We start from the raw sequence: 144,179 nt of genomic DNA on the forward strand, positions 1-144,179 counted from the left end.
ATGTGAAATATACTTTGCTACTAATAAGGTTTACACTGCATGCTTCTATATCAGGCATTATGTGATGGCTGTTATGGAACTAGAATGACTTGCTTATGTGTATGGCTTTTAGCTGTGTTGTAGAAATGGTACCCAAAGAAGTCTCACTTAATATTCTGAGGTAGATTTGTTGTGATTCTTTTATATCCTGCTTTCCTTTCCTCATGGAACTCAAGCAGGATCCCATTCATCCATTGAGAATTCACAAGCAATTTTTCCATCTGGACACTGATTGGACCCAGATCTCCTCAGGATTAGCAGGATGGCTGAATCCTATGCATGTGTTCAAGGGAACTTAAGTTACTTGTGAGTAGGAACGTTTAGGATTGCAGTCCGAATTATGTGTCTTCAGATCATGACCAGCAACCTCCTAAATTTTATTTCGCATCCACCCTACCTAATTAAGACATTAATTCTGGCAGTTTTATACTATCAATGGTAGTTCGATGCCTAGCCAGCACTGTAAGGCAATGGAAACAGAAAAAAGGAGACGATAGCCCACACTAATTAAGAAAATTGCTTTAATTTACAGATCAGAGAATGTGGGGTGTGCAGCTAGATCCTAAGCATTTTTACTCAGAAATATGACTTTTGGGTTCCAGTTTGACTTATTCCTTAACAAACAGGTTTATGATTTGAGCCCTGTATCTTATTGCTTTCCATGAAATATTGACATATCTTCCTTACGCCAGGTTGTGCCCTACGTTTCTTGTCTGACCTATTTTAAAGTCTCATATGTGGGTAAGTAACAGCATTGCTCGTAACATTTAGCATTCTAATAGTGTGAAAATGATCCTTTTCTTGTCTATTTTACAGTTGGGAGGCAGAGAGAGAGAGAGAGAGAGAGAGAGAGAGAGAGAGAGAGAGATTAAAACTTCCTCTAAACCACTCAGTAGGTCAATATCTAAGGTGTAATTCAAGGCCATTCTTCCTAGATACAAGTCTAACAATTTGCACTTTGCATTGGATTGTTATTATTATTGAAAAGGCCGAAGCCCTATAAATAAGCAGATTAAATAAATACATCTATTCAGTCTCTTATGTGGCTTCTTACAAGTAAAGCAAGACATTTGTTTATTGATTCACATTATCTCGTAATATTATGCAATCCTATACAGGAGTTCTCTGCGTTTGAGGTGGAAAACTATAAATCTCCTCCAATTTAATTCATTTGGAATTTGTTTCCTTTCTGCCCATGGAATTCTTGCCTTGTGACTACATGTCCCCATAGTTTACTCACCCTTTAAAAAATAATTTTAAAAACATTTACCGCAGATCTATAAACCAGTAACCTCTGCATAAGGTGCACATATTTCAAGGCATGCTAGGAAGCTGATGATGCCTTCTCCATCTTCTGACTATGAAGTGTTGCTTGGCTCACCACATTTTCTTCTGAAATGTGTGGGGAGTTACCATGACCATACCATCTATCTCTCTCTGCAAGGCTGTTAATGGCTAGGACAATCTCCACACAAGACAGAATAGTCATATCATTTCACTGGAGAAGTAAAGAAAAGACCAGACTTTGCATAGGCAATAAAACTAAGAAAATCAAAGCACACTTCTGCATCTGTTTAGTCCGCAGCTACCTGTAAACAGCCAAGATGGGGAACCTGTAGCCTTCCAATTGTTGCTGGACTCCTGGCTCCCATCAACCCCAGTTAGTATGGCTAGTAATTGGGGTATTGGGAGACATAGTCTAGAAACATGTGGATGGACACAGGTTCCCCATCCCTGGTGTACAGAATCAACAGCATAAGTCCAATTTTAGCTACTTGACTGTGCTTGCTGGTAAGTTCATCTCTCCTATCATTTTTGGTGGCAGAAGCTATTGTCTTCAGTAGTTTGCAACATATAGTTTGAAGAAGCAATAGTGTGCAATGAAAATTCAGAATGAAGCTTTTTAGGTTTTGCAACACAAACAAGCATCTATATACTCACAGTAAAATGAAATCCTTTACCATACTCATATTAAGAGTCAGATTAAAAAAAGAGAGAGGTTTGCATAAAAATAGAAGTTTTGCCACTGCAAAACTCTTTAAACCATGGCGTTAGCTGTAAGGCTTCTGGTTTCATGTCACTTTCCCCTAGCTACGAGCTGAACGTTTCTGGTATCATGGAACTTGGCTCATACAACTTCTCTAAGGAATTAAAACACCAAAACAGAAAGGCTTAGGAAGAGGAAGGGTAGCAGAGAAGAAGACGCCTTGGTCAAGCAGTGGTGAACTGTTAGTCTGGAGGTGTGCATATTTGTGAATGGTGTTATATGAGTGGTATAGGGAAATGAGAGGGATTTCTGAATAAACAAGATTTTGATATGTGAACAGGTTGCATGTATTAGTGGGGAGCAGAATATGCGTACATGAGTGTTTTTGTGTGAGTGAATGGGGTGTGAAAGTTAGGTGTGCAATCCAAGAATACATATAGAGAAAGCTTTTAAATAAAACACACAACCTGTGACCTTTTTTTTGTGTGGTTCTTCGCATGCTGATCTTCGTTTCCCTAGCGCTGCCCTAGCCCATCTTGATTGCCGGGCTACTGTAGGCACAGATATAGCAAGTGGCAGTGGACCAAAATTTAGCTCGTCTTGCTCAGTCCAATAAATCCCGCCTGGCTCTCTGATTCCGTAAAACACTTAAGCAGCTGCAGAATCCTGTCGTTTGCAATGGGTCTTAATCATGCGCTTAGAGGTAAGCACTACAGGGGTGTTCTAATGAATCAGAGCCTGAAGCCTCATATTCCCTAGTCAGCACAGACCAGCTTCTGAAATAGATCTCTGGAGAGGTGTACTGATGCCGGCGGATTTCCTCTGCGATAAGGCTTCTGAGCAGCTGACTACATTGCCTTACCTATTTATTTTTTCCCCCTCCCAGGGAAGTATCATGCCTGTTCTAGATTAATTTGGATACCAATAGATGGTTTATAGGAAGGGGGGGAATAAATATTTCTCTGGAGATGTGCCTAATTTGTGGCCTTTCTCAGGTAAAATAGGATGGCTGCTATTTATAGGCTGCCTGGTTATATCTCCAATACCTTTGCGCTGCCTTTGCCATGCTAACTAAGTGGGTCACCTCTTTGTTTTTCGAATGAGGACTGAGCTTCACTGCCTCTTTGGCATACCAATAAACCCAGCAACAATAAAAAGAAACAATGTTCATTATGCTGCTGCATGGGGACTTTCTTGAAGAGTTTGGGCAGTAAATGGTTTTTAATCCCAGGATGCACTGATTGTGATAATGTAAGCCAAGCAAACTGAGCGTCAGTAATAAAATCATTGCAAATATGAACAGAATAAAAAAATTGGTCAAAAAGGATCTTGTTACGACGTGTGTTTATTCCACCAGGGTTTAAGGAAAGTAAAATAGGTAGTGATTTTGTTTGGGACTTGCTTATGAAAGATTTCTTTTTGTGTAGGCAAGTGTAGAGGTTAAAGGAAAGAAATGGAATTTAAATGTGGTGGGTTTTCAAGATTTCTGTCATCGTTTGACTTAACAACAACTTAACTTAAAAGAAAAAAGAAAAAGCTTCCAGCTTCTAGTTCTTTCCTTTCCTTTTTCCTTTTCTTCTTTTCAAAAAGCCATTTCATAAAAGCTGTAAAATATAATATGACACAACTATAAAATATAATTTTGTTTTTTAGCCTGCAAAACTGCTGTAGAACTGAAATTACAATAAATCTTCTAATGTCCAGCATTGATTGCTTCAAGCCTGTGGCTTTAATGGACAACAGTGCAGTGTATTACGACGCCATGATTAAGGAATTGTGGAAAGGAGGGAGAGTGATTCTGGACTTAAGTTTGGCACTTTGCGCAGCTCGACGTTGCCACAATTATTGGTTTTCTGAAATATGTTCCTATGCATTATTCTGATCAGATTACTTGCATTGCACAACCCTCTGGTGAATAAGGGGACAATAGCCTGAAATAAATCTCGCTCTAAAATTTAATCTCCACAACTGTAGACCGACATGAAGAACATCCAGATTCCTCTGATAAGAAGTTGTATATTTTCCACAGCGGTGGTATATTTTTCTTTTTATAATTGTCTTTAATGTAAATCCACAAAACAAAAAAAGCAAATGGTGCCAGAACTCGTAGTGAAGGTCCAGCGGGGTGGGGCTTGAAAGGTAGCCCAAACATTCTCCCAAACCCTCATTTCCTCAGGGAAGTCCAGAAACTGGTCTGAACTGGTTGGTTAAAGAAATCATTAACCTTTCATTGCTTGCTACTTCTTAAAGCAATTTGTTCGATAATCATCTCTCTCATTGATTAGCTTAAATCTTTGATAGCTTTTAAATGGGGCTAGACAAATTTAAACACACACATTTGTGCAAGGTAGCTCTGTCAACAGCTACTTTAGCTATGCCAGCTAAATGGAACCTCCATGTGCAAAGGCAAACTACCTCTGGAATACAAGATGCTAAAAAATGATCACAGGAAATGACTGTTGCCTTCATGCAGTGCTAGTAGACTCCCCAGAAACATGATGCCCAACTGCTGGAAACAGTGCTGAATGAGGCAGAACTTTGCTGTGATGCATCCAGATCTTTATTATGTTCTTCATAGCATAATCTTATTCAAATCTACCCAGAGGTACATTCTCTTGAGTTATAGGGGTATAGGATTACAGTCTAAAATTTTCCACCATTAGGTTATCCCTCACAATTTTGTAGTATTTGGCACACAGAGGTCCCATTCCAGAGAAAGTGACTTGTACTTAAATCCCACTGAAATCAACAGAACAGTTTACTCATGACTTCAAATTACCTTATGACCTATTAATTTTAATAGGATGAATGCATGTATAACTTTCTTTGGGTTTGGGCCCACAATGATTCTGAAATGATTTCTGAAGCAATTGAATCATTATGAAGCAACAGAGTGCTTGCCGCATTAAACATAAAACTCTGAGCTAAAGCATGTTAGGAAATAAAACCATCCTGTGCACATGGAAATGATTTGGAGAACCTCAGATACACCAGGACAAATCCACTGAACAGCATGGCTGCACAGTCCCCATTCATTTGAATGAAGAACATCATTCCAGCCCCACTGAAATGACCCAAGATTGTGCAGCAGCCAATGTTCAATGCCTTGTGCATGTGACCAGCACCTTCGCTTCAGTAACGGTGAGCAAGACACAGAGTGATAAAGACATATTATTAGTTGTGCTTAGTTACATGTGCAGCTAATTATTAGTTGCCGGTGAAAATGTCAGCATGCATTTCTGAACAACCTAATTTAGATTAGTATTCGTATTTCCACACAGGGATTACACACATGACAATATTTCAAGCTCCAAATGTTGCCCATCCGAAATGTCTGGCACAGGCCAAATTGATGCCCGTATTTTGTCCACCAAAAGTTATGGGAGGAAACTCACAAGGGCCTCTCTGCCTACATTAATATGCTGGAAGCGGTAGCAGGTGAAATAAATTCAGGGAAGGTTGTGAACATTTCACCAGTGGTAGTTGTGCTTGCTTGAACATAAAGCAGCAATTCCAGTCAAATTGGCTTCCAGTACTGTCTTGGCTGTGACTCTCTCCCTTCACTTTGAGCGCCAACGGCTTATGTGACATGCACAACATCATTATCAAAAGATGGCAGCGTAGAGGTGAACACACTGTGTTAATGCAGTGCGGTCTGTCACCTCCGGAGACCAAGGTTCAAGTGATGGTTGAGTTTGCATGCGAAAATTGATTAGGTAATCCCATGCAAGCCACCATGTGTTTGTATCCTGGGTGCCACTGCATTCCTTGGCATGGACATCGGTTTCTAATCAAACATGGGCCAGGACTGGAGTAACAGGAGCAGTGCCAGTTGGAACAGATATGCTGGAAGGAAGATAAGCAGCACCTGCCTGCACTGTGCTGGATCAGGATCCTCCATTATCCTTGCAATTTCACTGCCATTCAGTTCAACTAGATAGGAAGAAGTGGTACTTCTTACACAGATAATAAACGACTATTCCATGCACATAACAAGTGCAGTATGGGGCATTTCTTGTGATGGAATACAGATAGCCACTAGATGCAGGACTGGATATCCTTATCGTAAAAGGTAAAAAAAATGGTAAAGGACCTCTGGGTAGTTAAGTCCAGTTAAAGGTGGCTATGGGGTTGCAGCGCTCATCTTCCTTGAGGCTGAGGGAGCTGGCGCTTGTCCACAGACAGCTTTCTGGGTCACGTGGCCAGCATGACTAAACCGCTTCTGGCACAACAGGACACTGTGATGGAAGCCAGAGTGCACAGAAACACTGTTTACCTTCCCGCTACAGTGGCAGCTATTTATCTACTTGCACTGGAGTGCTTTCGAACTGCTAGGTTGGCAGGAGCTGGGACAGAGCAACGGGAGCTCACCCTGTTGTGCGGATTTGAACCACTGACCTTCCAATCAGCAAGCCCAAGAGGTTCAGTGGTTTAGACCACAGCGCCACCCTCTCCTTATTATAGAAGGATGTTTGCAAAAGTAACAACAACTTTTCAAACAGTTTGGAATCACTGCCACAATAAATGCAGTAGGGTTCCAGGGAGATTGGGGGATCCACAAAGCTGAAATAAGATTTCTCTTGTCCGCTATTATAGATTTTGTTCCCTTCGTCACGTGATGTAGGAGATTTCTTTTCTTTTCCTTTCCTTTCCAGTGTTTAAAATGTTAGGAGCCTAACCAATAGCAAGTGGCCAGTCCTAACACAAGATGAGAGTGTCTTTGCTCTGTGGTTGCTAATATGATATTTGGTACAGAATGGAATAGTATCCCATAGGTAAGTATGAGGTCCTCAAGTCCTCAAGTCCAGTACAGTGGTACCTCAGGTCACATACGCTTCAGGTTACATACGCTTCAGGTTACAGACTCTGCTAACCCAGAAATAGTACCTCGGATTAAGAACTTTGCTTCAGGATGAGAACAGAAATCGTACTCCAGTGGCGTGGCAGCAGCAGGAGGCCCCATTAGCTAAAGTGGTGCTTCAGGTTAGGAACAGTTTCAGGTTAAGAATGGACCTCCGGAACGAACTAAGTACTTAACCCAAGGTACCACTGTACCGAGTAGGCCTAGAGACGACACCATCATGAGAGTGCCTTAACTGTATGGTGTGGATGTGACCAGATAATGTACTACATGATTTAGAACTGCCATCCATGCAGGATCGGCTTGACCATTAGGCAAGGTATTGCCATCACCTCAGATGGTAGATGTTGGATGTCAGAGCTGGGTGTACTACATGGGCTATCATGCACTCCCTAACATAGTCTGCCACCCTCAGGCAGGGATGCTATCACACTGCCCATGTTGAACTGCCAGTCTAGTCAGTTTCAGTTCATGAAATGAGGGGGTCTTTGGCCTCAGGCAGCAAAACTTATTGAGCAAGGCTGTATGTATACACATTCATACATTTTGCTCACCATTTAATTTTATAGGGCAGAGTGATTTTCAGTGAAGAAATGGGAAAAGGGATTTATGGGATGTATTAATACACAATACTAGGTTTGGCATAGGGTATCTTCATTATGTTAATGACAAGGTCAAAATCTGGACACGTGACGTTTATTATGCATTTCCTTACCATCTTCTCCAGCCTTCAGGAATGCAAGATGTGAGGTAATTCTAAGCTTTAGGATGAACAACAAGGCTGCAGCATTAATACTCATAAGCAGTGGTTTATAAACTACACTCCAAGGAACATTGGGGTTCCTCTGAAACTCACTGGGGTTCCTTGACAAGGACAGTAATGGAAGACAAACTGGCTAAAAGACAACTAACTTGCCATGACCGATTTCCTCCACAAAATGCGGAGAACCAAAGAAGTATTGGGCTCAGAATAAGCTGTAATCTTTGAATCATATGAGGAGAAAAGTCTGAAAGGTCTGCTTGGTGCTCTGCAAAAATCCACTTTGTCTTAGAATAGTGGCTCCCAATTAGCTAAGTACCGTGGTCCCCTTGCTTTTCAAAAGCCAAGCCATGGACCCCTTACTTTTGAAAATTTTCTATGGTAGTTTTTGTTCTGTGAATGGTGCCATGGACCCCCTGGAGTCCACAGACCACCAGTTGGGAGCCACTGCCTTAGAACATAGCCCAGAATCCTCTGCAAAGGGCAGTGAGTCCTTAGCAAGTGAACATGGAAAGGGTTCCTTGATGGTAGGAAATTTGGGGGCGGGGCAAATGTACCAGAAACACTAATACCAGGCACACAGTAGGAGCAAGATGAAAATACTCATATATTGCAAAGTATATTCTTACTGCATGACCACAGGCAGATATGCAGGCACCAAGGGCTGGTCTGGGGGTTCATGGCTAAAACATTAGTAAATGTGCTATATAGTTTTTAATAGCCGTATCTATCATCTGAGAAACCAAGAAAGGTACCTGCTCTGAGTCATCCCAAATACCATTTCCAAACCATTCACAGTACTTGTGCTTTCTTCTGACAAAAACACACTTCACTGCCAAATCTCAATATTTGTTGCTCAGCTTAGCAAGGCTCAGCTACATTTTCTTTTTTAGCATTGCATTCTTTTCTGTAAATACGTTGAGAAGTGGGAGGGGGGGGAGAGAAAAGAACAATACATAATAGATCCGAGTTATAAGTCCACTCAGACAGTTTAACCCTTAGGTCATTGTGTTTGTATTTCACTTATTGGATTGTTAATAGATTTTCTTCATTTGTGTGAGACATTGTGAATGATGTGCTGAGGCCTTTCTGTTACTGCAGCACTCGCGCCCATGGTCCACCTGTAAGAAGATAGTGTTAAAAGCTGCTGGAGTTTCTACCTCTTGACAACATCCCAGCTGTAGACTAGCAATAGCAATCCTCCCGTGGCAGTTTTAATTATCGGCACTGGCGATACCATCAGTAAGTGTGTAATTACGTGTCAGTTTCCTGGCTGTTGGGTATGAAAAGTGGAACCAGTGAGATGATGATTGTTGAAGCTGTAGACTCATATTTAAACAATTCAAAATGTGTAACTGGCAGTGTCATTAAACAGAGAGAGTTTGACCCCAGCTGTCAGTTACTTTTCCTTATGCAGATTTTTTTTCATGCTGTCTGTCAAAAGCGCTCCATGGGCTGAAATGGGACAGAAGAGGAAGCTTAATATCCTGAGTGCAGAAGTGCTGCTATCCTTCACTCCCGCTGAGGTGTTCTTTTACCTTAAGTAAATAAGACGACGGTCCCAGTTGTAAATAAACCGTGGGCATTACAGGAAATTATATAGGCAGTTCTGATGAAGTAGCAAAGGTAGAATATCAAACAGACATTCTAGCCTTAAAATAATAGGATACACACACCACACACACACACACACACACACACACACACTTATTACTGTCTGCCTAAAGAACAAAGTTTATGGTAATTTGGTATGTTCATTATTTAAGGGTGGGATCATTTTTTTGTTTCTCAAAGTTTGAAAAAAAATATTTTAGTACAGCACAGAAGAACTATGAACCTGCAAACATATATCTGTGTTCCATATGCTTGTGTGTTTACGTGTGTGTGTATCATAACACACACACACACACGCACACACACACGGCATTAACAATTAATGTGTGTTACTGTTTAAAATTGTTGTGCACTTTTATCCACGCTTCAAAGTTAGCTTATATGAAAAAATTAGAATCTGACCTAGCTCAATATATGCTAAGTAAATTGAAAATATAAATATACATGAACGTAGAATATATTTTTCTTCCTGAGGAGGAATAGCAAAAAGATGCCCCCACATCAAGGTGCATAGTACACAAAGCTAGCTGAGGTATTTTCAGTGCAGTTCTATAGACATCTTTACTAAAGTAAGACCCACTGAGTTCAATGAATATCGGGGACAAACTAGATGTTATTTGAATTGCACAACAAACAGCTACTTCTGTTTGTTTGTTTATTGGTTTTGTGTTATTAAAGGTGCCCCCCCTTTCCTATGGCCAATAGGACTGAAGCAAGGTGGGACAGGTCTACCCATTCCCCACAAGCTGTAAGACTGATGAAAAATGGGAGCCAATGAGTGCTTTCTCTCAAAAATTTGCTGCCTTTTCTTGGTATGCAAAACCAGCAACCTGAGGTCGCTTCTCCACTCTACCTAATGGTACTGCTGATCCTAAACAAAGAAGTGATGCAATCGGCTGTGAATTTGGAAGCCTGGTAAAAGGAGTTGATGACAAATCGGGTTCTCCTCCCAGAGAGCATGTGTTGTGGTGAGGTCACCACAACTGACTCTCCGTGGCTGGGGTGGGTAAGTTTGGATTGCCACAGTTACCCAATTGGTCCCTCGGAAGCATGGGACCTTTTCCCTGGCCAATGGGGTTGCAGAAATTGCTTCCAAGGGATAGATATACCGTATACCACTGCATGATGCTTCTGTTTCACTTCGTCCACCGGATCACCCGCCCACCCTCTCTATATTTAGGGTCTGTGTTGACCTTGCTATACCATCGTGGGTTGTCTGCTTTGGGGGCAGGGGCCCGGTAGGAATTTTTCCCACTTGTCTGATTGGCTGGTGCCTTTTGGGTTTTGCCTACTGTGTAGCAAATCGTCACAACTTTGTAAAGATTGTGGTTAGGCATTGGTTAATGTGTGTGGAGGGGACGAGGCGTGGCTGTGACAGGTCCCTCCAATGTTTGCTGCTTAGGTATTCCGTTAAAGGAATCCAGGAGTTCGCCATGCATTTGTCCGACCCCTGAAAGGGGGATAGGGCTGCGCAAGAACCCCTCGGAGCATTCTGGGTGTGATCTTAGGGATCTGCACCCATCCCAAATCGATCTCCCGGGGTGCTTACCTTGACTTCTGTCCTGGATAATAGGGTACAGGTTCAGATAGTCTGAACCAATGCCTAAGCAAACCAATCACAGCCTGTAATTAATAAAGTTGTGGCCAAAATTATGCCAAACCTCAAACTAAAATTTGAGTCATGTGTGAATTCATTTCTAGGCAGTTTTGGTGATCTTAACATGCAACTGTTCTTTCCCTTTACAAGTGATCAGTGCAGTCTAAGCTGCCCATCAGGAGGGATTTTTACAAGAAGCAGATCAGTGAGAATCTCTGGACTTGTGTCATTGTGTACAGACAGTAACAGTGCTCTACTTTATTATTATTTTGTTTCAAAACAGAGAATCAGAGGGCAACATATACGGTAGAACAGGCTATATTAATTGCGGCAGTACTTTCCTACTTGAAAGTAATAAATAGGCACATATTAAATCCTCTAAGGATTAATTTGTATTTTATCAGCTGTGAAAAGGGCAATTTTTTACATATCCAGACTTAAGAGCTTTATTAGATCTTCATTGGAAAAGAAATTCTGCATACGTTTTGTGTTAGGGCTTTTTTAAGTTTTATATTATATATATATAAATTTCCTTTTAAATGCTTAGGCAATGCAACTGGGAGTTGCAAAGCTTAAAAATATACATCCAAAAACCAACATTGCCACTTCGCGTCTCATGTACAGTGGTATGGACAGCTAAAACAGTGATAAAAAAATCAGTATATCACTCTTTTTTTTTTTTGAAGGGGGGATTTGAAATGTAAGCGCTTAAGGTTATTCAGTTTCCGTGCATACATATTAATGACACTGTAGTTATTTTACAGTTATAGGTTTCCAGCTACTTTCTGCAACAATAAGAGTTGTAGCGTCACCCTCCTTTACAAAAGAAGCACTGCTTGAGTTAGGAGAAGTCAGTTTTTGCATGCCAAATATACATTTTTCTTTGTCTTTCAGAGGATAGTCTGTGTGGGTGAGTATTTTCAAGTTATGTTTCTGTCCTACTTCCATGTTAGCTGCAGGCTATCTGCATCGCTGACAAGAGGTAGTCCCTGGGGAAGGGCCCACTTTTCTTCATTTAGTCAGGTAGCTTTGTATGGAGAAGATGCTACAAAATTAGCCCTTTCTTTTAGGAATTTGCAGTGACTTTGATACAGCAAAGCAACACATATTCATGGGCAATTTTTCTTTCTTTGGAAGAACAGCTTTTTAAATTTGATGTTTGAAAACTGGCAAGTTAAGTTTTAAGCCCAATCTGATAAATATCTGTTTTGGGCTTTGCAGCAGTTGCCTAATCAGAAAGCATGCAACTCCTTTCAGGAATTTGGGCCGGGTTATCCAGACTAATTTCCACAAAAGCAAAATGTGGACTTCTACCTGCCTGCTTCTCTATTAAATCTAGGAGCATCCACATGGCAACCTCCCCTTTACTGTGTTCTTGAGGACCTTTCCATCCTTTAAATGTGGGCTTTTCACATCCTGTCTATTTTGGACTTTCCAAGGACTGCAAAACCCTGCATTTAAAGGAGGAGATATATAAGACAGTTGGACTAACTCCCATAATCCCTGATCACTGGTCCAGCTAGCTAGAGATGATGGGAGTCGCAGTACCTGGAGGCCCACGTATGACAAGCACTGCTTTAAGACAACACTGGAATGTGGATACTTCTGCGTTTATTGGTGAGACTTGCAGATGCAAATCCACATTTTGCTCATTTTGGACAAGCCTTTGGAACCATTATCATTCATTAGTTCCTGTTCCTGTCTGTCAGATGGAAAGTGTTCAAATACCCTTCCCCAGTCGCAACCCCAGTTACAAAAAATAAAATTCTGAAACCTTTTCTAATCGCCTGTTAACTTCTGGAAAAAGAGGATTCCTTTAAAATAAAATATGCTTATTTGTAAATTTTACAGTTGCTTCATGTTTTCCGGGAGGCTTTCACAGAATAAATATGTGTGTGTGTGTGTGTTTGTGTGTGTGTGTGTGTGAGAGAGAGAGAGAGAGAGAGAGAGAGAGAGAGAGAAAATACATGTTTGTACAGAAATGCACACATGGGGCATTGTGGGGAATCTCCAGATCCCCCGTGTCAGGTTTTCTGCTGAACGAATAAATGCAATACTGACAATTCTACCCACAGCCCTGAATGCCCTAAAAGTAATCCTTACTTTAGCCACTGCAGTTCTCGACAAGCTTATATAATTTGTAATAAAGCATCTGACTCTCCTAAATTCTTTCTTCCTTTTTGTTGCTGTGATTTATCTTGTATTGACCTTCTGGCTACACAATGATAAAAAATAAGGGTGTTTTCTTTCTTCTGTGTAGGAAATGTGATTCATTCATAGTCTTTAATAGGCCTTCAGGCCACCAGATATCTATACAATGTTTGGCAGCTCTAAGAGGAAACTACAACTAAACAAATACAGATAGATAGACTGGAAAGTCTTATAAATCAGTTGAAGATATTCTACCACTACTTTATATAAGACATTAGTTGGGCTAGATTTGAAATATCTTGTGCAGTTCTGGTCACTATTTTATCAGAAGGACGTTGCTGAAATTGAAAAGGTACAGCGGAGGGCAACCAGAATGATTCAGAATTTAGGGAATAAGAACGATGAAGATAGATTAGCTGAGTTTGGCCTATATGGATGAAAGGTGTGGCCCTAATGTGCCTCTCTGAGTGCTTCTATTAAGGAGCAAGCCTCATGAAAGTCAGTAACTCAACAGACCTGATTTCTTATAGGTGTAATAACTATATGAACTGAAAAGAAATTAGTTGACATTATTAGCACTCTCTGCTCTGGAGTGGGGAAAAATATATATCAGAAAATCATATCACCCACATTATCTGAAACTGTGCTTATTCTTTGTACAACCTCTTGTGAACAAATAACAAAAGTGTGTCTGGCTACCCTAACAGGAGGATATAACTTCACCAATAATGATTAAAAATAAAGTGTTCATCATGAGGAATGGTTTAATCCTAAAGCACAACTTCCTGAACTGTTTTGAGCAAAATCTTGTATAAAATTATGTGAAGCATCCATAAGATATTTAAAGACCAAATGATGTTTAGATGACACTATCTACTGTTATCATCTTGCAAATATGGCTGGCAATTGCACCCCCAAAGAAAACTGAAGCTCTGCAGTATACTTTATACACTAGGGCATGAAATTAGTCTTCTTTGAAATAAGCATTCGATTCAGTCTTTTAGCTTCCAAATTTTGTTGTTTGTTTTCTACACTGTCATTTCCCAAACACTTATGTTCAGAGATCGGTTTTTATTTCAAATTTGAGTGCAAAATGGAAAATATTGGTTGCAATCATAACAAAAACGCAGCGTTTAACATGCATTCTGCTCACACTTTGTCCTTGTGGAGTACAGTTATTTGTCTCTGTCCTCTAAGGAAGAACATGGTATGATGAGCAAAATCTGGTGTAATAAAGAAGGATGATGTACAAACCCCACAGAAAGAATACCTCTTTATTCCCTAAATGAAATGTATTTGGATGCGTTAAATATCTTATTTTATACACTTCAAGTAAACCATTACAGGAAAAGGGAGACACATGCTTTTGTGTCCACCAAACCGCAAATAGTACAAATACAGTAAAACCTTCTCATATGAATTATTGATAAAGGATTAAAACTGTTAAAAGCATTTTTTTTTCTTTTGCAGGCACCAAGGGCATTTTGTCTAATAGTCTTCCCCATGTGATAAATATGGGGCATCCCTTGGATAAAAATTTCAGAATGAAGTAACTAAATAAAAACAACAACAACAACAAATAAGTGCCAGTATCTCTTTGGTATGAAGAGAAACCAGAAGAAGCCACCTATCAAAATATCAACTGGAAACAGTTATTTTATATCTGATTTACGTTAAAGCAACCACCACAACCAAATATTTCCTCAGCATTCTGTGAAATCCTTTCAAGGGGAACCTGTTTGTGAAAAATGAAGGACAGAGAAATCTTTTCCATTCAAATGGATAGGCAGTCACAGTGGATATTCGGTCAGAGAGGCTGTCTCTTGATAGTGAGCAGAATGAGCAGCAGGATGGCAACAGGAGAGAGCAAGAAAAATGTTTCGAATGTAGCATAGGAAACAGAGTAAGCTGTCTTATTGTTAACAAGACCATGGGTCCATCTAGCTCACTGTGGTCCAAATGACCAGTTGTGACTCTCCATCATTTCATACAGGAATATTTCCCTAGCTTGAGACATCAAGATTTGAACCTGGAACCTGCAAAACACTGAGCTATGGCCTTTCCCCCTTTGGAAGGGGGAAAGCATGCCTTGAAATGACAACTTTTTTCTCTACAGTAAGTTATATTCAAGTATTCAGTGTACATATAAAGTAGAGCTAAGAAGCAGCTTCATGATACTGCCCATCTTTAGAAAGGAACTACTTTAGCAATTAAGTGTTTTCTTTTCCTCATACTAATGATTTATGGGGAACCTTGGGCCTCGGAGGTAAATGTTCCCCTCGGTTATCTCTATATGGCCCATGAAGCTGTCCTCACATTTCCAGGCCATGTCCCTCATTGGACCTGGTATACACCATCCTTGAGTCTTTTTATCTGGCTAGAATGGCTCCTTGAATGGTGATATGCTTTATTCCTTGCTTGGATGGAGACGTGTGGTGTGTGTCAGTGCAGAAACCGCTGACTTGGTGTGGCTAGAATGTAGAATTTATAGTACAAAGGTAAGAGTGACATCTGCCGCTCTGCTGACTTTTGCCTCTAAAACTGCCCGCTAAGGCATGAAGACCTTGGAAGGTTGCTCATGAAGGAATATGGCCCTCGAGTTGAGAAAGGTCCCGCACATCTGATTTATACTGAAGGAAAGTTAGTTCCAGTCTTGTAAATTATCTAAACTGTCATCTTTGAGACAACCAGGACCAGCTAGTCCACAAGGTAGACAACGGAATGCAAGGGGCGCCATCCCAGGTGCCTTGCCACTCCCCTGCCGCTGCAGAAGTGAAGAAAAGCAGCTGTGGCTTCTGGTAAGATCTCGTGAGAGGCCTGTGAAATCTCATGAGATCTTGCGACATCATGCCAGAAGCTGCCACTTCTCTGGCACTCTGGCCCTGCCATCTGCCACTGGAGCAGAAGAGGCTGTGGCTTCCATGTTCTAGCATGATCTCTTTGGAAGCCACGACTGCAGCCACATCTCACTTCTCTGGCAGTACTGTGGGTGTCCCTCCACCACTAGAGAAGTGAGGAGAAGTGGCTGCAGTGGACTTTGAGTTCCAATGACCTCTCACAAGATGTTTTCAGAAATCTATCTATCTATCTATCTATCTATCTATCATCTATCTATCTATCTATCTATCATCTATCTATCTATCTATCTATCTATCTATCTATCTATCTATCTATCCATCCATCTAATCTATCATCTTCTATCATCCATCTATCTATCATCTACCTCATGTTATATTGAAAAAGGGACAAATCATACAGGATTGATCTGACATTATTTCCCCAGAAAAACACTCATCGTTATTACTGTAGCCTGATCAGCTATATGCTAACACTATCCCCACTTTCCTGCAGACATTCATACTTAAGACGATGCTTTAATTACCATTCTGTAAGTGAGCAGATAAAACAACAACCTATTTTTTTATTTGTAATTTTGAAGAAGTCCATGCCAGATTTTGAAAGTTGTGTTCTTGCCCAGGCAGTTTTATGTGTGTTTAGTTTAGTAAGTCTCACTACATTCAGTGGGTCTTACTCCCAGGGAAGTGTGACAGAATTGCACCCTTAATGTTCGTATTGCTGCAACTTCATAGTTTATGTGTGGTTCAGGGGAGGAGGCTTATCAAAATGGAAATCTGGGATTATAGACTGTAGATTTTTCTGAAAACACTGTTTGATGTACGTATTCAACATTTCACCAATAGCTGTATGGAGAGCAGTCAATATCAGTGGATGCACAGAAAACACACACACATACACACAGACGTTGTGGCTTCTAGACCTCAAAAATACCACACATCCTTTTAAAGGGCGTTAGGAATGTTTAGAAATTAGTTACTTATCTCTGAAGGAGGGAAGGATGATTACTAGAATTAATAAATTTCTATCCATCATGTCAAATTACCATTGTTATTACTAAAAGACTGTAATAGGAGCTCTGAGTTCTTGCTGCAGGGTAATTTGGTTTTGTGCATGCGTTAGCATAATATTCCATAGCAGAGCAGTACAACTACTAATCAGAAGGCTGTGGACCTTCGGATGAAGAGTTAATTCTAATCCACATAATCATTAGAATGTTCAGTGTTGGTTTCCCCCCTGGGAAATGAACGAAAACACAGATAATTGTTTAGGTGTTAAGTTGGGTGAGCGCAAAGAATTAAACTCAGTTACCCTTCACCAATTTATTTCACCAGGAACCTCACATCAATTTTCTACGGGTGTAAATGCAACTTCCTTATCAGCTGGTAGAGCTGAGTTCTCATACTCATTTGCTCCTTCCAGAAGCTACTTCTTTCCCTGTCATCCACGACAGCAATGGGCCAAAGGTGGATATGTAACTGGAGCCATGTTTTCCTGACCATTCCATTAATATTTTAGATTTTTAATGGCTGCTGCACTACAGCAATACAAACAAAAGGCGTGTTGGTTGCAGTTATTGAGAAACTACAGCATGCATAGGCAAGCTTGGCTCGCCAGATATTTTGGGACTACAATTCCCATCATCCCTGACCACTGGTCCTGTTAGCTAGGGATCATGGGAGTTGTAGTCCCAAAACATCTGGAGGGTCGAGTTTTCCTGTGCCTGAACTACAGAATAAGAGAGCTGGTCATGATCTTTAAGTGCCTTGCCATGAGCAAGGAGGCAGTATTGCAATTTGTAATAGGATACAGGCCAGCAGCCCAAGAGCCAGCCAGTGGCCCGGATACATGAAACCAGACTAGGAATATGTTGGGTAGGAATTTGGAATGACACTTTTCATCACAGAACCAATGTTCTTGGCCTATATAGATTTTTAAAGTGACCAAGCTGGGACCTGCAATTACTCACAAGGACTGAAAGGGAGAAGCCGATGGAGGAAAGGCACTTCCATTGTCCAATGTGTGGGGTGATTGGGCAGGGATGGCATAAACAGATGGTTGACATAGTGCTGGTTTGCTGAGGGATCCATAGAGATACCCCAAGCAGAACATGTGGAAGAGAGGACAAGCATTCCAGGGCTGGCAGCAGGAGTCACAGATCATTCGCATGAGGTTGGGCATGCAGTGGGTGGGTACTTATTCCACGCTGAGACACTAATGGAGACGGAAGAATTTCTATCAGAACAGAAAAGTAATGTGAGTCATCTGAACATGTGAAATGCATTACTTCCAATTATTTTGAGTGTCAGATATGGACCAGGCGGACCCCAGTTCAAATGCTTGCTCAGCTATGAATACAACAAAGTGCCTTTGGGCCATAGCTGTCAAGCGTCCCTTATTTGGTGGGACAGTCCCTTATCCCAGCGCCATGTCCCACTGCTGTCCCTTATTGATGATGTCCCTTCAATAAGCTACTGAAGGTAATGGGGCCCTTTCTATGTCCAGCTGTCCTTTGTCAATAACAAATTGTTGCTGTTTTTTGTGTTGAATATGTGCTATATGGTAATATATGGACCTAATAGGTATCTAAAGCTATTTGGACGCAACAAAATATGTATTTTATCAAAGTAATTGTTGATCCCTTATTTTGGCTGCTGATCCCTTATTTTCGAGGCTGCTGGTCCCTTATTTTCAAATCTGTAAGTTGACAGCTATGCTTTGGGCAACTGTCTCTCAGCCCAGCCTACTTCCCAGGGTTATTGCAATTAAAGTGGGGTGGTGGGGTGGTGGCATGTGCATTGCTCTGAGATAACTAAAGGAAGAATGTGATACAAGTGGATAGGATAATGTATGTGAGCCTGATTACTGATCATCAGAATCTTATTTGGGACTTTCAAACGATGAAACCCTCTTCTAAACCCTCCAATGGTGTGCCCTTGATGTTGGTCTGCATTGGAATGAATCAAACCTGAGTAGCACACAGCAACTCAGTTTCAAACACGCTTGCACACTTAATACTCTTGTAAAATTGATTATATTCTTTGCAATTTTCAGGCAATTAGATTGCTCTCTGTGTTAACGTGCTTTTATTTACTAAGTGCTTGGCCTGATGAAACAATGATCATTTGCATGTTAAACATTTTTTATTTTAGGCTTTGAAAAATTGCTGTGTGAGAACTAGTGGGTGTTCTCAGAGGTGCGTGATGCAAGCAATAATCTCTCATTTCATAAATCATCTTTCCTGGGATTCTCAGAATGTACAGTCATTCCTTGTAGTGGCATCCTATTCTACTGAACTCATCCCGCCCCTCACAAGGTAGCCATTTGTATTTACATAAAACAATTAACATCCTTTCAAAATAGATCTAAATTAAAATAAAGAGTGGTGAGGTAATTATTTAAATAGTACGTGAAAATATTTATTGAGGACATAAAAAGAATAAAACCAAGCATTTTGTGGCATGGCCTTTCATCTGTTTTTTACCATTTTAACAAATTGTTTTCAGGGATAAAATGACTGAGTTAACATCTTTTTGTCCTCCCCCCCCCCACCTCCAAACTATCAACTAGACAAATAGCTTCGTCTTGATAGTTCCATTTCTTGGTTAACTATCAAATATCAGGATTTTAAATGTTTTTGTAAACATTATATATTTTAATACTTGAGAAAATGTATCTCATAAATAAGCTTTATTATGTGTCAAAAAGGATGAAAATATAACTTTACATTTCTGTTTTAAAGTAATTTTAGTGCCTATTAGCTATAAAGTAACAGTTATATATAATTTAGAGTGTGTAGTCACTCGAAACAACTTGACATTTTCACACAAACACGGAACCTTAATAATAGCCTTGGGATTACACTGGATGTATACACCACTACAAGATATTAAAATAACTTATGGTGCACTGTAATTCTTGTTTTGTATTTGTCCAAGTAGTTTTGAAGCATGCTATAAAGCAGAAAAATAAAAACCTAAGCTCCAAAGTCAGCTAAGCTGTATTCTTAAAGTTACAGCAGTCTTTCCATATTAAGTATGATTAAACCAGTTGACATTTGCAATTGTCATCATCTTCTTCTTCTCTTTTCTTATTAATAGGCTGTGATTAAAATGTAAATTCAGGGCATGCTGCAGTTTGAAAGCCACTGTAATTGTTTAAAATAAAGAAGTCGATTGCATTTAGTCTGGGATTACATTAAATCATTAAAAAATAGTCCTTTACTTGTTGCTCTTAAAGCATACGTGAAATAAGTTAAGTAAAATACTCTGCTCTTATGTCTGATGGTTTCTGCCCTGCTGTCTTGAATTTATATTTGCATGGAAACATCAACCAAAGCAAAGCTTATTATCCTGCGTCCAATAGGAAAATGACAACTGCTCTCAAGATAATCAGGCAGAGTATTTTACACTTGAAATGAAATAAATAATAAAAAAGAGATTTCTTTTGTAGTGAAAAGGCTCTTTATATCCTCCATCCTCTCTGGCAATTAAAACAATTCTCCAAGATTTGACGTGTTCTTTTAATTTTAATTGAAGTGGCATGTGGGTAGGGATTAGGTGAGAGCACAGATGTGCATAAAAATTAATATGAACTTGGAGAAATATCCTTTTCTCCATAAAAGGATTGACCAAATGTTCACAGATGGAATTTGAGTAGACCCTTATTGAACAAGCTAGCAGGGCCCACTTGGGTCATTGCTGTTGAGGTTGGAACAGGCAAATCTCTCTCTCTCTCTCTCTCTCTCTCTCTCTCTCTCTCTCTCTCTCTCTCTGCCTTGCTCCCTCCTCCCTGTTTTTGGTAACCATTATACTCCTTCTTGATTCATTTATTAAAACACCTGGCACCAGTGGTGTAGCGTGGGTTGTCAGCACCCGGGGCAAGGCAAGTAATTTGCGCCCCCTAACCCATGGATTTTAGTAGGGGTAGAGAGCTGCGAGTGTGAGCGCGCCCCCCCCAGATGTTGCGCCCAGCCCCCCCTGCACCCCCCACGCTACGCCACTGCCTGGCACTATTCTGAATATACTGTTTGAATAAGGTAGCACCTTTTGTTGTTGTTAGCATTGCTCAGTTGGCCCACTGTTATTTTTTATTTTAGAAACTGAAATTAATTATGCATTTCAGCCATAGCTGAGGGCACTTACGTAGGTGGGCAACTATATCATGAATTTCTTTTGGCCTGGACAAATGTTTACTTTCAAAGGACTTGTTGAAGTCCAACAGGCCAGAAAGAAAGAAAGAAAGAAAGAAAGAAAGAAAGAAAGAAAGAAAGAAAGAAAGCTGATGAGACATAGGGTACCACTTCAAAGAATGCTACTGGGGTTTGTTTTACCTTTTTTTTTTTTAGTTGAAGAGAGAATCCTCAACTTCAGTACTGAGAAATTTGGGGAAAGCAGGGAGATGAACAACAACCAAACCATTAGCAAGTGAAGCCATCTTATTCACCAAATAGCTTTCTTCAAACCAGGGTTTTAAATAATAACCGAAAGCATGTCAGAACAGGAGTGTTTGCAAGACCGATGTTTACCTTGGAGCTATGGGCATCTGGTGGTCCATATTATCTGGTGGTGGGAGCAAGCAGCCATTTAAATTTCACACCATGCAATAGAGCAGAGGTGGTCATTTGTGGCCTCCATATGATGTTAGAATACAACTCCCATCTTCCCTGGCCATTGACCATGCTGGCTGGGCTTAATGGAAGTTGTAGTCCAAAAACACCTGGAGAGAACCATATTGGTTACTCCTGCCCTTGAATTATGATACATTGTGGGGAATTATTTTTTATGCCCATCACTTCTGGGTGGAGTCCACAGTCAGGTACCCAACAACTTGGGAAGAGGTCCATCAGAGAACGCTTGCTGAGGACCTCTTAAAGCTGGAGCCAGCCCTGGGTGTTTGTTATAGTAATGCAGACCTGCACAAATTGTAACTGATAAAGCCTAAGGCCTAGGCCTCAAGGCAATAAGATTCCTTCCAGAGAATCTTATCAGATGGCCATAACTGCACTGAGAAACATTCAGGCAAAGAGGTCAGGGAGTATCCCTTAAAGTTGCAAATGTAGCCTGAGGCGTTTTCTCCCCTTTCTTCTCCCACTGCAGTTCAGGCTACATTTGATTATTTCTCAGAAGCAGTCCTGTATCTGTTGTTATTATCAAAACATACGAAGCAATAAAAATAGTGGGGGTTCTGCGAGCACAAGTGACACCAAGAACCTCTCCATTATCCTTGGCTTGACTGGAATTGGCATAGGAGGGACAGAGGGAAAGGTGTGTGCCAAAGACTAATTGTGGTGGCTCCTATGGTCAACCTAGTCAGGGCTGAGGAGCAAGAAAGAACAGAAGAGCACAACATATCTGTCCATTGTGAAGAAGGCCTGCCTCACATTGAAGATGGTGCCGTGGCAACTTAGGAACCTGTAGCTAGGCTGGAGTTGTGTCTCATAAGCTCATCAAAAAGAAAGGCCCACTTGGGTGCCTTAGTGAGGAAAAACAGGCTATAAATTTAAATAATAAAATGGATAATAACACCAGGGGGGTGATATGCTGAGATCAGGCAGGCAATCTCTTCTATGCCCTCAGAAAATGCACTTTAAATATCTTATCCACAAGATATCCTGAAGTAGGTTTTTTGTGTGTGTGAACCTCTCCCCACTTCCCTGCCTCTAAAATGGCACTGCTGCTTTGCTGGGCATTTTTAAGCATGTGGAAATTTAGAAACATCTTGCTATTGGCATGTGTTTAGGTATGTAGCTGGTGCATCAGCTGATGGGAAAATGTGTGGAAGGACCAACGAAGATGTAAAGGCAAACATTTGTTTTACATATGCGGCTTAGTTGAATCTACATAGCTCAGCCAGTGATAAAGCATTACAATATTGATCCTATACATAAGCACGAGGAATAGAAAATTAAACTGCCTCGTGGCAGCCAAAGTATGATAAGGAAACTCATATCTTTACAGATAGGGTATTGTAGCTTCTAACAGTAGCAGGTAGATAAAGAAGAAGAGCATGGAAGTAGGAACCATTCCCAGAGGGACTCCAGATGACATTGTAACAGATGACTCCAGATGACAATGTAAGAGGAGGAATGGAAAGAAATTATATTAACAAACTGTTGTCAATGGTTATAATAAGATCTGAACTGTTGAATAACCGAACCTGAAAGACCATCGTATTTTTCAAGATGATTTAGAAGGATCTTGCGATTGAGTGTGTCAAAAGCTGCAATTATGTCAAGAAGCATTACAAAGGATGGATTCCTAACATCAGATACAATAAGTGTGTTATTACAAATCCTGATGAGCGCAGTTTCAAAAACTGCTGTGAAAACGTTTGGAATAAATTATATCCCTAGGAAGTAATTCTCAACATTCTTCCTGTTTGCTGCCATAGCTGGTGATTATAGATTCAAATCTGCTTACATCTTGCTCAAATATCTGGGGGACTAGATCTGGAGTTTTAAAGAATATACTCAATAGGAAACTCAGTAAAGCTATTACACTGGATATACTATGACATTTTCAGTAAATGATATCACTAAAGGAAAGGGCCCGGTGATAGAAAAAAAGAAGAAAGATTTTGGAAAGAAAAAACCCACAACCCTGCTTTTTCTGCTATAACATTAGCCAATTGCATATCATAAGGTGAATCTTCGTTAGACATAATTAAAACTAGTTGCCTTTACTCATGGTTTGCAAAACTGAGACAGGGCTGGATATCTCTGGGACTCATCATAGCATTTTAACAGCACAATCCTATGCTTGTTTACTTGGACATAAATTCCCACTGAACTCAGTGAAGCTTATTCCCAAGTAAGTGTGTTTAGGACTGTATCATTACCACAGAATCCTCTGCTCACATGATGCTCAGACTGCATTTGTGCCACTAGTACACCAGTGGAACGACCACCATATGCACACTCAGCCCAAGATGGGGAAATGCCACTAGGGAACAAAAACATATCTAATACACCAAAAACAGCATAAAAATGACCAAGGCTGCATATGCATCACACATTCAAGCACACTGCTTTCCCCAAAGAATCCCAGAATTTGTAGCCTACCCCTTGCAGAGCTACAATTTCCAGCTTGGTTAACAACAGTTCCCAGGATTCTCTGAGGGAAGTGATGTTCTTTAAATGCACGGTTTATAGACAGCCTTCTACACCCACAATGCTCCTAGAAACACTGTGTCAAACTTCACATGCCGCACAGGCATGGAGGGAGGCAACCCATGCAGGCTGAGCTGGTGGACATTTATGTGAATGTCCCCCCCCCCCATCTACAACATGCAAGGGCCAGTGTGTCTGGTTGTTAACCGGAAGGCTGGTGGTTCAAGCCCACCCAGAGATGGGTGTGGGCAGGGTTCCTGCATTGCAGGGGGTTGGACCGGATGACCTATGGGGTCCCTTCCAGCTCTGCAATTCTATAATTCTATGAAATACAGAGAACTAAGCAGCAGGCACATCCAAGGAAGCAGCATAGTTCCTCTGAAGCAATGGCAAACGCATCGACGGGGTTGTTAATTCAGATCTATAATAGACAAAATATTTTACTTCTCTCCCACTGGAATGAAGGCATATGACCAGACAGCAGCAACAAGCAAGTGAGCCATGTAACGCAGTCTGCATAACAGGCACAAACATGCTCAGGGGGTTTCTGGTTCACACAGGTCATTTCCTTTCCACTTTGCAGTGGCCATTGTTTATGGGGATGGACAGCATTGCTGTGCAGCTTGGACAGGACTGCATTCTGTTTATGAGCGTTCTTTTGGGGACCACTTGCCAGAGGCAAAAGTGGGTGGAGCAATGAATATAAATTTTACGTAGCTTCTTCAGACATTCACACTTCCCCCCTTTAGCCTGCATCTAGAGAAGCAGGAAGCGTTATCAGAGTTCATGCATGGACACATTTCAGCCAGACAAAGCCACATGAGGAGGGTGTGATTGGGGGTGCGACTTGGCATGGTCCTGAAGGCCAGATAGAGAGGGGTACATTTGGAAACAGGGCACAAGTTCCCCAACCCTTCTTGTGGAAACTTGGGATGGAGGAGGAATCAGATCAAAGCAGATTTACACATCAAGCTTCTCTTGGCTCCCTGATTGGCTTGCCTGAGGACGGTGTCTTCTTTCGTTCCCAAGATGACCTGATGTGGACCAAAACAGGGAAGGCTATCATCTGAAAATAAGAAATATAGTGTTCTGATTCATGGATCAGTAATATTCCTATCTGTATGCAGGACCCAGGCAGAATTGGATAAAGTTCTAGAACTAAGCATCATATTCTGCAAGCTTCCTCCGTATCTTCAGGCTTCACCACCTGCTTTGCAAGCATGACAAAGAGCAGCCTTTTCTTGCCAATGCTGGTTTGTACTTAGTAGCTCGCTGCAATGGTAGCTGCAGAGCAGCGGTGCGCACTTGCCCCTTTTGATCATTCACTTACACTTAAGCGACCCCAGAGATCTTCATTGGAGTCACTACCACTTATATTCACAATGTCTGCTGGCCTGTCTGCTGAGGTGGTCACCTCTCGCAGCCTTTGTGCAGCGCTGGGTTTTCAATGAGCCCTAACAAGTACATGAGGATGCACAGCATGTGCATTCTGCCACTTACCTGGTCGGGAGGCAAAAAAGTGAAACAGTTAAATAAAGGTGGATTTATTTCCACATGAAGCCTCCTCTCGGGACTGCAGGAGAGCCGCAGCCAACTCGCTCATGCGCAGCCAAGCAAGAGGGACACAGGACTGGGTCAGTGGGGATACAGCAGAGGCTTCAGCTCACAGCCAGCTCACTCCCAGCCCCCTTTACAAACAGACCAGAAAATGGGCCTGGCTAAACATCTCTGAAGCAACTTACAACTGATAGCACTGAACGGGAACATTTGAAAATAGAACTCTCCCTCCCTTGTCCATTGTTAAATTGATTTATTTGAGATGAAATCTTGCAATAGCAAATGAGAAATTCAGCCAATGTTTACGGCAATTTGAGGACAGTGAAATGAAAGCCACTCAAAGGCTATCATGGCATTGCCTGTATGTATAGTGAGGTCTTGCATCACACTCTTCTGCATGTTCTGTTGAGTTCAGTAAAACTGCACCTCTTTTTAGAACTGTACCCAGAGCATCACATGGCACTAGGCTGAATAAGAGGATGGATATGTTTTCAAGAGGGTTCTGAACAGCAAAGCAATACCATGAGGGTCTAATACCGATCCAGTCGTTTGACATTCCAGTTCACGTAACAGTTGTGGGGTTTTTGTATCACAGGCATCTGTGTCTGAGATATACCGTTGTCTAGTTTGGCGACTTAGGCCCAAGCAGATGTGGAAGCATTGTAGGATTTCAGAACATGCATGTCATGTACAAATCTAAGCATGGTCTCCAAGCCACTGAGGTTAGGTACTATGACCTCCCTGTGGTTTGATATAAACCAGACGAAGGCGAAAAACTGGTGATAAATATCCAAAATAATTCATTGAATACAATACCTGGCAAACTGCACCTCTGATATCTTCATATTTGAATGGTTATGTCACCCCGTTCAAAATTAGGACTGGAAATCCCACTGTATAAATGGAATGGAATTCCATCACACAGGGCTGTTGGCAATGACTTTGCTGCATACATAGTCTGCAACCCCTTTGTGTCCCTGAAAATCAGCTTCAGAGAAGTGCCGGTAATTCATAGTAGCTTATAGAGAGAAGCAGGAGACTGGGGGTACCAGTGGCACCTGCTCTCTGTCTATACAATGAGAAGGGCCTTCCAAGGAAGGCTAGATGTCTTGTCCTTCAGGCTCCTTCTTTGTTTTCAGCATTCCCAGTTGAATTTTGTTGTTGACTCACATGACTGCAAATTAACCACAGCTAATGAGAAACAAGCAGACTTTGGGTGCACGTAACGTTAGCGCAAGACGTTCTAGAGTTGATCTCATCTCAAGAGGGATGAACGAGGGGTAACACACCAAACTTAACTGCCACCAAGTAATCATAGCAGCAGTTTCATGAGGGCTTACACATCTTTCACAAGCACAAGACATTCATTGGATCTGGCTGTTGCACTGCACTAAGAATGGGTCTCCTGAGTGCAGAATGGCAGTTGCGAAAGTGGGTTACTACACCTGGATTTTGCCCTTTGCTTACAGTATGCTAACACACAATGGTAATTATGTTAAAATTATAATGCAGGCTGTCTTTTCTAACATATCATTTTTGGACATCAGGAATCTACCCCGGAACAGCAAACTTTATAAATTCAGATTATAGAAAAGGATATTAATTTATAGAACCCACTCTTCCCCCCAACTCATGTATGCCTCACACATCTCCAACTAACCTTTGCCCTCAATTAACCCAAATGCCCTTCTTTTGCCCTGAGTATTGAATAATACCTGGAGGCCAGAAATACAGAGACACCTAGCAGATCCTGTTTCTCTAAAACCGGTGTGTTCCCAGCCCTTTATCTGTTGTTCTGCTTGGGTTTTAAATTCATTTTCTTCATTATATTTTGCTCTGGTATAGATCTTGCATTTTTTTTAAAAAACACACACACAACGAGCTTCAGTCTCATTTGTTTAATCTGGCATATTCTTAATTATACGAGCTATAAATTTTATTGTATTGTGAAGCCTTGAAATACACGGGATAAAAGGTACAATACAAGTGTAGGTGTGATTGATTGATGGGGCTTTCTCATTCTCAGGAGTGATAGTAACAAGCATGAGGGAGGATATAGTATGTCTGTGCTGAAACCCCAGATGATCAAGCACTCAGAAATTATGTCACTCATCATTCAAAGCTATTCCTTCCCAATCATGGCTTCATTTTCTTGTGTTTTTCCCCCTCCCACATTTCACTAAGATCAGTGTTGTATCTCTCTAATACAACCTACAGCCTTTGTACAGAAGAATGTTCCAAGGAGGCATGTGGTTTTAATCCTATATTCACTTACATGTTCTTTGGGGATTTTTAAGTGCAGTATTTTTAATTTTTATTTTATTTTTAAGGAAAACTGTGAAAGTTAGGGGGGGTTGGGGGGGAGTTCCTTACCTCAAAGACAAAAATAGCCCTTCAATATCAAACCAAAAGTCCATCTAGACATGCATCCTCTTTCCAATGGTTGTTTGCCAGATGCTTCCAAAAAGTATACAACCATGATGCCAAATCGCTTCCTTTTCTTACAATCATAATTTAGCCTCTCACAATTCTTCCTAGACTATAATCCCCATCAGCCCCAGCCAACATGGCCAGTGATCGGGCATGAAGGAAATTGTAGTTCAGAACATCTAGAGAGCACCAGGTTGTGGAAGCTTGTTCTTGTGGCATGTATAAGGCAAGCAGTAATTAAAAGCCACAAGAATTTACTTACACCTTACAAAAGTCCTTGTCAGCTTAAACTTGTCACTGAAAAGCCAGCCCAAACAAGTAGATCTCACTATGCTTCCAAATGAAAATGACCATGGCAAGTCTAGAGGGCGAGGGAATTCTATAATGGGGATAAAATATCATGAAGTATGTCTTTCTAGACACCAATGCAGTAGAACATGTCAATTCATTAACTACATGTGGAACATAAGAGATTGCAATGGGACACTGAGGGAAGAGACTCTGCAAAGTATTTTGGGTCTCTCCATTTTAGGACTTCATAAGTCACGGCGTTGCCGGAGAAGTGTGGGCCTTTCTTTGCTAACTCGATTACTAGAAATGATCTAGAATAGCAGGAGGAAGTTCATCTCATTTAACACAATAAAAAACAAATACGCAGCCCCCAGGAGCAGTCAGTGAAACTTAGACCCACATCAGACATTACTTCAGCAACAATGTTCCAGGAAGCCAAACCACACGGGACTCCGCACAGCTTGCACAAAATGGCCCCTACTTGGCTTGGTACGATTCTATCAAGCCACCGTGTGCCAAGAGTGGAGACCAAGCACGCCCTTGAGCAAATAGCTCCATCTGTCTCTGTGCTACAGGGAAAGTAACACACCCCAAGGCCACTAGCCAATATGAATTGAAAGAAAGATCCCCTCCCTAAATAAATATTATTACGCAGATTTTTTTAAATAAATAAATAAATCTCTAACTGGATCCACGGTTTGAAATGTCTGGCTTGCTGGTTTAGAGGTATGATTCTCATTTAGGACATGAGGTTCAAATCATGAACAAGCCTTGCATGGGAAGGGGTATGCTGGCTGTTCCTTTATAATTTGGGGGAGGGACAGTGCTAGAACAGATTCAATACCTGCCATTTCCAGCTTTAATAGTGATGAGAATGATCCTCTACATTAAAATTCGGAGAGCCACTGCCTCAATGACCTTAATGGACTGCCTATACTGACCTAAATGGACAATTAGGAAGACATGGTATAAGGAAGACGTCTGTGTTCAGTAAGGAACCTCACAGTTTGAGACTTGAACCTAAGCTAACTAGTACTGTGTGGATGGACACCCTAAAACCCTCTCTGGTGATATATGCAACTTAAGCTTCTGTGGCTTGCAGGAAGTATAATGCAAGGCCTGGTACAAGTGTGAGGATTTGACCTTGTCTGGGCAACAGACCAGTTCCTCTTCTGCAGCTGGAATCTCAACCTCACTCCCAGCCGCCGGCTATAGGCACCCTGGCATAGAGAATACCCACTCAAAGTCCAGCCTTGACACAACCCAAGCTGTGCTATGAGAAATAGGTCTTCACCTTTCCTTTAGTAATCATTTTAAGAATAACTGCATGTTTGCATGTGTTATTTTCCCCAGACATGGAACACGACTCCCTTCTTCTGCCATTTATCATCTTGAGTGCTATGTGCTTTATTTGCTGTTAAATGTGCTGAATGCTCTTAGCACCTTTTAAACATGGAGGAGTCAAAATAAGGACGTCATACTTCTAGGAACTGCGGTGTACATTGCCGGATCAAACATCTGACTTAGAAGAAATAAGAAACTGTATAGTTCCACAGACACAGCATTTCTATGGACAATAACATTACAGAGCATACTTTTCAATAGCTTCGTAATATTCTACACTAGTCAAAAGATTTAGCCTGATGATTCAAATATATTTGAAAAGTGTAAGGAAATGAAATTCTGTTGCAAAGGTGAATCATAGAGAAGCTGTTTTGTGGTTTGCCCCATCACTTTTGTCCTGATAACTTATGACTGTTAGGACCCATTTGACTGCTCCAGAAGGTTCATTCATAGACCAGTTTTAATTTTGTATTTACTTGCATAATCTTGAAAACAGACTAGAATAACTCACTGGAAAATCAGAATGCAAAAAAATCAGCCAGTAAACTAGTGTACAGTGAGATGAAAACCAGCATTTCATTACTTATTTAGTTATTCATTTATTTAAATATCTTTAACCAGAAAAATTCATTAAGATGCAATATCTCATGTTCAATGATGGCCTAGGGACGGGAGATGGATTAAAAAATGTAAATACTATTGGGTCTAATATGCGTACCATTAACACAAATATTAAATTAATATAAAACTTTCTGATAGAACAAACTTGGCTTTAACTCTTTAAATATATGGTTAAAATAGCTAACATGGGAATGGGTGGGAGACTCTTAGAGCTGATAGATGCAGTAAACAAGTATGTCTCAAAAGAGACTAAATGTCAGCAAAATAATTGCCTAACAGTACTTTATATCAATTAATTCATTTGTGTTTAATTAAAAGGAATCATAACAATTGGCTGCTTTATAAAAGCCCCTTAGCTCTGTAGTCGTCCCCCCCACCTCCTATTTATTTTGTTTTCTTTTTCATTTTTAGAGTTTATCTTGTGCTGGCAATTGTTAGCCATTCTTGAATAATTCAACTAACCTCTGATTTCTAAAGTTAAAAAAACCCCACCCTTTATGACTAATCTCTATAATGCAGAGGTAATATGAAGCAGAAAATGGCTACACTTAGGTTGAAGACAAATGCAATATTTTATTTGTAGTAGAGATAGTTTTGAACAAACAGCTACAGTAGTGTTTTCAGGGTCAGGATGCGAGGGTTCAAAACATTTCAAGCACATTAAAAAGTTATGTCTGTCTTCTTTCATACAAATATATCTGAACACCCAAACACACACATTTCTACACACACACACATGCACGCACACACACACACACACACACACACACAGACACACACGATAAGCTTTTTTAGTATTCATGTTCTGCCCAATAACAAAAGTCTTGTGTGATTTACAAGTTTTTATTACTAAAGACAATGGTTTCTATATAATCTGTTTCTCATGACCCAAGCTTACTATTTTATTTACTTGGGCTTCCTTCTGTTGTATTTTTTGAATATACGCAGACACCTGTTTGATCAGATTGACAATCTATCAGTTGCCCCCACATTAGCATCTGCTAGATATTATTGGATTCCAACAATATCTTTCTGATTTTTCAGTTTAAGTTTATTTGGTCTGCATACAAAAGGAAGATGGGAGTTGTAGTCTAACACCACCTGGAGAGGCCTAGATTGGGGAAGATGATCTAGTCTAGCATTCTGCTTCCAAAAGTTGTGTGTCAGATGCCTCAGGAAAGCTCACAAGTAGGGCATGAAGCAAATAATTTCTCCCTGAAAGTTGTCTCCAGCATCTAGTACTAGTGGCCTGATTCATATGCCACAATAAGTCAGAGTATAGCATACCATAACTATGCAAATGTCCTGGTTCTTATTTGAATTTCCAAGAGTGCTATTTCAAACATGTCTATTCAGAAGTAAGGTTGGGTGAGAAGCTTGATTCAGTTCATATTTAAAGGTGAATGTATCAAATTTGCACTTTCTGAAACAACATGCCCACTGAAACACAGCTACCCTTCAAAATTCACACTTAACCGAATTTTGCAATGCAGTTCTCCATCCACGTAATGTGTACAAAAATGCATATATGATGATAAAGTGTGCCTATAAATGCCTATATTAGTAAATATTTCACACAGAAATGCAGTACTCCATGCTATGGCGAGTTCCAGATTGAATTACTGCAATGTTCTTTAGACAGAGATGCCCTTGAAGATGACTCAAGAACTTAAATTGGTTCAAAATAACCTCCATTTTGAAAGTTTCCAGTTTGTTTCAGGTTAGTAGTAACAACAACAACAACAACAACAACAACAACAACAACAACAACTTGCTTCTCAGAAATGTGTATACTGTGCATATAAATGTATGAGAAATTCACACAAAAATGGTGATGAATTCACAAGCTGATATAAAAATGTGGAGAACTGAAGACTGGAAAAATGAGAACCGGAGAGAAACAAAGCTGACATATTTGCCCATGCCTCCTCACAAGTAAGAGACATTGAGTAAAATGGCTCTTACTCCCTATTAAGTGGCTGTATAAAGTCTATGATCACTGGTCCATTTGGAGGATAGCCTAAATCAGGGGTTTTCAACCTGGTCCCCACCACCCACTAGTAGGCGTTTCCGGATTCTAGGTGGGCAGTAGGGGGTTCTACAGCACAAGCTGAATCCTCCATCCATCGAGCACTGGTGGGCAGTAAGGAAATTTTACCATTGAGAAAGATAGATAGATAGATAGATAGATAGATAGATTCTTTATTGTCATTACACTAGTGCAACATTGCACAAGTGCAACGAAATTGGATGCCATCCCTTAAAAACAACAAAAGCAAAACAACAACAACAACCAAACAAACCACCTTCCAACCACACCCACACCCACCCCCAAAAACTCCCAGGTCTCACTATCGAGTTACAGCATTCAAAAAGGCCACGGCTCTTGGATAGAAACTGTTTTTCAGTCTATTTGTCCTTGACTTGATGTTTCTATACCTCCTGCCAGAAGGCAGTAGTGCAAACAGACTGTATCCCGGGTGAGATGGATCCTGCAGGATGTTGTTTGCTTTCCTAAGGCAACGGGAACCGTACAGTTCTTCCAAAGGTGGGAGAGGGTGACCAATAATCCTTTGGGCTGTGGTTATGACCTTCTGGAGCACCTTCCTCTCCCTAGCTGTACAACTGGAGAACCAAGCACAAATACAGTATGTAAGTATGCTCTCTATGGAGCCTCGGTAGAAGGACACCAGCAGTCTCTCACTCAGATTGTTCTTTTTTAAAAGTCTGAGGAAATAAATTCTCTGCTGGGCCTTCTTCACCAGAGCAGTGGTATTTGCGCTCCAAGTCATGCCCTGATCCATAGTCACTCCCAAAAACCTGAATTCCGCCACCCTCTCCACCCGTTCCCCGTTGATATACAAGGACTGAATGTCCGCCTTTTTCCCCCTGTAATCCACCACCAATTCCTTGGTCTTAGCCGTATTAAGAGCCAGATTGTTCTCTCCACACCAAACACAGAGCCGCTCCACCTCGTCCCGATAGGCGGACTCATCCCCTCCTGAAATGAGCCCCACCACCGTAGTATCATCAGCAAACTTGATGATTTTGTTGCTGGAGTAGATGGCTGTACAGTCATACGTATAGAGAGCATAGAGCAGGGGACTCAACACGCAACCCTGTGGTGAGCCGGTGTTAAGGCTAAGGGCTGTGGACACATGTGACCCTACTCTAACCCTCTGAGAACGTTCTGACAAAAAATCCAAAACCCAGAGACAGGTGGAGTTGGGGAGTCCAATCGTCTCTAGCTTGGACACCAGTCTATGGTGCATTAGTAGGCGGTAGGTATAAAAAGGTTGACTACCCCGGTCTAAATTGACTGGCAGTGTCTCTCCAGGATTTCAGACAGGGTTCTCTGCCAGCCCTACCTGGATATACTGAGGTCAGATTGAAGTAAGGACCTTGAGGAGGCAAAGCATATGCTCTACCATTGAGCTATGGCCCTTCTCCAAAGAGTTATCTACTCTTTGTTAAGACTACCTTGTAAAGGTGCCTAATAATCCATGATTATTCTTATACATTTATCTGACGGAATCTATGAGACTGCTGAGGCTGCTAAATTGGATTGACCCCATATGTGCAACTAGCAACTGCAGCAGGACAATCTAGGATTGGGTCACAGGCTCCATCTCCAATGAAGTGCTTGTAGCCGTATGTCAAAGGAGGTGCTATGGAGCAGCGCAATGTATGTTCCCTATTCCCCAGACAAATTATACATATGTATGTGTGGGTGTGGGTGACTGAATGAGTGAATGCATTAATTCACAGCAGGAGTGAATAAATATACTATGCGAACAAACACACAGTTTAAAACCAACAGTACTGTACCAAACAAAACGAGAGGTAGGAACAACCCCCTCCCTGAAAAAAACAACTCTGTTTTGCACAGTCCACATACATATAACATTAAAATTTAAAAGAGTTTCACAGACTCCACCACGATTAATGCTTGTCATCAGTGCAACTTAGCTTGACAATACAATGATCAGCACATAGGCAAAATGAAACTTGATGCAGCTATATATGGAGGTTGTGTTGGGTCATTCCTGTTTTCTATTCCTTTCTGGATTTATTTTGTACGGAGCTTTGCAGTTCATTCCTTTATGCTGTTAGCCAGAATATTTCCATAAAGATGTTTCAGAGCAGATCACTCAGTATTAAGTGTACTCCCCCCCCCCCATTTACATTTTGATAGTTGAACATTTTTGTAAACATTGGTATTCTGGTTAACTATTGCACCTTCATCATAGCAAGGCACAAGACGTCTACTAGAAGTAGGCTGCTCCCCCCCCCACTTCCTTACCTCCCCTCCCCTTTGTCTTCAGCACATTTGGCTCTGTCACACTAGTTTACATGAAATGCTATTTCCTGAGCACTGACCTTTTCGACACTTATGTAGACTCAGCATCTTAATTGCTGTTGGTGTGAATCATCTAAAGCTGGTGCATAATTTTTCCAGACATTTATAGGAAATCTACTCTAGACATTTGCTCTGAGTAACAAAAATACAGAAATCTATAAATCCCATAAAATTTACCGCTTCTTCATTTTAGACATAGTTACATTTTTAACAACACTTTTTTAAAAAAAAAAAAAAGGTTTGTGTGTGTGTGTGTGGCGCTTTCAGGTTGATGGTGATTCTAATGAAAAATGGTCATGAGGAAACAATACCATGCCAGAGACTTTTAGAATAACACTTTTAGAAACTCCACACTTCTGCTGCTAGTCTGGCTTGCCAAGTGTTACCGTTGAAGAATCTCTCTGTATGGGACAAATTCGACCCCAAAATTATATTTCCTGCCCACAGCCTATTGCATGTAGGGTCCTCATCTTAAATGCTGTTAGTGTGACTCATCCAATGCCGTTTCATAATCTTTGCAATATATTTATAGCAGATGATTGCTCTACAGTGTTCTAAATTTCCTGCTTATGATGCAATGGCAAAAGTCATTAAACATTAGCAGTAATAGTATTTTCACTGTAATAAAGTGTTAATTACTTCCACATGTTAATAGAGTTGGGGGAGGGGAGGGGGGAGAGATTTTTTTTTGCTATTGTTACAGTGCCTAAAATAATTTCCATGTGATAATTTTCCAGGATATCAAAAACTGAATAATTATGCACTAATTAAGAAAGTAGAGCCTGCTCTGGAGTTAAGACTGCATTAATTTTAATGTTTTTACAGTCCTTTAATTGGGGAAAGGGCTGTAAATTGAGAGCTGACGCACTCTCCTACCATAAGCAGGCCTGCCTTTGCAATCTGCCTCCTATATACCGCAACCCAAGGTCAACACAAGTTTGCAAAATCCCTCTGCTCTTCATACGAAATGTATTGGTGGTGAAGCGTGCATCTATCACTCTGACAAGCATTTAACTCTCCAAGAGCACATGCTCTCACTTCTTAAATTATTAATTGCATTAAATACATTTTCATATCGCAGACTGTTTGCTACAAACTGTTCCCTGGTAGGGAGATGTGGTCCCCCCACAGTATGATATGGCTCGCCTTCTGTTCTTTCAGAGCCAAACTGCCAGGTACAGGGAGCTCGTGCTTCAAGGGCTTGCAGATGAAATGAGCCACAGAGCTGGAACAAATCACCAGAAGTCACCTTAAAAAGTATACAGGGGAAAGATTGGCCACACATTTTCCACCGTGGGCTCTTTTTTGCTTTTTGTCTGTGAAGCTCTTTTGTGTGTGTATGTGTGCACGCACACACACATACACACACACTCACACCCACCCACCCACCCACCCACACACTCACACAATGAGCAACTGTCGGTCTGGTGGCTGTTGACTTAGCCATTGTGCTCAGCTCCCCAGGATAACACTGTATTTCAAGCAGAAATATCATCCCTATTCAACCGGATTAGAATCAGTGGCCTGTTCCATTTGGAACTGTGTTGCAAGGAAATGGGAAGACCTGGCAAATGGTTTATATAATGTCTCCCTTGCTCAATCCTGCATTTGAAAATACTGTATGACATATCATGCTTTCCTTGTATTCACTGGCGTTATGGCCAGTGTTGGAAATGGACACATAGACACACATGCTTTGGGTGACTGCGTTAAAAACTTAACTCCATGTCATTATTTATTTGATTTCTTGCTTTCTACAAGGTTCTACCTGGAGCATCCTTCAAAAGTTAACATGATATTAAAACAAATTAAAGCGAGAAAATTAAAACAGAAATCAGCAGAATTAAAACAAACACCAAGGTGGCTTCTTAGGAAATGAGGAAATGCGCCACACACAAAAGAGACACAAATTTGCATAAAATCTTCATAGAAAGGGCAGGATCCACCTAGTGAGTCGCATCAGTGGATGTTCTCTGCAATTACTTCTGCTTGCACAGTGGGATGTCCCCCTTCTCGTCCCCCGTGTGTCCCCGTGTCCCCTGAAGTTGTGGGGGGGGCTTCCTTTTATACAGGTTGTTTTGGAACCCAAATCACAGCTTGAAATGAAGGGAGCACAGAGTGACTCAGAAGCAGGTCAGATTATTATTATTTTTAAAAAAACACGCACAGATATAGATGCAAGGCAAATCTTGTTGTCTGCGCATACAGCTCTGCACACGTCCTACTTTAGAAAAAATGGTGTGCATGCCATTAAAGGAAATCCAAACTAACGAAAGCAATTTCTATTACGTTGTTGTTATATTTCATATTAATATTTTAGCCAGAAAAATATAGCCCCATCTTTGCAACTCCTGCTCTGTTTGGATATTATGGGATTTGGCCATGAAGCAACCCAGCTCCTATTGCTTTTACTTTTCTATTATCAGTATCTGTTTACAACTTTCCACTCCTACCAGAGCTTGCTTTAATATCCCATTGGTGGCTTGGGCAGACTCTAGTTCCGAATAACTAAGCCTTTTTAAAATCCCCTTGAAATTTCAGTTTTCATGCATCACTGGATACCTGTATTATAATGGCATTACTGTAGTTCAGATTAACTTGCTGAATCAAGTCACAGATCCACTCGTAAGTATCTTTATAGTGTAGGTCACCAACAGTCTCTTCAATAACTTCTCCACAAGAAAGACAGATATTATACCATGCATTTAAAAATGTTTCAGCAAATTATAAGCTTCAAGGCTGGTTATAAGCTGAATCTGTATGCACTAATGCACTGTGGCATTCTGCATGCATAAGAAATGTGAAGTTCAGTGGTACAAATATGGGAAACAACTTCCAAATTGTACTTCCATGCACTAAAATAAAATAAAATAATTCCTTCTTTTTCTATCAATTTTTGTGGTGTGCAACGTTACTTCAAAAGAACAAACAATAAACAACACCTTGCTTTTGCTGAAATTTTCAGGTGTTTTTAGACAATCAGCTTTCACGCCTCCTCCCCAATGAACAGCTTGAGCCTTTGTCCTCTTTCAGAAACCCCATAAATATCCTGTTATAGTAGGGAAATGTGGAGGATTACAGGATGGCAGAAAATAGGTCAGTGCTCAGGGGAACATTGTGGGACCCTTGAAACCTCGGAGCTGCACCAAGACTGGATTTGCTCGACCCTTGGTATATTGTCACAGCACCACTGCTATTGGCTCTGTATAGGGCTACTGCTGATAACCATTTCCCCTGCTCTGTGATGTCACTGTTGCCACCAAGCCACCCCCAACAGGACCTGCTCAACTTCATAGGAAGCACACTAGCACCCCTAGGTAAAGCCCCGGAGCGGCCTGACTGGTGGTGGTGACTGCTAATTTAAAAGGGGATTAGAAAAACAAATCATCGGCAATAAGGCTATTAATGACTACTAGTCATGATAGCCCTATGCCAGGCATAGGCAAACTTGGCCCTCCAGATGTTTTGGGGCTACACTTCCCATCATCCCTGACCATTGGTCCTGTTAGCTAGGGATCATGGGAGACATCTGGAGGGCCGAGTTTGCCTATGCCTGCCCTACGCAATTTCCAAATCAGAGGCAGCATGCCTCTGGACACCACTTACTGTGGAACAGCAATGTAAGAGGTCTGTTGTCCTGATGGCCTGTTTGTGGATGTCTCGGGGCACTGTGGAAACAGAATGCTGGGCTTTCCTTTCGGGTTCCCCTTTTGTTCTTATGCTTACTTCCTTCATCCATGAATGAGACGCTGAATTATTTTATTACTGCTCACATTTTAAAAATGGAAATGTATTATGTCTTTCTTTCTCATCGAAGCTACTAGCAAATCAAGCCTTGAACCCAGGCCAGTACTCTGTACTTCAGTGCTGTGTCCCAGGATGAGTGGGGAACTTTTCTTCTGTCTCTCCTCGTGAGGTTACTTCCAGAGACCAGATGCCAGGGGTATGGGCAGCCAGGGACAAAAGGCTTGGGGCAGTAGATGTGACTTTTATTTTTAAAGGCTACATTCCAGCCATGGAAGAGTCAGAGGTTTACACACACACACACACACACACACACACACACACACACCCTCAACCATACATCCAGGTAAGCAAGAGGCACATTCCAACCAAGGAAAAACAGTCAATAAGGGTACAAACTCAGGCGGGTGAGAGGGGTATGGCCTTGAGAGAGGGGGTGTGGCCTGCAGAGCATCGGAAATGTTGCCTAGAAAGGTCTAGCTGGCCACTTTCACCTCCCAAGCCAGAGGCTCCTCACGCCTGCTGTAGCTAACAAACCACAGAGCAGCTAATGGATGCCAGCAGAATGAAATATATTTGTCCTGCTTTTAAAGAGGAAAAAGAAAAGAAGATGTTTCATCTATGCAACAATCAGTGTGCCTGCTGTTAAAGAGGAGGAAAAAGAGACAATCTAAAGTTAACAAAGACAAATTGCATATAGGCTAGCATAGAAATTTGTCCAGCCTTTTCTTTTCCTTCCCGTGCTCCAGTTTCTCTATTGGCATTGCATTAATTAGAAATTTAGGTAAATGACATAAGTGCCCTAATTTTTTATTTCTGCCAGGAGAACAATTAGGCCATTAGAAGTAACAAATGGTCTGCACGCATGTTGCCTGTTGAAAATTTCAAGCTGCATTATTTCTACAAGAAAAAACAAAACAAATAATAGTTGTTTTGGCCAATTTCTACCATAAGTGATGTCAGCTTTAGCAGATGCAGCATACCGCTGGCTTCTTTTTTTCTGTTGTCATGCCTCATTAAAGTATGCTGACTCTTGTGGATTCACATTTCCTTTAGGTAAATAGTTATTTACATGAACTGCGACATTTTTCTTTGGTGACAATTTCTAATTGTTCAGGCAACCAAGGGTGATGTATTAACCACTCCGAATAAAGCCTCACCTGCAAAACAAATTACTTTAAATTAACTATCCTTTTCACAAGGAAGGCAAAATTTCAAAATGGACAAATTAGGCCTTTCTTAACCACATATGGTAAGTGTTTTAAGCATTTCCCCACTGGTCCTTACTCCAGAGAACAGCTCCTCATGATGGAGTGGAAGACTTTCTGCTCATTTGGGGGTCTTTTCAATGCCAGCATTTGCCAGCATTGTACTGAGAGAGGCTAAATCTCCGACTAGGCACTGAGCTCATTATTCAGTAGCTCCAGACTCTCCACCTTTCATTTAACTCCTTCACGGCAATCAATCCCAAATGAAAAGCTATAGGGAAATATGAACCTTGTCGCTCCCTGGGTTAGTAGAACCCTCTTTTCTACCTAGAGAAGGTGCTGCTAAAACTGTTCCAGTGTGGTACTTCTGAAAACCTCTTCATGAATTAAATAAAATATATGAGATGAGAGGTGCATTGTGAGCAAGAGCACTAGCTCCAGCTGCTCAGGCACTTGTTTCTGTCAGCTTTTAACTCACTGAATGTAAGAGTCTGAATCGGGGGGAGAGATGCATCCATGGGATGCTAAAATAAAAGGGGAGCCTCCATGGGGCACAAATGACTTACATCAGACATTTGCTTACTATGTGTCACCCACCCACCATATTTTAAAAGTACTCTTATACCACTTTATAATAATCCTGGGAACTGTAGTTCATTAAGGGTGCTGGGAACTGCAGCTCTGTGAGGGGTCTCTTAACAACTCTCAGCAACCTGAACAAACTACAGTCATACCTTGGTTTTTTAACATATTAGTTCTTGAACGTTTTGGCTTCTGAACGCCACAAACCCAGAAGCGACTGTTCTGGTTTGCAAACTACTTTTGGAAGCCAAATGTCTGATGAGGCTTCCGTGGCTTCCAGTTGGCTGCAGGACCTTCCTGCAGCCAATCAGAAGCCGCGCTTTGGTTTCTGAACGTTTTGGAAGTCGAATGGACTTCAGTGTCAATGTGACCTAAATGTTGCTTGTCCTTTTGTTCCCATGTGTTCACATTTCCTTTTTTAATAATGGCTAAAGAGAACTAAAGGTATGGCTGTGTCAGACATAGTTAAAATGTGATGGTATATGTGTTTGTTTGTTTTTTGGAAAGGTCCCCAGCTCAGTAGTAAAACTCCTATTTGAATGCAGAGGGTCCCAGTTTCAATCTTCAGATAGAGCGAGGCAAGAGCCCTGCTATTGACAGTGAATCCTATGTTCTTGTGGAGCTCCCATCTGTTGTAGCTAGCAACTGAAGCTCCGTACATGCAGCGCAAGAGACTGTGACAACTATTCTCATTAAATTGTGAACATTGGGGAGCAACCGTTTGCTGATGTTATTGAAGATAGAGAATCCTAAACTAGGCTGAAGTCTCATAATTCTACCGTAATGGCTGGAAGATGAGATTTAATGCTGATTAATGGAAATCTATACAAATTGAGGAAATCCTATTATGCAATATTGGATATTGGGACAACAGTTTCTGTTCAAGATAGTGACGCAGAGACGCAGTGTATGCTGCCTTCACTGTCAGCCAAATGAGGTACAACCACCCCAAGCCTTGCAATATGCTAGGGATTACTAGGAACAAGACAGGAAGCACAAACAAGCACACATCAACAGCAATCCATCTATATATCTCTCCCTTTTATCTTTTGTGCATAAAGTTGCAGAGGGGAGCGTAGCATGTGTTTTCTATCTCATTTTTTTCAATTTTTCTATTCATTTATTCCATTTTTATGACTTTCCAATGCCTTTTTTGGTCAACTGTAGCATTCTTTTACCCGCACACTTAATGCCGATATGTTAGTACGTTGGAACAAATTAGACGATGTCGTATAATTGGAATATTCCTTTGGAATGACTTGTGCTTCAACAGACTCAGACATGGTGCAGCTATTCTAAAAGCATCAAATTAGATTAGACTTTCCCCCCTCTGTTTGTAAGAGAACAATTTAATTAGCACTTCTTTGGTGCTAATATTTACAGTACAAGACTAATGCAAATAGGGTGATCAGTAAAATGGGTGTAGCTTTTAACACATGCTCTTACTTTATGTTTAATTACGTTGATTAGTTTAAAACCCCCAGTTTGGCATCACCTTGCCTGCCTTAATGTGTTGTGCTTGAAGCCATGTGGAGAACTGACCTCAATATAATAGTGGCAAATCTCATTTGGTTACCTTTAGCTAATTAAAATATACACAGTACCATTGTGCCATTATTCATATTCTCTGTTTTCGCTCCCCACCCCCACATTGTGCTGTAAACCAAACTTTATTGTAAGGGTGATGCCTGTCATTGCCTGGTGGGTCTCCTGCAATTCCTGTAATTAGGAGAGGTGTTTATTTCATTGCTCAGTTATAATAATGACTGCTCTGATAATCAGTGTAAAATATTGTGACTGTTTAAGTCCTTATTTGGTGCTAACTTTATTATGCCACCACCATAATATGTATATGGAAGGGGCGGGAGAGAGGAGGGAAAAAACAAAACAAAACTATGGCACATTCTCATTTACACAAATCGCCTGAGGCTGTCAAATATGTGGATAATCAGAACATGGGATAAATGAGTGCATTGTTTACATAGACTTACACTGCCACTAGACTACAGGGTGGAGAAGACACAAAGTGAATTTGGATAATTGAAATTCATATAATGGCAGTTCTACTCTAGTGTTTCCCAAGCCCCGGATACCTGAAGCACACTTCGCCACCCCCCAGCTGAAATTAGAGATATTTTGCATTTTTACACCCCCTCCCAAACAAATTGATTCAGCATTGATGAACTACATTGTTGACCCCTTTGTTAGAACTAAGGCATGCGGTCCATAATAAGTTTGAGAAGGCTTGCCTTGTGAGCCATATTTACTATGATGCAGTGGACTGGGGAGGAAGAGCTGTTGAGGGTAATTCTCTGCATTTGGCGATGCAAAACCAAATGTACCATTGATGTAATAGCTAGCCTGAGCTAATCAGGAAGTTTGGTAGGGAAAGGAGTAGGGCATCTTCAAAGAACTGAACAAGGTAAAATAATCACACACTCCCAATGTTATGGATAGGAGTAATGGATCAGGCAATAGGAAGTTGGATTGGTAGGGGCAGGGGTACTCAGAAAGCCAAGTCCATTGAGACAACTAAACTGTTGGGGGAAAGACCAGGGTTTCTGTTGCCAAATTCACAGGATGTTTGCTGGAGATGTGGAGAGTCTATGAAGGAAACTTACTATGTGTTATGGTACTGCAGCATTGTAAAGGAAGGGATAACCATATTAAACATGGGAATGGGTGGCCACTTTCATATATGGGAACTCTGCTGTGGCAGCTGCTCTTGAATACTGCCAACCCATTTCTACTATTTCCCCATGTTTGTCTCTTTTGCAAACTCACAGTTTCTCCTGACCAGCTTCCTGCCCCTGTTTTTCTCTACTTTCAGTGAGCCTTGGTTCCAGGATGATGACAGTCTCAGCCTGTTGCTGCTCACCCAACTGCTTCACAACTAGGCTCAGGCCATCAAAGGAATGTTTTATGTGTGGCCTGCCTTGTTTCCTTCTTCCTAGCATCAGACCCACGAGCTGCTTCCTCCACTCAGTTGCTCGTAAGCAGGGGAACCATACGTCTTAGGGGCTATGCCTGGAAGAAGATGAGCTCTTCTATATGCTCCTGACTCCTGTAAAGGCCTGTATCAGGCAGCTGCCTAGGGCTGAAATACTCCTCTGTTGACACTTGCCCTGTTGCAAGTGACAGCAAAGAACACCCCCTCTCCATCTTCTCTGTGGCAGCCTTTTAAATATTTGAAGATTGTTATCAAGTACTCCCTTAATCTTCTTTTCTCTAGGCTAAACAGCCTCATGACTGTAATCTTTTTGGTATAACATCCTTTTTCTAAGCCCTTTATCATGTTTGCCCTTCTCTGACTCCTCTCCAATTTATCTACATGTTGAAGTATGATGATCACGAGACCTGGTGTTCTTCTGGCGGCAGCCTGACCAGCTCGGAGCACAGATGTGCTGCGATTTCCCACATCTTGGAGAGGGATGGTGCTCTGAATGCAATACATCTAGCCATACTGAAGCTGTCACTTATGCTTGTCCTTAGATTGTTATCCTCTATAGGTTGCCATCCCTGGATTCTTCTGGATATTTCTAAAGAGTAACCACCGACTGGTCTTAGTTTTACTTACAGGTCAGAATTGCAACAGAAACGTAACATTCACACTTTAATAACAATAACAATAACAATAACAATAACAATAACAATACATTTTATTTATACCCCACGACCAGGCTCAGGGCGGCTAACACCAGATATAAAACAAGTAATTGAAATAAAATTTTCAGCATTTTCAGATATACTTCTATGCCTGCCAGGAAGCTATTTTGTAGGTGGAATTCAAGTGCACACTGCCAAATTCCAGTTGTGCAATTAAAGTGGATTTGGCCTTTTTTCCCTAACAATCATACTTTCAGGAAGGGGGGGCGGATGGTAGTATTTTGACAGATAGGAAAGTGATAGGGAAACGATTGGTGCAACTTTGTATAAACTTCATGCAAACGAATCAGAATGAATGTTCATATAATGTACCCACAGACTTTGTGGAAACAAATCAAGATCAACGTTCATGGTGAGTTCTGGCACCTCTTTATCTAGAAAAACAGCACTGGTTGACCCACACCCTGATCTTCCACCATGTATATCACCCTTCTGATCATCCTCTGACCACAAACTGGGCCCCAGCTGCAGCTCATCTCTGAGTTGGGGCAAGTCCTGGCAATCTTGCTTCATTACAAAGTCATCAGACTTTGATACTGGTGCCATCTTTCTAAAAGAGCTTTAGAGTTGTTGGGGATACGTCTGCAGACATGGCTGGAATATTATATTGTGGAACCCAACATTGATAGCATTGCTTTATGGACTGGATTTGTCCCACAGACTGCTAGCTAGTCTTCTCTACATTATTAGCTAGTATTATTAGTATTATAAATTACCTTTCTGTGGTTGTGCACAATGTGATGCACAATAACATAGAACAGGTGGATCATGTCAGTGCATGAAGAAATTGACAATTTGTTCTATTAGCCATCATAAAGAATAATTAAAATCAATGGAGGCATTGCCATTGACCTCTATGTGTGGCTTGCAGCACCCATCATTGCAGAGAGACACAGAAATGTGTCATGGACTCTGTTAATGAAATCTAGAAGCGGGAAAAGGTTGTGGCAAATGGAAGGGGGTGCGGGCAAATTATGACCACCTCCACCTCCAATTCACAGTTCCTGTCTGACACCACTGCCAGGTTCTCTAAATTGCATTCCAGGGATCCATGGGATGGCACAGTCTTTAGACCTATGACTCTATGTAGAGAGTCAACAGATGCTAGTTCCTTTTTATGTGGGCATCTGTCCACTAAGAGCTGGAACAAGACCAGCAACTCATTTAATACAAGGTTCCAAACAGCTACTAGTTATCGTAATGAACAACTTTTGGGCACTACCAATTTGGGCGCTGTTCCAAGGCATGACCTTAAGGTGAGAGGCGCTACACTGCATTATCACTCGCCCTGCCATCCCCTATGTTATATAATTAAAGCTCTGTTGAGGTTTTATTTTTATGGAAATTCAAGTACTTAGTATAGCTGTAAGAGATCTATAGAGGACTCACTCTTAAAAACAAATTTACTTTATGTGCTTCTAATTCCTTTTAAAGAAATAAACTGGTCAAAAGTAATCATTTTTACTCTTTATTATTTGGGGGAATCAAAAACCTAATCTTTAACCAGGCAGTGGATTCCTTTAAAAATAATGATGATAATAACAGATTATTATTATTATTTGCGTTACAGCTAGTGTACAGTGGCTTTATCTCCTCTTTGTACTTGCAATAACATATTATTTGACCATGAATCACTCTAATGGATTGAAACATAAGCATGTGAATTGAAAAATAGATACATTAGTCAAATCAATAAATAAATATGAAAATATATTTCCACTATGAAAAACCATCTTGGCTACTGTGTCCTCCAACTTGGACAGAGAAAGCTGAAATATATAGCTGTAAAATATGGCTTGCCATGTCAACTAGCCACTGCCTGCAGCCTAAAAGGAATTTTGAGCACCGGGTAAGTAGTATTTCATCAACAAAATCATAAAATAAAGACATTAAAATGAAGGAATGATTGAGTGCTGCAGGACGTTTGTAAAATCACCCTTCAGTCTGGGGCTAGAGTAGTTTAGTATTAGGGATTGCATACTTTTCATATAAATTTGCTTACAAATAGCATGCCTTAACAAGCAATATTGCCAGACTGCCCCGGTTGCAAATATTTTTTCCACTGTTGTTGCTACACAAACTCTACTTGTGTATTCTATGACATTACTAGAGCAGGTATAAATAATACATCTTCAATATTGAACAAGAATGCAATATACACCTCAGTGTATACCTATTAAATGTTACTTGTTAAGGAGTCCAGGTGGGTTTTTCTTTAACCATTTAGGAGCCCTTTCCATATAATTGACATGAATATGTCTTCTGGACACATGCAAGCCAATATTTCTATCTTTTACACTGGCACAAATCTGGATTTTTAAAACTTCTGCTCTCAGTCATGCTTTGTGAGACCTAGAGTAACTGCTCTCAAGGTTCAGTCCATTGCCCAGATACTTGGGAGCGAGGCCCATGAGGAGTAAATTGGCATACTCCTGAGTAAATTGGAATAGGATTGGCTGTGAGCCTGTAATGTAAATGAGTATAACCAGTGGCACAGATACTTTTCTTTGTATTTTAAAAGCCTTATATAGAATAGAGATCAATAATCTCTGTTACTGACGCACAACTCAGACATAAGGGTTGCAACTTGCATGTGTTTAATCGTGTATTTAAGATAATGACAAAAGTAGATAGCGTACAAAAATTATTTGCATATTATTCTACCTTGACCTATTATGCAAGCATTAATTTGTCGATTTGCATATGACAAGGATGTTTGATAGTATTTTACTGTGAGTCACATCAAATGCTGGTATAAAATAATATCAATCAATGTAGGGTATGTTTTATGTGTTTTCTGGCTACATCATTGCTTTTCAAATGATATTCTGCTTTACATTTTGCATAGGAACTAGACTTTGTACGTAGCCCTCTCCAGTACCCCTGTTGAAGTGACTTTCATGTGAATTTGAATGATGAGCCTCCTTGAAAATCCCAGCTAGCTGAAAAGGATTGACACTTCAGAGTCACAAAGCTATCCCAAATGCAGACCCAACAACTTTTCTTTTTGACCTGTCATCAACAAATACAAAATATTCACACACAACCCCCCCCCATCAAGTAGGAGTCATGATGGGAATAGAATACTGTGAGCACGGGGGATCTCCAAACAGTAGTAACACTATGGCATTTACCACAGCTTAACATTTTATAATTCAGTGGTATCTTGGTTCTCAAACTTAATCCATTCCAGGAGTGCGTTCCAAAACCAAAGCGTTCCAAAACTAAGTCAAGCTTTCCCATGGAAAGCAATGCAAAACGGATTAATCCATTCCAGACTTTTAAAAACAACCCCTAAAGGCTAAAACAGCAATTGAACATGTATTTTACTATCTAATGAGACCATGGATCCATAAAATGAAAGCAATAAATGATGTACTGCAGTCACACAGTCAATCAATCAGTCGCTGTACTGGGTTCCACACAGTCACACAAAAAAGCAAAAACACAAAATAAATAGCAAAAACAGACAGACCTCAGTGTAGCACTCAAAACGGAAGTGTAGCACTCAAATTGGAAGCGTGGCACTCAAATTGGAAGCGTGGCACTCAAGCCAGAAACGTAACACTCAAAACGGAGCATGTTCGGCTTCTGAAAATAGTTCGCAAACCGGAACACTTGCAGGTTTGCAGTGTTTGGGTTCCAAGTTGTTTGAGTGCCAAGGCGTTTGAGAACCAAGGTACCACTGTATGAAAAACAATTGTTATGGATCCCTCCCCCTTCACTGTATGGGTGGAATTACTGAGTCAGTCCTTTCCTCCAATGAGAGGGGTTTCTTCTGCTAAAAGGCGTATAGCTCCAATGGAAGAAAGGACCCAGCTTATTTATTAATTTTCAAAGCATCTAATGTTTTCTAGTAAGTTTTACTACACATTATGGATATGGAGGTACCAATTCAACATAGGTCTGTTACAGTGGTACCTCGGGTTACATACGCTTCAGGTTACATACGCTTCAGGTTACATACGCTTCAGGTTACAGACTCCGCTAACCCAGGAATAGTACCTCGGGTTAAGAACTTTGCTTCAGGATGAGAACAGAAATTGTGCTCCAGTGGCGCGGCAGCAGCAGGAGGCTCCATTAGCTAAAGTGGTGCTTCAGGTCAAGAACAGTTTCAGGTTAAGTACGGACCTCTGGAACGAATTAAGTACTTAACCCGAGGTACCACTGTATTTTGGGTGCTCTTCCACCCACACGTCAACCCACCAAAACCTGAAATGCCAGCTGTTCCCCAAGCCCCACCAAACATTTTTGGTGCTTGCTCAACTGCACGGACGACAGAAATCTCTTCATCACAGAGGCTGAATACAGCTTTCAACTGAGACAAGTGCACCTGTTAGGCTGCATAACAACAATCAAAATTTCAAAGCGATGCACATATTTATCACTCTGCTTACAGTATCCAAACAACGTGGAAGCGGGGCTGTTTTCTAGTTCTCATCGTGATATACACGCTCCTCTATAAATGTAAGAGCCAGGGAATTATTCCTGTTGTTAAAATGTGTAGGTAAATGTGATTAGATCAGGCTTCTTTAGCACATTAAATTGTTTATGTTACCGATGTCAGGGTCATCCTTTCCCCGAAACCTTGAGGTAATTTATTATACAACGCGCCTTGGCGTTTACTGAAAAAGGAAGCCAGCGGCTCTAGCTGGGTTGCTTGTGTCTGGTTCCTCATTCTCTGAGTGTGAAAACTTTATTGCTCATTATCTACTGGGCTGTGATGAAGTGACAGATGATTTATTGGGAGCCAAAACCTGTGTTTCAATGGTGAACATTTTTATCCTTTTGTGTTGCAGCCTGCCCAATCCCTTGTAACTGCTGAGGCAACAAATGAAGGGAACTGAGTGCTGGAGGGCTCCAGGACTATCACTCATAAATGTCCACATTTCAGATCTTGCTCCATCCCTGTTTGATTCAATTCCCTTTTGTTGCTTAAAAATTCAATTTGTTTAATTGAGCTGTTGGGCAGTAAAATCTGAATTCTATGCATTTTAACCATTCATATTAAATTTCTCTCTGCATAGTACTTGTTATTAATAGGCTTTAAGAGAGGTCACTTTAATTTAAATGTAGCGACCTTACAAGCTTATAAAATGATCTATATGCTTCCCTCCTCAAACTGAAATTAAATTGAATAAATGGAAGATAATGTTACAATAGATATTTCTTATCAAGGTTTTGAGATGTTTTTAGAATGTGGGATTCTGTTATAACACAGATGTGAAGTCAGTCTACGTACTTCATCCTTTGGCTCAATCGTTAAAAAAATGACTTTTGGATGGTAGCCTACAAAGATGCCATGCTACTTTAATAAACTTGCAGTTTCTTTTTGGCATTTAATTGCATATCTAGTGCTGCGACTTGTTTAGTACTAGGTATGTAACAAAATGTGTATGATGGCATTTTTTTTGTTTATTTTAATAGGGGTTATGTGTTATTGACATTTAAATAGCAGAACATCTTTTCCTTCAGGATTAATAAATACCATGCAAACCAGCACAAGACTTTAAGGTTTACTAAACTTTAATCTGTAAAATTTAATAGCAATATCCACATCATTATGTGTGTATAGAATCCTGGCTGGCTTTGCAAACACTTTTAAGCCATGAATTATGTTACAAGAATGGGTTTGCTGTGTATCATTATGTCCAGGTAAATGCCAGGATGATGACATAATTGGTAGTTGGGAGTAAAATACAACCCCAGTAAAATGTTACTAAGGTAAATGTAGCCGGATTGTAATTCATTATACATAAACACGACGACTTGCGTTATTTATCATTTTATGAAATGTAGAACAAACTGAGCTCTCAGAGCTTCCTTCGCTACTTTATTCCAAATGGTAACAATGCATTAGTCACAAGGTATTCTCATTTATTCTTTCTTTCTTTCAAGATTTACCAGTTCTTTACTGTACTACTTTTGGAAATAATTTCAGAACTCCATACTAGTCTGAGCTAAGATGCCTGAAATACAAAGACCTAAAAAAAAAGGAAAAAAAGAAAAGAAAAAGAAAACTAGCCTCATTAAGAATGATATCCTGCCACTTTCAGACACTGACAAATTTATGACTTTGGATTAAAGGTCATATGGGCATTTCAGCCATTAAAGCAGTTCCATTTCATAATACCTGCAACCTTAAGGAAATACTTTTTTTTTTTTTGCACATAGATGCCTGTTATGTTAGTTTCTGCTAAAGACATACAGTAATAGTTTGGAAGCAACAAAAGCCTATTTTGTACCTGTTCAGCTTGCAAGTGCGCTCGCCTCAGGCTACTGTTTAACTTTTAACCCTCTTGTTCACATAGCGTACATGCATAAAAACTACAATGTACCTCATAATGATGCAAGGCTTGCAGCCTTTCGTTCAGACTGTTTGTCACAGGATGAGCTGGTCCCCGTTTTTTTTAAAATTAGCTTAGGAAACGAGGAAAACACAAAAGGCATTTCCCTATGAAATAAATGTATTGGGCTGCTTAATGACAGCTGGTACATTTCTTCTACATTAACAGGGCATTTAGCTTTGAGAAATAAGTCACTTCAAAATTATGTTGAGGGAGGAATGTTTTTCCCAATCCTTTTGGCGGGAGGAGGGGGGGGTACTGCCTTATTTAATTTTTTTCTCTCAGGCTTTTATTATATGTGCCAACCACTTTCTTGTCAGACTTAGAATGAACTACAGTATAACTAGGATATATTCCCCCCACCCCACCCCACCAAGAGTCTTGGGCAACACAGCTTATGATGAATTATTTGTATGGTCACAAGAAAATTCCCCTCTCCTGCACTTAAACCCAGCAACATTACTCCCCAATTGTGGTAGAAGAAACAGCTGATGTGACAGCTGTACAGCACATGGAAATCCATTGGTACATTGGTTAATCAGCAGTTTTTATTGGTCCTAGAGAATACATAGAAGAGCTGTCCTGAATTAGAAATGGGCTTATGTTCTCACTTAATAGGACATATCCTTTAGCTCTAGATGAGGAATTCCTACTGTTTAATGATGAAAAAGTCTCTTTCCTCCCCTGCCCACCCTCAAAGGATTATGGAGGGAAAAGTCAACATATGGACGTTTCAGCCTTGAGGCCTGGTACAGTTGGTAGGAGGGAAAGACACATTTCTAACCTTATCCCCTTCATATCATTCTACGTAAAATGAAGTAGTTAGTTCAGTTCTCTTTATCCTTGCTGTGGTTTTGATTCTTACACAGTTTCACTCTGGATACGTGGTTCCATTTCCAAATACCCGGTAGTTATACATCTGAACGGTGCCTGTAATCCTGGTTGGATGGTGGAAAACTGGAATAAGGAGAAATGACTTTGGTGTTACCTCACCTCTGCTCTCCAAGACACTGTTCTGCTAGCAGTAGGAAGCACACTAGATTCCTCATGTGGATCCTGCAGTTGTTGCTGGTAGTTATTTGCACAAAGGAGGAATGTGCACACGTACATGCGTACTGTGGGAGCCTGATATGCTGAGCAAGCACACAGGATTCCTCATATAAAATAAGGAAAGTCAAGGAAAGTTAAATATGTCCCAGCCCTCCCCCCCCAATGCACACATACACAGGAACCCAACAGCTGGTGTCACATCCACAGCACACATTTAAAGCATTTTAATACCATTTTAGCAGCCATGACTTTCTCCCAAAGGATCTAGTTAAGGAGGCAGAGAGCCATTAGGAAATCCTTCCCAGCACCCTTAACAAACTACAGTTCCCAGGGTCTGTTGGCATGACTGTTAAAGTGGACTAATAGTGTTTTCATTGTATAGTGTGGATGTGAAATTCTAGAGAACCCTTGGTGGATTATTGCTTGGTGGATTATATAATCCTATGATTATATATTTCTATGATTATATAAGAGCTGTTTGACAGTGGAATTTGCTGCCAAGGAGTGTGGTGGAGTCTCCTTCTTTGGAGGTCTTTAAGCAGAGGCTAGACAACCATATGTCAGGAGTGCTCTGATGGTGTTTCCTGCTTGGCAGGGGGTTGGACTCGATGGCCCTTGTGGTCTCTTCCAACTCAATGATTCTATGATTCTATGATTATTGTGTAGAGACATCTTTGCCGGCAAGAAAAAGGACTAAGTGGGAGTCTGTTTAGCGAGTCGTTGCTGTTGTGGCCGAATTGCCACAGGGGCCTTTCCGACTTTGTAGTTCTTTCTTCCTTGGAAGCAAGAAAAGCCTCTTTCTACCACGGAAGCTTGTTGAGCTGCCTGAGTTGGGGCAGAGGAATCTGACCCAGCTCCAACAGTTTGCAGGGCTTCTGTGCATTTCCAACAGCTGCTGCACTTCCTCCTCTTCCTTGCAAGTGAAGATCGACAGTGAGAAGCCAGCAGGTAGTGCTCTTATGTTACCTGGATTTTTCTTCTGTTTTTCTTCCTCCTCTAGAAGAAGACTGAGCTCACAGTTACAAGGGGAGAGGTTGAAGAGGAGAGGTTTTGGCGTGCAGTGGGTGGATCTCATCTGGAGGCCAGCACTTGCCCACTCTTCTCTGAAGCGCTCACAAATCTTCATATTTTGTATTAAAGGGTCTTCGGGGGTGGGGTGAGGTCTCCACTTTACTATGCAAGAATTTCAACCAGAAAAAGAATGTCTCTGCCATTTTGGATGTGCTTTTCTTGTTTACATTATTTCAAATACATAAGATCTGTGCATTAAAAACAGCTTGAGAGTTCAGAGGACTGTTTTCTGTTTCTTCTGGCCCTCCTGTGAAGTTTCTTTTAAACTTCACAGCCCTTACCCGTTCTGCAGGGGACCAAATATTACGACATGCCTCACACATGCATTTTATGGTAATTTTGACTTATGAATGCTTAACATTTCAAAGTTATAATATTTTAAAAGCAATTTCCCCCATCTACCCATGCAGAATCCTTAAAATGTGCCACATTTTCTTATGTATGTGGAAACATTTCTGTGGAGAGGCATCAGATCCTAATTCAGCTATAACAAAATATATTTCAGTATCTTTTCTCTCTCTAAATATTTTATCATGCGGTTTACAACACAGATATCAACGTAAAATAAAAACCACATGCACAAAAAAATCAAATCAGAGATGTTTTCCTAATTGCCTGCATAAACTTGGTGGCATAGAAAAATTTTCAGCAGACATTTAAACATTAAAACAGAAGGAGGCAACTGAATCTTTATTGGCAGAGCATTCCACAATACTGGGCCAATGAAACTAAAGGCTTGGTTTCTCCTTGTTGTCAGAGAAGCCTCACCAACTTGGGGGAAAACCAGTGACACTTCTGTGGATGATCTCAGTGACTAAGCTGGGATAAAAGGGTTCAGGAAGTCCGTACGGTAATTGTTGACCAAAATTATTGAAAAATTTGCAAATTATTACAAGGATCTTGAATCTGGCTTGGCAGCAGATGGGCAGACAGAGCAGATGTTTTAACGATGGTGCCACCTGCTGGTGGCTATGTGTCCCCATCAGCAGTCTGCCACATTCTGCATCCGTTGAGTTTTCAGACCAGGCCCAAGGCCATCCCCATGTAGAGCACATAGCAGTAGTCCAGCTTCAAGGTTACCAACAACAGTTAACAATAACAATGGTCAGGCTATGCCTGCCCAGGAACAGCTGTAGCTGGCACATCAGTTCAAGGTGCTTGCCACACACTTGGACCTCTAGTGACAAAGACATGCAGGGGTACTTCCAAACTATACACCTGTTCCTTCACCCAATCCACCACTGCATTCAGACACTGGTTCAGAGCTTTCACAGCCTCCTCTGATTCAGCTCTGTAGAAATAGAGCTGCCTGCCTTCAGGATACCAATGACATCTTGCTTCAAAACTCCTAATGACTGCTCCCAATGGCTTCATAGAGATGTTCAATAGCACTGGAGAAAATAGAACCTCTCAGAAGCCCTAGCACAAGTGCTGGAGCACCATGAATTCCTGAGCCAGATCTGAGAAATCCTCAACATGGATGTTGAAGTCACCCAAAACCACTATCCCCAGTTCTTCCAACACCACACCCAAGACAACCTTAGTCAGCTTGTTCAGCGATTCTGCTGAGCAGTAGGGTGGGTTGTACACCAACATCATCCCAGCTTGTTCCTTTGGCTCAACACCAGATGCAGGTCCTCAAGTCCCTTTCCAAGAGAAAGTCTTCCTAATTATGGGAAGTGAGCTCTGATGGACAACAGAAAGATGATACACACCAGGCTAATGATTTCCTTCCATCCTGAGCTGTCAGCTGTCCTCCTCCTTGGCTCTCCATCTCTAGGGGAATTAACATGGTTTTCAAACAACTGTTCTTCCTCTGCCTTGATATAAGCTATTGCTACAACAGGTTCCAGTTTGGCAAGAGCAAGACTTACTCACATGCCTTAATGGTGGGTACCATCAGGTTCTGCCTCTGAACTATACTGTTTCTCCTAGTCCCACCAATATATCAAAGGGAAGGGAGTGATTGACTATTGGTTACTTGAACGGAAAGCTCTGCCCCTTGATGTTTCTGAACCTCCCGTTCTGCCACCTGACCTCCCCAGTCAGATTCAGAAGTAGAGAGCGACCCATCTAGCAGCATGAAGCTGGTTGACTCTGCCGACTGCTTTCAAGTTCAGAGTGACATCTCCATCAAGTGAGTGCCAGGACTGTGGGGTAAGTTTGGGACAAGTCTGGAACACACTTATTCTCTTGCATGTACCAAAGAAAACGTCATGCACGTGGATCATTTTATTCCTAAGGAGATTGGGGCAATCAAAACATCAACCTGTATATTATACACAACAATGATTACTGTAACATATTTTAACAAATGCTATGCATATTTGAATGGTTTCTGCCTCTTTCAGTGCTCATAAAACCCCCCAACAAGGTTGGAATTTAAGCTGAAATTGGCTTTCAGATACATTACAAAACTGTCATTTGAAACAGAGTGGGAAAGCGTAATTTTTAACTGTATGACTGAAAAATAGTTGAACTAATTTTGGTTTCAGTCTTTAAAAAAATTACCTTTGGGATGAGATCACGCACTGACAATTTTAGCACAGAGGATTTTTTAATTATGAGCAAATGAAAAAAATGAGAGGAACAATGGAAGTTGAAATTCAACTTTAATTATAGCACTTGACAACTACTATAATACAAAGATCAGCAATAAAAGTAGCCTTTTAGGGTACTTAGGCTGGAGACAGATGTATGATTTTAAGTATGATGGAGGCAGTTTGAGCATACATTCCCTGCAGTCTAGGACACTTTCTTTCACAGTGTATTCAAACCACCTCTACCACACCTTGAATATTCCGTTTCTCCTTTAGCATGTCTCCAGTGAATCCAGGGTTCTGTGCTGCAATGCACAGAGCAAATCTAAGAAAATGGGTATAGGTCCTGGGTAGCTTGACAGCCAATCTTCAGTTGATGCTTTCGGATTATTATTTAACCAAGTGAGTAAACCTCTAACAACTGGCATATGACTAGCCCTAAAGCACTTTTAAACCATTTTACTAGCTGTGCAATGTGACTTTTCCCTGAGCTCTTGGCAGTAACTTACCTTTTCAAGTCCGACCAGTATAACACAAAGAAACACTGTTGGCAGACATGTTCCAGGTCGCAGAGCAAGATTACATGATCAATAATCTTGAAAGCAAACTTCAGGACCTGAAATACAATTCTAGACATTGACATGACAGAAGGATGCCACTCAATATTCAATTGCAGCAAGAGCTGTATGCTGAGATGACATTAAAAAACAGGCTGGAAGTCATTGAGCAACTTCTGTGCCTCTGTATGGCTAATTTAATATTATTCTTGCTTCAGGGTCATTAGCTCGTGGTTCCAATTGTTGCTCCAGCACTTGATTTGATGCCTATTGTTTAAGCAGCTCTGCCTTGGTAAAAGCCTGCTGCACAATTGTGAATGATATACTTTGCAGTGACATTCCTGGAATTATTTCATTCCTTTTCATTGCATGCACCTTGAACAGTCTTTTGCAAGTTTGCAGGTGTGTTAGATAGTGTGGTGACATGCTGTGAAAAAGTCATTTTGGGTGAGCAAGTAGCATGGGCCTACTGAGTGTTTCTGCCATTGCAGTACATCAATCCTCTATTACACTAATTGTTTTATCTGGGACTTCAGAAAGGGACTTCAGAAACAGGGCTCTGGAAATGAATGTCTCAGTTTCAAAAATCCCCAAACGATTAAGTGCCAAGTCCAGCCTCTCTCTGAATTTTGCCTGGGCTGACAGTGTCTCAGTATTCAGCTGCCAATCTATCTCCTCCAAACTCCTTCCCCACATTTCCATAGACTTAACAAGTTGGACAAAGAGGACATCAAGTTTATACTAAAGCAGATGACTGCTTCTAAGCTGCTGCCACCAATGTGGACTTTGGGAATGGTAGTTTTTAAAATTTATTCATCCTGATTTATTGGCATGGTCAAGAAGGAAGGCCAACAGTTTCCAGAGTTAATATGAAGGTTGGATCTAAAAGTTGTGAAGATTTGTGAACATGCTCAGAGCCTTCATTGCACCGTGTGGCCAAATCATAGTGACAACCAGTTCCCTGTGTAGATTAAGGGTGCATTCAGACATGGGGAACATTGTGTTTGTTTTCCTGATATAAGCTAGCGCTTATATTCCCTTCACACTGCAGTAAAGGTAGAGGTAAAGGGACCCCTGACCCTTAGGTCCAGTCATGACTGACTCTGGGGTTGCGGCGCTCATCTCGCTTTATTGGCTGAGGGAGCCGGCGTACAGCTTCCGGGTCATGTGGCCAGCATGACCAAGCCGCTTCTGGCGAACCAGAGCAGCACACGAAAACGCCGTTTACCTTCCCGCCAGAGCGGTACTTATTTATCTACTTGCACTTTGATGTGCGTTCAAACTGCTAGGTTGGCAGGAGCTGGGACCAAGCAAATGGAGCTCACCCCATCGTGGGGATTCGAACCGCTGACCTGTTGTATTATAGAACTGTGGCTTTTTGACCGCTATATCAGCACTTTGTGCTAAACTTCATTCACAACAGTAGGCATAGTGTGAAACAACAACAAATGTTGTTGGACAACATCTCTATTGCCCCACTATTTCCACACACGCCTGCTTCTGTTCTGCCATGATTCACCCATTAAAATGGTAGGAAAGGACTGTATGCTGGTCACGGTCGGCCCAAGCACCTAAGGCAGACCTCAAAATGGCGCCAGGGAAAAGGAGGTGAGGGAAGAGCTACATCGTGTGCAAGGGAGGGAGGAAGACTGAGAGTGGGATCTTCTGCCCTGTTGGATCCTGCCACCTGAGGTGGTTGCCTCCCCTTCATGAGCAGGCTAGCCCTGAATAAAGATCTGCATTGGAATTTGACGCCCCGATGGATCATGATGGATCAGTCACCTTACAGTCCCTGATGCTGGTATACAGCTCCAAATTTCATCACTTCACTTCCATAGTTTTCTGAATTAGTGATGCTGAAAACGGATTTGTTTCTTGAAGTAATTACCATGGAAACGACTGCTTAACTCCCACTATATTTTGCTACATTTCTGGAAGTGGTGTTTACGTCGTGTGAAAGCTCAAATATAACATGGAAATTAACAGGGAAATGTAGCGAAATGGGATATACTGATGTGTGAATGCAGCCTAAGTGGCTACGAAGTAGCAAATGATTGCATGAATCCATTTGCATCATGGAATTTGAACTAGGGGTGCTGGTGAATTTTCCTGCGCTTAGGCTCAGATTCAAGCTTTGGGGGCTTGTAGAACGCAGCTGTAAAGAGAACCCCATAATTCTTCTCCATCTCTTTAAAACTGGGTACATTGTATTGAAAAAGAAGTGTGGATGCGGGTTTGGGGGATCAGGATGGGAAGGAACTGTAAGGAGGCATGTGTGAATCTGAATTTATGATATGGTTTATCTCTGTAGATCATAGCATAAGATTGATATAACTCTAATATTACATGAGACCCTCCATGATTAGCTTTGGTGACTATGGAACCAGCCAGATTCCAGCCTCCCTGCTAAAAGGCACTCTGGAATATCCTGAGTTACCCCACATCTGACCAGAAGATTTACATATGAAAATTTAGTTGTTAAGTACAGGACACTCCGCTTTCAACTGGGATCCATCTACACAATGGTAAGGTGATACAAAGGCAGATCACAGACAGGTTCAGGTAATTGCTCACTATGGACTCAGCTATACAGCTGCAAATAAAACATTTTAAGTGTGTTTCAAGTGCAATATACAATCTGACACTAGATGGTGATGGTGAGCCTTATGGAAAATTCAATGTATTTTTTAAAAAACCTGTAGATTCCACCTATCACAAGTCTTTCAGCTTTTTGTTAAACAAACAGGAATAGGATGGCCGAAGACGGGCAAGGTGAGAATTAAGCAAAGTTAACTATCGAAATGGTAGGAATCACTCATTTCATAGCCCCTTCCCATCTACTGGTATGTATAAAAAACCATTAGATCCAAAACACACAACCCAGCGCTCCCTAGGACTCTGCATGTCTGCTTCGCTTTAAGAACAGGTATACGTTCTCTCTCTCCCCATTTTTCTAGTGGCAAGATTGTTATGCCCTGCTTCTGTAGGCTTTTTAGAATAATTAGGGAATCTTTTGTTCTTTAATCAAAGTGTGTATGTATTGTAATTTGACTGTAACTTTGCTTTCTAAAGTAACATTTATATATATATACTGTCACTTCTATTTTATAATAAACCAAAGTTTCTTTTTTGTGTATGTGAGAGCCTCTTGTGGGCATAAGATTAAGGGTTAACACACATCCATAACAAGCACATGAAATAACTCCAGTAAAAGATCCTTAACCTCTCAGCAGTGGGTATATGAACATACGTGAGTGCTGTCGGTGTACATGTGAGTCCAAATACAAACATCGTAACAGAAGGGTTTGGAGACTGGGAACATCAGATTGGACTGGTAAAACCTATTTCTGATTTTGGGGGAAATAACATGGGACACTTCCAAGGCAATCCCAAGGCAAAGCGGGGTGAACTCACCCTTCTCTAGTCTGAATAAATGCAATTAGTGTCTAAGATATTTCTGTACCTGAGAAGTTTAAGATTCTGCGCTTGGAGTTTAACAACATATAGTTTGGCTTCGGAAATTTGGCGGTTCACCTCCAGCACCCTTGGGTTGTGAGGGGTGGAGTGGGCAGGGATCACAAGAGCCATGGAGGCCAGTACAAAAGGCTTATGACAGAATTAAAGGATGAGCAACAGGGCCATGTTTTCAATGGCGATACAAGCCAGTGCTTACATCAATGCAGTTAACTCGGATCAACCAGTCAGGCTGCCAGGCAATCAATGAGATGAAAGTCTAGCCAACCATTCTTGCCCACCTGTTGTTGTTTTTTTGTAATGGAGAGGGTCAAACTCAAATAGGTTGGAGGACAAAATTCCTGATGCTGCAGAAGTCCAGAGCCACAGCCTTATTCTTTTTTTTTTTATTAAAAATGTAAATTCCAATTGAACTCAAGACCAAGTCATCAGTTCAACTCCCGTTAAACACTCATGTTTGAAAAAACAAATTCCACCCTCCCTACAGCTCTGTTTCTGTTCTTGACCATTTATAACAGACCATTCTCACTTTACTGATTGAAACCCATTTTAATTTAGAGGAAATGGGAAGAATAAGCTGGCACTATGAAATGCAGTGTCAGGTACTGGAGAGCTAAGTCCTTGCCTAGCCCTGAATATAGTTCAGTGATTTGTGTGAACTGTGCTGAGGTGCCAGGGGGCATATCCGGGACCCTTAAGTCTGATAAGGCCCTTGGGTCTTCTGTCTGACACCCCTATTGTAATGCCATGCCTTGATATTTTTACCGCTCCATGCAGCATCACTTTTATATGTGATGGATAAATCCTGTAAGGTTGCATGGGCTTGTAAGATCAGCTTTTGTCCCCAGGTGAGATAGAATAGATAGGCTTTTGGGATGAGGTAAAGTGTGTGAAAGATGGGATATTTTACTTAACCCTGAATTACTAGGCTTTTATGAATTTAACTCAGATCCTCGGAGGTATTTTAACATAGTATTTTTGGTCTGTTTAGTAACAACAGCCATCTGAAATTGTAGTGGCACATAGCCAGAGGGAAGAGAGGTGTTAATGAGACTCTCTATAAATGGAATGAGCTCAGGAATGACAGTTTTCCGTAGTACTTTTGGCATAGGATCGAAGAGCCAGGTGGTGGCACGGAGCTGACCGATCACCTTAGATAATGATAAAAAAAAGCGGTGACAGGGGTGAAAGATTCAAGGTCCATTGAAGAATCACACAGAGAGAGGGAGGAAGGAAGGAAGGGAGGAAGGGGTGATCATTGATACTTGAGATGCATTGTTGATTCCTCGTCACTTCAGTTTTGCTGGTGAAATATGAGAGGTACTGATCAGGGGAACGTGACGAGTTATCAATATCAGATGTTTAAATGAGTGGAATTATTAACCTATCTACCATTTGGAATGCGTATTTATGGGTTCTCTGACTGGAATCAATCAGATCTGAAATTCATTTGTTGGTCTTCAGTGGAGATGTACACTTAACCTTTACATTTCAGGGCCAGTAGATGGAAATTGACCTAGAAAAGTATCCCAAAGGTGCCTGGTCCAGTGAGAAAGCAATTCTAGTCATTCCTAAATTATTCTTACGCTGCAGGGGATAAACATTTGCATCAAGGATCCCAATTCAAACTGTGGCAGAGTCTGGGAATACTGGCTGCAGTACAACCTATTCAAAGAGAAATAAATTGGAAGGTCTGAACCATAGCTATATAGCAAATTTCAGAGCCGAAACCTATGATGGATACTTGGTTTGGAAGTGAGCTGTGGACTGTGATAGAGATGGATTTTGCAGCTTCCATTTTTATATAGGTTTCCACTGTACTGACACCAGAGGACATCACAGCAGTTTCAGGCTTTTTCTTTCCTTCTTCCTTCCTTCCACATGACAGGTGTTTTGGACTTCAGCTGCAACACTGAATTCCTTGTTTATTTACAGTCCTAGCCTGTGTTGTTCCCCCTTCTTCTCCTTTCCCATTCTGCCCTCTGCCTCAGGGACCTTACTATAAGCGACACCTCCCAGCAGGCTCCATTATTGCAAAGGGTTTTATGCACCCACCGTTCACCTGAGGCCCAAACTTGCTGGGTCTCCTACTTGCTGCCATGTTGCTCTCTTGCATCTTCCAAGCTTTTAACTTTTTCCATCCCTGCAGCTGCAGAAAAACACTGCCCTTCCCTCTCATAGCTCCTTCCGTTTCAGTTCTTCCAATCAATGAAATGTTACTCCATCATAGACACAGACCTAAATGCTTCCATTCTTGAGTCTGTTGTGTGCTGGGCGGGTGAAGAGACAGTCAGAGTCACCAGTGGGGAAGAGCCCAAGTGGTAGGAGTAGGTCTAGCCAGGGCTACATGAAGTAATTAATAGAGAGTAAATGCCTCACACCTGAGCTTTGGACCATGCAAGCAAGTGAGGGTCAAGATGGGTTAGATTATGAGTAGCTGGGTAAAGAATGAAGGCCAGAAACTTCAGAATTGAGTCCAGAGAACTAGCATTATGCAGTCTGTACCTGTTGGTAGAATCACAAGTTCTTACCTGATATAGCAAACTAATGCAGTGTAGAGCAGGGGTGGCAAATGTGATTACATCCAGATGTTTGGGACTACAGTTCCCATCAGAGAACCAACATGACCAGGAGTGATGGGAGTTGTAGTCCACAGCATCTAGTGAGACCATATTGGCTACAACTGGTGTAAAATACAATGACTGAGAATGGATTGTGATAGGTCAAAATAAGAGGAATCCAGGCTGAGGTATCTTAGTCTAGGACCCGGAAACCAACATCCCTTCTACCGGCAAATTGGGGCTGTACAGCAGGACTATCCTAATGCAAGTTAGGAGGTTCTGCATACTGTGGGGGTGTGTGTGTGGGGGGGGTGGAATCCCTCAAATATAAAATTATTTTGTTCCCACTAAACTCTGGGCAATGGCTTCTCTTATGCAAAGCCCTCCCATAGGAAGAGAATGTTAAAATGGGTAAATGTCCCTACAGAGTAGAAAGTGGGGAAGCAGGAGACTGGCTCCACTGAACAAAGGAATTAATCTTTATGTGGTTATTGTTAAGGTGCCTGCTGTTGAATCATGAAGTTAGTCCATCAGAACAAATTGACAATGCATTGATTTGGACACCAACGAAGGAAATGGTCAGAAGGAGGTACTACAGCTCAGTGATACACTAGCTATCAGGCAGCAGAAAAGGCCAAATGGGTTCCACCTGTCTTTATCAAGTTTTGGCCTGGGTCTTTTATCTGCACCACACATTTTTAGAGCTCCTTGCCAGCTCCCCTATTTGCCTGCTCTGTGCTTGTTTTGCTTTGTTGGCCACAGTCTAGCAATCTGATGGAGACTTTCTGTTTGTCCTACTCAGTCATGGTTGTGTTATTAGACTGCAAAGCTGGACAATATTATATTATATTTCTTTCCAGGTTTATGGTTTCAAATAAGAACATTCTCTTCAGTAATCATCAGCACCCCGAGACACTGCAAATAGGGTAGATCAAACATTGACATCCCTAAACTTATATTCCAGTGCTTCAATCTAAGTGATGAACTCTACATCAATATTGGGTAATCACTTGTGATATGTTCACATTTTTGATATTTTAAGGACATTATACATGGCTCCGAGACAAAAATTACACATGTGTGTGACTGAAATGGCAGCCTTCTGGGATTTGCTACAGAAATTATAGGTTCTGCTGCAATTTACATGCTAACTTCCATAACCTTGTGAGAGTTCAACCATTTGTAAAAGAACAGCGGGAGGTCTAATGCTCTAATATTCAATGAATAATTTTGTTTCACATCAAGCACAAGGTCCAGTTTAATGTTTTATTACATTAACATGACACTGGTTGACATATGCCTGGTAATTAAATCAGCTTGTCATAACAAGGGAGAGAGATAAGTGTGGTTTGTTTTTTTTAAAAAATATATTGATTGACATTAAACATTTTGAAATAATCTAAGGAGCAAAATAAAATGTGTTTCCTTAGTGAACCATGTGGTGCTGGTTGGCACCTTTTGAAATCTGTTGCTTGTATAGTATGTTTTGGATGATTATATAGCATTTATTGGGCATTCTGCTGGGGCTCCGTGGAGAATGTGTGAGTTCCATTGGCCACACAGAGCTCCAGATATCTCAGGGTTTGCTTCAAAATGCTTCATTCATCCAAAGAAGAACCTTCCTCCCAAGCTTATTGGTAGATAGTTTCAATGGGCAGTGTAGACATGAGGACATTCTCTGCTTCTAAATAACCTGGAGGAGTCGAGGTCAAGGAAGTCCAAAGTTTGCAGACTGTGTCCTTTTGGGGATAGGGACACAGAAACCAATGGAACTTTGCCTTTCTTGTGCCTTTTATCTGGCTTTCCAACATTATCAGTTATAGTACATAATAACGTAAGGAGAGCCCTGCTTGATCAGCCCAAAGGCCCACCTAGTCCAGCATCCTGTTCTCATAGTGGCCAACCAGATGCCAGTGGGAAGCCCATAGTCAGAACCTGAGCAAAACAACACACTCTGCACTTGCAGTTCCCAGCAGCAGGTATTCAGACGTATTCTGGCTCCCACAGTAGAGGTAGAATGAGAGGCACCATAGGAGCGAGTCATATTTAAAACACACAAACGTGCACACGCACAGAGAGAGACACACGCACACACATACATGTTTAACTTCACAATCTTTAGGAAACCTTCTTTTTCTGCTAGTAGGACACCTGTCTCTGAGCCTGTGTAAGATTCTCCTTCTTTTTCATCTCCTTTCCTCAACTCTCAGCCTCCTCCTTTGCCCTCCTTTTTCTTGAGACGTTGTCAGCTCCACTTTCCACACCCTGCTGGCTTTCCTGCTTTTCACCATGCTGCCAATTCAGTCTCCGTTTCACTCCGTGAGCTTTCTGTTCCTGAGCTTCCTTCCCCAAGAGGTTCTACCCACTAAGATTCTTCTGCCTATAGAGCATTTCCTGTTCCTAGAATCTTCTCATGGAGCAGGGATAGTTTCTTCTAGATGTTATGGGCTATGGCTCCCATCAGCTCCCACCAGGGTGGCCAATGGCCACATTTGATGGGCCTACAACATCTGGAAGGCATCACATTGACTATCCCCATCATTGAACATATCCTGTCCCTAGCCCCTGTGTGAACCTTTCCCAGCTCAACAGACTTTTCATTGCCCTCTCTTGAAGCAATTTGTCATGAGCTTTCTATTGCTAACTTCTGTAGTTTGAATGTTCATAAATATTCCATGACATAACAGCAGCATTACCAATGTCTGGATCCAGGGTGTTCACAGATGGTCAGGCAGGAGGCAACAGTTTTTAGCCTATGCATGTGTATGTAAGTTGAGACCCATAATAATTTGTGGTATCTGGAAGAGGCAGGAAAGAGAGAAAGGAAACTCTCCTTCCTTCCTGTGCCTTTGCCCTCCAATTTATCCCCAACTTGTTTTTTCCAGTGGTTTCAGTTGCTTTGAACATATAGAAATCACTTCCACTACACACGGAATGTTGAAATGTCTCCTTCCTTCCTTTCACACTGTGAGTTTTCTGTTCCTGAGCTTCCTTTGCCAAGAGATTCTACCCACCTGTAGTCCAACATCCTCTGATCCCTAGAAATATCCTGCCTCTCTTTCTTGAAGTGCAGGACATGAAATCTACCACACAACAGTGGCTAGCACTCTAGTTAGGATAAGTGAGCACACATCACACCCTTGCGGCAGCTTCAGACTGGGAAAGCTCAAATGAGCAGCAACAAATACTGTATATGGCAGCCAATGGGAGTTTCAAAGACAGCCCACACTAAAAGCACTCTGTAAATATTGGTACTACATAGGAATGGATGAAGATTTCATGTCATCCATGTTCAGTACAGTGGTACCTCGGGTTAAGAACTTAATTTGTTCCAGAGGTCCATTCTTAACCTTAAACGGTTCTTAACCTGAGGCGTGCTTTGGCTAATGGGGCCTCCTGCTGCCGCTTTGTCGCTGGTGTGTGATTTCCGTTCTTATCTAGGGGCAAAGTTCTTAACCTGGAGCAACCATTTCCTGGTTAGCAGAGTTTGTAACCCGAAGCGTCTGTAACCCGAGGTACTACTGTAATAAACATACACCTATCTTTCCTACCTGATCTTGCCATGTAATTTATTTTATGTGGTTTGGGGGGGGGGAACAGATGGATAAGTGATCTGGCCAGATTTCAGCCACATGAAAGTACTCTAGGGGTTCAAAGGAACAACTGATAGCTCTGTGGAAACCTGACACGGAGAACACTTTATGTACTGTTAAATATTCTACTATATGGAAGTTGCTACGATGTGTCAATCAGCCATTTTTATTGGCCACTAGAGTAAGTAGTAATTTTATCCTGGAATGAAATAGTTCTAATTTTAGACTAAATGTATGAGGCAGATATAGAATAATAGAAAAGAGCAGAGTGGATGAGTGGTCCAAGGCTATGCATGAACTCTGTGGAAAAGCCCGAATAGGAAGTGATCTCACTGAGCAACCATATCCTGTAACACAAATGGAACATAAAGATTCAAAAATTAAAATGATGCACGTTTTATACCTATTGAGACAGCTGTATGTCTCATGCTTCCTTGTTTGAATTTTGAGCAGATTGTGAGCAAGATCCTGTGAGAGTTGAACATTTCAGGCTGCAGTCCTACACACAATTACTTGAGAGTAAGTCCTATTGAACTCAGTGTGACTTGCTTCAGAGAAGACGCACATAAGATTGCTCTGAAGGTTGCAATCCTAAACATAATAAATAAATAAATAAGTCCCATGGAGCACAGTGGGACTTTCTTCTGCTTACTTTGGCATGGCTTCCTATTGATTTCAGTGGGAGAGTTTAGCAGATATGCTTAAGGGCAGCATTTCCTCCTTTCTTTCTTTTTTAAAAAGAAAATTCCAAGTTTCCTCCTTCTAAGCCTAAGTTGATTTTTTCTTTGTCCGAGGGTAAAAAAACTCTTTGAGCAAAGGGCATTGTTCTAAAGGGCATTCTGCTATAAAGGGCATTCTCCCATAAGAATCTATTATAGATTAATTTTCTTTCAGGTAGTGATAATTAGGAGGCTAATATTTTATATATCGAGAGTTAAATTTGGAGACCCAACAAACAGCTCCCCTTCCTCTTTTCCCATAGCTGTAACTACTATCTCTCCAGCTGCACCATATCATTACTGTAACAATTAATATATTTTTTAAAAACCAAATATTTGGCAGAGATGAACAATGGGGAAAAACAGAGGGAAAGTATTGGGGGCTTTGATGATCAGCATCTTTGAAAAGGATTGTTGAACCTAGTGGGAGAAATGAAGACTTGGGGGTAATCCATGTGCTGAAATATTTTTGCTTCTTTTTCTAGAAAATGTGCAATTTGGTCAGGCAGAAAAAATTGAACAGAGCCTTCCAAGCAATAAATCACTGGATTGCTGGTGACATTCATACAATGCGGATATAGTGTTAACTGTATGAGTCAGACAGCCCTTACTGCACTCAGTCTGTTCCTAGGAGGTGACCTTGCCATGGTGTAGTAATCAATCATTCTGGCACAGGACACACTGTTTTTGTTTAATATTACACTATTGGAATATATAGTAAACAAAGTGCAAAGGAAATTTTGAAAGCGAGCACTCTATAAGGCATACTGGAATATTTAGCTGCCTTCCGAGTGCCACCACATACTCTGTGCTGTGTGGGAGCTTGCCTTCAGTTTACTAAGTTTAGGACAAAAGCGTATGCAGCTGTGCTAATCCTAGTTAACTGACTGTGCAATGCAAGAGGAGAAATTCAGTGGGAATGGGAGGTTAGAAAGAGATTTACTACAATAGCTCCTGCCGCCTAGCATTTCTTATTTTGGCAGCTCAATGTAGTGCATGCCCTGTGGTTTTTCCCAAGCAAAGGATAAAAATACCCGCACTTCAAACACCATAAAGAATTAAGCAAAGAAATCTTAATTATCTAGTAAACATAGTTTGCATGTGTGGAAAGTTATAAATTGCTTGCAAATATCGCTTATTGCTAACAGAAAGGTTATTGGGGATTTCAGCCTTACGTTTTATGTACCACAGGCACATTAATTCATGGTGGTTTATATAAACGAATAGGTGAAAATAAGAAGAAAACAGGCACTTTAAAAAGAATGTACTGCAGGTAAAAAAGATAAAGCTGCCCCCCACTCCGAACACACACACATTCTCCAACAGCACTTGAAGAAATGTTATGGTAAATTTTTAAAGCCATTTTCTTGCATGTGAGACTAAAAGATCTTGTGCCAAATGGATTACCAATATTTAGCTTGGGCCCAGGTAAAGAGATTATTAGATGGTATTGATGGCATCATTTGTGTAGGTACTCTGTTCAACAACACCCAAGCCTGTTGGTAAAACAAGAGGTAAAATTACAAACATAGTCAATTTTCTTGCAAATGCAATTTATTTTTAAATATGAAGAAATCTCTGATACATATTAGCCCTTTTCAGGCATTTCCACTCATTTATTTCCAGGCACATGAAGGGAGGGTTTTGGTGCTGGTTTCATCACTGTCCACATGCCAGGGGCTTAATGTCTGCTACTGGAAGTCTTCTTTAATTGGGTAGGCTCCTTGAGAATTTAAATTGCACAAGACTAGGCAAACATAGAAGGATCCCTGCCGCAGGTGTTCAGCCTGCAACATATAGAGGGGATGGAGAACAGAGGGCATGAAGATACACAAGAGAGGGGCCATAGCTGGGGAACACAACCCTGCTTTCCCCACTCACACAACTGGAATCAAATGAGGAAGGGATGCTTGGTTGGAAAGGGCTAATGACATTGCAGGATTGCAGGACACTCCAAAACTATTCTACAGTATAGCATCAGATCCAATTTCTTGGTGCCCAACTTGCTGTATTTAATCAGATGCCAGAAACTAGTACCATGCCCAGTGCCAATGCATTAGCCTTTGTTCATGGTTCTTTGTCAGTGACTTCCTCATGCTGTGTGTGTGTGTAGATGTTGACTGACAGCTATACCAGTCCTGGGTGTCATCTTGTTGAGGCAGAACCATGAAGTAAATGAGTGGACATCCCATTTTCTCATGCGAGAGCACAGAGGCTTTTTTGGGTGCCATTATATTGCACGATTTCACACTGAGAAAAAGCTGCTTCCCCCAAAATCTTGTGCAGCACTCCAAAAGGCATGCTTGCAAAGAATGTGCAGTTTTGGGGCTCCGTGATCTCATGGGGGTCATGTGACTCACATTTGAGCACAAGAGGGAAGACATGTGTCCCATTTTGGGGACTCAAGATATTGGAGGGTTTGTAACTGACATCTTGCCAAAGACTTACAAAGGTTTCAATGGGACCAGGGACGCGAGTAATAATATGCATTTCAACTTGCAGGTGATGGCAGTAGAACTTGCTGGTTACCTCCTCCCCACACATTCTTTGGACATGCAGACAAGAAGCCTAACGTGTTAAGAGGGGCCTTCACTTTCACTAATCCTTATGAAGTGGAGGGAGGATCATGGCAATCTTTATCAATAATATCACTGAAGGCTCTGCCCCTTTGGGCTTCATTGCAGCAATTATTTTCAGTACATCTCCTGCTAATTGTGTCAGATCATATGTTTCTGTTACGGGAGCAGCAGTGCACACAGTACCTGAATGAGATATTGGGCATTCTGCTACTCTGGAAAGGAAGAAAGAAAAAGGCAATGGATAAAATAAGCACTTAACTTCTGGGTCTCATTTTCAGTTCTTGTCAAGTTGTATTTTTTTTTTAAAAAAATACCAAGATAAATTGGTTGATTTCACCAGAAAAAACAACAGTGATAGTAATTATTTTATTAGGCATGCTAATTATTATTATCCTAGATTCATATGAGTATGCATAAAGCAGAATTTGGCTGCATGTTAGGGTAAAGCACCAAATAAAATTTATTTCATAGCTGAGGCATTTAATTTTGCCATAAAGTATTTGGCTATAACATTTTTGTTTATCTGTCATCATTTTGAAATAACAGCCTGAAATTGTTTTCCTAGAACAAACCACACAGAGAGGGGTCAGGAAGACCTAAAAAGTATAGACTTCCGGTCGGTGCCAGCGCTTAATGGCGGTCCTCTCTCCGAGCTCCGGAGAAGGACTGCTCCGCAAGTTCGGGTCTTACCCGCTACGGCGAGCGGGGGACCCCTAAAATCTCAGGCGCGGAAGCCTGAGAGCAAGGAGATTCGGTGGGCACCTTTGCGCCCCCCGGTACTGTGAAAGAGCCTTTTTAAAGGCTCCGGAGCGGCATCGGGAGTGAGCGCGGTGCTGAGAGTCGTTACCCAGCCTGCGGAGTGAAGCCGCGTCGCCATAAGCGGAGAGCGCCGATTTCTTCCTGAAAGGAAAATCTGGACTGGATTCCCGTGAGTAAGAGCAGAAAAAGAATCGGGACCCTTTAAACTTGAAAATTTGGCTGAAAACGGGAGGGAAAAAAATAAGGAAGTCTGCCCCCCCCGGACTGCAGAAATTTAAAGCAACGAAAGATCTCGCTGCAGTTACAAGAAACTTAGTTGCGAACTGTCAACCCTGAGCTGTCAAAAGTATCTCCTTCCCCCTGATCGGAGGAGAAGGGGGGGGAAAAAGACAACTTGGTGAAGATACTTTAAACTTAAAGGAAACAAAGCTTTCCACTGCCCTGATCCCTTGGTGACGATCTGCCAGGAATTAACACCGGAAAATTGTCCTTTAAAATAGGTATGAAGTGGAAATAGATTATACCTTAAATGGTGAACGAATTTTAAGACTTAACGGGACTTTGTTACAGATATCTTGATATTTTGATTCTACCTGGAGAAAAAGTTTTAAAGAACTTTAATGGCGGACTTTTGATTCTTTACATCCGGCTTTCTGTTTCTTTGTCTCCTTTAATCTGGACACTATTAATTGCTCCCTCTGGAGGACCAAGAGGGAAAAACTGTGAAGTAACTGGCTGACAGTGGAATTTTCCATTAGAAGCTTTTCCTGTGAGAACGGCCTTGGGATATGAGTGGCACGGCAGAGGAGATAAGAACCAGATCTAAAGCTAAAGTGACACAAAAGAAAAGAGGCTCAATCTCTGGCAGTACAGTGCCTGCGCCGGAAAGTGTGACAACAGCATCAATGGAATCTATGACACAGGCACTGCTTAAAATAAATCAATCCCTAGAGGCCTTAACAAAGCAATCTACAGAAAATTCAAAGAAATTGACAGAACTCACAGCAAGACTGGACTTGAATACCACGTCAGTGGCAACTAATACAGAATCTATAAATAGGTTGATTCAGGAATCTACAGAAACTAAGAAAATCGCAGAGAGTGCAAGATCCATTGCCGAGGAGACACAGGGAAAATTTGCACCGATAGAGAAAAAGGTGAATGAGCATGAAGCGGCCCTCTCCTTACTGGAGCTACAACGGAAAGAACGGAATTTGAAATTAAGACAGGTTCCAGAGAATGAAAAGGACAACCTGAAGGAATTTCTCACAGAGGCAATCTTAGAAAATTGGCAAGGAGATCTCGAGGAGGATGAACTAGAGATAACAACTGCTTTCAGACTTGGTAGGAAGCAAAGTGTGAAGCCAAGGGATTGCCTGATTACTTTTAGAACCAAAGAGGAAAGAGACAAGATATTGGACCTTCACTATCAAAAAGCTTTGGTAATTGGAAACACTCAAGTCCAAATCTTTAAGGACATTCCCAAATATATCCTGGAAGTGAGAACTTTTTATAGAGACTTAGCCAATTTGTTGAGGAAGAACTTTATTCCTTTCAGGTGGGAATTTCCACAGGGGTTGTCCTTCAACTACAAAGGGAAGAAAAGAAGAATAAGATCAGTACAGGAAAAAGAAAACTTCTTGGAAAGGAATCTAGAGGACCTACAGAAAGGTACGGTGGGCCTAGTAAGAGGAGGACAAGAATCAACACCAGAAGGAGGAGGGCTAACAGACATTGCAAATCTATCATTTGGATTACCACAACCGCCAACTGAAGAGGAAGAAAAGCTTGGAGCAGTCGGAGGGTCAAATATCTAATAAACAAAATGTCGCTGCAACTTCTTAGTTGGAACTGCAATGGTTTGAACCATCCCAGGAAAAAACGACAAGTTTTTCATATTTTGAAAAGGGAACAATTGGACCTGATATGTCTACAAGAAACTCATATAACCAGAGCACACAGGAAACTGTTGGTGAACAAAAGATTAGGACAAGAATTTATATCTTCCGATAAAGTAAAAAAGAGAGGAGTAGTGATTTATGCAAAAGAAAAATTGGACCCAAAAATGAAATTTAAGGATGAAGAAGGAAGATATGTGGCAATTGAAGTACAGATTCAGGGAGAAAAGTATTTGATAATTGGAATATATGCACCTAATGATGGGAAGGCCGAATTCTTTAAGAAGTTGCATGAAACTCTACTGGACTACCTCGACTGCAAAATAATATTGATGGGGGACATGAACGGAGTGGTCTCCACAAACATGGACAAGGCACAAAGACAGATAATTTCTAAAGAAGGAAGATTACCAAAAACTTTCTTTGAAATGACGGAAAACATGGACTTGATTGACATCTGGAGGACAAAGAACCCTCTGGAGAGAGAGGGAACCTTTTTTTCAGAATCTAAAATGACATGGACAAGAATCGACCAAATCTGGGTATCTAGCGTGATGGCTATGAAGATAAAGAAAGTAGAAATCTGCCCAAAAACCTGCTCCGACCACAATGCAGTAAAGATGGAAATGAAAATGACAACAACTGGATCCTTTAGATGGAGAATGAATGACTCCCTATTTAGAGACGAACAATTCTGCAAAAAGGCCCTAAAAACATTGAAAGATTACTTTGAGATAAACCTCAGAACAGAAGTGGAAAAAAGAACAATTTGGGACGCGAGTAAAGCCGTAATGCGAGGCTTCCTGATACAACAGAATTCAATTAAGAGGAAAAAGCAAAATGAAAGGAAAGAAAAAATTTTAGAGAAAATGAAGGAAGGAGAAAAGAAATTGAGATCTAATCCAAAGTCTCAAGAAATTTTGAGAGAAATAAAGTACCACCAGACGCAATATATGGAATTGACAAACCAAGAGATAGAATGGAAAATTAAACAAATGAGACAAAGGACTTTCGAGTCAGCAGACAAATGTGGGAAGCTTCTTGCATGGCAATTGAAAAAGAGGCAAAAATTGAATACAGTTACTTGTTTGGAGGTAGAGGGAAAGAATATCCATAAGCCAAATGAGATAAGTAATTGTTTCCAAAGCTTTTTTAGGAAGCTATATACACAAGGGCCAGTGAATGAACAAGAAATAGATGAATTTCTTAAAAATCATGGACTACCTAAAATTTCAGAACAAAGCAAATTGACTTTGAATGAGAAAATAGCAGAACAAGAAATAGAGGAGGCCATTCAAAAAGCGCAATTGGGAAAGTCTCCAGGACCAGATGGTCTGACGGCCAGATACTATAAAGCTTTGAAAGAATGTTTAGTGCAACCATTGAAAGAAGTTTGCAATGAAATACTGGAGGGGAAAAAGGCACCTGAAACGTGGAAAGAGGCTTTTATTTCGCTTATACCAAAAACTGAGACTGAAAAGAACCAGGTTAAGAACTACCGCCCGATATCATTACTAAATGTGGATTACAAAATATTTGCAGATATTTTAGCAAAAAGATTGAAGAAAGTACTGATAGGTGAGATTCATAAGGACCAAGCTGGCTTTCTCCCGGGAAGACACATGTCTGACAACGTGAGAAACATAATAGACATTGTGGAATTGCTGGAAATAAACATCAACAGAAAGGCAGTTTTAATTTTTGTGGACGCGGAGAAAGCCTTCGATAATATTTGCTGGAGTTTTATGAAAAAGAATCTCCATGGGATGGGGGTAGGCCAAGGTTTTGAAAATGGTATAGGGGCAATATACTCTGAGCAGAAGGCAAAGCTAATTGTGAACAATGTGGTAACGGAAGAGATAGCTATAGAGAAAGGAACACGACAGGGATGCCCTATCTCCCCTCTACTTTTTATACTGGTCCTGGAGGTCTTGTTAAATATGATTAGAAAGGACCAGTTGGTTAAAGGAATCCAGCTCGGAGTGAAAGAGTATAAACTGAGGGCATTTGCAGATGACCTAGTTTTGACCTTACAGCAGCCAAGCACCAGTACAAAAAGAGTTTTAGAACTGATTGAGATATTTGGTCAAGTTGCAGGATTTAAATTGAATAAACAAAAAACTAAAGTGCTGGAGAAAAACTTAACAAATGAGGAAAAAGAGACATTTCAGAAGGAAACAGGTTTGGAGATAGTAAAAAAAGTGAAGTACTTGGGGGTGAACTTGACAGCTAAAAATATGAACTTATTTAAAGACAATTACGATAAATGTTGGACAGAAGTTAAGAAAGATCTAGACATATGGTCAAGGCTGAAACTTTCCTTGTTAGGCAGAATTGCTGTTATCAAAATGAATGTATTGCCTAGAATGTTATTCCTGTTTCAGACATTGCAAATAATAGACAAGATGGACTGTTTCAAGAGGTGGCAGAAAGATATATCGAAATTTGTTTGGCAGGGCAAAAAGCCAAGAATAAAATTTAAGACATTAACAGATGCAAAAGATAGAGGAGGGTTTGCCCTGCCGGACTTAAGACTTTACTATGAATCAGCAGCATTTTGCTGGCTGAAAGACTGGCTGCTCCTCGAGAATACAGACATTTTGGATCTTGAAGGGTTTGATAATAGACATGGTTGGCATGCATATATATGGTATGACAAGGTAAAAGCGCATAAAGGCTTTAAGAACCATATGGTAAGGAAAGCTTTGTACAATGTCTGGATAAGGTATAAAGACTTGCTTGAAAGTAGAACCCCCAGGTGGCTGTCACCAATGGAGGCAAAAGAGGTGAAAAAATTGAATATGGATTCTAATTGGCCTAAATATTTTGAAATGATAGAACAAGATGGCGAAAAAGTAAAATTGCAGAGTTTCGAGAAATTGAAGTTTAAAGTGAGAGATTGGTTACATTATCGTCAGATAAATGAGCTATTCAAACAGGACAGAAAGAAAGGCTTCCAATTGGAGAAGTCGAAACTAGAAACAGAACTGTTAGAACCCAATACTAAAAATTTGTCAAGAATGTACAATTTGCTGTTGAAATGGAATACCCAAGATGAAATGATGAAATCTAGTATGATTAAATGGGCACAGGATATAGGGCATGACATTGAGTTTGCTGACTGGGAGCAGTTATGGACCACTGGTGTTAAATTTACGGCATGTAATGCCTTAAGAGAAAACATTATGAAAATGATCTACAGGTGGTACATGACTCCGGCTAAGTTAGCAAAGATTTATCATTTGCCCAATAACAAATGTTGGAAGTGTAACGAAACGGAGGGAACCTTCTACCACCTTTGGTGGACCTGCCCGAGGATTAAGGCTTTCTGGGAAATGATCTATAATGAAATTAAAAAAGTTCTGAAGAGAACCTTTAATAAAAAGCCAGAGGCCTTTCTCCTGGGTATGGTGGGCCAAATGGTGCCAAAGAAGGATAGGACATTCTTTATGTATGCTACAACAGCAGCAAGAATTCTTCTAGCAAAGTATTGGAAGACACAAGATCTACCCACGTTGGAAGAATGGCAGACGAAGGTGATTGACTATATGGGACTGGCAGAGATGACTGGCAGAATACGAGACCGAGGGAAAGAGGCGGTGGATGAAGACTGGAACAAGTTTAAAGTTTACCTTAAAAATTGTTGTAATTTGGAAAATTAGAGGATCAGGGTTATAAGAGATAAAGAACTACAGTTGTTTTAAATATATTTTGGAAGTTAAATTCACGAAATAGAAATAAGTGTAATACAAAAGGGTTGCTGGAAAATCTTGAAACAAGAATGCAGAAAAGGGGTGGTATGGGGAAGTCATTTTTGTGTTTATTTATGTTTTTGTTTTGTTTTATTCTTTATTTATGGAAAATGAATAAAAATTTATTAAAAAAAAAAAAAAAAGGAAGACCTAAAAAGTATATTACCTGGGCTTTGAATACATTGTTCTCAACTGAGTTTATCTCAGATGTTTAATGGAGTCACACGTACAATTGCTTAACAGGTCTTCTCAATTTGATTTTGTAAGGCATTTCTGTATCTATTACTGTATTCTAACGGTGCAATCCTAACTAATTCATAAATAAGTCCGATTTAAGTAGGGTTAGGGTTCCAGCCTAAATTTCCAGATGAAGAGGTCTGTTTAGCACTTGGGTGAACTTATTGTGTTCATTGGAGAATGTGCACAATCACTTCAGGGAAACCCAGTAAATTTTGGTATCCTACGCAGAAAATTCATATGGCACTGTTCAATGGTAAACAACAGTAACTAGTTATATAACTGACTATTTGCTGCCTTTTAATAGTGCCTAGATTCTGCTGCTGGAGACACAACTGAACAGTGCTGGAATTGGAAACCCTGCTTAATACACATATAGATGTGACTGTCAGAAATGTAGCTTGGCAAATGCAGCTCTTATTCAAATATGGTCCTCAGATGAACCCCCCCCCCCAAAAAAAAATGATTATACATTTAGCTATATTGTGTGCAACACCAATCACTATTAAACCAAATTGGGAAGTGAAATAGAAACCACACCCTAGAAGAAGTATCTGTTATTGTAGGTCTTTGCATCAACTGTCACTGGTGGAGTTCAGTGGTTGTTGCTTCCTTTACACTGATCTTGCTAGTACATTGGATTTAACTGTGATGAGCATGGGAATTGCCATGGTCAATATCTGTCTTGTAGGTATCTGGGCCTTTGAATCAACATGACATTCATCCGCCATAGTACCAGGGCCTGCTAGAAAGACAATCTCTGGAAACATTCTAAGATAACAGAAAGCAGACTAGCGAAGGATTCCTTGTAAGCAATCTATGGGTAAGGAAATTCATTACAAATGTATTGCCAGTGCTGGCCCGATCATTAGGCAGAGTGGAGCAACTGCCTCAAACAGCAGATGTGGCAGCAGTCTCCCCAACATCTCCCTTGAGTCCTCTAAGATGCCCTGCCCCGCCCTTTGGAACCTAGCTCGCTGCCCTCAGGTATAGTGAGAATGCTTTCCCTTTGTTGAAGTAAGATTCAACAACAAAAAAATGGAGTTAAATTTGGAAAACTTAAAATACAACACACAAATGGAGCAATGAATATCATACTTGATGTAGAAATGTCCATCCTAAAATGAGACATGCTAATTTGTTACATTTCAAGATGATATTTATAGAATGGGATATATTTAAAGCTAGTTTTGTCCTTCAGTTTGCTATCTCTTTGAAAATTTGTTTTGAAGGTTGTTGGAAAACACTCACAACACAGAAAATTAATATAAAGAAATATGTAGATTGTAGTCAATTTACAGATAATAAATAACAATGTAGTGGTTCCTCCCATCCCCAGGACTGCATTCCGGTGGTTATTAAAGCACTGAAGCTTAATCACTGCCATATTTCAAATGTGGCCATGTTGAATGCTCGCATGTTTGTATTGAAAGGTTTTTAATATTCATATGTGTAAAAAAAAGGCCTGACATAATGGAACATTTAAATATAAAACTAGTTATAATTTATATGAAGATAACTACACTGTTTCAGGTTGTGTAAGGATAAAATAGCACATGAGTACATAAAAGAACACAAGGAGTCCTCTTTAGGAAAAAAACACAACACTTTAAAAAAAGAAAATTGTGAATTAGAGCTTATTTGATTTACATTTAAAGGCTAGATTGGCTGGGTAAAGTTAAGCTACTTGGATCACAAAACCCAGCCAACATGTCAGAGGTACTCTGGCAGGTTAACCTAGATTCAGTGTACAAATAAGTGTCAATCCCCTTATAGGTTCCTTCGAGGATTCACATTACATACCTCTTCCAGTGCTTCAAATCACCGGGGAATGATCATTTTCGCTCCAGTACCATTACAGTGTACCACTTCCTATAACAATAATGGGTGTCAGGTACTGTTTGGACTAGACAAGATTAAGTTATCACCCCCCTGCTGTGTGTTAATTTATTGCTTCAGACATTTTCATATCTGATCCATTTTCACCCACTCTGTTGCTGTTCCACAAAGTTCTCAGCTTCTGCCAGTCTCGGTATCATTTGAGCTGAGAATACCTGGCACCGTGAAATGGCTTTTCTCTCAGTGCATGGCTCAGGTATGATCCTTAGAGAGAGCAGCTGTGTGCTCCCCATAGAACGGGGGAATAGAAATGCGGTACAAACACAGCAAAGCAATATGCTTAGGTGTGACACAAAAACTCAAAATATTAGCTTTTTAGTAAACAAGAAAGGAAATTGCGATTCTATCTGAGATCCCAGTGCTATACATCTTTAGGTAATAGTGTTATTTCTTGAAGGAAATACAGGGTCACAGCCACACAGCAGCGACATCAAAAACGTTATTTTTTTTGTCCCCTGGTTTTGTTTAGTGATTATGTAGAACCTGCTGAAAAGGTGTTTATTTCTGTTTGTAAATTGAATGCACTGGGTGTTTCTTTCAGCTTTGCCCCAGGCTCTGTTGGATATGCTGATGGAGTTGGAAGCAGAGTCAGGCACGAGAGAGAAAGAGGAACGCAGGCAGAAAAGAACTCAAGTAGAAAACAAAGCTGTATTTTTGTCATTTCATACCTCTCCAAAGTCCCACTACGTGAGGCGAAAAAGTGAATTTAATATACAACGTTAAATGGGGCAGGTGATGTAAAAAGAAATGTGGGGGAAATAAAGGAATACTGTGCATTAGTCACTTTCTACAGCTGCTGCTTAGGATACCATTGTTTTGTGAATCTCCTGGGTGGCTGCACAGCATGGAATACATTCTGAATTTCCAAGTGTATTGTTGCATTGACATTGTCTGGATGTAGGCCTTAGGCGAAGGTCTAAATGATATTTTTCTTCCCCCAAATATTTTATGATTTTGAGGGATTAGATTAACCCCTGCACCTTTGTGTGTGTGTGTGTGTGTGTGTGTGTGTGTGTGTGTGTGTAGCAAATGAAGCCCCTATTCAGACAACACACCCACAGGGAATGCACAGAGGGGCCTTCAATGAAGCTTAATGCTGGCCGATTCAGACAAAAGGAGATGGTTCTTAATGCAGCGCATGGTTCTAGTATGGAATCTGCTACCACAAGGAGGAGTGATGGCCACCAACCTGGGCAGTTTTAAAAAGGGATTATACAAACTCATGGAGAATAGGGCTGACAATAGCTATTAGTAAGGATGTCTATGTTACCTCTAGTATCAGTGGCATCATGCCTCTGAATTACCATTTACTGGGAATCATGAGCAGAAGTTTGCTGCTTTGCTCATGTCCTGCTCATGGGCTTCCCATAGGTAGGGTTGCCATGTGTCCTCCTTTTCAAGGGCACATCCTCTTTTTCAGGGGTAAAATTTCTGTCCAGGTGGATTTTTTTTTAATTTGCCAAAATGTCTCTGGTTGTACTTTCTGGATGAGACATAGACACAAGTGGTGGTTAAAGACTTGCTTTCCTCTTCTCTATTCCTGCCCCATCTCTGCAATATATCACAGCTTCTACAGCTGATGTATAGTGGGGGCATTTAAAATTAGAGTCATCATAGCATCCTCTTTTTTTGCTCTTCAAAATAGCGCAACCCTACCCATAGCCACCTTGTGGGTGGGTCACTGTGGGAACAGAAGGCCTACACATGTAGAATCACAAAAGCCCCTTTGGAGAACATTCACACGGATGAGTTGCAGGTCCCCTCTGACCTGGGTGTTCATATGGTCTAGATACAGAGCCCTCATTCCGACTACCCCCCCCCATCCCTATCTGTGTATTCAGGAATAGTATTAAGCATTTGCTGGATACAGCTATAAATGAATTATTTTTTACAGGTTCAAAGTATGATATGTGGAAGGTACCTCCATTCTAAGACACGTCTTTGATATCAAGTGTACTTATTATTCCTTCATGAGTAATGTGCCAGGCTAGGAAAAGTCACAATTTTCAAGCACGGACAGATATAACCCTGGTCTCCCACATGATCTACACCCAATACTAGCACATTTTGGCACTGATGATCTGTTGGTATAATCCTGCGTAACCTGGGCCAATAGGATAATCAGAACTGGTTGGTTTGCAGGAGGTGGGGCTCGGGGCTAATTGCACATGACGTTAAATGCATCATTCTGTTCAATAAGCACTTTTAAAAACTGGAGATAGCTGTTGTGGGTGAAGAGGGGGTGTTTAACCCTTTACTCATTGCCATGATCCCAATGAAAATTTCATCACTACTACATTATAGTGGGAGGAAAACCCTGCTTGAGGCTTTCTTGCAGTCTGTGTTCAATGACCATCCGGTCCATTTTCCAGTGGCTTAAAGAGAAAGTTGTTATTTTCAGTTTCTGTTTCTAACAGGACAAAGGACTCATTTTCCTGGCATCATCAGCTATCATTGCTAAGACCAGGTTACTAGGACTGTCCAAACTCTAATGCGTCCTCACAGCAATCCAAATAGTTTCCTCATCTTTAGACCTGTTGCTTTCTTGATACACTTGTCCTGATTGTTTGCCCCAAGTTTGCACTCTGGAGAATATTATTTGTTAATGGATAGACATGTACATTTGTCTCATTCCATACTTTCCTGACTACTCTCTCTCTCTCTCTCTCTCTCTCTCTCTCTCTCTCTCTCTCCAGTAGGCAAGGTATCATATGCAGATATAAAGAGATGAGATTATATACTTCCCACAAATAAATTCTCCCATACTGTCTTATTGAATTTCTAGTAAGTTGGCAGACTAAAGTGATTTTTAACACTTATCAACTGGATTTATGATTTTGGTGTCATCCACCCTGATTCTGACATTAGGAAATGTTCAACATGAGGGAGTCACACAATGATTTTTTTAACTACACTATAAAATACTTTTAGTCTCTTTTCTTTTTAAAATCCATAAATGGCTAATTTAATCATAGCCCCAGAGTAGATATTCTAGGTTTCTTGCTCTGCTAATTATTTGGCAGAATTTTGTTGCTTTAAATCATGGTGACATTTGCGTGACTAGTAAATCATAAATTATAGGCTCATGGTCATCAAAGGCCAACTTGAGAGTCTTGGCCATGTGACAGAAGAAGAGACTCTTTGTTCTTGAATGTTCCTGCTCTTCCTTAGATGCATGTGAAGGAGAACAGGTACAGATAGAAATGAAACCAGAATAGTTGCCTGCATTGGTTTTCTTCCTCCCAAGCATATGTTCTGCTTTTTGTGATTCTCTTACATGAAAACAACCAACAGCAATATTGGTTAGCTCTAAGGGTCTTGATAAATTTGGAAATTAAGATGGATTAAGCTTAATCACGAATAACATTTCACATTTAAAATGTATTAGATGACTGAAAACGTGCATTTTGGCTAAAATGGATCTTCTGAATTAAAAGGGAGGAAATGCAATTGAATCTCTCTCATATTTGGAATATCTTTTTTTACCATAGGTGTCAAACTGGGTGTGGATGAGCATCATCCAAGCAGATGGACATTTTGAGTTGGACTGCATTCCTGTTAAGTTTATTTGGCATAAATTGTTACAGTCTGAGTATAAAGTACCCAGGTCTGGGGACTCAGCTACATTGGCAAAGAAAAAGTGTTTTATATGTGTTGTATATGCATTATAACACTGTGACACCAGATGAAATGCTTTTTTGCTGTGTCTAGATCCAGCCTGGGTGGTTTGTTGAAGCCAACTTACAACCCCATTTCTGTGGAAGACTGTTTATGAGGGTCCACTCATAGCAGCCATTAACGTATATTAAGGGTGATCTCCAGCTATCACATTCAGTTAATGCAAGGCTTTAAAGTTGTGCAACAAACTTTCCCTCTATCCTCCCTTTGCACACACCTTCCCCAAATCTTCTCTGGAAGATTTACAGAGTCCCAGCTCCTGCCAACCTAGCCGTTCAAAAGCACGTCAAAGTGCAAGTAGATAAATAGGTACCGCTCCAGCAGGAAGGTAAACGGTGTTTGCCAGAAGCAGCTTAGTCATGCTGGCCACATGACCTGGAAGCTGTACGCCGGCTCCCTTGGCCGATAAAGCGAGATGAGCGCCGCAACCTCAGAGTCGGCCACGACTGGACCTAATGGTCAGGGGTCCCTTTACCTTTACCTTTTACAGAGAGAGGAGAGGAGAAAAGGTTCTGTTGCACAAGGACACAGCTATCCAGCCCACAGGTTTCACAGACAGTTGCAATGGCCAATATTGCATATCCCAGTTCTATTCTGGAGCTGAGAGAGAGTGATGGTGGTGAAATCAGAGACCTGATCTGCTGTGGCTCATGGTTGATCAATAGGTTCCTTGATAGCTCAGTTGGTAGAGCACAAGACTCTGAATCTCGGGGTCATGGGTTCAAGCCCAACATTGAACAAAAGATTCCTGCATTGCTGGGGGTTGGACTAGATGACCCCTGTGGTCCCTTCCAACTCTACAATTCTATGATTTATACCCTGAGGATTCTGTTTTAATGAACCTAGAATCCCTGACAATTGTGCACCATAAATATGGGATCTATCGCCTAGAGCATTATGATTCAATACAAGGTTCATGCTTAACTGCAGAATCATATATTTTGACAGCTGCACAGTTGCTTCTGAGAAACGGTCTGCAGCTGTCATAGAGCTTGTCAGTGTGACAGTGCCAGTCCACAGATTAATCTTTTACATATTGTGGATCCTCTACCCATTCATTTTTCTCATGGCAACCAGCTTCTGCATTAATGTGGGAAGTGGTCCATACCAAAGAGGGCAGGAATAGTCTGACAGTGCAACCCTATGCACATCTACTTAGAAGTAAGCCCCTTTGAGTTAGTCCCAGGAATGTGTGTAGGATTGCAGCATGAGCACTGAAAGGAAGATGTCCATGGCTCAATACACTGTGCTGGAAAGAAAATTAAACTAACGGATTTACCTCCTCGTTGAAAGATTCTTGTGACAAATGATGTCAACCCTCATGTCAAATGATGTCAACCCTCAGTTTGCCAAGAAACAAATCAAAAGAGCAAAGCAGACCCAAAAGAATACAAGCAGAAGGTTCAACATGTGAGTGACAGTATTAAAAAACTGCACATCATATGTACTAACAGGCAACTCATTCCCCAAATGTAGATCCTTTCAAGGCCAAAGCAGCACCATCCACACACAACAGAGGAGTATAACAGCTTGGAGAATCCCAAAGTTTACAGAAATTAAAAAACACATTATTATTTTTTTAAAATCATGCTAAGTCTGATCCCAAAATAGGTTAAGAATGCTCAGTCAACATGGAATATTGACTGACGGATGGAGAGAAGGCAATGGGAAACTAGAAGAAGGGGGAATTGAATGGAATATTATGAAAAAAATTAAGACTGTCTGTCTGAAATCCCACACTGCATTTTTTGTTGCCAGTCCCAATTGTGATTTTATTATTCACAAACTACAAAATCCCACTTTGGACAAATCCTAGAAGATATGCAGAAAGGACTGAGTTGGCCTTTTGTACCAAAACAATGCAGAGTCTTGGTATTACAAAAAGACTAGAAATTTACCAACTAAATTTACTAACACAGAAGGAAAACTGTAATAACCATCACCACCATCATCCTCAGCGTTGTTGTTGCTCTTGTGTGCTCTATAACTTTTCCAACTTTTACTTTTAGAAGATTGAATGTACAAATCCATCCTACTGTAAAAAAAGAGAGGAGCAGCAAACAGGATCCTTCGAGTGAAAGTAAATGCAATCTCTGATATAATGTAAAATGGTTAACTCACACAAAGAACAACATTAATGACTGTAATCCAATGGTACAGGGTCTGTGCTCATGGTCTTTGCAAGCTCTGCTTCATCAGCCAAGCCTGAATGAGTGTCTATTGCAATGCTATAATAGAAACACATCTGGCTGCCTCAGTCCTTCAATATTATTTGGTGCTAGGACTTGTGTATTGACTTACAACTTGCTTCGGCTAACCACCATTGCAGTTTCCTTTCTTAAGCTTCTGTAATACAGGGATCCTTTTCAAACTATCTACAAAACTAAGTCTGAGCCCAAAGTTTCACTTGAGATTTGAAGGGGAAAGGATTTTGAGGGCAAAAATCTGGGGGATGGTTTCAGACTGGGGAGTATTTTAAAAGTTTCAAGAAGATTGTCACTAGCATCAGTGCTGGATTTATGTATAGGCTAAGTAGGCTGAAGCCTAGGGCCTCTAAATCTAGGGGGCCTCGCCAGCCAGCCCACTTCCCAGCGGGCAGTCTCCCCTCTCCCAAACTTGCAAACCCAAGACTTCAGGCAAGGGCAGGGCAACTCGGGCCTCTAAGTCTAGGGAGCCTCACCAGCCTGCCCTTTCCCCAGTGCCACAGTCTCCCCTCTCCCAAAATTGTAACCCAAGACTTCATGCAAGGACAGGGCAACTCAGGCCCAGCAACTATGAGACTCAGGGCTAGCCAGTGGGGCCCAATTTGAAGCAGTGGGGTGCAACTTGAATTTTTTTTGTAGGATCCCAGTTCATAGCCAAAGTCTGCAAAATCTTATAGATATAAATAAAATCCATCTAGATTGCCCTTGTGCGGGGGGTGGGGGCGCTAAGGAGCAACACGCGGGCCCAATATGGCCCAATTGGTCCAATTGCCTTAAGGTCAGCCCTGATGAGACTGTGCAGGGGTTGAACTGACAAGCCCTGCACCTTCTATGTCCCTGGTGTCACTAGGGTTTACAGACTCAAGGACTTGTTACAGAAAATAAAGGAGGGGCACTTATTGGAAATGAGTTTTATCACCTCTTCCCCTGCCCCAAACCTCGAGACAATGAGCCCAGCCACCTTTTATTCACAGTCTCATAAGCACTACACTGCAGCATGGCCATAAACCTGTATGTTCAACAGCTGAAATAAACACCCAAATGTAGCAATGGAGATTTATGTTACTGCTTTATGAATGAACACTGTGTTTTATGAATGGACTCTGTATTTTGTGAATTACCTAAGAGCCACCAATAGGGAGCTCTAGAATCTGACAGCTAACCAATTGGGTACTTCCAAACAGCGACCCCTATTGGTGAAAGCAGGTAACCAGCAGGGAATGCTTCAGCTCAGCCTTTTGCACTGTTGACTGAACACCCCCTACTGTGCAGATAATGGAGAAAGCTCATAAATCGTATCCCTTCTGGCATCCTGGCCAACTCTATTACGCTGGTGTAAACCCTGGTGCACCAGAAGCCCAGAATAGCAGCAAATAAAATCTGCTCATACGTCAGCAACTGATAAGACTTGTCAACCAGTTCTTCCAAAGTCTTCCTAAATTATAAAGCTCCAAAATACAGGCCAAAAGAGAGCAGGTCTGGGAAGAGTGAGGCATACAATGGGCACCACCAGTGAAAAGGCCCTACTCCGTGTAGCTCCTGCCCTGTCATTTGATAGGGAGCCCACTTGTCTCCAGGTCCAGTACAAAGACCATAAGAAGCGAGAGCAGGGACCTTGAAGTTCCCAACAGCTGTTAATCAAGCAAGCAAGCACACAGGTCACCTTTGTCACAATCGGGACGCCTATGTCCTGGCCAGGCCTGCATCCAATCTTGTTTTTGTACAATCTTGTTTGTCCTCAGTAACCAAAATTATATTATCAACATATACAAGCAGAAAAGTTGTTTTCCTTCACTTGCAAGGAATCGTACAAAACAAAGTAGCACTAATAAAGAAAAGTTCCAGGGTGGCAACAGAAAGCAAACTAAAAATGCTTTTGTAGTTCATCAAAACTATCCAGCAATATCAAGTTATAGGAAAACTGGTGCTGTTAACAGTAATCCTTCTAGTTGGTTGATTGGTTTGGCAACTTCCATGCACATGACGTGTGATGCTAAATATTTTCCCCAAGAGTTAAATAATAACTAATCAGAGGCAGCTACAGTTGCAAATGGCAACAAAATATTTGTGAAAGGAAGAGGAGCAGGTTTGCTGAAGTGCGTTGCAGGGAGAAATACTGTTTGTAATGAAGTGAGAGCTGTAGTTTACTTGCTTGAAATATCAAATAAGAAAGTTTTGAGAATTTAAATTCTAGATTAAAATTGATTACTTAATTGAGAAGGGGATTGTAACAAAAACGCTGGGGCCTAATTTGAATAGCAGAATGCCTGGTATTCATTTCCACACAGTGGCTGCAGACTAAAGCACTTGTCAGGAGAGCTATGAGATTCAGATGAGGGTCATACGCCTTGTCAATCCCAGCAGGTATATAACAGGAAGACCCTGCGCAGGCCACAAATGGTTTACAACGTTCAGTTATTGCAAAAGTTTTCAGTGTTCATTTTAATGCATTTTTTAAAAAATCACCATGGCATTTATCTAAATTATCTTCATCTAAATCTGGCCCTGGCTAGCATTAATGAGTAAGGGCACTTGAAACATTCCAATAATTCCATGCTCCTGTAGTTAACAAAATGCCAGCTTGGTGTAGTGGTTAAGAGCTGTGGGTTTGGAATCTGGTGAACCAGGTTCGCTTCCCCGCTCCTCCACATGCAGCTTCTGGGTGACCTTGAGCCAGTCATAGTTCTCGAAGTCTCTCAGCTTCACTCACCTCACTGAGTGTTTGTTGTGGGGGAAGAAGGGAAAGGAGATTGTTAGCCGCTTTGAGACTCCTTAGGGTAGTGATAAAGCGGGATATCAAATCCAAACTCTTCTTCTTCTTCTCCCCCCCCCAAAGAATTGCCACCTGCAAACAGGAGAGGGGCCAATTTGCAACAGCTCTGCATTATCTCACCTATGATGCAATGTTTCTCTTGTACAGGAGACATGGCAGTCTCTATATAGAAGAGACTGTATATGTATATAGAAGGTGAGAATTTTTCCCATGGTTTAGAGCATGGGTCCCCAAATGTCTTCTTTTTGGCCTGGGGCACATTTTGAAATCTAAGAAACTGTTGTAGGCACCACAAAATACCCATTTCATAGGTGGGTGCCTAGTGATGCTCAGAGCACCCCCCCCCCGGAAAAGGTAACACATACCTCCAAGACAGATAAAACAAACAAAAAAATCAGGCAACTCCCCCTTCAATTAAAAATAAATAGGAATAGGAATTGGGAGAGGCAGGTGGCCTTGAAGGCTGCTTGATTGTAGGCTTCTGTTCACAGCAGAAAAGTCGTTTGTTTTTTAAGCAAAGACTCTTTTCAATTGGTACTTATTTTGTACTTATTTTGTTGACACACTTTTTTTTCCAATTTGCACATTCATCAAAAGAGAAGGAAGTGGAAATGACTTGTACGTCCCAACATCTACAGTAATCTGCAAGCTGGGGCTCCCAGATCTTTTCCATGGAAAGATCTGGGGATCCCAGATGGCCAGTTGATTGTATGGCTCTCATGACATAAGAGATCTGAGAATTGCTCTGGTTGTTGCAGCAAGAGCATGAAAAGTGGCACTGGGAAGGACTTGTGGCTCTGATTTGCCCTCTTCAGTATAATCTGCAATCTGGTTCTGAGTTTCACTTCAGAACAGAGGACCAAGGAAAACTACTGAATCTTTATTGGGGCTGTTCTTTTAGCAGAGCAGCAGTATCAATCTTAAGGCCACCCAGCCTCTCTGCTGTTTTCACTGAAGCATGTGCTTTCCCTCTAAATGACATTTCAGTATCTACGTTCCCTAGGGGTACACCCTTCCTTACTTCTCTGACACTTGTATGGTAGATGAGGAAAGTGGCTCAATTGCTGGATCAATGGGAGAATTTGCCACACTGATTATTTCTTTTCTGCTGCAGATTGTGGCACCAATGGTCCATTAGGGACAGAGACACAACAACAGCGCTGATTCACTTTTGCAGGAAACAGGAAGGAAAACATGTTGAAAACAAAAATGGTTCTTTCTCTTAGATTTCAGCTGACATGTTAGCTACCACACGTGTAATCGTGTGCTCTGACATTAGGTCAGAATAGATTTGTGTGTGTGTGCATGTGGCAACTACATTGCATTCTTGAGAATGCATCATTTGAGTTAGACTGCAGCTTCCAAACCAGTCTCAAGGGAAGCCCCACAAAGAGTAGTCCAGTTGTCAGGTTACAAACATGGTGGCCAATCTATCCCTACACAAGGAAGGCCATCATTGACACACCAACATAAGCTGATAGAACACATTCCTCACCACAGAAATTACCTGGACCCCCAGCAACAAAGATGAACTACACACCTGTTCTCTGCAGCATTGACATACTTCTTTCAGACATCTTCTGCCACACAGTAAAATAAGTTGGACTCCCATGAAAAAATCGAATGGACTATGGAAGATGGCCAGCATTTGGTTACAGGATTTCCTCCCATCTAATGATATTTCTGGCTTCCTTTCTTGACCTTGACCTTTAAAGCAGTACAAAGTGAGCTTTTTAGGGAATGTCTGCAGAACTGAATGTAGTCACAAATACCTTTGTTTTGCAGGTGCTAGAATTCTATTTAGCCCAGTACAGTGGTATCTTGAGTTACAAACGCCTCAGGTTACAAACTCTTCAGGTTACAAACTCTGCTAACCTGGAAGAGTTACCTCGATTTGAGAACTTTGCCCCAGGATGAGAACAGAAATTGTGTGCTGGCGGTGCAGCGGCAGCAAGAGGCCTCATTAGCAAAAGCACGCCTCTAGTTAAGAACAGTTTCAGGTTAAGAACAGACCTCCAGAACAAATTAAGTTCGTAACTAGAGGTATCACTGTATTTTTCTTGGGCCCTAATGAAATCATTCTTTGCTTTAAAAACTGAAGAGAGAAATATGCCTCTTTGGATATTACAGGTAATGGTCAAGTTTTCATTGTCCACATCCATCAGTTTTACACTATTCTAACTTGATAGGCTGCGCAGCTGTTGCTCCTTATTTACAAAGGAACCCATTCATTATGGTATGTCATGGGAGTGAAGAGAAGGGAGGTGACCTAGTTAAAATGATTGCAAAAATAACATTCCAAATAACATGAAGATATTCAGAAATTTTTGGGGTTGGGAACAATGCTGAACAACGCTAAAGAATAGATAAGTATTTTAAAATTATAACTGCTGGAAACATTATTCTTAGCTGTTTTCATTGCAAAATAGTCAACAATGTGGGAATTAAATAATCCACATACCCCTTGGTTATCCCATCCATTCCTTTACCATGTCACAACCCACCCACTGCCGGAATCCAAGCAAAAAAGAACCATATCCTCAAGAGATATCACTGGGTAAACATGAGAATTCTGTATAATTGAACCTGAGAAACAAAATGTCTCTGTAAATTATATGGCTTGCTACCCACTGTTTTCATTAGAAAATATAAAGAACATTCTCTATCTCTTGTTTCTTCAGTGATTATGTAATTACAATGTTGTCTCTATCTCCAAGGTCTTTCTTTATTCCCTGCTATGTTCCCATGCTGGAGAGTAGAAGAGAAATTTCAGAGACTTGTCAGCTAAGTGGCTTTTGCATAGCAGCTTAACGTAAAGTTAAGGAGTTTCTCAGACCCTTCAGAGGACACCCCATTTGGACCCTGCTGCATGGGCTCACAGCAAGGCTTTGTTTATGCAGAACCATGTTCAGCTGCCCGGGTCTCTTTTGCATCAACAGAGAATGACTGTCTAACCTACATTGTGGGTATGCGGATAATGAATAAAGGTGTGATGGCCTGGGATTCCGATTCGGAGGATGAAACAGAGGAATCCCAGCCTGCACAGGAGTCCCCGCCTCCAGGGCCGGCTGAACTGGGGCAAGGCCTAGATGCTGAGGAGCCTGCACCTGTGGCAGTGCATCAGGAGCTGGCCCCAGGTGAAGCCCTTCTGGCCCCAGAGGGGCTTGATGACTCAGTGGCCACAGGTGAGACTCCTCCAGGGCCCAGTAACCCTTCGGCCTCTCCTGATCTGCAGAGGCTTAGGGCAGAGAGGCGAAGGGAACTGGTTGCCCCCAGGAGAAGTGCTCGCCTTAAGGCCAGAGGAGGCGGGGCTCCTGGGGGTCGGGACCGCCCCTGACCTTAGAAGAGGATAAAAGCCCAGTCAGGCCGGCCCCAGGTTGTGGGAGCAACGTCGTTGTTGGCTACGGACCTTCCTGTGTTCTTGATCCCTGCTCGGCCTCCTGTTCCTGACTATCCGGTACTCCTGTTCCCTGCTCGGCTTCCTGTTCCTGACTACCCAGTACTCCTGTTCCCTGCTCGGCCTCCTGTTCCCGACCATCCGGCGTTCCTGTTACCTGCTCAGCCTTCTGTTCCAGCGTTCCTGTTCCCCGCCCGGCTCTCTGCATCGGACCTCGCCCCTCTTCGTGTGGACTCTGCTACACTCACGGTACCTTACCCCCGGGACCAGCACAAAAGGTGTCTTCTGATGGAGGGCTATCAATGGCTACTTGCCTTGATGGCTATGCTGCACCTCCATGGAGGCAGCAATACCGGTTGCTGGAATCCACAGGTGGGGAGAGTGCTCTTGTGCTTGAATCCTGTTTGCTGGTTCTGCAGAGGTCAGCCACTGTGAGAACAGGATACTAGACAGGCCATTGGCCTGATCCAGCAGGCTCTTCTTGTCTTCTGCCCTAGAAGAGTCACAATTAATAGAAATTCCATTTGTGAAGAACAAGAGAATGCAATGAACATTGTTGATAACACAGAATAAATTAATACATTTCTAAAAACTGCAAAAATCTACATTAAGTTAATGCTGTTTTAAATATCGGCTGCTTAGCAAATCTTCAAACTTTAAGAGAGTCATAGAATTATAGAGTTGAAAGGGACCACAAGCATGGTCTGCAATGCAGAAATCTTTTGCCCAATGTGGGGCTCAAACCCACAAACCTCAGATTAAAAGTCTCGTGCTCTACTGACTGAGCTACAGAGATGGGGCAAGCCACATATTTATTTTGGCTATTCCTACACACTCTCTTGAGCAGCAACTGTCAATTCCCTATCAGCTTAGGCTCCTCTAAGAGTAGAGCAGCTTTTATCATTTAGTGCCCTTCCCTTGGACAAAAAAAAGGTGTTACACTTACTGTACTTATCATAACCTCACATGCTTGTGATAAATCCTGAAAATTAATATACTATATCCTACAGATCACAGAATGAATCTGTCCCACATTTTGTGGAAATTGCAGGTTTTGGAACTCTGCCAGTTAACCAAAGACTAATGTCTTAATGATAATTGTTAATGAAATGAGAGGATTCAGCAATAAATTTTCCGAATTAAATACACCAGAAATCTATTTTGACACCAGAAACTGTTTTTCTATGCACCTGCAAGCTTAGTAGTCCAGGATACATGAACCAAGAGAAACAGAATAGCTGGGGTGATGAGGTGGTCACATGCACAGACCTATATTCTAATTGCATCTTCAATTCCCTGCTCATTAACTCTTCAGCTTTTGGGTCAGACCAGACATGATGTTTGTCGTGTGACCGGTCCTTGTGTGCTTGCTTTTCCTTTACAAAATACCAGCGATGAGGGGGTCGTTTGTATCGGAACTATAGAATGCAGCATAACTTTAAGCCTTTGACCCTGTCAGGACCCTGTCCTGATCCAGAACACACACACACACACACACACACACCACACACGTATTTTCCTCAGGAGGAATTGCCTTTTACCGCAATTCAGATAGCAGCCGTGGGTGCCCCTGAGATGAATCAGGTCCATGGTGGGAGCAGAGAGTTAAAAAACACACCCCTCCCTCCATGCCTTATCCTGTTCCATTACTTTATTGCCTTCTCCTTTCTCTGTGTGGCCCCTGCACCACTGCTGGGGGGCGGGGAGTTCATTGAACCCTCTAAAGCAGGTTGGGACAGCGTGGAGAGTGTTGGGACAGGAGAAGGAAGGAATTCCCATTGAGCAGACAGAAGATGATGGGACAATGGGACAATTTCATTTGATACAGTCACATGAATGGAGTTTCTATGGCCATAGATATATTCAAATTTGTTGAGATCTGTGTAGGTCAGAGGAAGCAGCATGCTATAGTATAGCCGCAACTGAGATTATATTGTTGATTGGATTTATATCACACTTTGTATCCAAGGAGCTCAAAGTGACTAGATGGTGTTTATCTGATTTTACTGCTGCCCTATTATGAGGGAATATGGAAGTGATCATAGCCTAAGTTCTGATAGTGTCCTAGGCATGCCTTGGGTCAGGGGTTGAGAAAAGAATAAAATTGTTTTTGGTACTTTCTAAAATCAAATCAAATGCTGATCAAACAATGTGGTAAAATTTACTTCCTGGTTTAGTAAAATTAAAATATATGATGCCAAATAGATCGCTGTTATTGTTGGAAGTAGTTTTCTAAAAGAAGCATTACATCTTATTTGCTCTCTAGATAACCTGCCACCAATATCGGGTAGCAGTATAGATCTGAGCTTGAAAAACCGGCCATCCCCATCATTTCTCTTTAGGCTCTGGATCAGACTTGCGTATCTATAATATTGTGTAGGGAGCAAAATAATTGAGAACTACACTGGCAATGTGTTCCGCAAATTTGGGCAGAGTGCCTGCCAGTGAGCTCTGAGCTTTGCAGCCTTATATCTAAAGCAGCCCACCATTGGGAATATAAAATCAAAGCAGAAAAATTGAGCATTTAATGGTCTACCATTATTGCTGAAATCACAATGACAGGCCATGATCTTCCAAGTACAATTTTGATCCTCAAATGTAGTAACAGAAATTACAGCGTTTCATACCCTGACTACATTATAGGAAATAAAACATCTGTCTAAATATTAGATATATAAAAATCCTCAAAATAAAGATATTTAAGAATATCTTGTGCAGAGCACCTTTCTACCTGCTTGCTTAGTATAATGCAGTCATTATGGCAATAAATGTTTCTAATAAAGTACGAAAATGGATTGTTTGCTTTGCTGCTTGTATGAACTCTCATTTCTCTTTTTATTATATTGAATCTGACATTTGCTTACCCTTTATCAGTGGAATATTTAATCAACTGCAATCTGTAAGAAGCAAGAGGAATTTCTATTTTATTTAAAACCTGTCCCACATGGAGAGAGAGAAAGACTAGGGAATAAGTCGTGCACCGTATGTAAGTGTGAAGAGTGTTACAGTTACAATCTTGAATATTTATCTAGTCTGCAAAATATATTATAAACATGTACAATAGTATATGTGTCTCTTCCAATTGTTTAATTCAATACTGAAAAGATGTAATGTTTTAATGTACTCCCTATTTCCACTTTTTATGAAGGGGGGGGGGAGACAGTAAGATAAATTCATATCAAACTAGCTTTCCTTTATGGAGTATAGTAAGGAGACATTGTCCACAAATAGATGGGGGTTGTCAGTGTTTTGAAACCATTGGTTATTTATGGCCTTTTCACTCAACGCAGTCATAATTTATTTTTTTGCTGTGGTTTTTGCTGTTGCAGAACTTATGACGTTTCATCATCTTGCATATTTATGGGAAGTAATCGTTAATGTTATAGATCTCAACATTAGAAAGGACTTGTATTGGGAGGGGGGAATTAGGTATGTTTTTTATTTCACAATTTCTACTTTCGATGCACAGTGATAGGCAGGAAGGCTATTATGGAGAATTTCTTTCCATTTAGAAACAAAAACAAGAAAAAACACAGTTGTCATCTGTATTGTAATTTCATTTTGGGGCTTATTTGACCAAAATGCTCTGTTGAAACAGTCTGTGTTTCCTCTTTTCCTGTATTTTGGTTGATCCCTTCTTTTAGACAATCTAGTGACAAGTGCTAGTTATCTGGAAGAACATGGTTTTCAAACCAGTGCAGTATGATTTATGGTTCTTGTTTCACAGAAAGTATCACAAGCTCGCAGAAGTGAAAGCTTCCAAATAGGCATCTAAGTTTTGTAATAAATGCAGCTAACAACATGCCTGAAAATATATAGGAAACAGACTGAGCGATGTCTTATTATACAGTGGATAGTTTGATTTGGTCTGCTTTTGATTAGATATTTGGCCTGCATCTGTTTCAAATTTCAAACCCATTCAGTTGCTTAAATGTTCCTACAAGCCAGAGTTTACTGCACATTATTGTTAGCTAATAATTCTTGCAGGCTTATATATATATTTATTTATGTGACTAAAAATCCATGCCTTTGCAATGTGATCAACTCTGATACCAGAGCGCTAGGGAGGGGCACTCGGAGGCAGCAGAGGCCACTTCTGGGGAATATGGAAATTCGTGAGAGCGCAATACGTAATCTGTCTCAGAAATTTATCGCCAGAGAGGGTCACTGATGCAAAAACACTGATATATTGAAAAACACTTGTGCACATATTCTCATTGTTTCCCATGGCTGCTGCTTCAGTATCATTTCCCCATGCTCCTTCCTGCATTAGTCCAATTGGTGATCTTGCCCTATCCTGTATCACACAGTGAATGGGATGATGTTGCAACACTATGTAGCCAAGCATATTTGACCATAGGATGACATCACTGAGGGCAAGTGAGGGCAGTTGAAAGTGAAGGCAATGTAAACGGATATGCAAATACTTCGTAATGCATTCTGGAAAATCACTGAAAATGTATATTTTCTAGCTGTTCTCAACTTGAATAAATTGTATGACTTTGAAAACTAAATGAGTGCCTTTGAAAATGATATGAACTCACACTCGTTTTGTAATTATCATTGTACCCACATATACGTTAGAGGAAATGGGACCAGAGGTTTGGTATCTACACAAGCATATACTTTAAAACCATTTTACTGGATGGTGAGAGTACTGCACAACTTTCAGGTTGCGTACAATTCTGGAAGTGACTTCCTTCTTGATGCTATTGTGGCACTAAGTCCACAATAGCATCAAGTCCAACATGAGTAGGTTGTTGGAGAAGTGCCCTTTACCCAAGAATGCCTCAGGGTTTTTACTACTGGTATTCATACTAATCTGTTTAGCTGCTCACACTATATGACATTTGGAATCAAACCACTTTAAGTCAGTCAGAGAAGGGGCAGTATGGACTAGGTGAAAAAAGGATGCACCAAATGCCAGCTGAGGAAAACTATATATAACTCCCCCCCCACTCAGCTCACCAAAGCAAGATCAGTACAGCCCTTACTGTCCAATGGACACTACCAAAGGCAAAGAGGAAGTGATTGGTCAGTGCTACATGCCCCCCCCTCATGTGATTGGCCTGCTGGTCTGAAGAGCATCCCATTACCCTCAATCCCTTGAGAGGAAATCTCTCAAACTTCCTCCTCTAACACGGTAGGCCAACCTCATTCCTGTCCTAAGAACAAGATCGGCCTTGTCTCCCTCATTTTTCTCCTCTCTATGTATACTATCAAATCACTTCCCTTCCGTTCAGCATTCAGAGACTCTTCTGTGTAACTATGCTGCTGTTATTGAGACTAAACATTGGTGAAGGCACATGTGCGCATGCTTGCACATTCTCCATATCTAAAATCCATGTGACAGTTGATGGTTTGGTAAGGTATCAAGACTTAGGAGGAACTTTGGGATGGGTGTGTGCAGGGGAAACAAACAAACAAACAAACAAACAAACAAACAGGCAAAGCCTTGGCATCTTGAAGGTGCTTTGTGATATTGGACTATCAGCAGCACACCGAGCCTTTCACCTCTAGGTAACTGACTTGAATCTAGCTCTGGAAGGTAATGGCTCCCAGAAGGGAAACCAATGACTATGAATGGGCATGGAGACTGAGCTAGTGTCTCGCCTCTAGAAAATTACCAAGGTACATTGCACTGCCAGTGCTCATTTCATACCAGGCCAGTGGAATGAACACACACGCACACACACACACACTCGCACAGCCCTTTGGTTTTCAGCATTGTCAATCTAGCATCTTTCATGGACTCTAAATTGATCTGACAAAAAAAAAAAAAAGGAAGCAAGTGAGGGGGAGGGAAATAAAGGGAAAAGACAAGGAGAAGCAGGCTGTGATTTTCACTGTTATTAGCAGCATAAATTCATTGACACACTTGCTACTTATGGGCAAGCGAAAGGAAAGGGACAAACCATTGTAGCTTGACGGCTCCCAAATGGCAAGATATCTATGCAGCTTTAAATATATGTCATTCTTTGTCTGCTTGGCTGCAATTTACACTCAGTTGGTTGGTTCCTAGGATCTTTTCAGGAATCTTGAAAGAAATTATGGGCTCAGGGGAACGCAATACCCCCTGCCTCTCAGTCACCCTTACACAGGCTCACCCTGACTTCTTTGCACAGACTTGTTGAGACATGTGGCAAGTAAAATTGGCTGAACTGGTTGCCGGTTAGTTTCCACGCCTGATTCAAAGTGCTGGTTTTGATCTATAAAGCCCCCAACAGCTCAGGAACACAAAGATCACCTCTCCCCATATGAAGTGACCAGGACTCTACAATCACAAACTGAGGTCATTCTTCGTGTGCCTCCGCCACAAGAGGTCTGGAGGGTGGCAACATGACAGCTGGCCTTTTCTGTGGTGTCTCCCCATTCAATTTTCACATTCTGCCTGCCAAGTGGAAGCCATTGGGTATCCTCCTGTGTGCTGGTTCCAGGCTTTGGAGATTTATGCCTCTCAGGTATTGGTCCATTTGATATTGAGTTATCATACAAGTGTTAGTGGCAGCCCAGAATATGTAGTGTGTGAAACACTCTCTGCCATAGGGGTAGCTCACTTGATTCACAGCAGCCTCATGTTATGACTGTTGCAAGTATACGCCACCATGTGGAAGCTGAAGGGCCAGAATCAATTCTAAGGCATTAATACAGGAAGGAAGTGAGATGCCATGGTACCTCAGGGATGAATGGGCAAATCTGTCAAACTTGGTTTCTCTCTATTTCTCATTTTTCCAGTCCTAAGTTCAGTTCTGCCCATTTCCACATCAATTTGTGATTTTTCTTAAAGTCATCATGAAAGTTCATTAGCATCTTAGTGCACATTTCTTCTAATATATTTATCTATGAATTATCCCCCAATATACACATTTGTTGCAAGCTAATTTTCTTCATCATAATGCATATAATATATAATAATACAACACGGGGCATTTTTAGGGACACATTATCATAATATATGCATTTTTGTATACATTACTTGATTGGAGAACCCATTGCAAAATTCAGAGAAGCACTAATTTTGACGGACGGCTGTGTTTTGGTTGCATATTATTTCAGAAATTGCAGATTAAGTAGGTTCACCTTTCAATATGAACAGACTCCAATTTCTGGCCCATCCCTACCTTCAGGGAATATGAACTCCAGATATATTACTTAGCCTACATTCTACCCAACAGATTCTGAGCAAAACTCAGGAAAGGATATGTGAATCTAACTTATATGGAATCAGTTAAAAGAACCATGTAGACAACTGCTGTCAATACTGATGGACAGGACCGCAGAACAAAGGCAGATTTAGGAGAGCACCACCAGTAACCCACACTAAGCGCTGAGCCTAGAGGACACCACAGGGAGTGCTGCAACAATGATGAACAACGGAAGGTGGGTGGGGGTGGGGAGAGCAAATTTTGGTGTTGCATAGGCACCGCTGAAATTTTAAAGCCCAAAGTCCACCACTGCTTGGAAGGCAGAGCCAGTGTGGTGTAGTGGTTAAGAGTGGTGAACTCGTAATCTGGGGAACCGGGTTCGATTCCCCGCTCCTCCACATGCAGCTGCTGGGTGACCTTGTGCTACTCACACTTCTCTGAAGTCTCTCAGCCCCACTCACCTCATACAGTGTTTGTTGTGGGGGAGGAAGGGAAAGGAGAATGTTAGCCACTTTGAGACTCCTTCGGGTAGTGATAAAGCGGGATATCAAATCCAAAACTCTCTTCTTCATAACTCTCTTCTGCCATGGATCTATGTCCTCTCTGTCGTCCCAAGGAGGGAGAATTGATGTTTTGACTAAGGATGCAGGATAACTGCTGATCATGCACACCATTATGCATTACGGCCATTTTCAAACTGAGCAATGCAAGAGATACTTTAGCCTCCTTTCCTGCAGTGACCTCTCCAAGTATCACACACCTCATCAGCCCATTTCCATGCACAAAGCATTGTTTTTTTGCAAGAGAGTAGAGAAGATTTAGAAAGCTTTTTGTGTGTGCCTTGGCTTGCATGTATCAATGTTGCTTAGTTCTTACTCAGTCCCTTAGAAATCAGCTGCTGATCACTTCCAGGCAACCTGTTTAGGAGGAAGCACTTTATTCCTATATATTCTAGGTAAGGCCCTATCTCAGTGGTAAAGTGCAGGCATTGCCTGCAGAGGAGTCAAGGTTCAATCTCTGGCATTTACTGTCTGAAACCCAGGAGAACTACTGCTGTATAGACACTTTTAACTATATATGCCTAAGATGTGTCTGGCTCATGATAAGGTAGCTTCCTTTGTTCCTTAAGCTTTCAGAACATTTTGGTAAGTGTATATTTGGCAAATACATATCTAACAGCTCGGATTCATATGCCCGGTGCTGTATTGAGACTCTTTAACATGATTCATAAGTGAGAGCAAGACCTATACACACTTGTAAGCAAACATATCCTTACAATGCATATATTTATGATTCCCTACAGACAAAGCAACACACTTTGGGGGTAGGCCTGATATTATTTCGTTAAATTGCCATTACATGCCGTTTAAAATTGAAGACTTATGTTTTGTGTATGAGTAATACTTTACAATTTAATCAAATTTTGAATGAGTATGAGACACAAAGAAACTGGGGTGTGTGTGTGTGTGTGTGACTTCTTTTAAATGCCACCCAGAAGTTTAATTTCTACAGAATGAAACTTACCTGTTTATTTAGTAATGCAGGCTTCCACGAATATATTTTACTAGTTTCCTAGTCTTTCTGTTTCTCTCACTTCCTCTTTGCTTCAAGTACAGTTTGCTGCATTGGTTATTATCTCATAAGTATTGTACAGCTGTTTATGGCAGTCTGAATTAGTTTGAAACTTTTTTGTGTGGGTCTTTCAGTGAGTAATGGGTTTTCCCCAATCCCAAACTGTGAGATCATTGGCATGTGCTCTTTCAGGTGGGGACTGCATGTGTTTTACAGTAACTGCAAAAACTTATTAAAGAGTGAAACTTATATGTCTTGCTGAGAACCTGCGAGGAGAATATCCGACTACTATTTCCGCCCCCCTTAAAAACCAGGGCAGGAAAGCAATAGCCTTCCTTTAAAAGGAGGGATGGGGAACCTCTGAAGATGCAATTGAACCCCAGTTCCCATCACTCCAAGGCAACTCGGTCAATATAGAAACACTGGGCCATATTTTTTTCAGCTGCTCCACAATGTGTAGCTGGGCAGCTAAGAGGGATCTGCTTGTTAAAAATGTTAATTTTGTCTTTGCTTTGGCTTTTGCTTTCCTTGTGTGATGGGAATGTTCAAAAGGGGAGTCATTAAGTTCAGGTGACCCTCCACTTTTCATGGTAATGGACAGGTCTCAAGGCTTGCCACTCATGGCTTATGGGACCTGGGGACAAGATAGGGACTGCTTTTGAGGCTAACCTGCATGGTCCACTTGGAGTTAAGGGGCCCTAAAGAGTAGTGATGCAGAAAAAATCCTCCTTACCTTTTGGGTGTGGCCAATGAAAAGGGGTTAGGTGGCAGAGCTGTACCCCATTTCCTTTTGGCTGGGATTGACACCCTATTGGCTGCAGGCTTGTCCTAATGTTACTTTCTTCACTTATAGTTTTTCCTTTGCGTGTGTTTTTTGTTTAAATAAAGTGGCCCATAGCTCAACCCATGTTTTATATCTGAGTCTTCCTTCCCTCCTTCAGGTTGCAAATGCATTTGGCTGAATGAACTCAGTCCTTTCCAAGGCTGGGAATCCTGCACAATCAGGCTTCCCCATGGTGGAAGAATTTTGAACATGTTCATTTGATTTCTCTTACAATTTCCTTTCAGGCATACCTGGTCAATGCTGGAAGGGTGGGTGGATGGATGGGTGAGGGTGGCTCATACAGTCCCATGCCCTTGCAGATGTCAATGTCTGAAGAGGACTAGTATAATTCAAACATGAATAAGTCATGATTTCTCTTCATGGGGACCAGATGATAATCTTTGTCCATATGTACACCCTCTTCAATATGGATCACCTTTGTTGGATTGGAGCACTGCTCTTTTTTTTTTTAATAAAAAAAACACCTTTAAAAAACTACTCAATGCTTCTTTTCTATTAAAAATTAGTACTACTCAGTCTCCAATAAATGTCCCTTGCAATCATTCTTCCAAACTTCCCTTGGGAACGATTCCATTTCTAAGGCCACTTTTGAAAATTTGGCTCATTTCATTTGAGTTTTGGAGCATGTGAATTCCCAGTGGTCTTAAGAGCTGAAACATCTGCTGAATTCATAATCGACTTGTTGACTGCCTTCAAAAGTATGAGAACCAGAGATTGCCCAGCTGTGCTTTTACTGATATTTTGTTGGAATCAATGGGAGTTGCTATATGAAAAGAACACACTAGCTATATGCTTGGATTTTGTAACAAGAAAGGTGGAGGCAGGGAATCTGGCACAGGAATTAAACTTCATTTTGCTGAAATGAAAAATAGAAGTGCTTTGAGTCTTGAGAACACTCTGGGACTCTTCCATGCAAATAGCTTTTTAATGGTGCATTCTCATTATGGTGCTGTCCATAGTGACTTTCCTCCTGAAGACTAGATTGTACTCTTCTGACATTTTACATGAAAAATGGTTGTGTGAGACTTCCAAAACAAGCCCAGGTCATGAAAGTTCAACTTAAACCTTCTTAAAGTAACCTTGGAAATTGTGTATTCATGTTAGACTGAACCTGCAGAGAAAACTTCTTGCAACTATTTCTTCACACTAAAATGGTATGAAACACTATAATCCAGGCTCAACCACCATGTAAAACCATAATAAACATGTTTGTAAGAATGTATGCTGAAGAAAGAGATTAAGCTTCTGAATGCCAGTTGCTGGAAACTGTAGGAAGGGAGAGTGCTCTTGCACTCAGATCCTGGTTGCAGGCTTCCCATAGGCATCTGGTTGGCTGCTTTGAGGTTAGGATTCTAGCCTAGATGGGCCATTGGCCTGATCCAGCAGGCCATTCTTACGTTCTTCAGCCTGGAACCAACCCTATGACTCTGAAGTTATGGTTCTTCTGATGGCTAAGTTGCTTCCAGAAGGACTACTTTCTACTATTGCCATTGAGATCTGATTATTGGAAGGTTGCTTGGATCTGCTCTGCATTTATTGTTGTATTAATAGCTCCACAGACAATTGGTGGGAGTTCTCAACAGCATCCATTCCCCCTGTTGCCTTATGTCAGTACCAGAAGATTGGGTCATTTGTTATTCAAATGTCTTCTATAAGAAAAGTAGTCAGTGGCACAATTTACCCGTGTTAGAGAAAGTATCACCAAACAGCACATGTTTACTTAGAAGTCAATGAGATTTACACCCTGGTACATGTGCATGGGATTGCAGCCTAATTACACAGGAAGGAAGGGGACCGTTTCTGTCTTGGAGGCCTATGAATGATATCTTTGTCTCCTAGAACAAAGACGTATATCAAATTGGTACACTAAAGAAGCTAGTCCATGTCCCACGGACTATTACAGCTATAATCAGTTAACAAATGATTTGCTCATTTCTCACAACTAGAGTATCTAAGTGAGATAATCTAATCATACTGGCCATTAGTAAGTTGTTAATTAACAATCAAACAAGTATTAATTACTCTCAGAAAAAACTCAATTAAAATATGCTTCTCTCCAAACTTAATTCATATAATTTGTTAATTCAACAACTGGAAATCTGCCGTAAATGTTGGCAGTCCAATATTTCACTCAACTGTAGAGAAGTGCATTTTTTCCCCTTAATGAACTGTTCCTATACATTTTAGAATAACTTGGCTTGGAAGTCAACAGGAGAACCACTATGTTCCTTGAATGTTACTCTGCTCCAACATCCACTGTCCTAGCTATCCAAGGACAGTGACCCAACGGCACTTCCCAACTCAGCCTTTGGAAACCACAGCTTCCCGGTTACATTTCTCCTCTACAAGCCTTGCACTTGTTATAGTCCAAACAAAACCTCTCAGTCTTCTCACATAAGCATGTAGGGTTTCCGTATTTTTTTAAAAATGGGAAATAAACACAATGACAGGAATCAAACCAAATGACCCAAAGTTAACTTCACATGTCAAATGGATTGCCTGACACAAGACAGACATGTTCTGCAGTGACAAACAAACAGCACAACTCTCATATACAACTCTCATATATATCCCATTTTCTGTGCTTGCAAATGTATGTTACTCTCGTGCACCATAATTTAAAGTTAACTACTGAATAAAAGTTTGCTGAATGTGAAACACCAAATATGTGAGACATTAAACTGTTAATCACAGGAGGAAGGGGATTGTTGGGATACTGCAGAAAATGGACAGGCTAACCACATTATGCTTTCTTGTTTTTCACATAAAAAGCATGGGACTCTAATAAACGAGACTGATAATTTGTTTGGAAAAGGTTGTATGCATGTGTGTAAACACGTACACACAAAGCTTTAAAAAGCAGTGATATACACTCCATAGATTTGTCTGCACTACACGGATTAAATTAAGATACCTTGTTTTTTTCATTTATAGAAATTTATTCCCCACCCTTCAAAAGCTGTCTCAAGACACCTTGCAAAGCTAAAATCTAAAATACACTATAGAACAAAACAAAGCCACTAACAGTGCAATCCTAGGTATGTCTACTCAGAAGTAGGTCCTACTGATTTCAGAGAGGCTTGTTCCTCAGGTGAGAAATCGGTTTTGGGCTAAAGCTAGGCAGAGGAATTCTAACTCTGCCCAGGAGAGCCTGGAATGGCAAGGCCACTGCTGTGTCTGAAACCCTGGCAGCTCCTACCATCTGCCTAATCCCGCTCCAGGAATGCAGACTGGGGTTTAGGATTGCTCCCTAAATCCATTAAACTACAAATCCAGATACAAGTCCATTTCGATTGCAAGCCCCTTGTGGCAGGGACCTGTAAAGTGCTGTGTACTTAGATGGCAGCATACATATGAATAAATAATAAAAAGAGCTGCACAGATTAATCAGCAGGGATAAAACCTCAAAAGGTCAGGGGAGATGAAAGGATGTTTCGTGGCTCCAAAAGGACAACAAGATAGGTGTCAGGCAAACACCATCATGTCTTCTCTGCTAGGCACGGCAACCTCAGATGCAGGGGTACCTGAACAAGGGTTTCTGATTATGACCTTGGTTTACAAGAAAGAATATGAGCATGCAGACTGTTCCTAAGATAACCTGCTCCCAAGCTCTGGAACGCTTTAGAGGTCAAGATCAGCATCACTTCATGTTTGGTCCAGAACTAGACTAGAAAAGACTGTGCATGACTAGGTGGGTGGAACACAGTTGTCCAACCACATGACCTGGCGGACAATGAGCCAACAAAATCCAAGGTCTTGTGCGCCACAGGCAGAATGCATCAATGAGAAGCTCACACAGCCAGATGTATCCAGATGAGGACAACATTAGGGCAAGCTGCAGGCTATGTCAGCAAATGCATTTTTTAAAAGATACATTGTGCCAGCTTCTTTGTTTGCCTCAGATCTCATTACCGTGAGTTATGTGAAAACTAGTTTTTGGCATCACCACAACAAATTTGGGGTATCAAATGCACATGCCATTTTGCACGGCATGTTACATTGCAATGAATATACTAGATTTCACCTTTGACTGACATATGTATGCACAGCATAAATGGAGAAGTGGGGGAGAGCTGTTTCCTGCAAATCAGATGTTTTGAAAGTGGGTTTCTCTTAATGCAATATCAGAGATTAATTTTTAATGCAATACTGGAAATAATTTTCAATGAGTTCCTATGGGTAATATTCCATCTTATATTCCTTAGAAAACTTGTATTTTTCTATTGCTTCATTGTTGTCATGTTGCGATACAGAAGTCAGTTTCAAGAAGGCTTATTTTGAAGTTAGATTATAGCAATGCTGTCCGTCTAAAGCTATTTCAGCTCAGATTGTATGACCAAATGAAACTGGCATAGCCCCTTGTCATCAGGCACTAAGCCATCCTGACAGATGGGCATGAGGGTGAGCAAGCAAGAAACCATGTTGGAGCATTTAATTTGTTAGTAAAGGGCAAAATTCCTGGACAGAATGTTAAAAGTAGGTCTATAAATTAAGGGAAATGTCACAGATACCCTCTTCTGCAGCAGAACGAATTGTGAAAATAATAACAGGGCTTCTGCATTTCACACAAGACATACACTTTTACTGAGCTAAGTGCTCTCTTGGAAAAAGATCATCACTAAGTTAAAAGTTCTTTTGTGACATCTTGCCAAGTATTTCCCCAGAGCTCATTTGGCACTTATTATGTGAAAAATAAATAAGATGGTGCAGATCCTACTGTAGTGTGTGTTTTGTGTGTGAAAAAATAATTTCACAGACCATTCTTTGTAGATTTCCTTAGTCTGGAATTATGTATAGCAACAAAAAACCTTCAGAGGAAATAAGGATAGGTGAAGTCCCTAAGCCCAGACAAAGAGCCAAACTGACCCTTTTCTGTAGCACTCTCAGTGACTGCTAGCACCATGTTTCGGAGGCCCACTGCCATGCATGTTTAGAAGCAAATTCCATGCTAAGCATGCATAGGACTGGCAGCCAAACTCCCACTGACCACAATGGGATGTACAGGCATAGGATCGCTCTGTTCTTTAAGAAGTCCGGAAGAAAAGAAAAGAACTGGAAACAGCCTTTGGCTCAATTTCTATTGACTTTGGCAAAGATGCAGCAAGAAGCATTAAGCCTCAGATAAAAATAAATGATTATCTTACAAGAAGAATTTTCTGCATTAACTTAGTGAATGTATGCTAATTCAGTTACCAACGTGTAACTATGAAACATAACCAGTGATGTTATTTCTTTGGAACTTGTTTTGGAAAAGATTGCACAACCCGTAAAGCCATTCTTCACAAAGTACATAAAAATGTCAGCTTATGTATAATTTATACGACTAATGTTAGTTATGGTCTATTTAATACTATTTAATGCTGCTGAATGACGTCGTGCTTCCTTTTACCCAATGAGGCGAGGGGGAATTAAAAGAACAGTAAAACCATTTTATAGAGCAAGAATATGTTCATTGATATTTTTAAAAATAATAATAATGATACAATCATAAACAATAAACACACCCACCAGAGAAAATAACTAAAGGGTTTGTGCTATGCAGCACATATGATACTTACTATATAGTTATTTTAATCATCATTTACTTACTGTGTTTGTGTTATCTAATATGCCTTGAGCAATTCATTTTGCCAACAGCACAGTAAATTGCTGCACAGGCTCTCCCCTTTATTAGTGGCAATTATGAAATCCAATTTTAGTTGTACTTACTACATTTCCTCCTCTGCCTACAGGGCATCCCTATGGGAGGGATATGAGTTAGTGCTTCTGGTCTTAATCTTTACGTCTTTCACCCCCCTCAATCCATTTTTGTACATTTTCAGGAAGACGTACATTACTCTATTTACACCAATTGCTTCTCTACCTTATTTTTAATAGCCCCCCCCCCCTTTAAAGAAAGTGGATACAACTGTGCGGATAAACTAATGGGAGAGAAGTAGGATTATGAAAGATTTCTGACAATAATATCCTTGTGATGTAAATGTGGATGGTAATGAACTTCAGTCCCCTGGTTTTTGGTTAGGGGAGAAAAGATAGGAATAGCCCAACAAAGGTAACTATAGTCTGACTTAGTATAAAGCAGCATTCTATGTGTCATTCCACATATGTTATCCGGGTGTGCATATGTGCCTGACCACCAACTATTTACTGTACTGGTCCTACTTTCCTCCTATTTCTTGTGGCATAGGAGCTTTCAAGAGGCGACAACGTACAGATTTTAACTAGCTAAGGATCTGATGCAAATTTTCCCTTTTGTCCTAAATTATATCGCTAGCAGTAAGCTAAATAGGACAATGAAAGAACAGCAGTGGCCTTTATGAATATTAAAAGGGGTGCCTTTCCAAAGCTAAAAAATGAACTGTTTATAGCATTTAAAACTTATGAAAACAGACTAAACGGTAGCTGTTGGGGATGAAATAGAGATGAAAATATATAATCCCTCCTGGAAATCTATGAAGCAGCAGGAAGTTCCATGAAACATGCTTCACAGAAACTTCAAATAGTTGAGAAGCACATTTGTTTATTCTTAGAACCAAATAAAACGCTGACCTTCTATCCACACCATCTACAGTAACAGCAAGATGAGGATTATGATGCGGGGTGTGTGTGTGTCTGAGGTGGGTGAGGTTTGCCAGCTGTGGCGCCTCCTGATGAGCAGTGGATTTCTGTGCGCTGGCCGGTGTGTTCATGGTGACCACTAGGGTGATAGATAATCAGGAGGAGGAGTTTGGATTTGATATCCCGCTTTATCACTACCCTAAGGAGTCTCAAAGCGATTAACAATCTCCTTTCCCCTCCTCCCCCACAACAAACACTCTGTGAGGTGAGTGGGGCTGAGAGACTTCAAAGAAGTGTGACTAGCCCAAGGTCACCCAGCAGCTGCATGAGGAGGAGTGGGGAAGTGAACCTGGTTCACCAGGTTACAAGTCCACCACTCTTAACCACTATACCACGCTGGCTACCACTGACCAACAGTCAATGAGGATCAAATCAGGCCTGATCTGAACAGTGACATCTCTTATCCTGCATAATTTCATCCTGGTCTGATTGCTAATTCAGTTTTACCCTAGATCAAGGATGGGGAATCTTTGGCTCTCCAGATGTCACTGGATTACAAATCCCATCGCCCCTCACCACTGGGCATGGTTACTGAGCTGATGTTTGAGCCTAACATCAGAAAGCTCACAGTTTTCCCATCCCTGCACTAGACTGTGGCTAAATGTTGGGAACTGTCAACGAGAATCAAGAAGAGGTATCAGAAAGAGGGGGTCTCTGCAGAACAACAATAAAAATAAAGCAAAACCGAAGTGGACAGCAACAAACAGCCCAATGAAGACTATGGCTTGGATTCAATGTAATGTTACGTAACATTCTCACCAGTGCAAGGATTTCTGCTTGGGCAATTGGCCTTCCCCCTTTTCCTAAACCCCTACATGACCTCCACATGCCTTGATCTGCTTCAGAGGGCTGTGGGAACCCTCAGAACACCACAAGGTGAGGTGAGAATGTCCCACTGTGCAAGTAGGAATTCATGTGGACTACATTGAATACAAGCCCAGGTATGTTCTGTCGTTACAGAGTGTCAGAGAAGAAAAATGCTGGAAGGGTGGAACGCCCTGCTTGTAGGGAATGGCTAACTGGAATCCTGCATAAGAGCATTCCTGTTCAGAGAATACACTACAACACTGTTGCAGGTTACACTCCATTTAGAAGTTTGTCACTGTCAATTGCATACTGTATCCCCACATTCTACGTTAGAGGTATGGAAATTGACCTACATTGTTACAGATTAAAATTTACTGTTGTCTCCTTTATCCATGTTCATATGTGGGGCACAGTCTGGTCCACAACCCGGTTAAGCCTGAAATACCTGGACTGATGACAATTTAATCCCATTGAATTTGGAACTAAATCAGCTTAAATTCAAGTACTTCTGCTTAATTGGTTTTTCAATCACAGTCTTAGTGACACAGACCCTCTGTATTGCCTTTGATAATGATCCGTAAATAGTTTTATTCTTTTTTCCCCTTAAAAAAAAAAGCTCTGCTCTGAAACGTTGAGTGGCAAACAGTTAATGACGTATTTTTTTTAATTACCTACATTTTTTAAAGTAAGAAAGTAGCCAGCTAATAGTTACCTTCAATATGTAAACTACAAATTATTAGTGCATGAAAATGGCATCCAAGTTCTGTTGCTGGGGTCTAGTAATTTTGGATATTTTCCATGCTATTACTGCCTGCTCCATATACCTTTACTGGTTCTTTTTGAAATTAACTTAATGGCACTCTACAGAAATGGACTGCCTACTGAGAAAGAAAGCTTACTTGCAAAGATGGACTAACTTCCTACTGGGAGGCACTGATTTGGCACAAACAGAGAAATGCTTTAGCATTAATTTACTCGGGTATCAAATTATTCAAAATAAATAATTAAATGCCTTTCAGAAATGAGCAGACAATGTTTGTTCATTTGGACCTCTTATATATAGATATATGTATATGCATTTATAACCCAAACACACAAATAGTAAAATTCAAAGCAATGCTCTAAAGCCAATATTTGCTAAAAAATAAAAAATCAAGACAGTTCTATCTCTTAGATAACAAAGAAGGAGATTTGAAAATGGGACTTCCATCTTTACATGTTGAACTTTGTTCACCCAATGCACACTTGAGCCTATATTTTGGATATAACAAATTTGGGCAGGTCCATGTGGTTGTCACACTTGCAAGGCATGTCAATGATGACATTGCATCATCTCTTATCAACCTTCTCCAAGCTGGTGCTCTCCAGATGTTTCGGACTACAGTCATACCTCATGTTGTGTTAGGTTCATGTTGTGTCTTTTCGGCTTGCAAACGCAGCAAACCCGGAAGTGTATACTTCCAGGTTTCGCCGCACGTGCATGCGTAGAATCGTTCTGCATGCTTCACACATGTGCAGAAGCGCTCTATTGCACTCTGCGCTTGCACAGAAGTGCCGCTTTAGTTGCAGACTTTTCGGGGTGCAAATGGCACCCCGGAACGGATCATGTCCGCAACTATATAGCTCCCACTGTATAGCTCCCATGACCCCTGCTGGCTGGGACTGATAATTGCAGGAGTCCAAAACATCTGGAGGGGGGCAGACCAAGTGGGCACAAATGCTGAATCCATTTCTAAAGTCCTTAAAAGAGAGGGGGGAACCCCAGTATTTTCCTCCTCCTAATTAGGCAACCTCTGTATTTGTGTATTTGACATTACCACTGTACGGAGTAAGGAAGAATTTGTAAACAAAAATGCCTTTTGCTCATTTCAATTTTCCTCAGTATTGTATTTAGACCTATGGGCTCAAGATTTCAGTATAGGCATCTTACTTAGCACCATTCATCTTTCTCCAAGGATGTTCTCAAGCTCCTGACTATGGAATCACTTTTGAACCAGCTCCTTCTGATTTGTTGTTGTTATTGTTTCAGGGCAGAGTTATGGTTAAAGCTCAACATAACAGAGTGTTTCTATGTTTGGCTTGAGTTGTAATTCACCAGGGGAGGGGAGAAAAACCCATCTGTGAATTGGTCTTTGGGTTTGGGTTTAGCATTAAGACTGCACTTGAGCACTGTTTATCCGAATTGCTCTTGAGGAAGAGCAAATATCACCACTGCCTGACTACCAAGCAAACCATTCCTGTTGGGTGGTGGTTGTTGTTTTAATGGCAGCCTCTGTCATTTGCTTCTCTACTAAAAATAATTAAAACAGCAACAACAGAGTTATTGGAAAGGCAGAGGAGCCAAGAATGCAATTGGCAGAGAGGCTAAATAACATTCACTTTACCAGCTGTGATGCCCTCTTGTCAAGCCACAACACCAGTAGCTGAGTCGAGCTGCATAAGAAGCCTATCCATTATGCTGACTGTAAACTGAATCAAATACACAGTAAGGTTTCACTTAACGCTTCCTCTAAAGCTAAGTATATAATTTGTTTAGTAAGTGTTGCTTTATTTTCTTGTTTCTAAATAACTCATGAATCTATTCCACCCTAGCAAAAGGATATTTGATTCCTGTCAAAAAGACTGAGTGAGCCTCTGTTCCTCTCTCCCTCTATAGCTGAACCAGCCCCAACGGATGATAGATGCTACTGATGCTGTGAAGCCAGAAGCTTAGGTTTACCTGGCTCAAACAAGTACTGTCATCATTTTACTGCCTTTGATAAACTTTGCATGAAGCTCGCACTCCTTATAAGTCAGCAAGGACAGATCTGTTATATATGCAGAACTTCTCACATCTCACACACCATGTTCATTCCGCTTCTATTTGTTCATTCATGCACAAATACACTAAGGTAAGAAGCAGGCAGGTGATTAAGGCATAAACAGTAGCATAGTTATGATTAGGGAAGTGGCAGAGAAAATTAGAGATAGGCAAGGAGAAAAAATGTCCCCAGAAATGAGATGTCTGACACAGATGGTCCATCTTGGTGAAACTTCAGAGTTTCTGCCAAAAATCTCTTTATCTCAGTATCTGGCAGGATTCTGGAGCCCTGAATTATCCTGGTGTTGCTCCTGAAGTGGAAGCGATGCCACAGAAATCCTCCATTGACCCTACTACTAATTTCTAAATTTTTACATAGAGTCATTCCTTTAGTGTGGCAGCACCTGGACTTCGGAACTCCCTGCCTATTGACAATAGGCAGGCACCATAACTGTACTCTTTTATATGTCTGCTGAAAAGCTTTTTGCTTGGCGGGCCTATCCAGGCAGCGTTACATCTCTGCTTTAAATTTGTTTTGGATGTTTTAAAATATTTAAAATATGTTTATTTTATTATTGTATATTTTAATCACAGAGGTGTTTGCTGCCCTGGGCTCTTTTGAAAGGAAGTGCAGGGAGGGAATACAAATTTAATAAATAAACGAATGATGGCAGGGTTGCGGCAATGACTGACTAGCTAGCTAGAGCATGTTAGGCTGAAAGAGGCTGTCCGGGTTAAATCACTGCCCTCCTGTGCTTTTTACAAATTCGCTGAACTATCTAGGGACCTTTGAGAGTGCTGCACTTCTCATTAACAAATATAAATACAAATAGGGAGTTTAGATTAAATAAATCCAAGTTACATTCACAATATCTGAAAATGAGTAAATACTATATTGCTAAATCTAATCAAAAACACACTATGAGCTCTGCCAAGTGACATGGTATGATAGGTACTTTAACACTTCACAGCAGGCGTCCTTGTTTGCACACTGCTTAAACTTGTTCATCAGTGACTTTTTGCATGATAACCAGAACATTAAAAATATAACCAGTGTCACTAGGCTTCAGCGTAGGAACACAGGAAGCTGCCTCCTTATATCAAGTCAGATCAATTGCTCCATCTAGCTCAGCAGGGTCCACAATGACCGGCAGCTTTCCAGGGAACATTTCCAGGCCTACCTGGTGATGTTGATGATTGAACCTGGTGCCTTCTTCTCTGCTGAAACAGATGCTCTATGGAGGAACTACAGACATTCTATGTGAAACAGGTAAGAATAATCAGTCTGCCATCCCAAGACAGACAACAACAACAACAACAACAACAACAACAACAATGCAGAAGGAATGATGCCAGTGAATTCCTAGGTTCTTGATCCCACCCAAACTCATATACTAAATTTTAGTACCAACAACTGAATGTTCCCTTGTCTGGGCTGGAAGTCACAGAGACAGAACTCACTGTTAGAGTGTTCCAGTTGCCGTGTAGCTGGGTGTTATAAAATCTTCTTGGAGTTTTTCACAAGCTACTTGTTAAGGATGGTATTAGACTATAAAGCACATATTCTGGGAGTGTAGTGATCCTGTTCTGCCAGGGACAGGCCTGGCATAACATTGCCACCACTTCCTTTTGTTCTCAACCCCCTGCAATAGGAAGCAACTTTTTTGACAAGGTACTTCATGTTAGATTCCCGTTTCTTTCTGCTTTTACCAGTTGAGGTGATGTGCAGAAGGATTGTTCAGTGTAGGACAACCCACTTTGTGACAGTTTTGTAATATGTGACCCAGTGAGTCCCATCCATCTCTATGTCTATGATTCAAAACATTTCTTTTACCTTTGGGGGATATTCCAGCAATGATTAATATATTTTCAGCAACCCATACTGCTCAATGAGCTACTTCAATCTACCTTGCTAATGGCACTGGATATTTTAGTCTTCAGGTAAGCTATACATATTTCATTAACTATTAAAGTATTATTTTCCTCAGGGACTGTCCATAAAATATATTACACTTTAAAAAACCTTTTTAACCCCCCTCCCTTGTTACCATTTGTCGCATTAATACAGACCTCCCCTCCTTCGCAATGAAAAGTATGTCACACATATCATGATACCTAGCACACTTTTTTATTTTGGTATTAACTACATAGTGAATATTTTGAACACAGCAATTATCCTTCTTGAACTAAAAACACAAGAATGTTTTAACAGAACAGATGGGCGGGGGGGGGGGGAACCTGGGCAGTAGTATTTAATGACTATTATAGGAAAGGTTTAAAATTATATTATATTAATTAGGAATATGAAGGAATGATTTTGGGGGAAAGCGAGATGGGACAGAAATGGGAATACATTGGATGGTATGAGGGAGCTCTCTGAAGAAGGTATTATATGGAAAAGTCCAGGCATCTGCCCCACAATGTACTTCACACTTGCTTTCCTCTCATATTTTTAATCGTTCAGGAATGATGCCTGTGAACATCACAAAACTGAAGCTTTGGGTAGACTTTGATCAGATCATCACTCAGAGGCCTGATTGAGCCTTAGGGGGATCCTAGAGCAGGAATGGGGGACCCCTGAATTGTGTGTGGTTGGAAATAAGCTTACTGTACAAAGGTAAGAGACACACCAATTGCTCTGCCCACTTTTGGTCCATCTCTAGCACGTGGCCCCTGTTAGGTTCCCCGTGACTAATAGAACTCTTGGGAGGGTATTTTTTAATTTCCTCCTGCTCTGTTACTTACCGTGGTGTTTAACTGTGAAAGTATATGTGATGCGAAGGTTGTAAAATGCATTGCAACATCAGAGCTTGCTGACCATATATCCCTGGTGTTGAGAGATATGACTGGTGTCAATGCTGTTGAGCTTTTGGAACCAGTAAAAGACTTGATTTTTCACTCAGCTCCTTCACTGGAGTTTAATGCTGGTTTGAGTTGGGGGATTCTTCTGTTGAGTTCCCCACCCCCTACCCCCACCTCTCTCTTTTATGCTGATGTATTTTATTTTAATTTGTAACACACTCTGAAATTGCTTGCAGTGAGCAGGGAAGAAACACTTTTAATAAAATCATCATAATCGAATATCCACATTTGCGTGCTGAGGTCCCCAAAACACCCTTAACCCCAATAACTCACACATCACACATGAATTTTTGTTTAAGGTTTTTGGCATAATTTTGGCCACAACTTTATTTGCATACACATTGTGAGTGGTTGCTTAGGCATTGGTTGCGACTATCTGTCCCTCCCGCCTTGGGGACAGCACTGACTCCCGGATTCCAGCGGAAGCCAGTGTGGAGGAACAAGTTCAGGGATAGGCGGAGCTGCGGCACAGACCCTCAGCTTCTCCCCGCATGCTCCTAGGGACTTACACGGCCCAAGCCCGATTCCAGGGGTTTGGACGAATGGATGGTAAGTCCCTGAATTCCTTTAACGGAATTCCCATGCAGCAACCTCATTGGAGGGGCAGGCACAGCCAATCCATACCCCTCCACCAACCAATTTAAACCAATGCCTAACCGCCAACCTTACAAGTTGTGACGTATTGCTAAGCAGTAGGCAAAACCCAAGAGGCACGCACTAATCAGCCAAATGGTAAATTCCTACTGGGCCCCCGCACCAAGGCGAACGACCCCATGACAGGCAAAGCAAGGTCAAAGCGCAAGCCCAACAAGGGAGGGCGGGCGGGAGATCCGATGTCCACAGCGAAAGAGAAAGTACTCTGCTGTGGACCTTCCTTAAATAACCTCTGACCCCTCCCCCAAAATTGCAACATCAACTTTGCCCCAGCAACACCAACTCCAGCCAAAAGTAGGCCCCCCAAACCAATCTACCTAATTACTACAGGGTATTTTGTCTGACCCATCCGCAACACGTGCTCTCCTTTAGTGAGAACACGCTTTGCGTGCTGAGGTCCCCAAAACACCCTTAACCCCAATAACTCACACATCACACATGAATTTTTGTTTAAGGTTTTTGGCATAATTTTGGCCACAACTTTATTTGCATACACATTGTGAGTGGTTGCTTAGGCATTGGTTGCGACTATCTGTCCCTCCCGCCTTGGGGACAGCACTGACTCCCGGATTCCAGCGGAAGCCAGTGTGGAGGAACAAGTTCAGGGATAGGCGGAGCTGCGGCACAGACCCTCAGCTTCTCCCCGCATGCTCCTAGGGACTTACACGGCCCAAGCCCGATTCCAGGGGTTTGGACGAATGGATGGTAAGTCCCTGAATTCCTTTAACGGAATTCCCATGCAGCAACCTCATTGGAGGGGCAGGCACAGCCAATCCATACCCCTCCACCAACCAATTTAAACCAATGCCTAACCGCCACTCGAGCCCCTTACGCTCGCCGCCAACCACTCACAGCCTCAAACACTCCCTCAACTTATCCACCACTGAACTCAACCACGCATCATTCCCAACAGATGACAGATGAACCCCATCCATCATAAACAATTCAGTGGCTTTGAATCTAATCAAGGGGTGTGAAATCACCAACCCGCCCAAGTCAGCCACCAACTTGCTCACTGCAGCATTAATCCGTTTCCTGGACCGCTCGGTGGCTTCCACACAAGGGCTACCCCTCCACTTACGGCGTTGAAGTAACTTTGACCAAATTATTTTCGTTGGCGGCACCATGGCCACCAGATCCCTCACATCCTCCAATATCATAGCACGTAGAACAAAACAAGAATATGATACCAAATCATTCTCCCCGAGCTGAATGACAATCGCCGTAGGAGGGCCCTCCAAAAGAACACGCCTCTGGATAAGCGGCAAAAGTTCCTTCCACAGCATTCCCCTTCTGGCAAGCCAGGACACCTTCACTTCCTGCGGAAAGCCAAGATCGTCACCCAAGCCAGATTGCCGAGCTCTGCAAGCCGCCCAGTGCACAATACTGTGCCCCACAATCCAGATACGTGTAGGTGCTTGACCTAGGGTAAAACAGATACGTAAGCACACGAAATTGCATCATTTACGTACATAACCCTTGAATGCGTCCGACCTCCAACGACCAAGGTTTTTTATCCTTCTTGCCGATAGACCCCAATGAGCGGCCGTCGTCGCGGCCCCAATCCTGAAGGAATGAGGTGCAAACTCAGCGGCAGCCAGGCCGCATGCCGCGATGGCCTTGCGGAGCACTTTTGAGAACTGGTGGCGAGCCAACGGGTGCCCATTCTCGTGAATAAACAAGGGGCCCCTGCCAGGTGGACGCAAGGCTAAATATCTCTGGAGGTCCTTGACCGGACAAGGGCCCTTCTCCCCCGTTGCGGGGAGGCGAATCACCGCTCCCCTACCCCGCTGATCAGTTTTTGAGCTCCTAACGTTGACTTGCACCTCAGACGGAGACAGACTCACGTCCTCCAGTAATAGACCCCTTGAACCACCACCCCGGGTAGGTTCAAGCACCACTTCACCCACTCTCAGGGCCCCGAAGAAGGCTAAAGAAAAGGCTGCAGAGAACAGCCGGGCCTCAAACCTGGACCAACAGATGCTCCCCAGTTTACCACGCATCTGAGACAACAGGTGAAACGTAATGGGCCGCCGGGAAATAGGCCTGGAGGGACGAAGCCGACCCCAGCCCTCAAGTGCCTTCCTCACCACAAATTTCCCGCAAGGGTCCTTATTAAAGAATGCCTTACTAAAGAAGGATATTGCTGCAGAATGCAGTCTGAGCGTCCTGTTTGCCCGACGCTTTTGAAACAGGTGCGCCAGATACTGGAGCACCTGAGAAGTAGAGTGGGGATTACCCACGCCTCCCAACTCCGGCTGCCCAATAAACTTTAAAAAATCACACCAAGCCTTCTGATAAGACCGCAAAGTGGAGGGGGCAACAGATGCAGCTACTCCCTGTAAAACTAAGTGCTGCCAAGGTTCCAGAGGTGATCCGGGAAAAATTCCGGACGTTCTCGAGCCTCTGGCGCCAGGGACCTGAACCGCTCCATCTGAAAACGGGACAGAGCATCGGCAATCACATTAGACACACCAGGCACAAAACGGGCAGAAAACACAATGTTAAAACGTAAACAGTGCAAAACAAAAGCCCGCAATAGGGCTGATACCCTGGGAGACCGTGAAGACTGCTTGGCTAGCACGTTCACCACCGCCAGGTTATCGGTCCAAAAACAAACTCGGCGGTCCCTGAAATGCTCGACCCACAAGTAAACCGCCACTACAATGGGAAAGAATTCCAAAAAAGTTAAGTCCCGAACTACCGCTTCCCCACGCCAGGCTGTTGGCCAGCGCTCAGCGCACCACCTACCATCCCAATACAGGCCAAACCCTAAGGACCCTGCCGCATCAGAATGCACCTGAAAATCTGTGCGGAGGTTTAGGGTGTCCTGCCACAAGGACACCCCATTGAATTCCTCCAGGAATTCCAACCAAATCTGAAGATCAGCTTTCACTTGGCGTGACAGACGCACCCTATGCCTCGGGGCTCTCAAGCCTGACATGAGTCTGGCCAAACGGGAACAAAAGGGTCGCCCCGGGGCGACCACCCTACAGGCAAAATTCAGATGCCCCAATAATGACTGGAGCTGGCGTAAAGTTACCTTCCTGAGAGGCAACAGTTCCTTAATCACTGCCCTCAACGCAATTATCTTGTCCGCCGGTAAACTAGACGTCTGGGTCACGGTGTTCAACAAAATACCTAAATAAGTCAACTGTGTAGCAGGACCTTCCGTTTTCTCAACAGCCAAAGGCACGCCCAATTCTCGCGTCAGTTCCTCAAAGGCCTGCAATAGTTTGACGCAGTGCCCCGAGTCACTAGCTGAGGCCAATAAAAAATCATCCAAATAATGAGTGACACCGCTTAAACCAGTTCTCTTACGTAAAGCCCAGTCCAAAAATGAGCTAAAACACTCAAAGGCCGCACAGGCTACAGAGCAGCCCATTGGCATGGCCTTATCAAAGTAAAATCCCCCTTCAAATTGGAAGCCCAGTAACCAGAAGTCATCGGGATGAATTGGAAGCAAACGGAATGCCGACTCAATGTCGCATTTCGCCAAGAGGGCACCTGGCCCAAACTTCCGAACCATCTTGATCGCTTGATCAAGGGAAGCATACCTCACTGTGCAAAGCTCCGGGGGAATAACATCATTTACCGATGTGCCCTTGGGGTGCGAAAGATTATGAATTAGGCGAAATTCCCCCGGGGCCTTCTTAGGGACAATGCCCAATGGAGAGATATGAAGATTCGGAAGTGGGGGCTCCACAAAAGGACCCGCCATCCGATGCAAGGCCAGCTCTTTCCCAATTTTCTTCCGAGCCACCTCTGGCATATCCAAAACCGACTTCTGGTTCACTGGGTTCCTCGCCACCGGGGAAGAAACCACTGGGATCCTGAAACCTAATGAAAAACCATTCTGCAAATAAGAGGCGGACTTCCTGTCAGGGTAAGACTGCAATAACGCCAAGAGCGGCTGCAGCCGCACCGGGGTATGGGCTAAGGAGGACAGGATGTTATTTGGCTGCTCCACCTGCAGGGGCCGGGGAGGCGGCCTTCGGAGGCTGCTGAGAGCCCCCACCTTTCCGAAAGGACCGGCGGCTTCCCGTGCAAGCCGATGCAGGGTGGTTGCCCGAGCACTTCTCGCATGCGTGTGAGAACCTGCAATATTGTCGCAGGCAGGTTCCTTTGTTATAATCCCAGCAAAACAGTTTGCGACCGACCCTGATGGGAATGGCCTTAGCTTTCACTGGGTCTGCAGCCTTCTTGTCAATACGTGGCGCCACATAAGTGGTCCACACATCCAGATCCTTCCGGTCCCATCGGGCCGTGGGAATCTTGGCTGCCCTGCGCCTAAAATTCTCATCATACGATATCGCGGCCGATTCTCCCGCCATCGTAAATGCTGAACGGACGATAGACAAATACACCCACAGGTGCAAAGATCTCCGAGGGTAAGCTGCAGATACCACTCCAGCAAAAACCTGAAAACTGTCGAGCCACCGCTCGAATGTCCTGTCAGCCTTCGCCACCGCTAGCCGTTTCCTAGAGGCAACTGAGCCTTTGTCCTGAATGTCTTGACCCTCCAATGGGGGGGCAAGACTGAATATGTCCACGTAACGGCCATCCAAAATCCTAGAGCGGAGTTTGGTAGCCAAGTGGGCACCTGGTATGATGTCCCTGGCTGAGTTGGTGGCCACTCTCACATCAGGAACCAACGCCCCATCGCGGCACTCGAGCACCGCCCCATACTTCGCCCTGTGGGAGTTTGCCCTCCGCTCCCAGGCCCATTTTGGAAGTCCAGAAGACTCCCCAAAGCCCCAATAGAGCTTAAGAGAGGGTTCCTCATCGCTACTGGAGCTAGAGGACGAGGTACCTGAAAGGGAGGATGAAGTGTCCCTCCGACTCTTCTTGGCACGCTTCCTGGATTTCCTTCGGCGGCGGCGACCCCCAGAAGAAGCTTTTGGAGGGGGAAGCAGGCTGTCCTCCACCGAAGACTCAGAAGCGTCACCTTGCTGATCTGTATTTAAGATAGGCTGAGAAGAGACAACCTGTGAGTGACCAGAAGCCGCCCCTGCAATTAGAGAAGGTGGCGCACCAGTGGCGCGGGCTGCCCGCCCCCCAGCAGACGCCCTTCTCCTGGCAGTACCCCTAGTGCCTCTACGGCCCCTAGCTGCAGCGGCCGGAGGCTCAGGTGAACTTGGGGACTGACTAGAGGCATGAGGCAAATAGCCCCCAGCTGCTATGAAATCACTCTCGTTATCGCTAGATGAGGCGGCCAGCGATGTTGCGCCCCCAGGAAGGGCGGGCCTTGCAGAGGAAGTCGATGGCGTTGAGCATCGTTGTAACATGTCGCCCATTTCAGCTTCCACACGAGCCAGAGCAGCAGGGTCATTGGCCAAGCCCGTGACCATAGACTGTATGCGAAGCAGTGACTGGTTCGGCTCAGGTGAGCGCAAGGCTTGGGAGGGGCCCCTTATAGGCCTCTTCGCCGAAGACGCCGGACTAGGCCTTTCAGCTGCTTTCCGCTTTGGGGCCATACCTACTACAGATGGAGAAGAAAAACAATGACCCTTAACGACAGGAAACAATATTGTAAAACAACAGTCAAGCCAGCTAAATGAACAGTAGTTAATACAATTTCAATCAATTGCAATCATACGAGTTACCACCAGGTGGCGCAGCTTGCTAACAATTCCAATAAAGAGGCTGCAATTCCTCGGATGGCCACTGGGGGGCAGCAAACTATACAATGAGGCAGTAAAGATGGCGCTCCCGCCAAAACTGCCTGCGATAGCAATCCCCTTAACCAGGCCCACACAGAAGGCCTCCAGGCCTTGGCTCAGGCCTGAACAGGAAGAAAAGGCCCCCAAAGGACCGCGGAATGCGCAACGCGCGCCTCAACACAAGCAGCTGCACTGGGTCGCCCGCGCCGCCAAAGGCCGGGCAGTTCGCGCCGCGCGCGCCGGAGCGCGGCCGCGACCACCGCCGCCGAGGGCCGAGGGTCAAAGACGCGCAGGCCGCCCCCCAGCTAAGGTAAGCGGCCCCGCCGTCCCTCGCGGCCGATCCCGGCCGCCTGCGAAGCGCGCCGGAGCGCGTCCCGGGCGGCAACGGCCCGGCGGGAGGCAAGGCCCCCGCGGCACCCGGCGAACGGGAGGGAAAGGCCTATCGGCCCGCGCCCTAGAGGCCGAACCAGGCCCAAGGCACCCCGGCTGCGCGGCCCCGCCGACGCCCGGTGCGCCCACAGTGCCCGCCTCCCTGAGCGGAGCGCGCCGGAGCGCGTCCCGGGCGGCAACGGCCCGGCGGGAGGCAAGGCCACGTGGCACCCAACCACCCGCACCGGTCCCCAGCAGCCGAGAAAATCAAGTTAAAGTAATTCTAATTTTAAAATAAAATTAAATTAAATAAGGGATTGCCCAGCCAACCAACCCTACAGGGCCCCAAAGCGCCGGGAATAAGGCCGGGAACCGCCCAGCGCCTCAGCCGAGAACTGGGCCGTAAGCAGCCTGGGCCCGCCCCAACCTCCCCAGCCTCCTAGGAGCCCACAGGGCACTAAGCCCAAGGGAGAAAGGCGAAGGCAAATTAAATTAATTAAAGGGGTACAGATAAGATAAAAGAGAAGAGGGGGGAAAAGGAAGGTAAGAGAAGAAGAGTAGGCTAATTAGTACAACCAGTCCTTCACTGTGTCCAGCTAGATCCGATGTCCACAGCGAAAGAGAAAGTACTCTGCTGTGGACCTTCCTTAAATAACCTCTGACCCCTCCCCCAAAATTGCAACATCAACTTTGCCCCAGCAACACCAACTCCAGCCAAAAGTAGGCCCCCCAAACCAATCTACCTAATTACTACAGGGTATTTTGTCTGACCCATCCGCAACACGTGCTCTCCTTTAGTGAGAACACGCTTTCCCAGTCATGGCAGCAGTAAACCGGATTGTACCTTTCGTGTTTTCGTGACACATCCATGCTATCCTGCTAGTTTATTTGGATCAACAATGTCGGATCGATACACTCCCTCTATTGAAGATGGGTGTCAGGCAGGTGTGTGGTAGCAGGTATGACAGACAGCTATTGTTTAAGCTTGATTCAGAACTTCAGACAGCCCAAGAAGCTTGCCTTAAGGGAAACTTTGAAAGTACAAAGATACTTGTCTGCATTTTATTTCTTACTCCATCAAAATGATTACATGTATTCATTCTGCAAATGATGATGTGCCATGTATTTTAATCGAGACCTGGGTCTCCTGCTCCCAGCCCTTATAATCAGATCCCACTCTTCCAGCGAAAGCTGTTTATTGATGCCCTATTTCCCCCCCAACATATGAGCATGTCACTAAATTGGAGAATAGTTCCTTTTGTTAGATTTCCCAGGCAGGCAGGGGAAATCCTTTGACAATTTCATGTATGAAGCCAGTTAATTGCTTTAGATGGTGGAACAATCACAAGTATTTGGACCTATCATATGACAGACATTCGTAAACTATGGGAAAGACATATTTGTCAATAAAATGAATACCAGAAGAGCAAATTATTTTAGTATGGAAAAAGTCTTGGCTTAAGTCAAGGTATCACGATTACACTGATGATTGACATAGTTTTAACTAGCTCTCAATAGCAGGAAGAAAATAAAGTTGTAGCTTGTTTTTTTTTTCCAGGCATCCAAGACCTGCTTGTAACCAGAAAATAAATCTCAAGACACCGTCAAATTGAATAAAAAAATGAAAGTTTAAATTATATTTTTTATTTTAAGTTGGATAGGCCCATAATAGAAAAGGATCATCAAAAACAATGAAAAGAAATAATTGTTAATTTCTACAGTACCTTGAAACAGAAGCCCATGAGAATAAATGGAATAAGGATACTATTAAAATTTCCTCTTTTATTATATCTTCTCTGCCAGAGTAATTGTTGCTGTGTCCAATGTATGCAGGGGACAATTTACTAGCTGTTTTCTATTAGTTTTTAGCATTAATATATACACGACTCAAACGAATAGTGAGCTTTTCTTTGGTTAATTAAGTGACTGACAATTCATAGATGTTGTTGCAGTAACTGATTTTAAAAACTGGTAACAAAAGAACTTTGATGCTATTTGACAGGCTTTTAGGAATTTTCTTTTGCAAGTTTCACTTAGGAAAAGCTATTCAGATGATGCAGATAAAATCATAACAATTATTTCCTTATTCCAGTTCCTTAAATGCAAGTGAGGTTTACACTTTTGCAGCACAGCACGTTGTAAGGGGTAACACATTTTCCTCAAGAAAAGAAAATGCAGTTTATCGTGAATTGATATTGTCTTTCCAGCATATAATAGAAATCAATCCCTTACAACACGCTAGATATTATTGAGTGGCATATATGATCTTTCTGGAAATTAGCAACTCCCTGATTACACTCTGACATTAAAGTTACACTAAATTGTGATGTGGATATATAGTGGCTTTCATAGTGGCCAAGTTCTAAAATGAAACGTGCCTTTACCCAAACCAGCCTGATAATCACATTGTTGAGATGAGGGAGTTCTGTAATCTCAGATATGCCAGCTGTGCTTACCCAATGGTGAAAGTTTCCATTATTCTGACTTTGGAATTTTTGAGTTGAGCTCTATGTTCTGAGTCATAGTAAACTGTGCTGGCCCTGGGCTTACACAGGTGAGCAACTGTTTGCAACGTAAGTAAATAATTGCGCCATGTGATGTGTTATGTTTCTATCAAGTGCCACTGTTCGTATCCTCAGATTATCTGCATTCTACAGTGCTTCCGTCGAAACCTTGTTTGCTTCAAAAACACCTTGGTTAATCGCAGATCGTCCCGGATTTGCAGAAGCCATCCCAGTTTCTGATTTGATCCTGCAATGTCCCGCTTTTCCTTAGAACGTCCCTATTTTAATGGGAGAAATGTCAGAAGGGATGGTAGGATGTCCCTATTTTCATTGGAGACATGTTGGAAGGTCTGTTAATCTCTCTTAATATCCCACTCCTACACTGCAATTGAATTTAAAAATATTCAGACATGCTCATAGGAACATAAGAACAGCCCTGGTAGATCAGATCAAAGGGCCATTTAATTCAACATTCTCCTTCCCACAGTGGAAAATCAGATGCCTGTAGGACATCCTTAAGCAATATAAGGGGGCAACAGGTTTCTGCTCTTGTTGCACGCCAGCAACCAGCAACACAACTACTTGCCTTTAGGATGGCATGTAGATGTATCAGCAGCATATCAGAGCTTTGAAAATGCATGAAATGCAAGTGGAGTGCCCCCACCCCTGAAAAAGATCACTAAGAGTTTCTCCAAATGGTATTTTTCAACCCCAAGAAATCACACTTTCTCATCAATAGTTTGAACTCATGAAAATGCGGTTCAATACAAATAAAACAATACCTCTGTAATGAATATCTATATATATCTATATATATCTATATCTATAGAGTACCTGGCTTCATAGCTGAAGTGGTGTTTCAGTGAAAAACACAATACTTTGGTGATATTACTGGTGTTTCTGTAGTTATTTATTTAATAATTAATTAAATTAAATTCATTCATTCATTAGATCACACATATGAAATTGGATATACTAACCTGGAAAGAGTCTGTTAATATATTGGGCTAAAATATTAATGCACCATGCTAATAGCAAAGGAAATCCTTCCTGATTCCTCAATTGACTTGGATTAATTATGAGGGTGATGAATAGTGCTCAAACCTATGTAAATATATGTGTGCCTAAGATTCAAGACCAGTGAAAATATGGCTATGTTTTAGTGGACTAGGGTAACATATTTCATATAGTAAAAGTTGTGAGGGAAGAGGAGTGATATTTATGGAGTGCAAAGCACTGTGGGATTTTGTGGGAAACCACATATATATTCAGCTTGTCAGAAAACATCTTAATATTTACTCTTGCAATCCCTGTGCTAGGGCTTTCTAAACCTAAAGCTTTCATTAGCCCACTCACCAGATATAAAGCATTTGCAAGCTTGTTGAAAGAGATGCTTTCAGGAACAGCACTTTGTAAACGGGAAAGGAAGGAAGAAATCTTTGCTTAGTCGATCATCTGATTTTATTTAAAATGTAGTGTGTGTGTGTGTGTGTGTGTGTGTGTGTGTGTGTACACACACACACACACAATACTTTTAGAATTAAGACATTTCCACAAATTACAACTGATATGTGAAACATTGCTATTAATTACACTGGTGTTTCCCACAGCAACTTTCATGAGCACCCATCTTTAAACAACTGTGTACACACACCTGGGAAGCTTGATTGTTCCTAGGATTTCCAGATGTGACTATATAGTTGGCTAAGTGGTGCCTACACATGGTGTGGCATCCATACATTGTATATTTGCTGCAATAAATGCTGGGTTTCGATCCAAAGGAAGTTAGTATTTCTTTATTCCCACTGGTTTCATGGCTAACAATTAGTCCTACCGATTTCATTGTGTTTTTAATACATGGCAAACATCCTCTGGTTCAAGCCAGTAGTGTTTCTTGCAGAAATTTTCAAAATGCAAAATATGCAACATTGCCTTGTCAAGTGATAACTTCCAGGCACCCATAAGCGACAATTCGTACACGACTTTTTGTACTGGGTATTGAATATCTGAGTACAAAATACTCAGGGATGATGCACACATATGTGACTCACATTTGAGATTGTTATCGTTCTATGAAATGCAAATCCACGCCACACATTGCTTATACTACATATTCTTTCTAAATGAATAACAACTTCTAAAAATACACTTGCTGATAACATTGCTCGGTTATCAACGCTGGATTTTATAGTATTGATATCTTGGATTTTCTCCCAGTATAGGAAATGTTCACTGCAGCTCCCAGCTTTGTCTGATCCACATTCATTCTCTCCAGGCAATGTAGTGGTTTACAATTGCTTGCATTTTCTATGTCCTACTGGTTCACAAATGTATAGTAACAAACAAAGCAGTGGGTTTTATGATCTCCATCTTTTGGTCCCTGAAGGTTTGTTTTTCTCCCCCTTCTGTTTTTCCTTTACTTTTTTTTTTTGATGGGTAGTTCTATAAATTGAAAATAAATAAACAAATGTTGCTTAAAATCTAAATGCAGGATTTGGACTTTTTTGGGGGGTGGTCCACATAAATGTGTTTGATCCATACAGAATGCACAATACGTTACATTACGGCAGGTTAATTCTATATTAAATATAATCAGAAACACAACATGGGGGCCGTCACAATGACACGGTGTGATAGGTACTTTAATACTGCTCAGCAGGAGCCCTTGTTATATTTTTTTATATGTTAGTAGATGTCTACTTAGAATTGATCAAACCTTTCCTTCTGAAACATATATGCCAACACCTCCACAACACACTATAAACTAGACTCTCAGAAAACAATAATGATGCTTATCAGTCACTCGCCTTGAGTTTGCTTGTGAAAAACCTCTAGCTAGTATGCTATTGGAGCTCTTAAAACATAGATCTTTTTGCTGCACTGATAATTCACTCACAGCTTGAGATTGATGACTATGTGAAGTCCATAAAAGATGTTACCACTATATTTTCTTCTTATGATTTATTTTATCATGTTGTCAAGGTTTGCAGAAAACAAGAAACAAATCAATGAATGTCATGCTTAAATATTAAAGAAGGCTGTAATACACAATTTTATTCAGATGCCTTATTCAATCTTGTGGCTCTGGAAAGGGTAGTGGCAGCAAAGCTTTTATTTGAATTACTTTTGGAAAAATTAATTTAGTGTGAATGTTGAATTGTGAGTGGCAAAAGGGTAGCTAACCTTATTTGTTTAAGGAAGAATGCAGAATTTCTCTGCCTCTTTCAGGAGCGGTTTCAAAGAGGGAAGGGAAATTCCAGAACTGAATTTTGCAGGAGAATTGTTTAATTTAAAGTGCTCTTCTTTTAAATTAGAAGAAGGCTTTAGAGAGGGCTGACACTGCCTGAAGAGCATATAAACCGGCACATAGTACCAGTTACTCTTTCCTAATCACTAACTTGACATCACTTCTTATCCCTTGGTGAGGGAGTAGAAGACAGAGGAGACTCATATTATAACAGATTTTGAGGCAATGCCTACAGCTGCACAGTATTTCAAAATTGGTTGTTTCATGTCTAATATCCCCTTTACATGTGTCATCACAGTTCAAGCACACGGGTTTGATTTTTCCTTTTAAAAAGAACACAACCTTGTACAAATTGTTTTAATTAAGGGCTGCAGAGATTACAGCCGAGTATTTTAATAGTATCTTTAGTTGAAAATCTATCTAATATAGTGCACTGAAATGTAACCAAAGGACACGAACCTCTGAGTCTGTGATTGTGGGATAGCAAACAGCAAACGTAATTGTAAGAGGGCACCGGAAGAGTCTTCTCTGTTTCCCTTTCTGCAGCCCAATCACAGGACTGCTTGTTAAATACGGAACAGTTTAAAAAGGAGTTTGGGATGTTGTCATGGGGAGCAGTTCAAAAGGAAACTACAGTTCCAATGAAGAAGCAGTACCAGCAGAAGAAGCTTTCCGTGTGCACCACCAATGTTTCCTTTTGATTTCCAAGCCATGTATTCCTGGAACATTGATAGGTGATAATGGATGATCTACTACTGTAAAATAAAGCTGCACATAGCACACTTTATTGCACATGGATATAGGAAGCTGCCTTATACTGAGTAAGATCATTGACCCATCTAAGTCAGTGCTGTCTACTCTGACTGGCAGTAGCTCCTTTGGTTTTCAGACAGGGAGAATCTTGATCCTGGATTCTTTACAGGTCCCTAAGGCACAGAAGAGTTTAGCCGATTTTAACAAGGTTAGGGGAGGTAGATTAGGCTGACAGATACTGATTTACATAAGGCCAGACAAGCGGTATCATTGCCTGGTTCAAGTACAGTGCAACTTCAGATTGTGGCTTCCTCTTGGACCAAGGCTCTTCCCCAAAAGAAAAAAGAGTCTTCACTGGAATCTGCCACCTGATCCCACTGAAGATGCTTGGAATGGAACGGAGACATTCTGCATGTATAGCATGTGCACTACCAGTGAGCTATGGTCCCTTCCAACATACAGATGTATGTATGGAGGTGCCTACAGATGTTCTAACCTAACAAATGTAAGTTGGAAAGGAAGCCTGCCGCCTTCCTCCACCACCCACAAAATATTAATTCTATAGTAATGAAGTGCATAGGCATGGAAGGCTTGATTGAAGGGATGCTGTGGGCGGCCTGGGTTGGCCAGGTCTGAAAAAGCATGTGACCCACAAACCTAAACAGAGCCCACAACCTATCTTCTCACACTCATACTTGATGCCTTCTCCCCCAGCTGTTATTCAGTATCAGGAAACAAAACTAAGCAGCAGGTAACTAAAAGCACTGACCCAAGACCTTTTTTGCCATGCAGCTTGGTCCCTCACAGTCTTATTGCCCAGCAACGTCACAGGCAGCCATAGCAGTCTTGCCTGGTGGGCAGTTAGCATGTAGATCTGAAGCATAGCTGTCAACTTACAGATTTGAAAATAAGGGACCAGCAGCCTCGAAAATAGGGGATCAGCAGCCAAAATAAGGGATTTTACTCAACCAGCTGAAATACGAAGTTAAAAGGGACCAGATAATTTGGGAAAGCAGCACCGGTTTTTAGCCCTTTGTTTCCAGAGCTTGCTGCTCAAGACACCAGCTGATGAAACACTGCAATTAAAAAACTACCAGCAGCAACCACTTTTCGTGCAAAACAAAGTCCAAGCTACGAAGATGCTGCTGCACTTCTGTATCATTTCTCTCGTGTTCCATCTGCAGCTCTCAGTTCCATCAGGCGGGGCGGGAGGAAGGGGGGGGAAATAGCGCCCAAAGTAAACCCGCAGATCTGACTATCTATGCTAGTCTACCACTACAAATCTATGGGAGAAGCGCTTGTGGTCCTCCTCCGCTTCCCCCCTCTATGGTTAGCCCTTGGAACACCTGCCCGCGCCTCCGCTTCTGCCTCCTCCTCCTCCTCTCTCTGAACTGCTTTCTCTATGGTTGCCCTCGCTCTCATCTGAAGTCTCCTCAGTAATTCATAGGCCGCACCAGGCCGCCCATCTCATCCGGGTCCTTTGGCGGCGCAGCCGCAGTACGTCCTAGTGGGAGTGGCTGTGGCAGGCAGAGGTGAGGCCCCAGGCAGAGAAGCTCAGTTTGGTGGAAGGGCCTGAGGCTCCCGCCAGTCCCGGCAGGGAGGGGCTCCCGGGGGCCAAGGCTGGTGAGAGGATGCTGGAGGGGGGTGGGCCGGGCAGCCAAGCAACACAGTTGGAGCCTCCCTCCTCCCTGGCTGGCAGGGAGGGAGGGAGAGGAGCTGCTTCCTTTGAAACCTGGGAAATTTGATGGACATCATCAATAAGGGACAGCAGCGGGACACAGCGCTGGGATAAGGGAGTTTCCCGCTAAATAAGGGATGGTTGACAGCTATGGTCTGAAGAGGGTTGAACTGAATGCTCAGATATTCTCCCCATAGTCAGAAAACCTGACATTTCAGGGTTCCAGCTTGCAGGGAGGTTTTTAAGTGTGTTCAGTTGAATGCACTTAAAAAAACCCTCTTGAGACTTAGAACAGTCTGGGGAGGATGGGATGGAGCTTTAACCCTTTGTGTGTCTAGGCAAATGCCCGAACACAGCTATAAAGTTGAAGAATTCTCGTGCATGTTCAAGAAATTCAGACTTTTATATAAGGTATATTTGCAATCTTGTGTGCACACATACAAGCATCCAGAGCACCGTAGCCGATTCTAATGTAGCCAGCAAATCTCAAATGCCTCGCTGACAATTTCATTTCCCAGAAGGTAGGAGAATCAACAAGGGGGGTCATTGCTCTTGGACCTGATCCTCACTAACAGAAGGAACTGATCAATGAAATGAAAGTACTGGGCACCTTCAGAGGAAAGGATCATGTTCTCTTGGGTTTCCTTATACAGAGGCAAGAGAAAGCTGAGTGCAGTCAGACATGCACTCTGGGCTTTAAGAAGGCCAATTTCAAAAAGCTTAAGGAACTTCTGGGTAGGTAAGATCTCATGGTCAGAAACACTCAAAGAAAAAGGGGTCCGATATGGATTGGAGTTTCTCAAAGGTAAATTATTGAAGGCACAAACTCGGGCAATTCCAACAAGAAAGAAAAGTGGGAGGCATCTAAAGAAAGCAGTGTTGGTTGGGGTGTCATGCTGGAGAGACGACACTTTGCTCAGGTGGGCCCTCATGCCCAGAGCCAGTCCGAGAATGAGAATTGTGAAGATTTGAAAATAAAGACAGAAAATAACATCAGCAAAGGAGCACTATGGGATATTAAGGGGGGTACTGTCTGTAGAGAGGCATTGCTTCCTTTTTCCTTCTTCTAATGTCTAAAAATAAACCTGAATTTTAAAAGGGGATAACAATTAGCTGGTTGAGGTATGGGTAGTACAACAAGCGAGATTGTCTCTTTGTGTGTTTCTAATATTTATTTGGAACACGCACCCAAGTGTGCACAAACTGAAGACCTACACGCTCCTCATTCCCATTGCCTGAATAAGTGTTTCCATGATAAATGTTCAGGAAGAATCTTGCTTTACCTGAGAACTTAGCAGTCTAGTCCTATGCATGTCAACCGGGTTTCCTCCTGAGTAAGTGTGAGCAGGATGGTAGCTTTTCTTTCCCACTTCTCTGAAGTAATTTTCTTAGTGCGTGCACCTTGTTTGCTCTCTAGAGATAGAACAGATATTGAGTCAGAAGATTAGGATAAATCATTGTCGCCTGCTTCTAACAGATCAGGCCTTGAAAACAATGAGTTGGGTTTTAATTAATTACATTTGATGCTTTAATTTAGCTGGAGACTATAAAAGCAAAACGAAAATATATTTTATCTGGAGTCTTCATAAGGTAACAGAATGCATTTATAACATAGTATTAAAAATAAAATGTGTTGGATTATACCTTTTCAAGCATAGTATTTAAATTAACCTTAGAACGATTCTTAGGGAATCAAATTTGTAACACGCAACACAATTTCTGGGGCTTATTCTCTGCATACGTTATTGTTTATTATAACACTGGGGCTGGAAAACGAAGGTAAAGTTGATCAATCTCTTTTGTCTGCCATGGCCCAGCAGGTTGAAAATTGGCAATAAGATTAAAATTACATAAGTAAAGAAATACAAGTCTTTATTAAAAATGAAGAGTTACACAGCTTTAAAGGCACATGGCTTTAAACAGTGAAATGCCATACTTATTAATGTTACAAGCAACCAGGAAAGACCAGCTATGAAGAATAGTGTGTTATCTATGGTGGGCTTTTATTTCAGTTTGGTCTGCAAGTGTGAGAGAAAAGATATCTGATTTAGTCATGTCCATTTATTTCAGTAGGTCTCCTCTGAGTATGGGCTAACGTTCGACACAGCCCAAGGTTTCTGTGCACTGCACTCCGATACCTTTTCATGCAAAAGTTTGTGCCAATGGGAGTTCTAAACTCTTTCTTTCTTAGTTGATAATCAGCAATATCGCTGGTGATTAAGATAAGCAGTTGCAAGATCTGAATTGCCAGTGTAAGCTTTGCACAACCTGAATTGCTTGTCAAACGTGGCTGGGAAGAGGTTAAGTCGGTTTCCCCTATGTGTGTGATGATTTTTTTTAATTTTATGGAAAAACACTTGGTATTCTTTTTTTAAAGGTACAGTTTAAGTCCCATTGAACTTAATGACTTCCCTCTGCGTAAACATGCTTAAGATTGTGCTATGAAATATGTAGTCTATTTACTAAGTGGAATTCCTGTGATTTTACTTATTTTTCTTTGAGTCTGAGCAAAGGGGATAGTTAAATGTGACTGCAGTAGACATTATGATACTCCCTCTCCTACTCTCAATCCAATGCATCCTCTTCCCCCGCCTTCCCCTCACCTGTTGTCTCTGCAATTGCCATCCCTAGATCTTTGAAATAAGCACTTATTTATTTATTTCGCAAGATTTGTATGCTAGTCGATTGTAATAAAGACTCAATGTGATTTATGAAAATGATGATTATCAGTTTAAAAACTAGTTAAGTATTTGGAACATTAAAAAACAATAATTGAAATTGGCAAAAAGTTTAAAACTGGATTAAAACATACAGCAACATTCTATTTGTATGGACAGGCTTGCCTAAACAAAACAAAAAAGTTTTTAGCAGGCAAAAATACAGTGCCTGCTGTCGATAGGCAAGGAGTTCCAAAGTATGGGTGCTAGTGCCACACTAAACAATTGATTACTTACAAATGCAGAACAACTTTTAAGTGACACATGCAACAGTGCAATTTCCTCATAATGAAGCTTGTGACTGGGCATATATGGGGCAAGGCGATGCTGCGTATATTCCTCAGCCTACCTCCATTTCCCCTAAAGATAACTCAGGACCAGCCCCCCCCGCCTTTCCCCAAGAGATTAGGGATTGAGACCCTGTGTGGTACGCTGGGTGATATCTTGAAGGAAAAGCTGAAGAGCAGAGTTCAAATGCTTGCCTAGCTGCAAACTAGGGCAATTTTTTTTCCTTCACCTCAGTTTTCCTTCTGCAGCATGGGCACATCAAGAGCCTTCCTCCCAGTCTTTGACTACAAGGCTGATTACCTTGAAGGACAGTGAGCTGCATTTTTTGAATGGACCACGATGCCTCTCACCTTTCCTGCCCGTCTTGTCCCCCTTGTCCAGCCTTCTTCTTAGCAATGTTTGTTCTTGGTTTCATGTTACATGCCCATAATAGTTTTCTGTGTATGCTCAGTATGCTCTGGCAAATATGACATGGTGGTAACCCAACTAATGTGCAGGTGCTTTCTTTACATTTCTGCAGAGTGGCTGCCCTTCCATCATCCAGCAGCCAACTGAACGTGTACAAAGCTGGGATTCTGTTTTCTTTATATGCATATTTGTCTTTTTGTCTGCCATAAGGGTAAGTCAACGAAGAAGCAAATGGTCCGATTTCTTCCTTTGTCAAATCACACCCTTTCATGGAGCAAATGGATCACATCCTGAGCTCTTTCGGCTCTAGAAGTATTAATAATAAGTGGCTTTGAAGAAGTCAAGGAAAGACAGGAAGAAGGCTCAACTGCAGTCTGCTTCTGGAAGAACTGAAGAATACTTTTTTTGGGGGGGGAGTAATGCATTGTTAGGATTTTTGAACTTTGGAGTTCCCAGTGAAATTAATCTTGCAATTGCACCTTTTCTTGTGGATTCCTGTATAGTGAGAACATCTTGTTCAATGACCTTTGCCTGGTCATATACTGGGGACTACAACAAGAGAAACCCAGTAGCCCTTTTAACTTACAAACCACTTAAAATTGTGTATTTTTCTTTGCAAAATTTTATTCTTAAAGACTTCCTATGATGGAGGCTGTAGATGGCTTTTTAATGGTTTTCAAACTATGTGAAGGCTCCTTTGCTGTTTTATAAGCATCCTTCAGATGTGGTCAATGAGGAAGAGAAAGACCACCTGAAAAGGCTTCAGTGATTTTGGAAAATTGTTACTTGAACTTTTCCACGGGTCACCTTCATTTCCATCCAGCCATCTAGGTGTACTGGCAAGCTGCCTAGAGCTGTTTTTGTAGGAAATGAGGTGGTAAAGATTAAACATTATGGTGGTGTGATTTTATATAAGATCCTTGACAAAGAAAACATTTTGCCATATGTATGGCAAAGCTATGGCTGAGAAATTCCTGCCGGTATTATTGCAAATTGCTGTTCTTTCCTGCATAATATTTTGACAGCATGATTGTGAGCATAAATCCTGAACACTCTGGGATACGGATTTGAATGGGATTTAAGCCAGCTCAATTTCCACGATCTGGTGAGGTGACATCCTCATAGGCAGGCGACAGTGTATAAACAAGTTTTCCTCCCCATTCACCTTCTCATTCAGCAGTTCCCACAATCAACCCCATAGCTGATTTAAAACAAAAACAAAAACTAGGAGGAGTTTGAGAGTATTCACCAGTGGGGAACTTCTGAACAGGAAATGTAACACAGTCTCTGATTCTGGACCATGCATGCTCCTATGTATGTCTGTATGTCTATTATGGTCAGGATCCAATGGGCTACTTCAGGGTTGCTGAAGAGCTTGGGCATGACTGCAGTACAAAGTGCTCAAAAGTAGTCTCTGCATTCATAGCATACAGCTTATGAGATGCCTGTCATGTGAATGAGACACTGCAGTGATCCAAAAGCTGAATTTATCCAAATGGCCTTGGAAGACATCTAGAAGCTTTTGAATATGGGTAGCTGATGCGGTGCTCTCTGGAAGTTGTGGGCTACAATTCCCATCAGACCCTGCCAGAATGGCCAATAGCCAGGGATTATGGGCATTGTATTCCAAGACATTTGGCCATCCTAGGTTTAGAATACAAGCTGTTTTAATAAATGGAAGAGCTTGGATAGGGCACACTGGCCTGGCATTACATAGGCCAGGGCACAGAGATTTGCAAACAGAGAATTTGATAAACATTCTAGATTCATATAACTAGAATGAGCCTAATGAAACTGTATAAAGTTACAGCACCCAAATAATTTCTGCCTAGAGTATGTTATTTTTCTGGCTTAATTCTAAAAGAAAACACAGAGAGTAACTTGATCACAAAAGCCCTAGGAAGGCACTATGGTTGCCAGCCAGCTGGGGATTTTACTCCCTGGCCCAGCTGTTTGTTTGTTTGTTTGTTTGTTTCATACCGTCTGCCTAGCTGCAAGAATGTGTGTTTATTTTTGCTAGATTTCTATGTACTGTGTTCCTTCCTCCCCAAGGCTGGGAAGTATTCAAACAATGCACCTTTCATTGTCAAGAGAGGTGTAGCATGTTCCAAATGGGAACAACTTTACCAATAGGTCATTTAGTTTAAAAAAGTGGGTTGTGACTAGTGGCTGCTCTTCTAACTACACTGCTTTCTCTGCTCCTGATCCCCCAACAAATGATTTTTTTTGTTTTTGTTTCTTGAGCAGCTCCACACTGTGGTTCTGTAAGTTAAGGAAGAAAATGGAAGCTATCTATTGTGGTTTTCCATGAATGTGAATCTAAAGAAACAGAGAACGAAACTGTTTGAAACTATCATAACAAAGAAGATAGTTTTATGAATCAAAGGAATAATTTCCCCGTTAAATATGTGCCATTAATTAATTAATTAATTAATTTTGATAGTGACACCAGTGAGCCTGCTGCTGCCTTTCCTAAGTGTTGTGGACGAATTGGAGCACCTTCAGAATCTCATTGTACTGCTCCCCTCTTTATTAATTTTTTCACTGGGTAATACTTCAATTGATTGAGTTACCCCGATGTAATGAGAAAGAAGAGGTTTGTGTACGTGTGTGCATGCATAGATAGAACTAAACCCAAATCTTATTTGTGTGATGAATAGAAAGTTAATGTTTTGGCTTTCTTCAGGGACAGTCTGTAAAGGAAAAAAATGGAGTAGGGGATTAAAAAGTGTGCAAGTAATGCACAAACCATGAAATTAAATTAGTTCCTCCCAGGAAGCCAAATTTTGGTGAATACTGTAGAGGAAAGGTAGGAAGAAAATATTTTAAGCCAAAGCTGCCCTTAATAAGCTTCAGTAATTAATTGCAAATTGCTCATTAAGCCTGGAAAAAAGCATTATTTTTTGCCCACTGTTCTGGGTGTGGAATGAAAGGAATGAGGGGTTAATTAATAATGTATAAGATTGCTCAAAGAGACAGAGTGAAAGAGAGAGAAAAGAAAACTTTAGATATATAACTTGTCCCTGCGTGAAACTTTGTAGTGGAATGGCTAGGTTTTATTTGTTTTCCGTACTACTGCATCCTGGCAGGGGCAGGTTGAAGGCGGATAAGGGTTCTCGGGTCATAATTCAGAATAAAGCAAGACACAATTAAAAATAATAATCACTGGGTAGGGATCACTCATACCCCATAAATGTAAATTCACATGACTGCATGTCCCACATACTTTCAACTGTTATGCCCTGAAGAGAGGGAGAGAGAGAGAAGTCCAGTCTATACTAGAAGGAGGGACCTCCCAGACTTGGGAGACTTGAGACGCAGGCTCACATCTGATAACATCATCAGACAAGCACTTAGGCTTCAAAGCCTTTGCCCCTCCATCGCCCCTCTTGTCCTTTCCCATACCAGTTGGCTCCTCTATGGTGATTAGGGCTGCAATGAGGGGCTAGTCAATGTTGGCAAGATGGAAGAGCTTTGGAGACCAAGGGCCCTGATTTGTTCTCAGTGTTTTATATTTTGGCTTTGTACACAAGCGTAGCAGAACCTCTAGATCTGTAGTTCCCAACATAGCATTCATGGACACTATGGTGCACCCAGACACCCTTCTGGGAGCGCCCTCCCATCAGATGTCAAAGAGATAAATAATTACCTGACATTCAGAAGACATCTTAAGGCAGCCCTGTTCAGGGAAGTTTTTAATATGTAATGCTGTACCGTTTTTAACACTGATTGGGAGCCGCCCAGAGTGGCTGGGGAAACTCAGCCAGATGGGCGGGGTATAAATAATACATTATTATTATTATTATTATTATTATTATTATTATTATTATTATTAAGATAAAGGGACCCCTGACCCTTAAGTCTAGTCGTGACCGACTCTGGGGTTGCGGCCTTCATCTCGCTTTACTGGCCAAGGCAGCCAGCGTACAGTTTCCGGGTCATGTGGCCAGCATGACTAAGCCGCTTCTGGTGAACCAGAGCAGCGCACGGAAATGCCGTTTACCTTCCCGCCGGAGCGGTACCTATTTATCTACTTGCACTTGATGTGCTTTCGAACTGCTAGGTGGGCAGGAGCAAGGACCAAGCAATGGGAGCTCACCCCGTTGCAGGGATTCAAACTGCCGACCTTCCGATCGGCAAGTCCTAGGCTCTGTGGTTTAACCCACAGCTCCACCCGTGTCCCTTTTATACACCCTTCTTAGTGCCTGCCAAATTGTTCTGCCCTTCCCAATTTTATTTTTTTAACTAAGGAGGGGTTTGACTGGGATTCTTTTAAAAGGGATGCTGCTTTTTTTGCTTTGTTTTGCAGTGAAAACATGCTTTGCCTCTTTTGTTATCGTTTGAGGGTGGTTCTGAGCATTGCCTGTGTTTCTTCTGTGAAATGGTATTTTGTATTTAGATTACCTCCAGGCCCAAAAGGGTTTAGAAGCCCACCTCTAGATTCCTTTCTGCCTTCCATTAAACTGTGCTGGAGCCCTGCAACACTGCCGGGGAGCTGTATATAGTCATTTCACAAACCTGTTATGTCGCTGATGCCTTTATTCAGCCTAAAGCAATGCCCAATATTTAAAAGGCAACATTTCTGATACCTTCATGTTATATGTTGGGGAGACAGAAACTAGGTGCCTGAACTTAACAGGATCAATCTGAATATTGTAAGATTCTTCAGAGACCCTGGTAAATCCACAGAAGTCGTATGAGTTTAATTACAAAGGATTTGTTTCAAACAAGTTCTTAATTTGATGCTAGGGATGGAAGAATCTGCCCTTTTTGGTTCTCTCAGATTCTCCTCATTTTTCCAATCTTAAATCTACATTTCTGTGGTATTTTTTTTTAAAACCCTCCTGAAAATTCACCAGTATTTTCGTGTGAATTTCTCATAATAAACATACTTTTGTATGCAATTTTGAGTAAGGTAGGCATTTTTACAAACAATTTCCCCTCATATAATGAATATTTGTATGCTATTTTCACAAACATGTTTATTCTTAAGCACAGTTTCCATAAATTTTTTTGAAAACACTGTTTGCCTGGATAAATGCATCACAAAATTCAAATAAGTGTAAATTTCAAAGGATGGCTGTGTTTCAGTTGTCATATTTTGAAAATATGAATTTGATAGATTCAGCTGTGAAGATTAACTGATTTGATTTTCTCTCCCATCCTGGAGAGCTTTCCAGGTTTCCTGACCAGGTCTAGCTTGTGCAGACAGAAAGCTTGAATCCTAAATCAAACCTGGGTCAGAACTTCTCTAGATTCCAGTAAGCCAGAACTGTTAGAAGTACATGGAATGGCCTTCAAGCATGACAGAGATCTGCATTAATTCCATGGCACTGGGCATATAACCATTTCATTCATGTAATTTCTCATCCACATTGTTTCTAACATGGACATCGTTTCTAACATGGACAGTGCCTCTTTCCATGCAAAAAGTAAGCATGCCCTAGAGGCTTCTGCGCAGTCTAGTGACTAGATCACAATCACCCCTGGTGTGGAATGGGACAATTATAAAGCCCAAGGGAACTCGTAAAATCAAATAAGCCTTTGCATCAAGATTTGTGGCATTTGATGCACATAAATTTTGCTGATATAAATTTGGCTACAAACACTCAGTTCACTGCTAATGTAAATACCAGGAGAGAGGTATTACTTAGTGAACATTAGGAATAAATGGAGGAAGCTGAGCAAAAGGATATTTAAAACTGAAAATCTGGGAAATATCCTAGTTCTATCAGGACAGTAGCAGAGTGTCCAAGGGGAAATGATGGCAATCTCAGTCAATTAGAACTGGACTGGGACAAACAGGCATTAAATGTATTGGCAAGAATACCTAAATTGTAGACGATAATAATGTACTAGAAACATAATTTGTTTCTGATATAGCAGCAGCTCTGGTTTCTTTCTTTCTTTCTTTTTAAAAACCCTCTTATTTGACCTGATTGTCATTAATTATAATGTTCAATGGAGATGTGAATTGAACAATGCTACCTAAAAAGGGCCAGAAAGATAAATTCCGCTACATATAACTAGATCAGTTGATTGTTCCTATTTGTAGTTTGAAGGGATTACATACTTTATTGGCTTGGGTGAGAAGAGTTGTGAAAAATCCAAAAGCATACATATTACTTCTGCTGCTCCTGATCGTCCCTTGGACAGAACCACCACCATCCATCTGCTCCAGAAATAATCCAGCATAAACAAATTCATGGGTGACTCTGAATTCTAGGGCGATGTGAAAGGAAAAAACTCTCAATCGCTTTCTCCACTCATTGCCTAATTTTATAAGCTTCTATTGTGTGTGTCCACACACCAAATATTTCACCCAAAAGGTTCAAACATTTTAGCATCTCCTCCTGGGCAGGATCTTGATCACTGGTTTCCATTTTCTGCATCTTTTCTAGTAAACCGAATGCAGCCACACTTTAGTTCACACACAATCAGGGCATAATGTAGACAGGATTTTATGTAATTCTATTACCCCACCGTCCCTTTACACTTTACTTCATTGATTTCCATTTGCCACTCTGTTGCCCTTTCATTCCATTTGTTGCAATATGCTTGGACTCCCAACATCCTGAATAATTGGGTGACATCCACATACCTGGTTATTTCACTCCCAACTCTCAATCATATCTAAATGACATCAAAGCATTTTGGACAATCAAATCTGCTATGGAGATGCTGACTATTTTAGTATTATGGTTATTCACAGTGCAAGCTTATGTATGCTTACTCGGAAGTAAGTTCTGCTGTGTTCAGTGGAGCTCACTTTCTATTAATTGTGTTTAGGATTGCAGCCCAATGTGCATAGTTAAACTTCTTTCATTGAAATCAATGGGACTCAGAAGAGCTTAACATTTGTGTTCATGGCTTGTAGAAAGTTTGTGGACTTTTCTGTCCCAAATCCATTGCATGCTTGCTGTTTGATGAGCCACTGACTATTTGGGTGGTAAACACGGTGGCCATCAGATTCCTAAGCTTGCTTTCCCCACTGAGTTCTTCAATAGCGTTAGAAATACCATTTAACTTTTGATGCCTCAGATCCTGTGTAAAGAGAGGGATAATAATGCTTATATATCCACCTTCATTTGGGCCTGGAGGATTAGTTTGTTAATATTTGTACAGCGCTCTGAACGTAAGTGCTTAGGATAATCACGTTTTCTTCCCTGCTCCAGACTCATTTTTCTCTCTCAGCTTGAAGTCCCTGTCTTCTCATTTGAAAAGAATGTGCTTCTCTCTGCAGCAGCTGCCTTCTTTCAGTGTCCTTTCCTTGCAAGTTTTTGTTATCACCTAAGGGACACAGGTGGCGCTGTGGGTTAAAGAGCCTAGGACTTGCCGATCAGAAGGTCGGCGGTTCGAATCCCTGTGACGGGGTGAGCTCCCGTTGCTCAGTCCCAGCTCCTGCCAACCTAGCAGTTCGAACCTAGCTCCCTCGGCCTATAGAGCGAGATGAGCGCCACAACCCCAGAGTCGGTCACGACTGGACCTAATGGTCAGGGGTCCCTTTACCTTTACAGTGGTGCCTCACAAGATTAAAATAATCCATTCCGTGAGTCTCTTCGTCTAGCGGTTTTTTCTTCTTGCGAAGCAACCCTATTAGCGGCTTAGCGGCGTAGCGCTATTAGCGGCTTAGCGGATTAGTGGCTATTAAAGGCTTAGCGGCTTAGCGGCTAAAAGGCTATTAGCGGCTTAGAAAAAGGGGGGGAGCGAAAAAGAATCGGAATACTCGCAAGACGTTTTTGTCTTGCGAAGCAAGCCCATAGGGAAATTCGTTTGCGAAGCAGCTCAAAAACGGAAAACCCTTTCATCTAGCGGGTTTTCCATCTTGCGAGGCATTCGTCTTGCGGGGCACCACTGTACCTTTAATGGCCTTACATTATCTGCTACCATAAAGCTGAATGAGTGACCTGTTTCTGCCTACCTTGCTGTCATTCAGTCATGCCACTTTTCACCAGTGCCATCAACACTCACAAATTTCCTCTTCCCAGTCAGACTGCCCTCTAGTGTAAATGGTGGCTGATGCACAACCTGTCATTTCTTTCCTGATTTTTTAAAAAGTATTTAGACCGTTTTCTCACCATCAGGGCTCAGGATGGTTGTACAGATATTTTTCCCTTGTGGGGGAATTATTCCATTGCCCCAAGAAAATATTAGTCAATAAGATCACTTTCCCAGGACAAAACATTACCTAATATTGTTACCCCCAATCCAGTTACAGTTAACCATGACATACAGCCCAGTCCTATGCATATTGTTCTAGTAGTACAATTTTCCATAGTACCTGCCATTTAACTTGATTAATATTAAAAATGAGCAAGAAACAGCTAGGTATCTGATCCTTCCTGTAATGTCTTCTCTTATCTCATCCTGACGGTCTATAGACTCAGACTCCACATGTTCACATTGCCCCTAAGCCCTTATGAAGATGGGTGACATACATGCTTTGTATACTCTTAGTGCATCTGTTGTGGGTGTTGTGGGTAATAAAAGTTTCAAAAACCTTTTGATAAAGTCCCTCAGCAAAGACTCCACTGAGCTATCCACTAAGACACCAGGTCTTGTTCCTGGTGAGTCATTGCCAGTCCAGACCCCAGGAACATATTTGTGAAATTAAGATTCTTTTGACCTGACATGCATCAGTTTATAGTTGCTTACCTTGAATTGCATTTGCCATTTTAGCACCCATTCACTAATTTTGGAAAAGTCTGTTTGCAGCACTTCATAATCTCTTTTTCTTTTAATGATGCTGCACAATTTAATGTCAATAGTAAACTTGACCACCTCACTGATTGCTCCTAATTCTAGACCATTTATGAACGAGTTTAAAAGCACAGGTCTCAATACTAATCCTTCCTCCATTCTTCCTCTTAGCTTCCTGCAACTTAACCAATTCCTCAACCACAAGAGGACTTCTAATCTGATTCCATGACTGCTAAGCTTACTTCGGTGGGACACTTTGTTGAAAGCTTTTGGAAAATCTAAGTACTGTACACTCTATTTCAACTGGATCAACTCTATATATTTTTGTTGACACTCTTAAAGAGAGTGGGATCAGGATGACTTTAGATCTAAGCCACCCCCTAGAATGCCCTAGAACACCAATATTTTTATTCCACAGATGCTGGAGTTCTGGTATCAGTTGAGAGATAGCATTAGAGGAGGCAACGCCAATGAAAGCTCCATCATTGATTTGCCCACTACAAAATAGAGACTTTGTTCAATGCTGGGGGGGGGGGGCAGATCATATCTATCCTGTGCACTAGGGGTGTGGAAACATCTCTAGCCTGAGGGCTGCAAGCTCTTCTGGGAACCACATGCCAATAGTGGGCAGGGTCAGAGGAAAAAAATGGACAGCGCAACAAATGTGATTTTTATCTTTATGCAATAGGCTAAATTACACAACCCTTCTCTACCTTCTACCCAGACAAGCAAGAGGTATTTTTGCAGCTCAAGGACAAAACCCATCCAGGCAAAAACACCCAAAGAGGGTGCAGAGCAACAACACTAAGGAGTGGGCCTGGGAAAAAAGAAATGTGGTCTGTGGTGAGTCCCAAGAACCACATTTGGCTCCTGAGTCCGAGGTTCCCCATCCCTGCTGTGTATTCTTGAACACCCCCTTTTAGGGACTGAACCCTAAAAAGATCATTAGTGATTAAAAATAACCAATTTAGGTTTTTAAAAATATCTCTGTTGGCATTCATTTTGGCCATTAAAAACATACGACTGCAGCTGCAAGGTCTAGAAATGCCACCCACCCCCCTCTTAAAATGAACCTTGGATTTGCAGAATTCTTAGCAGAACCAATGAACTGTACAAAAGTACCTTCACAAATGCTGGCGGCCTGCAGACTATATGGTGCTTAACCCTGCATTAGCTTAAGACGATGTAGCTGTTTTACAATCTAGAGTGCATGGCTAATGCTACTTAATCTGTACTAAAGCCACACAGCATATATTAATAATACATCTACGTTGCTTCGGTAAAGAGGTATAAAAACAGGATATCTACCTCCAAAGAGAGGAAAAACAACTAGAAGGAAAAATCTAGTCCTAAGTCTGGAGATGGATTGATCTGTCAGTTCTGGTTCTCTTCGTTTCTCATTTTTCCAATCTTAAATTCAGTTTTCTGCATTTCTTCAGCAATCTGCAAAATTCTTTTCTTCAAACCCTCATGAAGATTCTTCATAATTTTACTGCAAATTTATCCAAATAAACACATTTTTTGTATGCAGTTTTAATATACAATTTTTTGCAGTCGATTTATTAAAATATAGTGAATTATGATATGATATTTCCACCAAGAGATTCATTTTTATGCACGCTTTCCCCCAAGGCATGAATTTTTGCAAACATTTGCTAGTTTGAATAATGCACTTCAAAATTTCAGTTCCAGTTCTCTTACTGTTTTGGAGAGTGCAAATTTGATAGATTCAGCTTTAAATGTGAATTGAATCAAATTTCTCCCTCATCCTTACCTAAGACATATTGTCTAAGCAAAGAAATGTTTAGAATAAAGTGTGCAGTGCTACTGAATGGGCAATACCTGAGGCAGATATGCTTGCTAAAACGTTTGAGTAGTGGTGGCAGTGGTTTGAGGTAAATATGGCAGTGAAAGTAGATCCTTTAGACGGAGCAGTATACTTAGTTTTGGTTCCTGTATCTGATGTTTAAAACAGAAGCGAAAACAAATGAGCTTCTAAAAGAGTTTATAAAACATAAATGGGTTAAAATAATTATTAAGATGGCAGTGGCATAGAAGTGTTTACTAGATGGAGTTTCCTCGTTTTGCATGCCTACTGCTGCAGTCTTCAGCACGTTTACTGAGCGAGGAAGTCACACTGAAATCAATAGGACTTACTTCTGACTCAGTGAACACAGTTAGCATTGGATTGTAAATCTTTTGCAAATCTGGACTGCAATAGCAAAGAAATTAAGTCTAGCACGAAAATTCAGACATCTCTTGCTGGTTCGCATTGTTTGCTAGACCTGTCTGAGAGACTCTACCATCCTTTTATTCAGTATTTACAATATACTTTTAATTTAATTTAATTTTATTTAACCCCCCCACCAATTTTCAAAATAGATTCTTAGTTTAGTCTTCCAAAGGCAGCTGTTCAATAGGCGAGATGGTGACTGAGCTGAGGGAATAAAAATAAAGGTTTGGGTGTGTTCATTACTTTACCTACTGTGGAATGGGTAGGGATAAACCATATGTGAGCCAGTAATTAGACATTATGATTTCCAAAGTATTTACTTACCATTTGCTGAACCATTGAGTAATTACCACAGCAAAATTGCACAATCTGTCAGCTTCGTCAGCTAAGTATGCTGCTGGACAGCTTGGACATATGTACCTCCCCAAGTCCACAGGCTTTTACACACTTACGTAGGGCTTAAGTGTTTTATGAGTCTCACTCTTTTTGGTTAAAAAAAAAAATCCCTTGTAGTAACTGTAGCAAGGCATGTCTGTTTATGTGTTCATTTCATTAGTGCTCCCTTATACAATTTCTTCTATTTCATTTTTGGGGGTAATAGAATACTGTGGCATTGAATCCTTCCTAGATACCTATGCTTAGAAATGAAATGGCAAAGTTAAGACATTTGCCACTTGTTTTGTTTTCGTAAACATTACAGGGGAAGTAAACTGGGTGCGTATTGTTTTCCTTCTTGGTCAAAACTAAGGATTTTCCAATGAAACAGAAGATCTGGCAAGTTTAAATGAAAATTCTTCAGTTTTACTGCATCCTTTCACTGTACCATACATCTATACTGTGCAAATTTTTGGTGAGAGTTGGTGCTGAAGGTAAGAGTTTAGCAAGTGATATTGGATTGCTTTTTTGGGCGGGGGGATAACACTGAAATAGGAAACAGTGGCGTAGCGTGGGGGGTGCAGGGGGGCCGGCCGCACTGGGCGCAACATCTGGGGGTTAGGGGGCGCAAATCCACGGGTTAGGGGGTGCAAATTACTTGCCTTGCCCTGGGTGCTGACAACCCACGCTACGCCACTGATAGGAAAGAGAGGTATGTGACCAAATGCTTGGCGAGGAACCTAAAGTCTGTTTTCAGAGACTAGAAATAATCTCTCTGAATTAGGAGCTAATACGAAGCCAATTGGGGGCCAAATTATCCCCCATCTGACTACTGTTGGTTTCCTGCCTATTTCTTTGAAGTATCTGATTGCAATCACTTCCAGACAGGTTTAATGGATATGATTGGTTTTGGCAGTTCCTGATGTATAACTCCAGGGAACAAAAATATCTACAAGTGCTTTCACTGATAGGGATTATCTGGAAACTATGGGATACAAGAAGTGGGAAAGACCTGGATGATATGTACAGTCAAATCCCCACCAATGAGACAGAATCTTTGACATCCACACAATCCCACGTGATGTCAGTAAATAGATCTATATGTTGCAGGACCAGAGTTTGCCATCACCGGTTTGCAAACTGATACACTGATACACTGAGACTTTTAATAAACAAATGCTTTGTATGATTGATTGCTACAGAACAATGTTTTCTATTCATGTGAGAACTAAAAGGGATAACAAATACAGAGAAGGCATGCTACTAGAGGAAGCAAGGAATAGTAGTAGTAGTAGTAGTAGTAATAATAATAATAATAATAATAATAATAATAATAATAATAATAATAATAGTTTTATTATTTCTACCCCACCCATCTGGCTGGGTTTGCCCAGCCCCTCTTGGTGGCTTCCAGCACAGGAAAAAATGTAAAACATAAGACATTAAAAATTTCCTGATACAGGTTTGCCTACATATGTCTTCTAAAAGTCAGATAGTTGTTTATTTCCTTGACATCTGATTGGATGTTCCACAGGGCAGATGCCACTGCCAAGAAGGCCCTCTGCCTGGTTCCCTGTAACTTCTTGCAGTTAGGGAACTGCCAGAAGGCCCTCAGAGCTGGATCTCAGTGTCCGGGCTGAACGATGGAAAGCATTGTGTTCGTGTTCCCGCCAATCTCTGCATTCGGAAGCCTTGAGAAAACTCAGTCCCCACTGTGGAAATTTTACAGTATTGATAATGCCAACATGACAAGTTGTCACTTTGCAGTATATTCTAAAGTATGACTAAACCTTAATAACTGGGTTATTCTAGAATAATCAGGGTAAGTGAATGGGAATGAATGGCAGCTACTGTAATTATTCTTGAAAGAAGACCAAAGCCAACAGAAATTCTCCTCTAATTTTATATATTCCCAATAGGTGCACATAGTACATCATTATCACTATTGAAACTACTTAGTAGTTAACTCCAAAAATCAGCTATGCTTCATGGTATTATGGCCCAATGTCGGAGCCGCTTGTATGACAAGACCTTCTTAGAGAGGAAGGAGAAGAATGAGCTGGGATTGGCCACAAGCAACCCAAGGCAGACATACTTAGAGACAAATTTTAAAATCACAATGAAATTGTTTCATCAATTTTAGCAGGCATAATAGCTCAAGAAAGGTAAAGAGGGAGATGAAACAGGGCATATTTTATTTACAGGGCAAGCTTTTAATATGGATAAACATTAACGATGGGCAGTGAAGTGCATTTTCTTGCCGGGGTATGTCCGTGTACTTAAGTTATGGCAAGGCAACCAGGATTTGTCTTGCTCCAAACTTCCCAAGGCCCTTTGTATAGTTCTATCTCCCCACTCACTTTCTGTGGGACAAGACTAGAGTCCTGTTGGAAGGTGGAGGAAGAGTGAACAAGGGGCTTGGGAAGGGAAGCCACACCTGCCTCATTTCTTGCTTCTCAAACATTTCTAAAGGTATTTGCAGCATCCCAAGTGGGAATGGACTGGATGAGGGACAATTAACATAAGCGAAATCCAGATAAGACGGAAGTTCTGCTGGTAGGTACTTCCTCTCACTGGAGAGGTTGTGATCAGCCTGTTCTAAATGGGGGTAAAGTAAAGGGACCCCTGACCATTAGGTCCAGTCGTGACCCACTCTGGGGTCACGGGTCATGTGGCAGCATGACAAAGCCGCTTCTGGCAAACCAGAGCAGCTCACGGATATGCCGTTTACCTTCCCGCCAGAGCAGTACCTATTTATCTACTTGCACTCTGACGTGCTTTCAAACTGCTAGGTTGGCAGGAGCAGGGACCGAGCAACGGGAGCTCACCTCGTCGTGGGGATTCGAACCACCGACCTTCTGATCAGGAAGCCCTAGGCTCTGTGGTTTAACCCACAAAGAAGTGCTTGGTAACCTTTTGGGGCCAGTGGACATGTTTGGGAGTTTGAGAAAGTGCTGGGTGCACAAGTGACAAAACAGTAGCCAGGTCTTAAAGAGCAGAAAGAGAGATAGGGCCATGGAGAGAAGCTTCTTTTCACATTTACTCTGTTCAGAACAGAAGGGAGGGTAGGAGCTCA

Source organism: Podarcis liolepis (genome assembly GCF_965112155.1).
Source record: "Podarcis liolepis genome assembly, chromosome: 5".
Classification (NCBI taxonomy): Eukaryota; Metazoa; Chordata; class Lepidosauria; order Squamata; family Lacertidae; genus Podarcis; species Podarcis liolepis.